The sequence below is a fragment of the Lygodium microphyllum genome, chromosome 12, assembly GCF_053477565.2.
Source record: "Lygodium microphyllum isolate KBCC chromosome 12, Lygodium_microphyllum_v1.1.10, whole genome shotgun sequence".
In the NCBI taxonomy this organism is placed as follows: domain Eukaryota; kingdom Viridiplantae; phylum Streptophyta; class Polypodiopsida; order Schizaeales; family Lygodiaceae; genus Lygodium; species Lygodium microphyllum.
In genome coordinates this window covers 49961616-50105794 of record NC_141146.1, presented here as the reverse complement: position 1 = coordinate 50105794, position 144179 = coordinate 49961616, and the positions used below count along the sequence as shown (strand labels likewise).

Genomic DNA, 144179 nt, shown 5'->3' with positions numbered 1-144179 from the left:
CCTTGTTTCTTTTTAGCATGTTTCCATAAGTATCCATCTTTTAAGAAAAATCCATAGGCTTTCCTCTTGATCTTCTTAAACTCCTCATCTGACCATACATCTCTCTTTGTTAATGTACTGAGATATTGACCAATTCTCAGCCACTCTCCTGCATATTTGTCTTCCAGAAACACTTCTACACAAGATGCAAAACACCTAAAGCGTCTTCTCTTTGTTGTCCAAGCTTCTGTTAATGCTACAGAAACACCTTGCGTTGCTAAATTCACTCTTGCAACATCATTTTTAGCCATAAGAAAGTCATCTTCTTCCTCCTCGTCCATCATCCCATCTTCATTCTCATAGCATGCTCAAGATAACATGTCTGCCACTGGGTTAACTCTTCCTGAAATATGCTGAAATTCAGGGTTCAAAGATTTGATGTATGCAATCCACTGGAGCATAGCAATGTCCGGGGTAGCACAACTAGTAATCATACCCAATACCGGCAAACAATCAGTCTCAATGACTACATGAGCACCCATAAAATACTCCTTATCACATTTAAGGGCTGTCACAATTCCCCGTAATTCTCTTTTTACCTGTGGATATCTTCTCTGTCGTTCAGTCAATACTTTTGCACCAAAGCGTATTGCATATCTTTGCCCTTCCTCATCATCTTGCCCAATTGCCCATCCAATCCTGATTGGGCTTTATCAATAGTAATAATGATAGGCTTTCCATGTGAATAGTCAGCCTTTCTCAACGTAGGAGCAAATTTTAAGAGTTGCTTCAATTTCTTCATTGCTTTCTGATGCTTCCTTTCCCAATGAAATTTTTTACCTTTCCTTAGAAGCTAATAAAGAGCATTGGCTACATGTGCAAAGTTCAGGTCTTTGAATTCCCTTGCATTTGGAACCAAAGGAGACTCTCGAAGCGTATCACGATTCCTAGGATGATTAACACAAATAGTAAGAAATTGGACTGCTTTTCTCCCATCCTTGCTTCTGACTCTTGCATAAGCAAAACCATCATCAAGCACCTTTGTGTCCATACGCACACTTGTAATATGGGGCTGTCCCAAAATCACTGCATATGAGGAATTATCTTGCACAAAGAAGTGTTGTTCTTCATGTACATCACCAGTCGTCACTTTTACATTAGGACATGTAGTATAGAGTTCCCCTGAAGAATTATTTGCAGCCCTCATACACCAACCATGATCAGTGTCCACCACAGGCCATGCACCATTTTCATACAATCCCCGCTCAATGACATTTATCTCAGACCCATGGTCAAGTAAAGCAACACAAGGAGTTTCACGCTCCCCTATTTTCACTACCGTTTCAATGGTAGCTCTAGCCTAATGATTTCTTGTGTAGTGACTTCGAGGAATAAATCCTAGAGTCTCTTCTCCATATTGTTGCATTTGCCTTACTCCACCATGCATATTGCTACAAGACAATGCATTTTCAGCCACTTTCTTCTCTTTTCCACTTGCTGTCCATTCATTAGTAGCATACTGCATAGACAATCCTATACTTACTTCATGCTCATATTCAGCCCGAATACCCAACAAACCAGTTTTCTCTTCAAATTGCAGCAATGCACTAGTGGAATCACCAAGAAACTGACGCTTCCTTATAATTATGTCAATGATCTCATCATGAAATTCTCGCTTGGCAATGCCAAGCACCTCTCCCAAGGTAAATTCCACCCGACTGTTTAAGATCCGTTCTTTAAGAACCTTCTTAAGATCTATGGCTGTCTCAATGTCAGATTGCAACTTATATCCTAGCTGCTTGCCCTTTTTTTTGCCCTCTTGTTTGTTATCTTGTTTTTGCTCCTAACTGACCTCTTTCATAACATGCTCAGGAGAGGTGGCTGATTTGCAGCTTTAGGTTGATCCATACTTCTTTTTGTCATTCTTTTAGATGTTCCTGCAATATCTTCATCTCTTTTTCGTTTTTCTTCCACAAGTACATCCGTGTTTTGTACCTTTGCTAAATATGCATACACTGAATATGCATCTACCGATGATTCCCAACCAGTTATGCCACGAATGTCTTGCCCTGCATGAGGCATTTCACTATCAGTGACCTTTCTCTTTTCAGCTGCATGTAAAGCATGTGTCCATATTTCAGCCTTTGGACCAACCATCACTTGGTCATGCATTCTATCCAACTGTAGACCAAAAGTAGAAGCATGTACTGCCACATAAGAATTTTGGACAGTCAACTTCTGCATATCTTCCTTTCCAAAATTCAAAGCAAGAGGCAATCCCGTTTCTTGTGCATGGATCTTGCCATCTTTCCAAAAGATAAGCTCACACCACATACATCTTTTTCCAGGCTTAGGGACTGCCGTCCCCTTTCCTCTTGTCCTTTTTCATCCAATTTTGCAACCTTCAATTGAAGATCCCACATCCCTTTGACCAATTCATCTAAGACATCTTCCCTAATAGAGGGAACAATAGCAGGTACTGCCATAGGGTTAGCCACAGAAGCGGGTGGCTTATTGGATACTTCAACTATCTTACCCATAACAGTGGGCAAGCTAGAGACATGCAATCTTTCTCTTCTTCTATGCTTCTTCACAAGCGCAGTAACAGCTTCCTTGACATGTCTCCACTCTGTTTTCAAACCTGTCTCTATAGTCTAATCCTCCAGCAAATCATCAAGCTTCTCTTGAAGCTCAGGACCAGCTGCCTGTAGAAGCAATTCAATTTTCTGACTTGCAAGAGCTTGCTGTTCTGCAAGATCCAACTGCTCAAATCTGCTTTCAAATTCTCTTAACAATTCTGTAGCCACAAGACCCTTATTTGGTTGTATAACCCACTCCTGAAAAGTCTTGCACGTAATCAAACTGGTATCCTCAATGTAAAATTCTTCCCTAAGTGTCTTCTTGAAGGCTACCCAGTTTGCATCCTGCAAGTATAATTCAATAATCCGTGCTTTTAGTTCATGAATAGTAACACGTACAAAATACCGGCTCCATGCAGATTGAGCTACTCCAAAAATTTACATTTTCTGAGCATAGGTATATACATATACAGATGCATTCCTGCCATTGAATAACTTTACCTCACGCTCAACTGCTTTCAAAGCATTCATCCCAACACTTTCTGTTTGAGCTGAAGCTTGCATCACTTGTTGTTGTTGTTGTACCTGCATAGGCATATTCATATTTTGCACCAACTATTGTAAAACATCACTGGAGATTGTATTCAAAGGTTCTCCCATATTATATTTCCTTCTTCTGTGACAACCTTTCACGTTGAGCTCACCAATGTCAGAGGAGTTTTTGTCGAAAGGTCGAATCCACCGGGGATCAGAAGTAGAAGGAAGTAGAGATAGGAGATGGAAGAGAAGATAGAGAATATCCAAGTGGTAAACACGACAAAAACAAATCACAATGAATCGAATCAATATGTATTGAAAGGACCTGGAATCTTTGCACTACTCAGAAGCAATCTCCAAACATTAGTTCTCTTGGAGCTCCTTCGTAGACAAAAAACGTGGACCAGAAAAATCAGCTCTTTCTTTGCTGTCCGGAACCCAAATCTGATGGCTCTATTGGCTCCGAAAGGGGGGTAAAACTGCAGGACACTTGCTCATGGATCTCCCAAATCACTCCTTCTTCTTCCTGCAGCTCAATTTGCAATTTTCAGCCTGTTTACAACAGCGATCGCGATGCGCATGATTTCGTCAATCTGTCTTTTTTATGAAAAATCTTCTAATTGGCTGAAAAAACAACTAGCTTTTTGCATGCCGTCCTAATCTAGAAGCTTTTTCTAACTTTTTCGAATTTTTACAATAAATAATATAAAAAATAGACTAAAATTATCCAAACATCTAGTATTTTTGGATAATCCATGCAACTCCCACTAGTACTAATGGCTCAGATCACATTGACTCTCTAGATCGATAAAGAAGTCGGATGATGATGCATTCCATACTTTTTCACACTGTGTCCTCATAACGTCACAACACCGTGCTTGAGTTTGCAACGTTATTTCTCATTGCACCGTGCTTGAGTTTGCAACGTTATTTCTCATTGGCCAAGCTTTCTACCTTTTTATTCTCTCTGAGAGGATAGAATTCATATTTTATACCTATTGCTATTCTCCTTTTTCATGCTTGCAAAACTAGATCCCTTATTGACTTATGCATTATTACAATATGGTTAGGAAGGCACTCCATGGATGTTTCGTTGCATCTTTCATATAATTTATCATCTTCTCAATCACACCTTTAACCATGTAGTTAAAACAAAACTATTTTCAATGGCTTGGATTTGCTACCAACCATTTGTGATGCCCTTTGAACTTTTTCAATTGGAATGAATCAAAAATAGTAAAACAATGGTGTTATCAAACAACATGCATTTGAAGTCCACTTCAAGAGTTGTAGCCACAAAGACATCTAATACCACCCCTCAAGCAAGTAGTACCATAGGCCTAGTCTTGCCTAGTAGCTAGGAGGTGTAATGAATTAAAAGTTAGTGGATTTTCCTTCAACTAGAGATAGTCTTTCACACGTATTAAGCATAGCTAGACACTAGCTTGGTCACATGCCTCTATTTTCCCCCCTGAATCCATGAGGTGGGTGATGATGCGTTAAGCATGTCAATAACCATTTCAAATCTCCTTCTAGGAGTCCCTTAATGGAGGCTACTTTTCTCAACATGTACTGTAGATTCATCACGCTCCTTGCATCATTCTATCCATATATAGTGATGAGATCCATTGATTCTCCATCCTAGACCTTATTGTTACTGGTGATCTTCCATTCTTAACATTGAATTTGAGCCTAGGTTTGTATTCTACTTTGACTGCAACCCAACTCTCCATAAAATTCTCCCCTAGCAAAACAAATGGATTCATCATAGTGAAAAAAAGAGATCTCCACTATTCTTATGTAATTTGTGCTTCTAAACTATCACTACATCCAAATTTAGTTGCCTTACCCATTTTCAAAATAGGCACCTTTTGCTAACCCCGTTCAAGCATTTTGCATTAGATGTGACTAACTTTTTTTTCTAGCCCTCTCCATTATTTTTATTATTAGAGCAATGAAATTTTTCATATCCCTTATCATAGTTTTCCATTGAGCCTTGCTTACATTGAATCAAGTATCAACCAATACACCATCTTGCTTTTCTAGCCTCTTTGCATTAATTTATATAGCAAACCAACCCTAATTTGGGGCTTCATCCATTCTTGAGCCTTGTAAGCTTGTTTGCCATTTGTCTTTTTGCATCCATTCCTATATATTCTAGTTCCAATTTGCTCCATATGTAATCAATTGAGATTAGTGGATTCATTTTCTTTGCCCCTATTGTATCTTAGTTTGGAGCTTTGCTCCATAAGTTTTTGATTTGGTGTAACTATTGTGCTATCCTACATGGCACCCATCTACTTGTATGCAAATATCTTGCCCTTGGTTTAAATTGTTTCCATCCCTCTTCTTTCCGTGTCCTTTGGATATTTTCTTCCTTCCTCTTATCTTCTATTGTTTAATCCCCCCTAACCACTTTGGCTCAGGTGGTCTTCTATGCAATTGTCTTTTCTCGATGTTCTTCACTTCCATTTGGACATTTCCTAGTATTGGCCCCATAATGCACAAGTATAACTTGCGCTAGAAAATTTCTCTACAATAGTTCATACCTAAGTTATTTGGCATATGGGACATGGATATCCAAATGATCTAGCTTGACTTCTAGAGTATCCTGTAGGCAAAGAAGGTTCTTGAAAGGATTTTCCAAGTCCTTGTCCAACAATCCTAGCCATTTCAATCTTTTGTCCAACTTCTATTCCATAGTCAGGCAAAGAAAATCTTGATCTCTTGTCTAGCTTCTATTTCACACTTGAGCACAACAAATCAATAGGTGCTCTAACATTTCTAGGTGGGATATAGCTTCCCTTTCATTCTCATGGTTCTTGCAATGGTTGGGACCTAGCTCTTTTACTAGTAGGATTCTATCACCCCCACCTTTCACTTCTTGGGTAAGTTGCATTCACATGTGTGGCCAAAATTCAAACCTAAAGCATGCATATTCTCTTAAAAAAATGAGAAACTTTCCCTGTGCCCACCATGCACATAGGTCACATCATTAACTCATCTATTTGCCATCCCTAAGTATGACCTCGAATAAAGTATTTTAAGCCAACTTGTGCAAAAATCTAAAATTTTATTCCCAAGATATGTCATATAATCAATATTGACAAAGTGCAAGTTGAGAAAATGCTTATACTGGTCATGCTTTTGAGATCCTTATAGTGACAAACAATGTCAAGGTCCTCTTTAAAAAGCTAGATTGTGGCAACCGCAGCATGACAAGCTTGCGCTAGTGCACTCCCAACATGCCACTTGAGAGACTCTAGCTAATCCTTATGGATCACCACCTATTGCTTATGGATCACCACATACTGAGCCCGAGCATCACTAGCCTTAGATTGATGTAGCTCTTATAAGTTATTACAGATTGTTCTTAAAGATGAGCAATTATTCCTAGGCTAATTTTCTTTCCTTCTTTCCATACTTAACAATTTTTCCTCTTTAAAAGAAGCAACCATGGCCTCATCCTCCAAAGAAACAAATGCAGTGTGCCTCATCCTTATCGATGTGGATGATTTCTCTTTTGAGTAACAAAAAGAAATTGAGGTTTATAATAACTCATAGCACATAATGCATTCACATGTGAGAGAATTGTTGGGAGTATATGCAAGCAGTGGTGTAACTTTGTCCCTATGTTCATCTTGACTTAATTCCTTAATTGATTCAACACATAGTATCTTGCCATCATAGGCTTGCAATGTAGAGGGATATCATTGCCCCTTTCCTTCTCTATCTTTCCTATATTTGCACCAATTTCAGATAACATAGTCAATATGATCAACGAACATGCATGAGCCTACAAATCAATAAATTTCCTATTGTATCTACACACACAACAATAGAAAGCCAAAATGAGTAGATAAACCTCAAAGCTTCATCTCACAACTTAGCTTGAATTCACAACAATATATAGTACAATGCACGAGTATGGACAACATAGCACAAGGAGCACTTTATCAAATCAATGGACTACCCATTATAATGGCATATGTGACAATAGAAGGCCAAAATTAGTAGAATGTACATTGGAGCTTCATCTCAATAGCTTAGCTTGACTTCATAACAATCCATAGTACAATGCATAAGAACAACACAACACAAGTAGCTCTTTATTAAGTCTAATTTCATTTACAACATTCACCATCTAAGATTGAATTATACCATGGCTTGTTAATTGAAATCATACTTCTCTCACATTTACAACAATTCATCAACATGCATCCCACTTTTCAGTCCATAGAGCCTATAGTTTATTAGTGATTCACTTGCATAAAAGAAGCCCTTAACTTACTCAAGCCTTAGATGCACAAACATATCGCAAAAACTATAGTCTTCAGAATCCAATGTCCATGGAAGTGCATTTCATTGATATGCACCCCAATTTTTAAATGGCAAAATGTGTTCTCTTGAGTGTTTGCACTAGACAAACAAACCACTTATATTTCTAGATAGCCATATTCCCAAATCTTGGCATAAACAATAGAGTCAAAGCCTTGTAGCTATCCCATTTGATATGTTGCACAATTGTAGTAGTCAATCATTTTTCTCGCCCACTGTAGGTGTCTAGGAGAAAAAAAAAGAACAAGCTATTATCTATATCCATGGAGCACAAAACTAGGGTATAATACTAACAAAACCTAGATAAAAGAAAAAATGCAAGTATAAATAAAACACCAAAAAACAAAAAACTATCCTAATCTTCTCCCAACACACCAACAAGAATAAACCTCGGCATGTATTACAACTTTGATAAGAGCAACAATGGACAAGAAAACCATTACATGTAATTGATTGAACACTATGATCTTGTAATTCCATAATAATAATTAACATGTACTTGGTATGAACAACATAGAAGAGAGAATTAGATCTTCAAAACAAACAAAATATTATGCAAGAAAGAATCAAATATTTGGAACTAGCAATCACTATCATCTCTCTTTTGAGTGAAGAAAGCAACGCATCATGTCCAACAATCCATGCCATCATTAGCATTAGGCATTTTGTTGGGGTTTAAAGGCCACCTATGCCTAGCCATCTACATTTTCCTTTTACTCAATGGTTGCATACCTATATGCTACAAGTGGAAATCACCCATCAATGTCATCTTTTTTCTTTATTTTGTACTATGGAATAATAAAGGGAAGGTAGGTCACACATTGTGATTGTTGAAGTTCCCACATACTAGCCTTGCTCTTTCAGGCCCAAACCTCCATAGCCATTTCTCTCTTGCTTCTATTTGTGCTTCTCTCTCATTCTTGCTCTTGCTTACCCTTTGAAGTGGTATCAAAGTGGGCATTCGAGGAGCTTCAACCATTCTACTTTAGCCCGAGAAAGAGAGCTTCAATCGAGTTTCCATGGAGCAACCATTTCTCCTTACATTTGAGGTATACATTAGCTTCCCCACCTTCTTGACTTCCTTCTCAACATCCAAGGGACCATTGATCAATGCCAAAGCACCCAAAGGTATCATCCACAATAGGAGAGAGCCCAAGAGAGCCCTTGTAAGTCTTAGTGCAATTTTAAGGGACTACCCTACTGCTCTTGCACATGATAGTTGCTCCATCCTCCTTCTTCAGTGCTTTGCCTAGCTTTGGAGGTTTTTCCTAGCACGTTTTACACATCTTGGGCATTGTTTGGGAAGAGAATGATCACCCATTGATTCATTATTGTGGATAGACCTATTGTTCGCAGTTTGGGGTAGCAAACTCCTGAATGTTTATGCTTCCTTGATGCTTATGTGCTGAAGCTTTAATATTAGGATGATGTATTGATGCTTAGAAATGCTCTATGGATTGATTAGAGCTTGCTTTGCTCAATCATTAGAAGATTTATTGCTGTTATAAACAGTGGACAATAAGCATATATATTAAATATCAGTCAAATACATGCTTTTATGCTACTTGCGAATGCTTTTGGATCATATGCATGCTTACCACTAATGGTTATATGGGAAATGCTCTTGCTTGAGCTTTGAGCTTTGATTTTAAGCTCCTTTACATTCATATTTGGCAATGTATACATTGGTCAATGCTTTAGCACTTTATGAACTTGGAGGTCAAATGCTCTCATATATTCAAGTTTGTCTCCAATTGGAGTATTTTCAATTGTTATTCCACAGCCTTTAGAGCCCATGGGATCTCTCTATATGCTCATTGGTACATATAGACACTATTGATGGATTGATCTTTGTTTGGTATTTGGTTATCCAATACTTCCTCTTGTCAAAAAAAGTATCAATCATAGATGCATGCTTCATGAGCTTCACTATTCATGAGTAGTGAGTTGGTTGCAATACGGTAGTTCTCAACGTTACTTGGAGATCTCTTGTGCACATTTACCTTATGTACAAGGTTACCTCATGGTTGGGATGTATTTGTATCTAACACTTTTGGATTTTTTTATAGTATTTGGTACTTAGAGTTGCATGCTCTTTATTGTACAATTGCATTGTAAGTCATGTTGCTATCAGAATTCCCTGGTAGTGGAAGCATACTCTCTTAGACATTTTCTCACAATTGATCTCTCATTTACTACAATTTTATGGATAGCATTATTAAATTCATTTTTGGCTCAATTTTGGGGCTGATTTACTATTATCATAGTAGCCTACTCTCTCTTTATTTTGTAGTCCTAATGGTAGGTGCTTTGAGTGCTTCTAGGGATAGTGCCATTTGTAACATTGATAAGTTGGATGGTAACTATCAAAATACCTAGATATGGCAAGTTTTTGTTCAAAAGAAGTAAGCCAAGCCATTGAAATGCAAAGGTATAAAGCCAAAAGATATGGATGTTGACACTTGGGATGACATTGATGAGTTATGCAAGTCCATTATCATTTTATCTCTCTTTAAGAAAGTATACTTTAATGTCATTGAGACTAAAGGTGGTGCATGGTAGTCATGGGAGAAAATATGCAATCTTTATGATAAGCAAAGCCCTACTTCATAGTTATACTAGCAAAAGAAACTTGTTGATCTTTGTATGAATGAAGGCATATATATGTCTAGTCATTTTAATGAGTTTCACTTTACTTGTGGCCAACTTGTATCCCAAAAGATCATCTTTGATGATAACATAAAGTCTATGTTTTTGCTTGTGATCTTCCAATGTCTTGGGATACATTCCATACTACTCTTAGCACTAATGCTCCTGAGGCACTCAAGAAGCTTGTAGACCTTCATATGAACAAAGGCATATATATGTCTAGTCATTTGAATGAGTTTCACTGTATTTGCAACCAGCTTATATCTCGAAAGATCATATTTGATGATAACATAAAGTCTATTTTTTGCCTGTCACTCTTCCAAAGTCTTGGGATACATTCCATACTACTATTAGCACTAATACTCCTAAGGATGGCTTTAAATACTCATATGTGTAGAGGGAGCCTTGCTTATTAAGGAAGTGAATTGGAAGAATGTTGATGCAACTTGCACCTCTCATGCTCTTACAGTTAGAGGTAGGAATGATACTAGAGGCAATTATGAATATTATGGTTGAGGCCCACAATAGAATAGGTCTAAGTCTAGACCTCATGGGAAAAGTCACAATAAATCATGTGGTCCTAAGTCTTCTCTTACTTGTCATTATGGGGAAAAGTCACAATAAATCATGTGGTCCTAAGTCTTCACTTACTTTTCATCAAGGACATATACAACCACAATACCATAGGATGCACTGAGATAGGTGTGAAAAAGACAAATGGAAAGTGCTAGATAATGCTCTATACTTACCATATCATTTTTGGTTCAATACACTTAGGAGATAATCATATATGTGATATTGTTGGCATCCATGATATACATTTGCAGTTTTTTGAAAGGTGAGAAGGATCGAAGCTTGCACGCGAGAGCTATGGCGAGAGAGCAAGAACAAGAAGGAGAGAGACAAGAAATGGGAACTCCAACAGTCACAATGTGTGACCGGGCCTTCCTTTATTCAAACTGTCACTAAAAGAATAAAGAATAAAGTGACGGTGACGGGCGCCCACCACCTGTAGTGTGTAGTGGCAGTGACTGTCAGTGTAGTAATACACGGGCGGCTAGGCGGAGGAGCCTTTACCCCTAACAACCTCCCACTTAAAGACGAATCTGCCCTAGTGAGGAGTGAAAATAAAAAAGAAAAAAAGATAGTACAACATGTACACATGTACAATTGGATGAGGAAAGATGTCATCTCATCCCATGCCCATCAACCTCCTGAGGAAGGCAAAGCGCTCTATAGAGAGGCTTTTCTGAGCAGATCTGCAAGATTCTAGTCAGTCGAGATCTTGACAAGGTCAACCGACTTGTCCTCAACGACCCCACGTATGAAGTGATACCTCACCTCAATGTGTTTCGTCTTCGCATGGAAGCCCGAATTCTTGGCTAACTGAATAGCACTCATAGAATCCGAATGCAGTGTAGGGATAGCATCAATACCAAGGTCAGCAACCAAATGACCCAACCAAATGGCCTCCTTGCAAGCCTCAGTGGCTGCAACATACTCGGCCTCTGTAGTAGAAAGGGCCGTGCATTTCTACACCCTGGACATCCAAGAAACAACACCTCCAGCATAGGTGAATACATAGCCGGAAGTGGACTTCCTACTATCTGCATGTCCTGCATAATCAGAGTCAGTGTACCCCATGACTCCTGTATCCTGGCTGCCATAGCATATGCACATATTTGTAGTGCCCTTCAGGTACCTCATGATACCCTTCATAGCATCCCAATGCTTCTTGCCATGTGTAGCCATATAGCGTGCCACAACACCAACTGCAAAGGCAATATCTGGACGAGTGGCTATCATGGAATACATAAGACTACCCACTGCGGATGCATAGGGAATCTTGGCCATCTCGGCCCTCTACTCATATGTCTGCGGACAATCAGCCTATGATACCTTCACATAAGAAGGCAATGGATAGCCAATAGGCTTTATGTCCTGCATGCGGAAGCACTCAAGGACTTTATGAATGTACTCCCTCTATGACAAGTAGAGGAGTCCCTGATGCCTGTCGTGTCTAATGCACATACCAAGTATATGAGAGGCTTGTCCCAGATCTTTCATCTCAAAGCTCTTCTTGAGCTAAGCCTTAAGAGCATCTAGCTCATCATGAGCTTTCCCTGTCTATCAACATATCATCCACATAGTGTACCAAAATCAATAAAGAACCATCACGGGATTTCTTCATGTAAAGACACAGATCCATAGCACTCCTGTTGTAGCCCTGTGACTGCATAAAGGCATCAAACTTATGATACCACTCCCTAGGTGCCTGCTTCAAGCCATAAATACTTTTCTTCAACTTGCACACTAGGTGCTCCCTACCAAGTTCTGCAAAGCCCTTAAGCTGCTCCATATAAATCTCATCATGCAAGTCCCCATGTAAGAAAGCCGTCTTGACATCCATCTGGTATAAATCCAAGTCAAGCTGACCAACTAAAGCCAAGACTAAGCGTAGGGTGGTCATCTTAACCACAGGATAAAATACCTCATCAAAGTCCACACCATGCTCCTACTTCTTAAAACCCTTTGCTACCAATCTAGCCTTGTATGCCAGCTTGGGGTGTCCACCAAGGGTACTTTTCAGCTTGTACACCCACTTGCATGGCAAAGCCTTCTTGCCCTTAGGCAAGGAAACCAAATCCCAAGTCTCATTCTTATGCAAGGAGTCTATCTTAGACTGCATAGCCCTCTCCCAGGAGTGACTATCACCCCTGCGCATAGCCTCATCATAAGTGAAAGGCTTGCCTACATCTATAACCAAGACATAATGCATCAAGGGCTGAAATCTACCAAGTGGACGTCTATCTCTAGCGGACCGTCTCACGACAGGCTCTGCTGTCTACCCTGCTATCTGCCCAGCTGCCTGTCCAACACCCTGACCATGAGCATCTGCTATAGTTGTAGGCTATCCAACTAGTTGTGCGGGAGCTCTCGGCTTCTCCTGAAATATGACCCTACGGATCTCAACAACTCTCTCAGGCTGCCTATGCATCTTGTCTTCATGGAAGACTACATCATGACTGCGAATGACTTTTCGCGCCTACAGATCCCAGAGACGGTAACCCATCTCGCCTGCATCCCCATAACCAAGGAAAATGCATTTGACACTCTTAGGATCCAGCTTACTTCTCTTGTCCCTGGGCACATGGCAAAATGCATCACATCCAAAGACACGGAGATGCGCATAAGAGGGAGGTTTTCCAATCCATACCTCCTTTGCAACCTGGAAATCCAAACCACTAGAAGGTGATCTATTTATGATATGCACAGCTATACTAACTGCCTCAGCCCAAAAGCTCTGTGGTAGGCATGCATGGCTAAGCATACTGCGTACACACTCTTGAATGGTTCTATTCATCCGCTCAGCCAAACCATTCTAGGGGGGGTGTAGGGGGCGGTCAACTGACGCTTAATACCCCTCTCATCACATAACTGCTCAAAATCATGGGAGACATACTCACCCCCATTATCTATTCTTAGGCATTTGAGCCTATACCCAAATTGGTTCTCAACCAATGCAAGCCATCTCTGAAACACAGCCAAGACATCGGATTTCAGCTTAATGCAATAAGCCCAAACATTCCATGAAAAATCATCTGTGAAAGTAACAAAATACTTTGCACCACCCATAGACTGACAAGGCATGGGCCCACAGACATCAGAATGTACCAATGCCAAGGGCTCACTCATGCGTGGCCTACTAGACTTCTTATGCGTAGACCTAGTCTGCCTATCATAAAGACAATGCTCACATGAATCAAAACATGCATAATCAAGGGGCAGTAAGTACTGCAAACCATAAAGCATTTTCATTCCCTTCAAAGACATATGGCCCAAACGGGCATGCCAAAGAGATACATGTGGGATAGAACCCATAGACAAAACATGATCAAGGGAAGAAGTGGATACAATCAAGGGATAGAGGCTGCCAGCCTTGGCACCTCTCGCAATCACAAGTCTGCTACGAGTGATCTTCCATGCAGAGTCTCCAAAAGATACATGATAACCTGCGTCATCAAGCTGTCCAACTGACATGAGACTATGTGTCAAAGCAGGTACATGACGTACATCCTACATAACAAAACTACTGCCAGAAGGAAACTGCAACCTAACATCACCAATGCCCACAATATTAAGAGAGCTATCATCACCCAAGCGCACAGAACCAGAAATAGTATGATATGAATGAAACCACTCTCGACAAGGTGTCACATGAAAGGACACACCTAAGTCCAAGAGCCAACACTGTGCATACATAGAGTGTATCTCTGTCATCTCTGAAGCACTAGAAGAAGCTGTAAGGATATAATCATCATCAACATCCTCAGGCTGCATAACATTGATCTCTTCAATTTTAACACTAGACTTTGCAGGCACTATGCTGCGATCAGAAGACTTATCCTGCACTTTGTCTTTCCCCTTATCTTTGCGCCTTTCATTGCGCAGTTCATGGCATTGTGGCCTAATATGGCCCTTTTTCCCACAATGGTGACAAGTAACATCTGCATTCCTGCCACAAGATTTGCTACGTGACTTCCCTCGAGACTTGGACTGAGATTTCTGAGAATCACGTCCACAGCCACTGCCACTGCCATGCTTTCCATATCCATCATTCCGACCTCTAACTGTCATAGCATACGATACATGAGAGGCATCCAAATTCTTACGGTTAACCTCTTCCTGCAAAAGAGCACTCTCAACATCATATAATTTCAAGGTAGCAGTAGAGGCACATAATGCAATGCGAATTACATCCCATGACTCATTAAGAGTACCAAGCAAGATAAGAGGAGTGACATCCTATGCAAAAGTGATATCCTGTGAAGTCAAGTTCTTGAGTATAGCATGGAACTAGCTCAAGTGAGCAAACATAGTCACATTCTCCTTCATGCATAGATCCATAAGCTGCTTCAGCCAATACATCTGACTCGCTGGACTTTTCTTGTCATAGAGATTCTTGATTTTATCCCACAACTGCCATGCACTCTGTTCTTCCTCAAATACATTGTAATGAACCTATTTTGTAAGAGATAATACAATAGTGGACTTGCATAACTCATCAAGCTCAAGCCATTCCTCATCTGGCATAGTTGCAAGCGAATGCCCACTCAACCTCAATGGTTTGATCTGCGATTTTCTCCACTAACACCTACCAAATCTGGCTCTTCCAATAAGAGTAATTTGTACCATCAAGCTTAGTGATGTTGAAAATAGCATGATCAGTGGACGAACTCGCCATAATGCAGGCTGGAAGAATGTGGACAGTTCAAAACTACTTGCTGTTTACTGCAGAAAATGACCAAAAAATCATCAAAATCGAGAGGAAATGGCAAGAAAAGTGTAGCCAAAGCTTCTGTCCACCAAGTATTAGTGAAAATACATCATTTCATAATATTTCATCATGAAAAATCCATGTCAGTCCAGAGTTATATGATTGATGTAATGAATGACAACAGGATACTGTGAGAGTCAATTGCTAACCAAATCACTGCACCAAGTCAATAAATGACAGCCAACACATGACCATAAACGGGCATAAATCAGCACCAAACATTCATCAAAACCCTGAGCAAACACCCAAACATGTCACCAAAGCATCCGTTAGTGAGTAGGCATACCCCCTGGACAGTAGGGCAAAGTATACATAACACTAGCAAGACCTGACACCAGTAGGTGTATGCTCACAAGAGTACAAAGCCCAAGCTCAGGTCAAAAGCAACTCCAAGATATCAGTGCATGAACCATGCAACATTTAAGTGTAAGAGATCCCAAAGTCTCAAGTATCTACAAAATGCTCAAATAGCATAAACCTCCTACTCAATGTCGATCAAGCATACAAGATGCTCCCACTGGCACAAAAGGTAGATAAATGAGCTCAATAGCTCAATCAAACCAAGTCAAAGTACCAAAGACAGGTAACCAAGACAATGCCTCAATAGCATCCCAAGAGCATGACGACTACAAAGCAACTATAGGTAGCATCCATGAGCAAGGCATACATCCCAATAAAGATCTCTGACAACCAAAATGACATCCAATACAAAATTCCAGAATAGCAAATGAGAATCCAAGCCAAGTTTTCAGAGAGCACTAAAGCTCAACAAGTACATGGTACACTGTGCCAAGACAAATGCATCAAGCCATAGGCATCGGGTAAGCATGTACCCAAATAGCATATAACTATCAAAGCACTGACCACTGTCAAGCATAGACCAATGTCAATAAGTGCAGGCTGAAATAAGCTCAAGCTTCCAAAATCATCCGGATCCAATGACAAGCTCGAAGTCGTCTCTCGATGATCAATACATCATAGCATAACCCAAGACATACACCCGAAACCAATAGGCATATGTCAAAGCATGAAAGATAGCTTCAGTCCAAGAGTATTCAGCATGCATTTACTATTATAAACTGTGTATTTCCAGCCTCACAATCAGGCCAAAATCATAGCATGACATGTAGCTTCAATCCCCCAATAAATCGGGATGCAATAGGCATCAAACTGGTTATGTAGTCATGCCCAAACAAGCATAGGCATAAACTGTGAATGTAGCACTAGCATCAAATGTTTGTGGACTATTTATAACAGTCCTGAAATACTATTTTCAGCCACCAACCAATGCCTAATCTCAAAGGATCAATGCCAAGTATCAATACATGTGCAAAAAGCCTGAAATGGAGCCCGAACAAGTGATTAATGCCAAGCTGGAGCTGGAGCTGAAGTGGCTGAATGGTGGCTATCCAAAATCAAGCACAGATTTGTGTGATGATGCTGCTACTCCTACTGGTCCACATGGCAGGTTTGGAGAGATTAGAGGGCTCAAACATGATCCAAAGAGGCCTTGGAACAAGCCTCTAGCAGCCCACAACCAGTGGCAAAGAGATATGAAGGTTGGAAGCTTCAATGGTGGTTGCCCTATTTACCTAGACTTGTGGACTGAAATAAATCTCTGAAATAATGAAGCAATACCTCAATGTTAATGCCTTGATGGTGCCTCAATAGGCTAGGAAGAAGCTCGGGAAGCCGGGGAGTGACAAGAGCTCAAGAGAACGAGCTATGGTTGTCGCGAAGGAGACCCAATGCGAGTGGGGAGTCGATGGGAAGCTGAGAATGCCACAAGCCAAGCTCAAGAGTCGGGAAGTCGAGCTCTGATACCAGTTGAAAGGTGAGAAGGATCGAATCTTGCACGCGACAGCTATGGCGGGAGAGCAAGAGCAAGAAAGAGAGAGACAAGAAATGGGAACTCCAACAGTTACAATGTGTGACCGAGCCTTCCTTTATTCAAACTGTCACTAAAAGAATAAAGAATAAAGTGACGGTGACGAGCGCCCGCCACCTGTAGTGTGCAGTGGTGGTGACTGTCAGTGTAGTAATACATAGGCGGCTAGGCGGAGGCGCCTTTAGCCCCAACATTTTCTACCGCTACTTCCTTTGTTCTCCATGATGTACATCGTATACCAACTTTGAGCAAAAGCCTTATCTCTACTGGTCCATTGGATGATGCTAACTATCATGTTTCTTTTAGTGATTTTGTATGGAAAATCACTCATAGCAATCTCATTTTTGGTAGTGGTGCCAAGGCTATTTATCCTTTGCATTTCTTTAGATCCATGAATCATGTTTTGGCTATTAGTGATCTCCCTTATATATCTTGAGGCATCCCCACCTTGGGCACATGTCACTCAAAGGAATAAAAGTTTTGACTCATTTGCAATATCTCCCACTATCGTGCCGCTACACACACATCGTGTAAAAATATCTAGAGTGTTGCTTTCTTATTGATTTAGAGAGCCAATGCCATTTTAGACATTAGTGTTAGTGTCCATGGTTTAAAAATATTAGATTTTTGGACAAGTTTATTCAATTTTTGATATTTTTTATATTATCTCTTGTAAAAATCCATAAAACTGTAGACAACTTCTAGATTAGGATGACATGTAAAAGAAAGCATGTAGCTTTTAGCCATTTTGAGATGATTTTATGTAAAAAGAGAGATTGATGAAATTGCATGACGCGCGATTGTTGTTTTCAGGCAGTGAATAGCACTCCAAAGTGGGAGATGAAGGAGTGATCTAGTTGAATTCTGGTCAAGTGTCTTGGTTTTTTACCCCCTTTCGGAGCCAATGGAGGCATCAGATTAGCAATCTGAGCAGCATAGAGGAATGTATTATTTTATATATGTTTTTGTCTACAAGAGTTTTATCTCCCCATAATGCTGAAATAAACTGACAGGCTTCATCTTTGTGAGTATTCTTCTACATCTTCTATTTCTTTCTGTGAGTATTCTTCTACGTCTCCTATTTTTTTCAACTCCTTCTCTTCCATCTACTCCACTCCTTGAATCTCCCTTCACCCTACTATCTCTCTTAACCCCACGATAGACTTTCGACCCCAAACACTCCAACACCGCACTTGGATTATTCATGTTTTGATTCTTATGATCATTGTTTATATTATACGTAAATATGTAACACTCATAAGAGGTTTGATTTCTACATATATGGATGAGATCTTGACTCTAAGATTTTTGTGATTCCATGCCCTGTCAATCTTTGGATAGTGCTAATTATGTTGTTACATTTATTGATAACTTTTCACATAAAGTCTAGGCATATCCTATAAACCAAAAGTTAGAGATTTTAGCCATGGATCAATGGTTTGTTGCTTTGGTTGAGAACCAATCTAACTATAGACTAAAATTCCTAAGATCTAATAATGGGGGTGAGTATCCCTCACATGCTTTGGAGCAATTTTGTGATAATTAGGGCATTAAGGATTAGTCAACTAACCTTACACGCCACCCCAAAATGGTGTTGCAAAGTACATGAATAGGATCATTCATGAGAGGATCCATAGTATGCTTAGTAATACATGCTTATTTACTACATTTTGGGCTAAGGAAATTAGTACTGTAGTTCACTTGATTAATAGATCCCCATGTACTGCTCTTTTTGGTAGGGTTGCTGAGGAGGTATGGTTTAGTAAACCTCCCTTATATGCATACTTGTGAGTCTTTGGATATGAGATCTTCTACCATATTTCCAAAGACAAATGCAACAAGTTGGATCCAAAGTCTATCAAATGCATCTTTTTTGGATATGGTGATGCAAGTGAGATGGGCTATCATCTTTTGGATCCACAAGGTAGAAAATATATCAATAACCATAATATTGTATTTGAGGAAAAGATATATATGCAACTTGAGTAGATGATTGAGGTTGCATAGTGAGATTTTAGGAGAAGGGAAATCTCCTAATACCATACAACTAGTCCTAGTTAGATAACCTATAGTTATTATTGATGATCCATTGGCCCAAGATTAGCCTATTGTGCAAGATCATGTTGATGATAGGTAGAGAGAACAAGATGTACTGGCTTCACTACAGTCTTGCAATACTCTACTAGAGCCTCACACCAACCTAATAATTATGAGTTTGTTATGCATTATGACAAGGTAATAGATTTATTATAAGCCTACTATGCATTATGTCATGATGATAGATTCTAATGAGGCCCTTACTTATGATGAGGTTATGCACATAGGTGACAATTTATCTTAGAAGAGAGCTATGCAATCTAAGTTTGACTCAGTGCAGAAGAATCATACTTGTTTGGTTTCCTTGCCTAATAGAAAGCGTGCATTTCCATGTAAGTGGGTGTATAAGTTAAAGAGCACCCCTAGTTGCCCTAAGCCAACATATAAGGCGTATTTGGTTTGCAAAGGATTTTAAACAGGACAAGGGAGTTGAATTTCACTTTCTCGTATGGTCAAGATGACTACCTTTGGCTTGATTTTAGCCTTAGCTGCATAATTAGATCTGGACTTGTACCAGATGGATATTAAGGTGGCTTTTCTCCATGGGAACCTATATGAAGGCATCTACATACAATAGCCTAAGGGCTTTGTAGAAAAGGGGAGGGAACACTTGGTGTGCAAGTTGAGAAAGAGTCTTTATGGACTTAAACAAGAACCTAGGGAATGGTATCATAGGTTTGATGCCTTCATGCATTCACAATCCTATATCCACAGTGCTATGGATTTGTGTCTTTACAAGATGAAAGGCCATAATGGTAGCCTTATCATTTTAGTATTATATGTTGATAATATATTGATTGTTGGGAGTGCTCATGATGAATTGAATGCTTTGAAGACTCAGCTCAAGAAGATCTTTGAGAGATGAACTTGGTATGCACATTATACACAACCACTCTAAGGGACTTCTCTACTTGTCCTAGAAGGAGTACACATTCACAAGGTGCTTGACCAATTCCATATGCAAGGAGGTAAGCCCATTGGCACACCTTTACCTTCCATGTAAAGGTCAATCACCATGATAGCCACTAGACCTGACATGATAGCCCATTGTCCAAGATTCCATATGCATCCAAAGTGGGTAGCTTGATGTATAACATGATAGCCACTAGACCTGACATGGCATTTGCAGTGGGAGTTGCGGCTCGTTATACAGCGATACCTAGTAGATGACATTGGGACATCATGAAGGATATAATGAGATACCTTAAGGGCACCACAAACTTATGCCTTTACTATGGTAGCCAGGATATTAGAGCCATTGGTTACATAGACTCAGATTATGCAATCCATGTAAATAGTAGGAAGGCTCTAGCTATGTCTTTACCTTTGCTGGAGGTAATTTTTCTTGGATGTCTAGGGTGCAAAAATGCACTACCTTGTCTACTACCAAAATTGAGTATATTGCAACCACTAAGGCTTGCAAGAAGGCCCTATGTTTAGGGAATATGGTTGCAGACCTTTGTATCATCTCTATGACTCCTACCCTGCATTTGGATTCTATGAGTACTATCCAATTGGCACGTAATCCAATCTTCCATGTGAAGTTGAGGTGCATTATCACTTCATGAGAGAGGTGATTGAGTATAAGCAAATAGAGCTTATCAAGATCTTTACATTTGAGAATCCTGTTGATCCACTCTGTAAAATTCTCCCAGTAGAATGTTACATCTTCCTTAGGAAGATAATGGGCATGGGATGAGATGGTGTCCTTCCTCATCAAGTTGTACTTATATATACGTTTTGTTTTTTTTCTCCTCATACCCAATACATTCGTCCTTAAGCTGGATGTTGTTAAGGGTTAAAGGCCACATGTGCCTAGATGCCTACATTTACCATGTACTCAGTGCCACCCATCACTATCTTCTTTATTATTTATTCTTTGCTATGGAAAAATAAAGGGAAGATATGTTACACATTGTGATTGTTGGAATTCCACATACTCGCCTTGCTATCTTGAGTTCAAACCTCCATAGCCACTGCTCTCTTCTCACTCTCACTCCTACTCACCCTTTCATATTTTACGATAATACTTGTTTAGATAACTAGTCATACTTATTCCTACTCAAAAGCACCAACAATTTTATTTATGCAATGCTTTCAAACATGGAAAAAAGTTGTAAAAGCAATTGCACACAAACCTGATATGAAATGAATAATATGTTGCATTCTAGGTCTGATAACTTCCACATAAGTTGAAGCCTTAGCATCCAATTCATTTGCCATATCCTATAGACTATGATAGGCATTTCAAGGTAAATCACCATCTAGACAATCAACCAATCATACTTCTACCTACTCTAGGGCACCAACTATTTCATTTGTACAGTGCTTCCAATATGGATAAGAGGTGCGAAAGCAATTGCTTGCAAATTTGCTATGAAATAAATGTTGTGCTGGTCTAGGTATGATAACTCCCACGTTACCTAAAGCCCATCTGCCATGTGTTCTGCTTGATTCCCAAGGTGAAGAGTCAAACATTTCTGAGCACATACATATTCAGTAGCCCTATAGGTGCTAGTTCAAAGAGTATCATGTAGAGAGCAATCCAAACCTAATGTGAGTTCTAATTTGCATTGGTTGCCAATTACATACGTTTGAATAGTTGAACCAAGATTCCAAACATGACTAAAGGTAAGTTTGATGACTCCTTGCTTGATTCAAATAACCCACTACTTAATAGAGATGTTTTTCTCATTATAATCTACATTTCAGGGACCATAATCACATGAAACTACAAGGAAAATGGAAGCGAGGAAAGAACTAGTGGCTATGGTGGAACAATGAAGGAGGGAACAAAACTACGAGGTAGCTACCGCCCCAACCTTTCTTTTGCTTGTCCCTCTTTACCGAACCAAAATCTAGAAATAAAAAGTGAAGAAATTGCCCAAAAAAATGAACATTATAAACTGAACTAAATCAACTCGACTAGTAAAAGTAAGCCACTTATCTCAAGTTAAGTAGGGTAATTTGTGTGGAGCAGGAACCACCTTATCACCACACCACTGTAATAGCATATGCCCTAATAAGAAATGCTAATAAATCGATTGGCATCTCATTGGATCGGATTATGAGTATGCAAATACCCAACATAGTGTAATAAAAAGGTGACTATGCAAACACAATCATTCTATCATTTCTCAAGAATAGCCCCACATAATCGGTGAAACGGATATCTAGTCAAAAATCAATTGTTAATGTCGGAATCACAATGATGTGTTTTGTGGTTTCGTACGTAGACTGCTCTCGCGATTATTATTATTTTTAATGCGAAAGAGTTTGGACGACATTTTTCCGTAGGCCCACAAATTAAAAAAGTAAAACATGATAATGTCGTCGACTTTTGTCACATCACGTATCTCAACATTTGATTCTCGTCTATCGTCCTCCCCGCCCCCCCCCCCCAATTATCTTGGACTACTAATAACTTAATAATTTAAGTCTATTAGGTACATGAGTTTAAACCTTGGACCATGCATATACTATGGCATATTAAGATATCTATATCTACGTCCAAAACTCTAAAGTAGAAGAGTTTCTTAGTAATGCACAATCTTATATTATAAAGATAAAAGCAAATTTGTACATTGTCCCAAAGAAAAAGTCGTAGCTACTCCTATATTGCCTAAAGCTTGACATCGTCTACCTAGCAAGTAAAAGATCTCCTTTGCAAAGCTCTTCTTCCCTAGAAATCTTGACGAGATGAGCATCAAATATCATCCATGATGCCTTTTCTACATGGTCCGTGGATATGTAGAACATATGATCGGCCATATAGTGTTGTTTGCCTTTACACACCACCACTGAGAAGTGAAACTCCAATAAAAGCAGTTAGCCGTCTAGCAATATGCCATGTCGCACATGGCTTGTTTGCAAGATAAAGTAATGCATGATGATCTACAAAGAAGGTGAATGATGTAGCTCAAAAATAATGTCAAACTTTCTTAACTGCAAACATTATTAGTTAACCCTTCCCACTATGTCGTCAAGTAATTCATCTCAACATCAGTAAGTTGCTTGCTTGCAAAGCTCATTGGGAGGTCTATATTATGTTCACCAAGTTGGCATAGCATTGCTCCCACAATAAATTTTTAAGCATCAATATACACATGGAAAGTGATAGGCAAATCTGGGACTCTTAAAATGGGTATTGAAGTTAGACCCTATTTAAGCCTCTCATAGGCTTGTTGGCATTCCTCTATCTACTCAAACATTATCATTAATTTGTTTAGGGATCTAGCAATTAATGTATAGTTCAACAAGAACCACCGATAGTATCTAGTATAGTCAAGGAAGCACTGAACTCCCTTATAGTTGATCGGAGGTGGAAGGTCCACAATCACTTTGATTTTTGAGAAGTCAATGGGTGGTAATTTCATTCTTCCAATACATGCCCTAGTACGCAGCCATGTTTTACCCAAAATTAGCACTTTAAGGGGTCTACAAGAGACCGTATTTTCCACACCTCTCAAAGACGATGCAAAGTATTCAGGTATTCCTCCCATGTGGTATGAACATGCATATCGTCAACAAACACTTCTAACCACTTCCTAAGCATGTCTTTGAAGACTACACGTATGAGATATTGAAAGGTAGCAAGGGTATTAGTCAGCCCAAATGGCATGATTATGTAGGCAAACACTCCCTATTTTGTAACAAATTTCATTTTTTGCATGTCATCCACGTCAACTTGCACCTGGTTATATCTTGAGAACCCATCTAGGAAGCTATATGCTTCCTTCCCTAGTACTCTCTCAAGCATGTGCTCAATGTAAGTTAAAGGATAGTTATCTCTCTTCATCGCTACATTGACTTTCTTCTAATTAATGCATACTCAGATCCTTCCATTCTTGTTTAGTACAATCATGTTGGGTGATAACCAATTTGTGTGCTCAATCTCATAAATGAATCTAGTACTCAAGAGCTTGTTCATCTCCTCTTTTACTACATGATTATGCTTAGGATTCGTGGTGTACGATCTTTGGTTTACCAATATTGCATCAAAAATCATAATGATGTTATGAGTCACAATATTCAAGTTAATGGTTTTTAGCTCTTCCATGGACCATGCAAACACATCGAAGAACTCTTTTAAGAGATCAATGAGATTCGTCTCTTCCTCCTCAGTTAGGTCAGGACTTGTCCCCTTCCCTTGCTAAGTTGACTTCCTTGACCTCGACAAGTCCCTCAATGGGTTCACTAGCCCAGTCTTTCATTTTGGCTCCCATTAACACCACCATTCAATTACTTTTTTAAAACTTTATAAACCATTTTCATAGATCATGGAGTCTCCTCTACCATTCTACTTCTAAGTCCTTCAATTGTTTATTTTTCTCCTCCTTCAACCTTTTGTGCCTCATGTGGATTGGAAGGTCTCCTTTAGTGTGTCGAGTCTTAGAGGGCCATGGTATCTCATGATCATTGTCAAAGGTGACTTTAGATTTAGAGTTAAATTCACACCCTTTGCTAGATGAGGGAGTTTCATTGGGTAGTTAGAGCTTTCATGTAGATCCTATTTCATGTGGCATTATAGATTCTCAATCTAGGTCAATCTTGTGCATTCATAGTCCACTATTTCAAGTGTTCTAGCTAGTCTACTTGGATCAATCAATCTAGGTCAATCATGTATGTTTCCTAAGGCTTAGAATCTATGATGATTTGCTCATTCCCATTGATGTCATAATCAATGGTGTCTAATTCAACATCAATCATTTCACTCCCATAGTCATAATCCATGTATTCATCATTAGGATTTTCTCATTCAAAGAGCTTGTCCCATGCTTTCTCTTCAGCCTCTAAGTGCTCGTGGTCTTTGAGTAGAGCCTAGTTGTACAAGAGTTTCAAATCTTCCAATCTAGTCCATCTCCATTTCTGGGTTTCCACGAGATCTCTTAGAGGCTTCATGTTTTCCACATGGTTATTTATTGACTAGTTTCATTGTCAGATACTCAAGGATTCTATGCAATTATAGCATGTTCAATGGAACATGCTAAGACATAGGTAGCGGTCTCTTTCTTGAGCTTCTCACCATCATGTAAAGAGGCATGTGGATAGGTCATTGTTTGAAGGTGCACATTCTTTTACAGATCTATAAGTGTTTATTTTCTCAATAGCATTCTTATAATCCTCCTCACCATCGGAGAATGGCAAGTCAATGGTCACAACATGTGCATCTAGTCACACTTTTCCCTTTGAGCAAGAAATGCATTTGGTCAAGAGGGTGTACTTAAGGTTGCTATGTGATTCACCCTTGAGCACTGCCAGAGCACTGCCAAATGGCATCTAGGTCTATAGGTGAGGTCTTCAAGGTGTCCATTTCCACTCGAATTGCTTCTGCTCTATTCCCAAAGAACAATAACCCATTGCCCCAATCTTCTATTACTCAAGCACCTCTCATCCATGGTTCTTCCACAATAATATGTCATAGTCCACACCCTTCATTGCAATGAAATTCACCAAGAACTGGACTCCAATTGACCAATCTTTTAACACTCCAAATGGACAAACTTTCATGACATTAGCGAATGGCATGTTGAATCTTGCTATTTTCGCAGGGGGACTACCCCGTGCTTACAAGCTTGTGTGGCTAAGGACACTCACTCATGACCCCATGTCCATGATTCCTTTTCCAGTCACATCTCCTAATGCCACAAGTAGAAGGATAGCATGCATCTCAATTCCGTCCAGAAGGCATTAATTTATAAAGAACTTGGCACTAGGGAGGGTGTCACACTTGGAATATGGGTGTCATTGTTAGCCTCTCACGCTAATGTTGATTGATTTTGTCCCTCAAACCCATAACTTGAATGTATTCCATAGGCCCTGGTTTGGCCTCATTAGCTATCCTAAGAGTAACGACACCTGAGTGGACATAAGGGTTGCTATCAATCCTGCATGGACCTCATTAACTTTATTCCTTCTTGTGTGGTGACTGACCTTCTGTCTCCAAGTCATGTTGAGGCAAGGTCGAGGCAAGGTCAAAAATTCACCTGGTCATGAGGTTCCTGCCCTTGGCTCATCAATGATCGTATGTAAGTTGGGGAGGAGAGCAGCTCTATGTTGGATATTTCTTGAACCTCATGGTCTGGTATTAACCCTCCTATATGCACTTAAGCTTCCTCTACCCAACCTCTCAATTTCTTTATGATTTCTAGCTAGTGTCTTAGGTCAAGATACTCTTCTACCTTAGCAGTCCCCTTCTCACTCCTTGAATCTAAGACTTTGGATTCAACATTTGGTACTTTTCTCCCTGACATTAGTGTCGTGGCACTATCACTCTTTAAATTGATCTTTCATTCAAGCTCTCTTCTTCTTCTTCTTACTATTATTTTTCCCAATAGAGGAAATATCCACATTACTAGGTCTAGGTATTGATACTCTCGCTTGTTTAGCTTGTGCCATAGTCATCACATTTAGTGGCATAGGCATGGCTTCATCACCCAAGGATTCAACACCAAATAGTCCTAAGGGCATGGTTGGTATACCTAAGCCACTCATTGATGCTTTCCTCCTAGGGTAGCTTGTGTACAGATGTGTAATCCCACACTCCGAGCATCTCAACAAGGATTGTCTTTGTTGGCTTGCTCTTGTTCAAGGCATTGAGAAGAAATGTGTCCAAGATAGCCACAATTCCAACAAATCACTAATTATTATGACTACATTCCTCATGATCCTCATCCTCTTTCCCTACCTAGGGTCATTATTAGAATTGGCCTATAGTCAGCACTCCATTTCCTTCTTCATCATATGAGATGTAAGGGTTCACGTATGGTGCTTCCTCTAGTGGCTCCTCAAACATAATGCACAAGAGCATTGCCTTGTGGCAGTGTTATAACCAATGCAAGGGGTCTAGATATGCCAATTGGGGACCCTAGAATGTAGTCGATCTTTAATTGTTAGGAGTTAGGAGGAGAGCTAATGAGAAAAAAACTCATCGTCCAAAGAAAATTTGTCTATTTATTGAATATTATTGCTAGTATTACGGCAACCTCCGAGGCATTCTACAATGGATACCCTCATGACTATTCATGACCATACCTTCCATAGTTGGCACATGTCCTAGGCCTAAATTCTAGGCATTCTACTAATACCTTCCATAGTTGGCACATGTCCTAGGCCTAGATTTTAGGCATTCTACTAATAAGTGGTTATTGTTGCATTGCACACACTAGATATTGTCTCTAGTGGGTCTCTTCAAAGCTTCTTAGAGCTTAACTATCTCTAATTTGAGATTAGACATCTTCTACGAGACATCGAGGCCTTTGCCCTTGTCATGGGATTCTAATGTTGTTTGTTCACTTGGAGCGTAGACCTTTCACTATGAATGGTGATGCTGCTTGTTAGTAGCCAAATAACCTTTGCCACTCCTCTCTTTTAACAAGTCGTCGACTTATATGGCTTTATTAAACACACTTTCCAATACATCTCTTTGCAAGCTTGAGTTCCTCATGAGGGCCTTGTATAGCTCCTCATTCTTTATGCCATTGATAAAGATTGTGGATATTGCTCTAGCATTAGGTCATTTAGTAGCAGGGATTTGTTTGTAGAGACTACTCACATGAGTGGTATTGCCTCATATCTCCTCCTTGTCCTCTTGTCCCACATTCATGAGCTTGACAATCAAGTTATTTGCATATCCCACCTCTAAGAAGCATTTTACATGTAAGCTCTTGAGAACATAAAAATTTTTCTCTCAGTGTCATCTAGGCTCATTAACAATGGTCAACCCTTTTCACTTAGATATACTTTGAAGGCTTACACTCTTTTGTCCACACCCATAAACTTATTCCTCACATATCTGCTCAAAATGTTCAACAAAACTATAAGGATCATCTACTACCCTATATCTATTGACTTGCTTTTGACAATTGGAATTCTTATTTGGCCTCTAGTTCCTAATGCTGCTCTTAATCCAATCAAGAGTGTGTTGGCTAAAGCAACACTACCTTTTTCTATAGAAGTTTAATCCAATAGCCATTTAAAAGGGAGCTTGGAAGGACTGACATGCCTCAGCCTTGTCTACATCCTCTCCAATTGTGCCGTCCCTCCAACTAGGTCCAGGATTCTTTGGATTTTGACCTAAACTCGGCTTCCTTCCTTTGTCTTTCTTGTCTCTAATTTATTATGAACTATGCCACTTGTCTTATTAGATCCTTCCCAACTTTTCTCTCAGCCTCAACATTAGCTAGGATATCAAGTATGGGTCTTCTTGAATGTTCTATTCTCATGTATTTGTCATAAAGTGTGATCATATGTTGGATGTCCGTAAGGAACTCCATGGCATCCCATCCATATATAAGAGCCTAATCCAAACACAAGCATGGGCTATTCTTAGTTCATCATGCTCTCAATAAAGCTCATGAGCTCTAATACAAAAGTGGGAGTTCCTATTGGTCTTATGATATGTATTGACTTAAGTAGAATCCTTCAATTGCAAGATTGGAATTAGAGTTTGGATGAATACCTTGGTTACACTAATGATGTCTTGATAGTCCTCGAGTGGTCAAAAGAATCGTATAGATAAGTGACAAACACTTGGATTACTCAATTTCCATGAGTTCTATTTCACTTTCCAATACTCCTCTATGTGTGTGTCATTTAGAGCCCAGTCGAGGCTTTTGATTTTGTGTTCACATTCTCTAGCTTTTATTATGTGTTCTTGGAATTGAAAAGCACTAAATGTGATGGTGCCTTACAAAGCACAAGGTGATGTCCCAAATGAATCTTCTCAAGAAAACACAATGCCTTGAGTATGTATGCCTTGGACAATGAGATAATGTATCGAGTATGAATTAAATGTGGTGTCTTGACTTGTGCACTCGATGCAATTCTAATCACTCGATGCAATGTGCCATGTACCCTTGAGGCAACCATGCTCAATTCACACTCGCCACTACATTGGGGTGGCATGCAATCGAGATAGTGCTATAATAAATTGCTCAAAGCAATAATTGTGGTAAATTTTTTCCCGAGGTAAGAATGTGGAGTCTGTGCTTGAGAGAATGTGTTTGTGCACTTAAAAAGAAGGCCAAAATGGCAATCAAGGCAATGGTCAAGTGGCCAAAGGAGATTCGGCTTTAACACTTGGAGCAATGGCTACCTTGGTGGTCAAAGGTGGATTGCCTCAAGGCGAAGATTTGCAATGGTGGAGTGGGGTAAGGGATTAAGCTATGATGAGAGCCCTAGACTATAGGAAGGTTCAAGGTTCAGACTATGATAGAGTCTAAGCTCTGGGATTTTGTTAACCCTCGGAAGACCAAGACGAAAAAAATCCAAAAAATCATAAGTGGAGGACAGTCTCAAGGCAAGAGGAATACAGAGGGGACAAACACACACTCATGAAAATCTAAAGACATGAAGCGTAAGAAAAATTCTAAATGTAAGAGGAAAGCGCACCTTAATATTTTTGCAAGAAGAGAACCAAGCGCATTGTAATTTATTTTATAACACAGTGACGAGCTCTCTCCCTAGCCAAGATTAGAGACAATTCTAGCCGGCCTCGTCAACCTCATAGAAATATAATGGGTTAGGAAACAATCACCATGGTAGGTATCAGCTTGAATGAGAATGATCTTGACCTTGACCTTGACCTTAGAGTAGCAGGGTGCCCAGATTATATTTGGCAACTTTTCACACAGTATGACCAACAAACAAGGATAACACATCATGGAAGACTTGCAACTGATATCATAACCGTTCTTAAGGAGGAGAGGAGGTTAGGAAGGATAGCACTACAACACATAGCGAGCTATAGCCATGAGCAACAGACTCAGAGGTTATGCTAGGAGAGAAAGCTTAATGAGATTCATAGGATCCTAGCTATCTCAGGTAGAAACAGAATGGGAGGAAATGCAAATCAGGAGAGATCCTTAGAATTAGGTCCTACAAAATGAGTGAGCTACTCACAAAGAGATTGCTAGACAACACCAGTGCCAAGCAAAGTGGGGTAGCCTTGGTAGCGTCATTGCTAGCTAGGGTGTGAGTCACCCCAAATGCCAAGAGCCAAGTAAAGATACCCACATTTGCAAAGAAACTCAACAAATATCAAGTAGACAATGATGCCTATAGCTTTGTCAAGCAGATTAAGCAAGTATGTGAGGCTAACAACCTTATGCGCCCCACTCAATGGGCACAAGCATTCGGTCTTTTATCAAGAAACAAGGGACGGCCGGACTTGGTTTACCAATCTAGATAATGTTGAAGGAAATAATTTCAACAATCTGAAGGATCTCTTCATCCAAAGATTCTTGGAGGCAGGATACTTCGATAACCTCATTGTCAAGGTAATGAATATCAATAGCCCAAAAGACAAAGAGGACATACAAGATTGCATCACTCGCGTGAGGAGTCTCTACAAGAGGATACTTGCAGCTGAGTGACCCAATGAGAGAGCGATCTCCACATTATTCATCAATAGGATCCACAATGAAGAACTCTATAAGGCCTTGGCAAGCAACTAAAACCTACCAAGGGATATGATGACAAGAGTCTATAAGGCCTTGGCAAGCAACTCAAACCTACCAAAGGGATCTTCTAACAAGAGTCTTTAAGGGGGCTATACGAGTGATGACTTGCTCAGAGAGAGGAGCTATAGGGCTATGCAACAAGGGAACAACACATTTAGAAATGCCAAGAGAACTGTGACACTTAGCGAACGATCAGGCCCTAATGAGCAAGATTAAGGAAAGGATATCAACTAGACCCAAGTAGTAGCCAACTAAAGTTAGAGCTAATCAGAATACAAGAATCAAGAGACTAGTGAGACCTCACATGCAGTGTGTGCATTATGGAAGGAACAACTTGCCATCTAAGTGTCCTGATCCTAGATCCTGGCCTTGTGCCAAATGAAAAGATTCGGACATGACACTAAGCACTCCCGATTGCCAACACAGTTGCCATATCAACAATCATATTCTTAGCCATATTATCCAAGAGTTAGGCATGCTTACTTTGGAAGGGGAGCCCCTTTGGCTCTAGCTACACCCAACGATTCAAAGCCATCCACTCCAAGGATCGTCAACATCAACCCAATATAGGAATCCCTAGACTACTAGGACCCATAGTGACCCATCCACCAAGCAATGCTCTGGTGAACTTTGTAGAGGAACCAGTAAAGGAAGACTCATACGTGAACCCTTATATCTCTTATGATGAGGAGAGTAACCCCATACTAAAGGGCTTCAGGCCTATGCTGTTGGTCATGGCTTTATGCAAAGTGAGAGGTAGAGATATAGGAGGAGATCAGAACCATGAGCCCATAGCATGTTGACGTGTGACCATCTAGGGCATATCTCATCTAGCTACCCTAAAAAGGAGCAAGAAAATAGAGAAAATGCCAACTTAAGTTGTCCTGAATGTGATGTCACATACCTATTTGCCAATTTCCCTAAGTGGAAACCCTCTACTAGTTCGGCAATCATGCTATCTATGCCTCTTGGACTCTTTTGTGTTGAGTCACCTGACAACGAAGCCATACCCCTCCCCATGAATATCATGACACAAGTCCAAATAAAGCAAGCTTGTATTTCATTACCTAGATGCAACCTCTATAGGGAAAAAGAACTAATGAAGAAGAAAAAAGAGGACTGAGACAAAAGTAACATTCAAGATGACAAAGAGTGCAACCACTTTAACAAAGGAAAAGTAGGTTACTGATACAAAAGTAGAAACATCTACTCCTAAGACGAGAGAGAAGGGAAGTGCTAAGGAGAAGAAAGAGGACTAAGGCAAAAATAACATTCAAATAGAGAGCGCAACCACTTTAACAAAGGGAAAGTAGGTTACTAATACAAAAGAAGAAACATCTACTCCTAAGACAAGAGAGAAGGGAAGTGCTAAGATTGCAGAGTACCCTAACATCCAACCAGCAACTAAAGGCTATGGATAAGATCAAAGAATGTATAAAAGAAGTACAAGCCCACTTGCAAGATGTTGAACCTATCATTGAGGATGAAATTCTCCCATGTACTCGAAAGTAGGAGAGGCAAAATCGCCACATGCATAGTCATATAGGTAGAATATGGATGCCCTGAATATACAAACTACCCAAGGGTATTTGCAAGAAGCCCATGAAACAGAGGAGGGAAAGACAGGTTGGCAACTTCTTCACCACACTTATATCAACTCCTATAACGTTGCCACTAGGAGAATTGCTTAGGAAAAACCTTGCACTTTGATAAGTGTTGAAGCAATGGGTAGAATGAGCTAATAGACATGAACTGTATGACTTCCCTAACCATGACACTTTGACACACATACCAAGCCTAACACTGAATCCAATGTCTAAGTCCCCACAAGTGAATGTGTTTTGGGAAGGCACTGAGATGCATGTAGTCTTACCTGTCATTGCCCTAGGAGACATAATGCAAAAAGGAAAAATAGACACATGAACAAGAGTTAGTGTACTTAGCCATGTAGTCTTGTAAGCTTGGGGAAATCCATCGGTGGAAACTACACAATTCAATGTCACTCTAGTGCAAATGGGATGAAGATTAGACCCTTCAGAGTCCTGAAGGATTGTCAATATCACTCTAGCGAATGGGATGAAGGTTAGACCCTTCGGAGTCCTAAAGGATTGGCCTTTAAAGATAGTGGAAATTCAATTCTTTGTCAACTTCATAGTCATGAAGGGAGTGGATTATGATATCTTGCTAGTGACCTTAGATGAGGAATACCCGAGTGATAAAGGATTAGGGTAATGGTATGATATTCTTAGGCAATAGATCAAAAGAAGTCCAAGTAGAAATGGACACTTGAAAAACCTCACCAATGGACCTAGATGCCATCTCTGCTGTGCTAAAGGGTGAGTCAAAGGCTAAAAGTAATTATGGATCCCTAACTAAGTACATTCATTGTCCTGAGGATGAGCATTTCTGGATGCATCTATTGGCAATCATTAATCTGCCATTCTCGAATGATGAGGATGAATATAAGAAAGTTGTAGTCTCAACTAGCAAATCCAACAAAGTCACAACGTCTAAGCTACCCATAGTACCCATATGTATGATGGCTAGGAGTTCCATAGTAGCCGACCACAATCACCTATCATATCATGTCCCAACTAACAAATTGGAACTTCATAGAATCCTCAAGCACTTATCAAGTGAGCTAGCTGGCAACCTAGCTATAAACGTAAAGCCGCTCAAGGATCTCATGGAGAGTAAGGAGTGGCGATGGACTAAGGTGCATGATATAAACTTATCATATGACTGGACTCTTATGACAAGTGAGAACGAACTTCAGAATAGGAACCCTGAAAACAACACACAATTTGAGTATGAAGATTTCGGTGATGAGTACGAAGACTGATGTTCCATCAATGAGGAAAGTGAAGAGGAAGTGGAAACCATAGAATATGACATGGATGGAAGAGTAATTGAACAAATTAGAGCAGACTCCAAACCGCGAGAGGTCAACACTTTTAGAGTGAACAAAGGAGTTGCCAAGGTACATTGCAATCAAACTTGGCTAGAACACCTAGTGGTAGTAGATTATGAGCAAGCCCTGGACAGACAAGCCACACTCAAGGAGCGACAAAAAAAATTGGTGGAAGAAGCTAGAAGGCAGCTACAGGCCAAGCCAGTCGTGCGGCCATCCGCATCCCTCCCACCATGCCCCGATGACCTCCCAACACAATTCCACGCAGAGCTGGTGGTCTAGGAACGGCAAGAAATCGAAAAGGACTCTTTCTCTTTCAGCTTTCTTATGCCTAACAGCCTGAGAAGGGTCCTGCCAATCAAAGTAATGGAGGAGAATCAGTCTAGCACCACATCATTATGCAGAGTGGAGTCAGTCTCAAAGTTATGACCCCAGGGGAGACAGCCTCTTCTAGCGAGGATCGTGAATAGAAATTTGAGTCAAAGGTGAGCTCCAATAGCAACCCCGAAATGCCTCAACCAGCTAGGACCAAATGCACCAAGGGGAACCTCCCATTCGAGCTAAGGCAAGAGGCTAAAGGAAGAGAGAAGGAAACAATCAAAGTCTTCAAAAGCTGACTAATAAGAGAAACCCCAGGATTTACCCAAGCGCTTCACGACGCTTAAGAAGGGTGATCAAATAGTGGTATTAGTAGGAGCCAAGTGGAAAGGGCAACCAAGTGAACCCATCGAAGGACCATCTAGAGTTAAGGGATTCAACTTGGCAAGAGAACAAGACAAGCCTCAACCTATGTACATAGCAAATGACCTAACTAAGGAGGAAGAGACTAATCTCATAAATCTCTTAAGAAAATTCTCTGATATGTTTGCATGGTCCTAAGTTGAAAGGAATAGATTTGAGTATCGTGACTCATAATATTTCCATGACTCTTGATGCAGTACAAGTTAAGCAATGACCATATGCAATGAATCCTAAGCATGCACATGTAGTCCAGGAAGAGATTGATAAGCTACTAAATGCAAGATTCATTTACGAGATAGAGCATATAGACTAGGTATTACCCATAGTGGTAGTCACGAAAAAGAATAAAAAGTGAGGGCTGAAAAGATGAATGGGTTGCCTCGTACCCACCTAGCCTCCAATCCTCACTAAGAGAGCTAAAGAGGGGCACCACCTAACCAAAGGGGGGATGGGCTAGGACATCCCTTTCCTCAAAGAGAATGGAAAGAACCAAGAACACAACTTCATGAGAGAGAATTTGTAGCCCATCTTAATGGAAATGAAGATGATGGAAGGTTAAGAGAGGTGATGGCTCCCAAATTATCCCATGAACATATATATAACATGAGGAAATAAGGATTCCCTACCAATAGAGCATATGGCAAGTCTTACTTAATAAGTTTAAGTATGAATATAGAGGGAGAATTAGAATAGAGTACATATGATTTAAACACCATATTAGAATATGAGAGAGAGAGAGAGAGAGAGAGAGAGAGAGAGAGATATGAGAAGAGGTAGAGGAAGCTTGCCATTATGTATTCATGGAATGAGAAGATATGATTTAGACACCATATTAGAATATGAGTAAGAGAGAGAGAGAGAGAGGGAGACAAGAGGAGAAGAGGTAGAGGAAGCTTGCCATTATGTATTCATGGAATGAGAAGATAAGAAGAGCCCAAAGCACATTATTATAATATATTTACAAGAAGGATAAAATGGGAAGTTGATGTGGTGAAAGAGAGAAGAAAATTGCATGTAGCCCAACAGACTGCGCCTTCGTAACTTCAAATCGGTAAAGAATCTGAAAAAAGTTTCTTCTGCAACTTTGTAGACCAGTCGAAACCAATCGTGCGAGTGCGAGAATTTCTTTGAAATTCGCTTTCCTTTGGAATTTATTGAAACTATAAAAAACGACTTTCAAAAGCTACTTTAACTTTAGTTCCTCATATATATAAATACATATAAGCATGTGACAGAGGGGATCCATGCTTGTAAGCTTTTGTGTAAGATCCAAATGACACCATGATGTGGATATTAACTTGTGTACAAGGGTGAGGTGTCCTATAATGATGGTGATAGATTTCAAATCTTGGTGATGCAGGTGGAACCCACGTGTAGTTGGAGGCTAGTCCTTTGAAAAAATCTATGCACTCACTCAACTACTAGGTGTAATCCATTTTCATCTTCACTAAGATAGGCCATCTCTTTTACCCTTTACATTGACATCCCTCCTAAGAACTTGTTCCCCCACTTGCTAGAGTTAACATAATCGAGAAGCAATAATATAGCATACCTAGTGCTTGAAGAGTAAACCCAAAGTGATATGGTAAGGCTCTTAATAGGGGTTTTGGCCAAATTTTGTGGTAGAAATCCAGTTTGTAAAAAACCCGGATCATTAGTCTTCCCCATAGGCTAGAGGCTTTGATGCCTCTAGCTTACTACTGATGGTCCAATCGAGCAGGGAGGACTGCATCCCCTCATTGGTGGCTCTTCGTTGAATGACTGCTCCAAAGTGTCCCTATTCCTTTGAAAATAAGGCTTGAGTCGCCATCCATTTACCCTTGTCTTGTGAACCCTCCCATCCATGTCACCTAGCTTATAGCTGCCATTTGGATATCTCCTTATGACCATGAATGGCCCTTCCCACTTAAACACAAGTTTAGCATCCTTCTAGTTATCAAAGCGGTTATCATAGCGTAGCACAAGTGATCCTTCCTTTATGTGTTTGCTAGCCAGCTTCTTATTAAATGTCTTCCTCCTCTCTTTAGCCTGCATGGAATAGTGTTGGACTACTGCTTCTCTGTCTAACTCTAGCCTCTCTAGATCCAAGATCCTTTCTTCTAACTTATTATCTTGATTCTTCTCTCGACCGGCTTAAAATACGTAAGCTAGCCAATTCTACCTCTATAGGAAGCGAAACCTCTTGGCCATAAACGAGGTGAAATGGAGTATAGCCAAGTGAGGTTTTGAATGAAGTCCTATAGGCCCAAAGAGCTGCACTCAATTTTTTATCCCAGTGCTTGGTAATTATCTTATAAATTAGCCAATTCACCTTTTCAACCAAACAATTACACTATGGGTAGTAGGGAGTAGAATGCCTGCACTTGATTTTTAGCCTTTCCATTAGCTCCCCCACTAGATTGGCCCTAAAACTAGGACCCCGGTCAGAGATAATTTCTAAAGGTGTGCCAAACCTGCAACAAATGTTTTCAAACACAAATTTTTCCACTTCTTGGATTGTGATCTTGTTAGTTGTTGAAGCCTCTGCCCACCTCATTATGTAGTCCACACCCATTATGATGTATTCCTTGCCAGACTAAGTTCGTGGGAGTGGACCTATTGCATCAATCCCCCATTTCTCAAATGGGCCATATGTAGTTATGGGATTTTGTTCCTCATGCACTAGCTTCCTTGGTCTGGCCTTTTGGCAAGCATCACAAGTGCGACACCAATGTTGCACATCTCAATGTAGACTAGGCCACACAAAACTGGCTTGGAGAATATTTCTGTTGGTTATTTCTTGAGCAAAATGTCTGCCACAAACCCCCTCATGGCAGCTCTTAATCACATCCATAATTTCATTTTCGGTTGGCACCCTTCGAAGCACTCCATCCTTTCCTTTGCAATACAACACATCGTTTATCAAGTGGTATTTAGTGGCCCACTCTGAGTCCCCTACTAGATAGATGAAACTTGCCTTCAAAAGTCACTACACCTCAGTGAGTAGAGCATTTTATTGAACTACTCCCAACCGTCGTAGTCGCTGCACCACTGGCCTTACTCCATCTTTTAGATTAATGTGATGTTGTATTGCTGTCACACCTATCATGTGTTCATAATCAAAAATAAAAAGTGCATAGTGTTTTATCACCACTTCCATGTAGGCTGCTTTCTCCTTAGCTGATAGATCCTTATCCAACATTTTTTCTAACCCCTCCTTCTCAACCTTTGGAAGCTACTGCTGCGGAATTTCACTACTAGAAGGCCCTTTCAATGTAACCCCCATCACTTCTAGAGAGCTTTCTTCCTCCTCATTAAAATACTCGCCCTCTATTGTAGATGACCAATCCTCGTCTCGCTGGAACTCCATTCATTAGCGATGGTATCTAACACAAGATCCTCCTATCGTCCCTCCTTCATGTTATAGATGGTGCTCTTCCATTTTTTCTACAGCCCCTTCTGTGGCCTTACCTCTAATCCCCCTGTCTCCCAATCTTGTCTGGCTTTCATTCCCATTAGCCATGTTTGTCTAAGAATGAGTGGATAGCCGTCCCCCTTCACTAGCATCACATACATGTCAAGCTCCAATTGCACTCCACACACCTTTATCTTGACTTTCTTTATAGCTCCCAAACAATTTACTACTACATTGTTAGCCATTTTGGCCCCAAATTCAGTAGTTTCATTTACCTCTAGTCCCAAACGATGAATCAACTTTTCCATCATGACACAAATCTCTGCACCTCCATCCACATATGTCTTTGATACTCTCTGCCCATTGATTTTGGCTTCCACTAGAGACACAATATCTTTCGTCTTTCTAGCCTGGATTGCATTCACGTGTCTATTCTTCATGGGTCTAATGCTTACCATCTTTGACCGTTGTCGTTGCACTGTTGGAGATAGATGTAGTAATTGTGGCCATGAATTTTTTTCCCCTTGATCCCTCATATCAGCAAGAAAATCATAAGCTCTAGTACCTTTACCCAAGGAAAAATCATCTGGCTCAATGCATTGGTGTGAGCGAGCCCTCCTCTTTTTACTGCCACATATCTTTGTAGCCTTTGAAGACTTTGCCTCTTCTTCCATATTTTCAACCTCCTCTAGTAATGTAGGCTCCATCCTCTCAATTCTACGAACTTTCTTCACCGGCATTGCTTCAAAATCTACTAATTTGGCCTTCCCTTTGACATCACTTTCATCCAAACTAATCATCCTGATGTCACGATTCTCTGACAGCTAGACAGGCAAGGGTAGAACCTCTGCAAGTGGTTAAGAATGCTGGAGAACTTGAATCGGTGGTGGAGGCCCTGGATTCGGTGGAACAAGCCTCTCCCTAGGTGATGTCCCCTCCTTGTTTGGAACCCATTTCTAAGCAAACGCCTCAGATGAGGGCAAAAGTACATACCATGGCCAGCCTCCCCACAATTATAGCAAACATACTCTCTTTCTTGTCTCCTTGGACCTCGATTGCCTTCATTTGTGAGAGGAGGGGGCTGTACTCCTTGCATAAATTCAACGAAAGGCTTCCAAGTTGATTAGTAATGCATTGTAGGAGCTCTTGTTGTGGCATCTCTGGTTCAGGTGGGGCATCTACTATTTCTCTAGGCCTTTGCATGGTTGGTAAAACGTGCATGGGCTCAACTCCCCCCTTCAACTGGGCTTGATACTTCAGTTTCCTATCTTTCTCCCTAGCATAAGTGAATGATTATTCATAGGATGTGGGAAACTTGCCTTTGACCTTCTCCCTTCGTAGAGGGTGGAGTCCGGTCAGAAAACAATCTTTCTTAAGGCAATTAGGTACTCTCTCTCCCTTGGCTAAGGAGGCTATCTATTTATCCCACAATTTTATAAACATGCCTTCATATACTTGGTACTCCCCTAGTAAGGTTTGGTGAAGATCTAGGAGTTGTCTCCAAATATCTTCAAGAGGCTTTGTATCTTGGTACTCATACAAGAATGCGGTCTTGAGATCCTCCCAGTTACCCCTTGTAGCCTCCGGGAGAGCTTGATACCACACTTGAGCATCCTCCTTTAGAACTAAAGAGAAAGCCCATACTTTGGTTGCTTCATCATCCCAGCCTGTGATGACTAGGAAGGCCATTTCTAAGTTATCCAAAAATTCTGGAGCTTTCTCCCATTTGTGCCCAAAAAAGCTTGGAAAAGCCATGATAAGAAGATGTTAATCTAGCTCAATACAAAACAAAGATGAGCACGCCTAGGCCCAAGTCATATCTTATTAAGGGTAGAATAAATGGATTCACAGATGTATTAATTTTAGCAAGATGACGGGGGCCCAATAAGCCCCTTATGATATTTTGGAACCTGAGCTTTATGCTAACTATTATATGCACGGTTTGCCTAGCAAGAGGATGGATAGGTCTGTACAAATCCCTATGGTTCATGGGATGCACTTAGAGTAGAATGAATATGTACACATTAAAGGAGATATTATAATCCAAAATAGAATATTATGGGATCAGGGGACAACAAGATCTCTCTCAACCTCTCAGCTCCAAAATGGAAGACCAACCTTTGTTGAAAATGTATCTTCCTACTAATGCACATATCCACCCTAATGTTTTGAACGGATTGAAAGTTGTAGAAAATAGGAGTATTCATTTATGCACAAATCCCTTGAATAGGGTTTGATGAGGATTCCTCCTTAGTGATCCCTTAACACACACTCGTTGAAGAAGAGGACAACTCCTTAGATATTTCTTCCTTCATAGAAATTGTAGAGCGTGGCTTGAGAACTCCTTAACGAGGGCACCAAAAATGAGGGCTAAAAAGATGAACAGGTTGCCTCTTATCCACCCAGTCTCCAATCCTCACTAAGAGAGCCAAAGAGGGGCACCACCTAGCCAAAGGGAGGATGGGCTAGGATATCACTTTCCTCAAAGAGAATGGAAAGAACCAAAAACACAACTTCACGAGAAAGAATTTGTAGCCCATCTTAATGGAAATGCAGATGATAGAAGGTTAAGAGAAGATGATGGACATCAACCTTTCCAATCTTGGCACTCAAGTCTCTCTCCAAGAATAGAAGCTCTTGAAGCCTATAAAGGGAGGCTCTCCTTGGATGTGGATGAGGTGAAGGAAGCATCACTTTGCATGCATGCAAGAGAAGGAGAGAAGGCGGTTCAAGTCTCACAAAATGTTACGGAAGCTCAGCTGAAATCAAGCACCAAGAAGAGAGCCCTACACATATTGTGTAGGAGAGAAGAAGAGAAATCAATAAGATCAAAGGAGCCAACTTCCGAGTTGTGCAAGTGTTTGCCGGTTGTATACCGTGAAAGGATTAGTGTAAGTTCAAGCTCGTCAACCCTTGAGTTGTACAAGTGCTACGGAAGCTCTGTTGAAATCAAGCTTCAAGAGGAGTTCCCTACACATATTGTGTAGGAGAGAAGGAGAGACTCAAGAAGGATCAAAAGGTACCAAATTCCAAGTTATGCAAGTGTTAGCCAATTTTATACCGTGCAAGGAATCATGATCTTGTTTCCAAGATCTACAAGTTAAGAATTGGTTTATGTGTAACGGAGAAGCTTGCTCCTTGTCAATAATACAACTCCACAAGGGGGAGGATTGGCCCATCTTCCAATCCCTAGTGTGTTGTCAATCTCTCTATCTCTCTCTTTTTCTCTCTACATCTTTCTTTTCTCTCATTTTTTCTCTCTCTGTGTGCCAACACAATATTCACTATATATTTTTTAAGTATAGAAGAAGATTGAGCATGTATCTCAGATCTTATAACAGTGGTATCAGAGCAGGTCTCTTTGCTTTTCTCAAAGTAAAGGCAATCCTTACAAGAAGAAGTTAAAGATGGCAATTGATGAAGTGCCTCCAAGTGAGCAATTACAGGCTCAATTAATAGAGTATCATAGCTTGTTGGAGATTCCCAAAGTATGTCAATTGATTGACAGCTTAAAGGCAAGGGAAGAAGCTACTTATGAAGGACCAGATCCTCCAAAAGATGGTGATACTGGAGGAAACACCATTGCACCAATTGATGGTGAATGTGCAAAGCATCCAATTGCTAATAAGCTTCCTAGAAGGAAGAAGGACTCTAGGGTCAAGAAGAGTAAAAAGACCTCACCTCGAGTAAGGCAAATAAGGAGGAAGTCGTCTCTCTTAGCAATTAGCTACTCCCCTGATTACTCAAGTTCCTCCTCCTCCTCCTCCTCCTCCTCATCTTCTAGTTCCTACTCTCTTGGTTCTAAGTCTTGTACAATCCACAAATAGATAAAGAGGGACCATAAGAGAAGCAAGCTTAAGAAGACTAAGACTTTCAAGTCTGGGGATAAGGACATAAATTTTGACTCTTACTCCGGTAAGAGAAATCCTACTAAGGCGTTAGCCTATGTCAGGCAATTTGAAGTTGCTTTTTTTAATGGTGATTTCTCAAAAAAATCCAAGCTCAGGCATGTAGGCATGCACTTGAAAGACATCGCTAGCAATTGGTGGTTGACTCTCATTTTGGAGGGAAGAAAACCTAAGACTTGGGAAAAGTTCAAGGAAAAGTTTTATGCTCATTTCTTGCCTCCTGATTTTGAGAATAATGTCAAGAAGGAGTGGGATTGGCTAGGCTAGAAAGAGCATGAGAAGGTCACTAGTTATGTGGACAAGTTTTGGTCTACTCTTCTCAAGGTTACTCCTTTTATGGAGATCGGCGATGGAGAGAAGAAAAGGAAGTTTGAAGCTAGCCTACTCCCTCATTTACATAGAACCATGAAGGTGTACCCACATGAAACCTTATCTCGCATGATGGAGTCTGCCATCATAGCTGAAAGTTTGCATACACCTAGTACATCTCAAAAGTTGGAGATGAGTTCTTATAGAGCTAGACAAGAGCAGCTCCATGATCAACCAAGAGACTGGACTAATCGAAGAAGACCTACCTCTACCCATGACCAATATTCAAAGTCAGAGGGTAATAAGAAGAAGCACAAGTTTCTCACCCTCTGTGATACAAAAGTACAAAGAGGAAGGAAGGTATTTTCTTTGTGGTGAGTTAGGGCATATGAAGTCTGATTGTCCTCACAAAAGGAAGGAAGAAAATGTGATTAAAGATCCTCCTCTGCCATCCTCAAATTCTATTCCGGATGTGCAAGCTAACACTCATTCAAATGAGAAGAAGAGACAACTCTTAAAGGGTTGGGGGACACTCAACAATCAACGAGTTTTGATACTCTTTGATCGAGGGTCCACATATAATTTTGTGTCAGCAAATACTACTGAAAGGCTACAAATTTCATCAGATCAATTGGGAACACCAATTGGATCAAGTTCGGCATTTGAAGGACTTACAACCAATTCTACTCCTATCTAGGGGAAGTTGAATCTTAGAATTGGAGATTACCGCGACCAAGAATCTTTTCTACTTGCACCCATTGGTAACTGTGATGTATCTTAGGTATGCCTTGGCATTACAAGATTAGTTGTTAAGAAGACCCTTGCATTTCAATTCAAGGGTAAGCTATTTCTGCGTACATGATTTTTGTGAGAGAGTCAAAAGAAGTTATGATTCAAGGGCACTTGATGCCTCTAATGAACACACAATACCAACTAATGCTTCTAAGTCTCAGACTTTAAAAGAACCCCTCTCTTTAATCGGTCAAGCCAAACATGATTTTGTTAAAAAATATGAAGATTGTTTTGGTGATTCACTCCCAGGAGAGTTACCTCCTAAGCACCCAGAAGATCACACAATTGATCTTATCCCAAGCAGTTCACCACCTAACCAACCGCCTTATCGAGTAAGTGCAAGTCAACAAGAGGAGATCCTAAAACAAGTAAATGAACTATTGGAAAAAGGGTTAGTTCAACCTAGCTCTTCTCCATTCTGCTCTCCAATCTTACTTGTTCAAAAGAAAGACAGTTCTTTCCATATGTGCATAGACTACAGATCTTTGAACAATATCACAATCAAGAATCGTTTTCCTATCCCAAGGATAGATGATATCTTGGTTAAGTTGCAAGGGGCTAGTATATTTAATCACATTGATCTCAAAAGCAGCTATCACCAAATACGGATAGTACCTGAAGATGTTCATAAGACAACTTTTCGTACAATGTGGGCTATACAAGTTCTTAGTCATGCCATTTGGTTTGACTAATGCACCCACCACATTCAATCGAATGATGGAGAGAATTTTTAGACCTCACTCAAAGTTCATAGGTGTCTTCTTTGATGACATTCTAATATTTTCATTGTCTAAAGAAGAGGATAGAAAACATCTATCTATTGTTTTTCAAGAGCTTCGTAAGCATAGACTACAAGTCAATGCTAAGAAAAATGAAATTTTCCTTTCGGAAATTCATTACTTGGGCCATATTGTTTCTCACAATCTGGTGAGAATGGATCCTGAGAAGATTCGAGCCATTGTTGAATGGCCTACACCTACTCCTATACATGAAGTTAGAAGTTTCTTGGGCTTATGTTCATACTACAGGAGGTTCATATGAGATTTTGTGTATGTTACATCTCCTCTACATGACCTTACTAATAAGAAGCGAATGACTTTTCGCTGGGGATTAAGGCATATACAAGCCTTTGAAAGAATTAAGTTTCTTGTGACTCGAGAACCAATTCTCATAGTTCAAGATATTCAAAAACCTTTTGAAGTTCACTGCAATGCTTACGGGGATTGCATTGGTAACCAAGAGTATCATACAATAGCATTTGAGAGCCGACACCTCAAGGATCAAGAGCTACATGCTCCAATATATGAGAAAGAACTTATGGCAGTGGTACATGCTCTTCAAGTATGGAAACACTATTTACTTGATGTAGATTTTGTTATTAGAACATATCACCAAAGTCTAAGATACTTCCTCACTCAGAAAAAGCTCTAAGATAAACAAATGTATTGGGCAAATTTCTTGTCTATGTTTCACTTTCAAATCCTTCACACATATGGAACTAAGAATGTGGTAGCAGATACTCTATCACAGCAACCTCGAGTGAATGCAATCACAATTTTTTACCATGACGAGTTCATGGATTTACCCAAAATGTATGTAACTGATTCCGACTTCTCAACCATATGGGATCAGCTTAACTCGGGGGGTCACAGTCGATTACACCTTACTCGATTCAAGATGGTTATTTGTATCCTCATCAAGCAATTTGTGCAGCATTACCATTGCAACACAAGGTAATGGATGAAGCACATGCATCTCCATATGCTAGACATAGGGGTATTCTACTCACTACTCAAGCATTGAAAAGATATTTCTTTTGTCCCACTCTTAGAGCTAACATTGAAAGATATGTCTGCGAGTGCAAGATATGCCAAAAAGTAAAGTATGACATGCATAAATCACCTAGTCTACTGAAGCCATTACCTATTCCCAATGAGCCTTGGGAAAGTATAGCCATGGACTTTATCATGGAGCTTCCTTGCACATATACAAGCAACGATGCAATCTAGACTATCATTGATAGATTCAGCAAAGCAAGCACACTTTATATCTATGTGAAAGACAATCAAAGCTGATCATATGGCTAAGTTATTCATTGCTCATATTTTCAAGCATCATGGCATGCCTAAGTCCATTATAAGGGATCGAGATCCCCGCATGACCAACTTCTTTTGGCAAGCTCTCTTCGAGAACCTTGGGACTCAGTTAAAGTTTTCATCCTCTTATCATCCTCAAACGGATGGGCAGAGTGAAAGTGTTAATTCTATTGTTCTAGACCTTTTGAAATCCTATGTCTTTGATAATAAAAAAGAATAAGAAAATTATTTGCCTTTAGTAGAGTTTGCATACAATAACACGGTGTACTCTAGTACTGGTAAGGTACCCTTTGAGATCATCTATGGTAAGTCTCATTTTCCACCCATTCTTCTTACGAGGGATAAGATCTTTGCAGCAGATGAGTTTGTTAGAGACATTGATATAGCTTTCACTCAAGTAAAAGCTACTTTCCAAAGGACACAAGAGAAGCATAAATGCAAAGCTAATAAGCATCGTTGTAAGTTAGATCTCAAGTTGGGATAGTATGTTCTTCTTAAGTTTGAGAAGGCTCGCTTGAAGAAGTAGAAAGGTCAAAAGGGTAAAGTGGTTAAGCTTTCTAATTGCTATAAACGATGTAACTTTTTGTTTGGATCTAGCAAGTCATTGGAACATTCATAATGCTTTCCATCTAAGTTTGCTACGTCCCTACATTGGAGAACCTCCAATGGAACCAAACAAGGAAGATTTACCTAACATAGAAGAAAGAGAAGAGTTCTTTGAGCCTGAAATAATTTTACACCATCAAGACAATACTCTAAGGTCAGGTAAGGTATTACGAAAGTATCTTGTTAAGTTTAAGAATTATCCCCTATTGGACGCTCAGTTTATGACTGAGAGAGAACTACAAGACTTTTCAAATCTTCTTAAGGACTATATATCCCCTCTATAGTTGAGATCAACTATTTAGAAGCCAGAGGAATGTGACTTGGCCAAAGGACCAAAGTCCCTATTTGTATAAGGACAAAATGGAGTTGACCCCATTGATTGCATACCAACCATTTGAGATATGAAAAATTGACTTCATTGGTCTAATCAACCTTGCAACACAGTATCACAAGCCAAGTACATCATTGTTTCCACAAACTATCTCACCAAGGGGATAGAAGATCTAGCAACGCACAAAAATGATGCTAGGACCATGGCCAAGTTCCCAAGTAATCTCATGGTTTGGTTGTCCTATAGAGTTGGTTAGTGACCAAGGCACACACTTCATCAATGAAGTGATTGCTCACTTGTTATCCACCTTCTTAATAATCCACAAGAAATCCTCATCGTATTATCCTCAAGCTAATGATCAACCTAAATCCATGAACAAGATCTTAGTGAATGTCCTGACAAAGGTAGTCTCTGCTTCACGCAATGAGTGGGACAACAAGCTTGTGGTAGCTTTATGGGCATATAGGATGACCTACAAAATGGCCATAGGATAAACCCTATTCAAATTTATCTATGGAATTGAAGCGATACTACCAGTGGAATTCTTTGTCCCATGCTTGAGAATAGCAATCCAGGAATGATGGGAGGACAAAGAATCATGGACAAATTGGTTGGTAGAGCTAGAACACCTATTTGATATTTGTCTCATTACAACCCATTCCTGTGAGAAGATGCAACGCAAGAGCTGGTTTGACAAGCACGTAAAACAATGAGACTTCAAGCAAGGAGACCTAGTCTTGCTATACACTATTCAGGGACACAAGCAATAGATGAAATTCAAGGAATTGGGATCTTTCAACGTTTACAATATTAGTAAAACAAGTAATGTTGAGCTCAAAACCCTAGAAGGGGAGGGTATAGGCTTTTTCAATGGAAATCACATCAAAAAGTATTACCCTCCATCACATCCACTCCATGAACCTCCAACGATAGAACCACCAATGAATCCAAGAGTTGCAACCATCACTGAAATAGAGGATGAGGATGAGGAAGTAGTAACACTACCCTACCTACATATAATAGTGACCGCTCAAAAGGCATACACCTTTAATGCATAGATTGATGACGGAGCTGACTCTAACATCTTAACATATGATCACTGGACCACTTTTGGTCAGCTAGAAATTGCAACCAACCAATGCAAAACTCGGCCCATTTGGGAGGCAGTCCTATTCACTCTTAAGGAAATGTAAAGTAATGGTTTCTATAAAGAGTGAGAGCCTACCCATCAACTTTTATTTACTACCTAACAAACAAAGTGTTGGTAAGGAATCATTATTGGGTTGTGTGTTCCAAAAACAAGTTCACTGTAATGTTGACTATGACTCGCAGTGCATCCACCTTGACATAGGAAATGTTATATTAGTAATGACTTTCAATAATGGCACCACAGCCATCCAAAAGCTTGAAGTGTCATCGATAGTTAACCATAGTTGCAATCCTAAGGAAGGGGATAGTGCACCCTAATATACACCCGTTGTGAAGTCTCGCCATTATCTAAAAACCATAACAAAAGCTATGGACCAAACAATCAAGTGGGTTTCCAAGTATAGACCACAACCTTATAAAAGTCAGTCATTCGAAACTCATAGTTCTCATGTTTCACACTCAAGATGTTACTAAATTGATTGCTTATTACGCATTCTCTATTTAGTAAATTTATATCAATAGATTAATTAGTCACTTTTCTTTAAGAGTTGATGATGATCTAGCATGGCCATGAGACCATTTAGAGACCAATATTCCTAATGCATCACTTAATGGGGTGATCAGAGTACTGTGACAGGGATATCTGGTACAGGCAGTACAAGTTATGAAGGGGGAAGGAAGTGTGAAGAGACAAGTGAGAAAGTCAAAAGGAAATTAGAGCTAATAAGGAGAGCACTTAAACATGGACTCTATGCCAAAACACCCAAGCCTAGCACCAGCTTAGGAGTGGAGGAGCAAAGATCCCATTTGATCACAACTGGATTAACCGTGCAAGAAATCAAATTGCTAGGGTTTGGGGAACCAAAGCAATGAGTACAACCTCTCCCTAAAAGAGCCAAGAGAGCCAGTCCATGAAGAGGGTCTGACTTTGAGCATAACCACATTGAGGAAGAGTAGGTGCATGAACCAAGTCCCCCCTCTGTAAACACAAGCACCACAAAAGAGAAAGGGGAGGAAGCCATACCCCTCAAGAGAATGGTAGAAATGACGCATAGGCAGAGAGAACAAGTAGAGATAGCATGAAGAAAACTCCAAGCCAAAGCCGTTACAAGTTCCACATGTGGCCATCCCTCAAGAAGAGGTGTGTGATCCTATGAACTGGAGCCAAGAACTTGCAGTATGGGAGAAATGGAAAAATTACAGCCAACCTTTTGACTTCACCTTCACCTTCCCTTGAACACTGGACAGAGTATTATCTCCAAGGGTGGTGGAGGAATTGATAAAGCTCTCGACTAGGCTAGGGAAGTTATGGTTGGAGGAGAGAATTAGACACCCCACAAGATGGCAATAGGAGCTTGCAGATTACGTGAAGGATAAGGTGGTGGAGATACCCAAGAAAGTGAAGGGTTATGAAACACAACGTAAGTGTGGTGCAGAAACATATGGGACTCTAACCTAGTTGCCTGGATGGCATTCTTTAGCACACTATTATATGAGAGGAATGTTCCTACCTACATGCTTTACCCGTGGAGAATTGGAGTTGATTTCAATTGGGAGGTGCATGTAGGTATGACTTCCCTAAGATCTACAATGCAAATGCTGCATCTCTAGATGAATGTAACCTTCACTGAGAGGGACCTCCGCCCCCATCCATAGTAAGATTCCTCAATGAATGATCCACTTGCCCAAATCTTGACTTCATCACCACATGTAATTATACCTACCTCTTGCGAATATTACTAAAACAAAAGCTTGTTGTTGTGCAGAGAAAGAGGTTACCACCCCTCTTTTTTTATATAAATATAGGGATAGATAGGTGTGCAATGGCTTGCCTCATGATGAGAGCCACCCTCTTGCTAGCATTTTGTATAAGCTTATTAGAAGACATGAGAGATAGTAGCTACGTTCATTGGGTGAAACCACTCATTTTTGTCCTCCATGCCCCTCAATATAAGAATCAACTTGAAGGCTATATATAGAGCAGAGCTTCCTAAGAAAATCCCTTAAGCCTCCTTACAGCTTGGCCCCTACCCATGAACGAGATGCCACTTAATATGCTCCCTTGTAATCCACAAGGAAAAAGGAAAAGAAAAGAAGAGAGAAGAAGTGAAAAAGAAAAGGGAAGAAAAAGGAAATCTCTCCATTTGTATTCTATGTGTGTCACAACCACTGCACCTAGGGACCACCCTAGCCTCTCCCCACCTCACAACTTATAGCACATCAAGGGCAGAACATTTTGATAGACCTGTCTCCCTAAGTTACTCACAACACCTTCCTTTACACGAACTAGGTCCTTAAGTGTGGAACAACACCTTAGGCTTGCGTATGGTTTTCGACCCATCTCCTAGTTCCACCATCACTTGCACAGTGCACTACACGATAAAGATGCACTTTGTAGGAAGTGCACTTTTCTTATTTTTAGGTACATTATACAACAACATGGCAAGTCAATGACTGCAAAGGCCTTCTTCAACCACCCATCAATCTTCGACATCGGCAACCTTCAAAATCTACTTCACAGGGAATCTCCAACATGACCTACATCCCCACATTCCTCAAGAACCATTCCACACCAACCCTCAACATTGTTAGCCCGTACCATCAAGTGCCATGGGACTAGCACTCAACTAGGAGGGGGTAATGTTGACCTCGAAAGGCCAAGATGAAAAAAATTCAAAAAATCTAAAGTGGAGGACATTCCCAAGGCAAGAAGAAGATGAAGAACAAAGGCACACTCAAAAAAATCTGAAGACACAAAGCACATGAAAATTTCTAAATGTAAGAGAAAAGTGCTAAGAATAAGTGCACCTTAATATTCTTGCAAGAAGAGCTCCAGCACATTGTAATTTATGTTGTAAAAGAGCGTTGAGCTCTCTCCCATGCAAGTTATAAAGAATGAGAGACACAGGTTAAGGCTAATGCTAATAGGAAGGAGGGGAAAAAAGAGTGGAGGAATGGAACCAAAAAGGGGACAGCCACCCAAGGGGGAGATAGGGCATGTATAAAAGTCAAAAAGTGAATGAAAAAGCTCATTCTTAGTGTGTGGCTAAACTCTCTCTCTTCTTTCTTATTACTCTTGCTTCATTCTTATGTATGAGAGAGGGAGAGAGGGAGAGTGTGTGTGTGGGAGAGTGAGGGACCATGGAGAAGCTCTTCTTCTCCTCTATTCATCATCTTCTTCTTCTCTTCTCCATTCTCGCTTATGGCTATGGAGCTTGAAGCTTGGAGCTTGGAGATGGAGCTTGCTTGAAAGCACAGCATGGATTGTGGAGCTACTAATCGATTCATGGGAGAAGGCAACTCGATCAAATTCAAAGGTAAGTTCACTACATTTGTGTGTGGGAGAGTGTGCATGACTATGTGAGAGGTAGCCATAGCTCTCGGCTTAAAATGCTTGAAGCAAGAAGCGGTCTATGGGTCTTGGTGGTGTGCTTGCAAGAGCTTCGACAAATGTGGTAGGATCTGAGCTCCAAACTATAGGAAGGTTCAAGCTTGGGACTATGGTAGAGTCTAAACTCTGGATTCTACTTGGGCTCCAAACCAAAACTCTGAATAGAGTACCGATCCAAACTCCAAACAATTACCTCAACATGAATAAAGTCAAAAATCCAAATTGGGTATGGGAAAAACTCTAGACATTGCAAACCGAATTGTGGTATAGGCTGAGCTTTGAACTAAAAAAGCGGCTCAAGCTTCGGACTGTAATAAGGTCCCCAAGCTCCAAATTACAATAGGGTCCAAGCTTTTTCCTACAAAGCAATTGGAGTTCTAGATTGTGGAGCACATAGCGGTTTAAGCCCTAGACTGTGGTAGGGTCTGAGCTCTAGATTGTAGAAGGTGAAAATCCAAATTTCTAGGATGATCAAAAATGCCTCCTGCGAGTGGCTCTTAAGGCATGGGAATGATGACCACTATGCCTAGAAGGAGGGCCTTGTAATGATGTATCACCTCAATGTGTTCTTGCCTTGGCTAAAGAGTCATCACTCAAGTTTGAACTTGAGTATATGTGTGGCAATGGCAAGTCTAGTGCTCAATGCCAAGAGAGAAGGCCCTACTTTTGTGAACTATCAAGCTCCAAATCTTACCCAAGATGTAATTACTCTATCCCATGAGATTGTCGGACCACAAAGATGATTACAAATCTCCTATGACAATCTATGGAGTGGTATAGCTCAAGGTCACAATCATTGAGTAATTCTGCAAGGTCACAAGCTACCCCCTTCGACTTTAGATCATAATCCCTATAGTTGGCTCAATGACCTCCGACATACAAAAGTAGATCACTAATTCAAGCTCATGTCATCTCTCCAAAAGCAAAAAGATAAGCTAGACACCAGACTATGTCTAGTCACCCACTTCGTTCATGTTGGTCAACACCAAATGAGTAGATAAGTAAGGGGAGGCTATGGTCGGTGCAAAAACCTACAATTTCAATAGAAATTCCCACAATCAATGGTCATGTGAATGAAAGAATACTAATTCAACCAAAACTATGTCTTGCCCAAGAACCCAAACTAACCTTTTAGATGTCCCAAAAAGCCTACAATAGGCATGCAACCCCCAACTCCAATTGATCCAAAACTCCTCATTTCTAAATAATTATAGTAAGTTTACTAATATGAAAGTGTGAATTAACTTTCTTTACAATTCACGTCTTACCTCCTCATACTATATCCTTTTTTACATCTATACAAGAGAACTAGTCAACACTGTGGAATACTATCTCTATGAACCCTACAACTTCTTGAGTTCTTATGATTGAAGCATCTTAAATTTCAAAAAAAAATCATTTTTATGGGTTTCCATGGCTACATACATCAAAGTATAGGCAAATCTGAAAGCTCTATTGTATAGGCAATTGATTAGACTTGTTAGTCATAATGCTACTCTAGCTAGTTTGGCACCCTGTTTGTCTTGAATGAATCTTATAACCACTTATTCAATTCTTAGAAAAAGTTTAAATTTTTTCTCAATAAATTCATAATAAATTACAATAGTAACAATTTTGATCATTCCATAAGTCAAACCTCTTGAAAATAACCTAGAATGACCATTGTTTGACTAGCTAGTCATCTCACTGCTAAACTAGTCCTCATGCTTCCTCTTTGGCCAAAGCAACAAAATTTCAGAAATTTCACCACTTTCTCAAAGAATTCACTGCAAAATTTCAGCCAATCATGACTTACAATGATTGACTCAACCAATTAGACTCAAATATATCCTTTTGCAACATGACTATGCTCACTATCTTCAATATTGTCAGTACCCTTCCTACTTGTGTCTAGAATACTATAATGGAAACATGCTTTCCAATGCAATCTCAGCCCTTAAAAACTAAGAATTATCCTTTTTTTAAATGGTAAAATACCAGTGCTCAATTTTTATCCATGCTTATGCTTTTTAAGCTACTTATACTAAATGACCACAACTAACTAGTTGTCATCTAATACTTCACCCATGGTATGATCATGATTCTTCACAAAAAGCATGATGAAAATAAGGGAAATTTATAAAAAATCAAAGATTTACTAAACTCAAATCTTGTTAAATATATAGGATTTTATGATTGCTCAATGCATAGAATGCAGGTTCAAACTATAATCAAATTATACCGGTAAAGTGATGTCCTCTTTTTGTATTTTCAATATTTCTATGGACCAAAAAGGAAAGCTTCCTAAATATAATCTATATTTTGAAATTCAACCATCCTCTAAGAAAATAAATAGCCATGGATTGGTTCCCTTCCAATCCTCCCTTCCTTAACTAAGACATGCGAGGTTTCCATATCAAGTTCTTCATGGAGAGAAAGACTCTCGCTCGATCTTGACAAGATATCGCTCGAGCTTGGCATATTCTGCCCATGATCTATGGTTGGAGTCTCAACAAGAGAGATTCTATTGGGTCCTAACAACATAACCAAAATGTAGGAAATTTTTTCCTACATGAAAGATCTAGACAGAAATATGCATATCAATCATGTGCCCTCTTTAATTAAAACATCTCATGGTCTCTCACCCCACAAGCTCTCCTACCATCTACTTTCACTCACTCAACTAGTCTTTGACTAAATTCGCAACCTATCAAGCAAGTAGAATAAATCTAGTGAATAGTCAAATTTAGAGAACTAAAAAAATTTTGTAGTCTAGGTATCCATTGATGAGCTCCAAGGCTTTGACGATCCCATCAGCTATACTCACAAGCTTCACACTTCTTGCTCATCTGTCATGCATAAGAAGTTGAGTTCCTCTGCTTGTTTCTCCAAGATAAAGTGAATCCATTCTCTCTCTCTCTCTCTCTCTCTCTCTCTCTCTCTCTCTCTCTCTCTCTCTCTCTCTCTCTCTCTCTCTCTCTCTCTCTCTCTCTCTCTCTCTCTCTCCAAACTCCCTCAAGCTCTCTAGCTTCTATCCTAGACTCTCTGTCTCTCTAGCTCTCAAACTAGGAAACCCAAGAAGGAGAGAAGAAGAGATCAAAAAGTTGTAAACAAGATGTAGAAGAGCGATCTCACAAGCCCAATTGGAGACCACTTCCCAATCTCTAGCTTAGCTCAGAAGCAATAGAGAAAGTTGTAATGATGGTCAACACACAGAGAAAGAGAAAAGTGATAAGCTTTTGATTACTAGTCATTTGGAATGCTTTTTCCAACCTTATATTATGAATTTTGAATTCTAAACCTTGGGCATGGCCTAACTCTCATCAATGCCCTTCGCCCACTCTTGTCAAGCCAACCTTCAGGGTCATGTGACCCATTCGACTATCTAATTTCTTGAAAAGTTGACTCATTCCACTTGCGCACTATTAAATGCACCTTAATTTACAATTTTCATGGGAGTGAGCTTGCTCAAAAAATTTTAATTTTACATCTTCTTCTTTTTTTCATTCAAGCCCTATGATACTTCAATGTTAGCATATTTCTCTTTTTTCACACCATGTGATCCTTTGTCATTTTCTGTTGCTTGCCCTTTTCCAATTTTTGATTTTTTTTCAATTTCATAAATGCCCCATCTTTTGATCTTCTTCTCTCTTTTCTCCATCTTTTCTTGCTTCTTTTTCTTTACCTTTTTTTGCTTCGAATATAATCAATTAACAAGATTTAAGACCGATCTTAAATGGTTGTAAACACCTTCTCTTTGGCAATGGAATCTTCCAAAATATGATACTAAGCAAATGGGGAAGATGTATTTCAATACCTTACTTGATCGAAAACCTCTTCAAGAGCTTTAATAGCCTTCACTTGAACATTGATATCTTCATAGCTTGAACTCCCAAATTTGTACGTAGCAATGGCTTTCACAATAGTGTTTACATCAAACATCGAATGAGTCATTGTTTTCAAAAAGTAACCTAAATGACACTAAATTTTGCAAACTTTGTCATTGTGTACTTCTTGAACAATAGCCAACCTATTGAGCTAAAGGCCCCTAATTTAGTGCCACCCATCATTACTCATAAATACATGTATGATTGTTGATCCTTTTTCAGATAGGGTAAGGGAGCTAGTATTGTGGCACATACCAAGTCTCCTCTTGATCTAACAATGTGGTCCATTTTCACAAAATTCTTATGTGCACCCTTTCACTTGATCAAGATGAGACTACCAAACCATGCTATTGCATGGTTACTTCTTGCTCAATACAATTACTACTCAATGGTGTGGTATGCATGCCAAAACACAAACACACGTTAATGAATTGTTGCATTAATTTACTTCAACCTTTATAGAGCATGAAGGCACAATTTCGTAAATGAAAAAATAGAGCTCTTAAAAAAAAAACATTGCAAATGCTTTTTCAAAGCACATTACAAAGAAGAAATTGTAGGACAACTTTGAAATCATATAAAGCTACATGGTCACTAAAATACTGCAACCATAAGTAACCTCGCACTAGTTACTATAGTGTAAATGCTAAGTAAACATATCATCAAAATGACAAAAAAAGAGGCATCCAAGGACCCAAAATACCAACAGTTACAAAGAGATGTTCAATCTAAGGAGCAAGTTCCTAAGTTAAACTTAGGTGCCAAGAATTTTCTATTGGGGAAGAGCTTGTCAACTTCAAGACTAGACTATGAAATTCCACCAACCAAAAACTAAAGAAGAACATACTTTTTGGGAAGCCCATGACTCCCCATTCTCAAGACACCCTATCTATGCCAATATACTCAATATAGTGAGGAAGAGCTATCCTTGGGAGAAGCTGATGGGTGATGTACTCAAATACATCACTAAATGCCAAGATACTCAACGTAGTGAGGAAGAGCTATCATTAGGATAAGCTAAGGGTTGATGTACTTAGATGCATCACTAAATGCCTAAGTTATCAAAGGGTCAAGGTAGAGCATATCACGATGCCAAACAAGCTCCAACCAGTTGATATCCCTCAAATGAAGTGGGAGTCTATTAATATGAATTTCAACCCTCATTCCAAGGATGATACAACTCTATCATGGTGGGTGTGGATACTCCAACCAAGATTTCGCATCTTCTTTCGATTGAAACAAACCATAAGGCTTCAAAAATTGCAATATTATTTGTAAAGGAGATCTATAGACCCTGTGGGTTGCCAAAGAGAATCATCAATGATAAAGATTCTCTATTTACTTCTCAATTTTGAAAGAGCTTATTTGAGTCCATTGAAATACAAATATGGTTTAGTATAGCTTACTAACCCCCCAAACTCATGGTCAAACAAAGCAAGTTGATCAATTCATCGAAGACATACTAAGAGCGTATTTTTATAGAGAACCTAAGCATGGATGCAATATCTACCCTTAGTAGAGTTTGTCTACAATGCATTTTATCATCAAAGCATTAAGATGACTCCTTTTCCAACCTTTATACAAACAAGATTGCCTTATCTTGCTCAATATTTTAAATCCAACCGTGAAGGTAGAAGCGTCTATAAAGAATGTTAAAGCAAACGGATGAGCGGGTGAAACCAATAAGATAGGATATTTAAGGAGCCAAGGGTTGCTAAAAGACCTATGCAAATCTCCAAAGACAATAGCAGATATTCATTAAGGAGGGAGATATGGTGTTTCTTAGTGTCCACCCAAAGAAAAGTTTGCTATCATTATGTGAATTCAAGAAGCTAAGCCTAAGATAGTGTGAATCTCACAAAATCATCAAGTAACTAGGGACTACTATATACAAATTGCAACTTCTCGAACACTTGAAAATCCATAGTGTATCCCATGTTAGCTTTTTAAAAGTGTTGAGATGGCAAGCTCAACATGTGTAGACATTGATAATGGACTCCATGATTAGATGGGTCTGCACATTTACACTTAACATGTTGATGGTCATTATGATCCTCACATGGCCACTGGCTTATCACTTATTATATTTAGTTTGTTGCACCTACTTATAGCTGGCATAGTTATAGTGCCAGTCAATTAGTATAATCAGTTATGCAATGTTTGACTTATTATATCACTTTTCTTTATGTTGTTCTTATCTATACTTTGTGTGCATTGTATCGTGTGAAAAAGAAGAAAGAAAACTAGTAAGAAAACATTTTGGCCTCCATCACTTTTCTTGTAGTCTTGAGTGAGCTTCATCTTGTGTGTATGGTGTGTTTTTGGCACAAAAACTCAAGTAAGTCCCCCTACCATGTGATTCTTGGCATGGTATCAGAGCGGCACCATTGAGAAAGGCTGGTTTTAAAGGTTTAAGTGAAGGAGAATAAGCAAGGATTCAAGCAAGCAAGTAATGGGTAAGAAGCTCTCCAATTCTTTTACTTTTTCTCTTGGATAGTGCCTATGGAGGTGCCAGAAGTAGGGCAGAGCAAAAATCTCAAATTGATGTGAGATTTGGTGTGCAAACAAAGCACTTTATATTCTATAAATTTTCCTTCAGGGCCTTTTCACAACTTTTTTGGCCATCTAAGGCCATTTTGGACCTCATTTTAAACGCACAAGGTTACGGACAACAATTTCAAGGTATATTGCAATTTTGGTTGTGTCAACCATAAGTGGGTACACATGTTACAAATTTCAAATCTATAAGTTCTAAGATGTTTGCTAAAAAGCAAACACAAGTTTTTATGTATAAATAGGTTACAGATTACATGTACTATTGAGCAGCCACATCAGTGAAAAGGGTTGTTTGGTGTATTACTGTGCACTTGTTGTGAAAGGTTGTTGAAGACATGCTTGTTGCTTATGATAATGGCAAAGAATAGTGAAAACCCCATCATTGAGAAGTTGGACAAGAACAACTATCCATCATGGACGTTCTGTGTGATAAACTTTCTTGTTGAAAAAGGCCTTTACGAGTTCATTTCAAGTGAAGAAAATAAGCCAGAGGAAGCTGAGGCTGGGGCATATCAGAAATGTATAAACTTCTTATGCAACTTGGACAATTTTTGAGAGCATGTTTTCAATAAATATAAAGGCACGAAAGATGCAGCTCAAGCAAGAGTTAAATACTTTGAAGAAAGGAAAAATTCATCTCAATGAGTATGTTTTGAAGGTGAGGAGCATTGCAGATGCTTTGGCAACGATTGATACAATGCCTGATGATGATGGTTTGGTTTCATCTACTTTGGGTGGCCTTAATAATGAGAAGGTCGAGAAATCATTTGTCACTTCTACATATGTACAAAAAGCCATTTTCAAATTTTGATGAGTTGGTCTCTCTCATGATTACCAAAGAGATCAAGATCCAGGATGAATCATCTAAAAGAAGTGGTGAACTGGTCTAAGCTTTTTACTCAAGTTTAGAAAGGGAACGTGGTAAATTCTTCTCAAGAGGCCATGGTATACGATATGCTAGTGAGAACCAACAAAATAGGTTAAATTAGCAATTCGATGAAATGTCAATGTTTCAAGAGGCCGTGGAAACTTTAGAGGTAGGGGGAGCTCTACAGGAAGAGGTGGATGGCAAAATAGATATTCTGGCAATTTTGGTATTGTTTGCTATTATTGTGACAAAACAAGTCATATTAAAGCCCGTTGTTATGCTAAGAAGAATCATATTCACAATGGTAAATTGAACCAAGGAAACTATGCATCGTCTTTATGATAGAATGAAAACAAAAATGAGTGTATGTTTGCTATGCTGCATATAATGAATGTTATTATAAGAAAGGGGACACATGATGATGTATGGTATGTTAATTCAAGTATATCTAATCATATGACTAGCCATGTTGAATGGTTTGGAGAGATGCAAGATTTACAAAATCTAGGTTATGTGCAGACGGGTGATGATTCATACCACCCAATTTCACAAATTGAAAATGTTCCCTTGTCCTTGCATGATGGCCAGACAAACAGTTTATCAGATGTATTACATGTGCCATCAATCACTAAGAATTTAGTATCTATTGGCCAAATGGTAGAGCAAGGGTTGCAAGTTCAATTTAATGCAAAAGATTGCTTTTCAGAAGGCTTTAATGATAAGTATAGATTGGTCACAAAAGGAAGTAGACTTGGTCGTATGTTCATTATAGATGTTGGAAATCTTGCTATGAATGTTGCTATGTATGCTAAAGAAAAAGGAATGGTTGCAAATATTGAAATATAGCATAAATATATTGGACATGCAAAGTGCAAAGATTGAAACTAATGTGGTCCAAAGAATTGGTTACAGGGTTGCATACTTTTAGAGTTGTAAAATTTCATAAAGTGTGTAAAGTATATCAATTTGGTAAACAGGCAAGACAACATTTTTCGCATGACAAAGATGTGAGCAAAAACATACTTATGTTGTGCATATAGATATTTGGGGGCCTACACATAATATATCTCTTGGTGATAGCATATACTTTGTTACATTTATTGATGATTGTTCAAGAAAGCTATGGGTATATTTCATGAAGGAAAAGAGTGATGTATTTGAGTACTTCAAAGTTTCAAGATTGCTTTTGAAATAGAAACAGACTTGAAAGTTAATTATTTGAGATCGAGTGGAGGGGGGGAGTACCTCTCTAATGATTTTAGTGACTTTTTAAGGTCTCATGGGATAAAGAGTTAATTTACTTACAAGTATACCCCTCAACAAAATGGGGTTGCACAAAGAAAAAATAGGCATATTGCAGAAGTTGCATGGGCATTAGTGGTGGCGAAAAAGTTTATGCCAGAACATTTTTGGTGTGAAGTTGTTCATACTGTTGTCTATATTATGAACAAAACTCCACAACAATTGTAATGTCCCCCGTGACCCTTGTGCTCCCCCCGTGTCTTTCCCATAAGAACCCCCCCATAAAGAAATTTTTAAATTTTTTTACCCTCCCTCTCTCTCCCCCTTTCCATGTGCATGGCGGGGAGAGAGAGAGTGTGTGTGAGTAGTGAGAGAAGGGGGGGCATGCAGTCCCCCAGATGGCGGGGAGCGTCGTCCCCCCCCCCCAATACCTCCCTCCCCTCCCCCATCACAAGGGGATAGGCAACAGAGCGAGTTCCCCCCCCCCTCTTCGTCGGCAGCAACAACAGCGCCCCTCATGGGCTGGAGTACAAAGCCCCCCCTACTCGCGATTACAACGCCCCCCTGGGCTTCGTCAAGAACTCCCCCCCCCCTCCCCATCGTCAAGTGGAGACCCTCCCCCCCCCCCCCCCCCCGTAAATTCAGCACCCCCTAGCTGTGGAGAGAGGAGGAGAAGAAGAAGAAGGAGAAGAGGGAGAGGGAGAAGGAGAAGAAGAAGGAGAAGAAGAGGGAGAGAGAGGAGAAGAAGAAGAAGGGGAAGAGGGAGAGAGAGGAGGAGAAGAAGAAGAAGAAGGAGAAGAAGAGGAAAGAGAGAGAAGAGGGAGAGGAGAGAGAAGGAGAAGAAAAGAAGAAGAAGAAGAAGAAGAAGAAGAAGGAGAAGAAGAAGAAGAAGAGGGAAGAGAGAAAAGAGGGAGAAGAAGAAGGAAGAGAGAGAAGAGGGAGAGGAGAGATAAGGAGAAGAAAAGAAGGAGAAGGAGAAGAAGGAGAAGAAGAGAGAAGAGAGAGAAGAAGAAGAAGGGAGAGAGGGAAGGAGAAGAAGAGAGAGAGAGAAGAGAAGAAGGGAGAGAAATAAGGAGAAGAAGAGAGAGAGAGAAGAAGAGAAGAAGGGAGAGAGGAAAGGAGAAGAAGAGAGGGAGAGTAGAAGAGAAGAAGGGAGAGAAAGAAGGAGAAGAAGAGGGAGAGAGAGGAGGAGAAGAAGAGAGAAGAGAAGAAGAAGAAGAAGAAGAAGAGGAAGGGAGAGAAAGAAGGAGAAGAAGAGGGAGAGAGACGAGGAGAAAGGAGGAGAAGAAGAGAAAGAGAGAGGGTAAAAGAATAAGAAGAGTTATGTATGTTGAAGTCACATTGTTTGGCCTTAGATTCCTTGTGAACCCGCGTACCACTTCCTTCTGCCAAGGCAAGAGCAGTCGATTTACCTCAAGGGTTGCAAGACCGGGAACGCACAAGGATGGCACCCAAGAGACGAGTTACAAGGAGCACAAGTCCAACCCTCTAGCAACTATAGCTCATATCCAAGTTGTACCAAGATTTAGATTCTTCTCACGCATCTTGAATTCTTAGATAGAGGCAGAATTGCATGTATTTGCCATTAAAGGGCTTAGGATGGGTTGATCTTCTACCCTAAATAGGTAGCCATGATTAATAAAGGTCAAGGTGAAATCACTTAGTTCATTTAAAGGATCTAGAAGGAATTTGTTAAATCGACCTTGCGAAGCCCTAATCCAAGGGGGAGAGCAAACTTTAGGGTAGTTGATTTATGCTAAGCATGTTGCTTGGAACTGTTGAAATGGTTTTAACGAAGGTTAATCTTATTAAAGATGGATTGTTGACCCAAGTTATCCTTGGTTGTTTGAAAAGGGTATCTCCAAGTGAATATCGACTGGTTGTGTTGATAAGAGGAGAGAATCTTACTAAGGATAGGTGGATCATAAGCAAGGTGATTGCTTGATGTGGTTTTGGATGCTAATCCAAGTTGTTTGTGATTGATAATTTCATGGCCGGGTCTATGATGACTGAATGCCATGGGAACAAAAGGGATGTTTTCCCCAGTAAATGTTATTAAGCCGGTTGCTTCAGCCGTGGTTGATTTCCTAAAGGGATAATTAAGGAAGGATGGCGCTAGCTACCCCCCGCGAACCGCCAAACCCTAACCAAGGGGGTTATGAATCCACGCCGAGAATGTGGACCAAACCCATCGCGAGAGGTCTCTCCATGGAAATTACTTGGTGTAGGAGGACGCTTGGGTGCCAGGGGGCTCTGGCCCGTAAATCCCAATGCCTCAGGACCCTACACAAGTGTTCTATGTGACTTGAGATGGGATCTCGAGGCCTTGATACTAGTTACAAGACGAAACCTTGGTAGGATAAACCTTCACGTTTTTATTGCCGAAAGACGGACGAATTTTTTTCTGCGGAGGCAAAAAGGGACACTTAATTCTCTTGTATGGGCAGGAGACAAACATTAATCTAAAGATAAGTTAAGGAAGTATTTGATCTTGTCTTCATGTCAATGCCCTAAATTACGTAAAGGAACCTGTGATTATCAGGTTAATTAAGGAAGCTGCTTTTATGTGTCAAACATAATGTGGTAGGTAATTAGATAACTAAAACAACCCCCGAGGGAAGCGTGGTGGATGTGACCGATGGGTCTATTCTATGAAAGGGTGGTCTCGGTTAGCCGAGATCTTTCCTCAAAGGAAATGTGAACGAGAAATGTTAGGAAAAGTCGAACGATGACCTTAGACAATGTTGGTTAGAACCCTGATTCATACCGTTTTAGGGGACTGGAATGGGACTATGCCCTACGGGCAGAGAGGTCGAGCGATGCATCCCTCTCATTTCCCATTCTCTTTGAACCAAGTGCAGTACGAGTCTGCTTTGGCCTAGATGTGTCTGTACAAAGTGGAGCAGTTGTAGACCGATGCTAGAAGGCTGTTAGGAGAACCCAATTACAAGGAACCTGGACTTCATGTCAATCCTAGTGGGAACGGCCGGATAAGTTTTATTGCAGGGCAGACTTGAGAGACCCTAGTTGGTAAACCCCATGTCATTCCTTGGGAGTGCCAGGCGGCATCTTCTAGATACATCTCTCGATGGACTGCTAAGACGTGTCCTGCGATTTGAGGAGCGGGCACGTTACAATAGTCGTTCATGGGATGACCCCCGAAGAATGCTTTATAAGCACAAGAAGCCCGATGTGTCACACTTGAAAGTGTTTGGTTGCATTACATATGTTCATGTGCCATATGAGCTACAAAAGAAGCTTGATCCAAAGACCAAAAAAATGTATTTTAATCGGATACTCTTTAGAGTAGAAAGGGTATGATTGTTATAGCCCTGTCATAAGTGAGTTCAGAGTGAGAATGATATTATTTTCTATGAGATGAGTAGTTGTTATGCATTTAGTGATTATGCATTGGATGTTCATCATCATCATTAAAGTTATATGCAGAAAGAAAAGCAAAAATCACGGAGCCTTAGTGGGCTAGAAACATCATCTGGTACTATATCTGCAGTTAGCCCTTGGTCTAGGAGACTAAGGAGTAGCCCCACATCGTCAGGTGCATCTATAAGTGTTGCAAGTAAATATAAAGGTAAGAAGAAAGTGTCAGACTGTAATGACTCATCTAAGTGTCATTTGGGATTTGATGGAGATTCTAGTGTTTCAAAGAGTTTGAATGATGAGCTTGGTATTCCTTCAATCAAGACATAGAGTATGAGAACATATGGTAATATAAATGCTCCACTAAGTGATCCAATGGTATGCAGGTCTAGCAGGGTCAAATACTTTGTTAAAAGATTTGGTTTTGAAGGTTATATGGCTCACCATTATGCTTATATGATGCTTATATGGTAATGGTAATTGAGGATATTGAGCCCACTTGCTTTGAGGATGTTGTTGGTCATGCTCATTGGGATGCAACAATGGATGAGGAGATGGCTACATTAGGAGCCAATAAGACTTGGGATCTAGTACCATTGCCTAAGGGCAAGAAAGCAATCAGCTGTAAGTGGTTTTACAAAATTAAGCACATACAGATGGTTCCATTAGCAGGTATAAGGCTATGCTCAAACATATGGTATAGATTATGAAGAGACATTCAATCCAATTGCTAGAATGGCAACTGTTAGATGTGCGATTGCTTTGGCAACATCCAAATGTTGGGACTGCTAGAATGATGACTATTAGATGTGCGATTGCTTTGGTAATAGCCAAAGGTTGGGGTTTGGTGAATGTCAAGAATGCCTTCTTACATGGTGAATTGCAAGAAGAGGTATATATGGAGCAGCCAATAGGTTATGAGGACTTAGAGCATCCCACACATGTGTGCAAGTTAAAGAATATACTCTATGGGCTGAAGCAAGCACCTAGGGAATGGTTTGACAAAATCGGAGAGTATTTTGTCAACATTGGCTTTTATATTTTTTATGATGATCAATCACTTTATGTGAGAAAGGGAGATGCAGGATTGGTCATCATAGTCATCTATGTGGATGACTTTATTATTATATGCAACAATGATGATAGTGGGATTATTGAAGTTAAGGGATTTTTTAAGAAGAAGTTTAAGATAAAGGATTTAGGTGAGCTAAGGTACACTTTCTTGGAATTGAGGTGATTAGATGTGACGATCACCAATCCCATTTCTTAAAGCTACTCTACGTCATGAAAACCATCCTTCAAAATCCCTAAGTATCATGTCAAGAAGAATCCCTATCCTTACTCATCTATCAAATTCCCTTTTTCCTAACCAATATCCTCTTTATCTTGTGGAAGGTTCCTTTTGAAGATTGCACTAGAGTATGAGTGCTTCAAGAGATTGAACAAGAAGCTGAGCAAGGAGGACATGTGAGATAGCTTGTGAATGCATGATGATCCCTAAGCAAAGGAGCAAAGGAGCTGGGTAAGAGGTCATGCATATGAATGAGATTCCCATCACACCAACTCAAGCCCATGTGCCAGCCTTGTGTTTGGAAAGTGCATTTTGATATTATGACAATGGAACCATTATTTTGAAAGTTAAGATGGTATACATGATAACTACTTGAGCTCCAAGGATCCTTGCAATGGATACCTCGAGACTTGTGTTGAAGGAGGATAAAGTAGTCATCAAGGAGGGAATTTTTGAAAGGAGCATCCCTTTCCAAGATGGGACTAGTCTATGTGCAACATATTTATTTCATTTGAATTGATTATCTTTGCTTACTAATTCCTACAATAGAGTGATTGTGTAGTAGTTATAAGGAACCTACCATTAAAAAGTTATGCTCAATGAAATACTAGGTTAAATACTTGACCCTTCCTTGAGAAGAAAGTTATAGTAATCTATATTCAACAAGGCCCTATCCTTGGAAAGGAATGGCTACTAGAGTACTGCATCCCTAACTAAGATCAATGTTCTTTCAAACTAGCAAGGCATTATCGTTACTATGCAGCTTAAACAATAATAGTTTAAGACATGCTAGTTTAAGAGAAACTTAGGAGCCTATACACTTAGAGAATTTCCTGCAAAGATCCCTTACTAAAGAAGAAGAATTTTCTCACAACTTTTGAAGAAGTCCTCATATTGAACCCTTGTAACCTAAGAATGAGATTATGAATAGAGTAAACCTAAGATCTCAATTTTTGAACCTAAGAATGATTAAAGTTTTAAAAGAAGACAACTAGGCTCAACTGAGATGCTACAATTACCCCAAGACTAATTTTTCTTTTAAGAGATAGGATTTAAAGTCTATGTCAAGTTCATAAAAACTTAAATGAACCAAGCAGGAACCTACACTAGAGGGAATGACACCTAGAATAGATTCATATGCATAAGTTGCACTACAACAATTGCTTGGTGCATTAAAAGGGATTATTTGGATGATTATGTATTCTAAGTTATGGTTATATCTCAACATAAGTTGAAGTCTTGGAGATGTGCATTAGACCTCTCCCAAGGTTAGTTGCACTGAGCTCTTCACCAAGGAGCTACGCATCCACTCCATATACTAGGACTGACACCAAATATGAGAGGTCTCTTCATAGGGATTAGGAGTTAGCTAGGAGACCACAAGGAACTAGGGGACTCTAGTTGTAATTCCTTGGGTGTGCTAAGACTAGTCTAAGCCCCTATGAGCCCAATATAGGTATCCCAAAAGACCCTGATGATAGGTAAGGTAATATTTACAAATTTTCCTTCGGGTAAAGTCCTATTTATGGACTAAAATTGATGCAATGACAATGATTATTTAACTTTTGAAACAAAGGTTTTTTAAATAGACAAGACTATTTTCTATTGTTTTGGTATTTGTGCAAATGTTATGTGAATGAACCTTGTCTTAACATGTTAATAAGAAAATTATTTGTATATGTTAAACTAATGTGATAAGTAATTAGAAAACTAAGCAACCTGATCTCAAATGGGAAGCAAGAGAGCAAATCCTTGATGAGTTTGTTCCAAGGTAGGGTGATCTCAATTAGATAAGAGGTTTCCCACAAAAGCATTAGACTAAGAATTTCTAGGAAGAGTCAAACATTCAACTATCTCAGAGAATCATTTTAAATCCTAACTTAATGTCATTTTAGAGGACCAAAGTGAGACTTTACCTTATGGGTAGAGGGGTTGACGAGTCTAGCTCCTCTCTTTTCTCACTCTTTTTGAGCTATGTGACACAGGTCCACTTTAGTTTGGGTTGCCTAGCATAAATGGCTAACCATAGCTAACACTATAAACTTAGTTAGGAGACCTTAGAGTCAGTTAACAACCTTTGTTTTGCAAGTTGATCCTTGTGGTTATGAGCTAAAGCTTCCCCTATGAGGGTAAACTCAAGTAACCCTAGGCCATGGAGTTCAAATAGTCCATAGAGTTTTGAATGGATTCACCTAGGTGTATCCATTGATGGGCCGCTAAAATTGTGTAATCAAGGATTTTTTAGATAGGTACATTACACTCATAGCTTGTTTGCAAAGCCATGGTCAAGAGCCTCTACTTGATTCCTTCTTTTCACATAAATCACTATCAATGGTATACTATCTGAGCTTCCACGACCAAAATTAGAAGTCACCTAATGACTATAATTAAACAAAGAAGATCTATGAAGGCTTCCATTTGTGGCCACACAATGTATGTCGCTCCTACTTCCCTATGAGTGCTAGTAGTCATATGCAACTTTCCATGAAGTGAAGAACTATTATAACATGCCTTATGTAGTAAGCTCTTAACTGAGGAAGAATTACATGTTGCCAGTAGAATAGGCCAAAAAACATGATATGGAAGTTATCATCTACATGTCATGAGAGGAGGCAATGGTGGGATATGAGGTAGAAGCTATGGAGGGCAAGAAGGTTTAGACGGAGAGAAGCACACAAGAGAGTTTTATGGATACAACGAAGTAGTACCCTTATTCTTTGTTATCTTCACTTCTATATGCTTGTACAATTGGATGTATTTATAAAAGGATGCCCAACCCGACTATTGGCCATTGGCGATTACCCCAACAACCTTCCATTTATAGACCATTGGCCTTTGTCCCAACAACCTTCTGCTTATAGGCCAATGTACTTTTATGGGAGTGTAAGAACAAAGTGAAGATACTTCCAATGTCCATTAGCACTCTCCAATTTGCAAAGCACTCAGAATATAAACCCTTCTTGAGAATATATGCAAGGTTATCATCCATATGAACCTTGATCAGCTCAATATGCTTGTCCTCGAGCATTGCACTCATGAAGTGATACTTCACCTCAATGTGCATTATCTTTGGGTGAAATACATGATTCTGTGTCAATTTAATGGCACTTTGACTATCAAAGTGCAATTTAGGCACCTCTCCTAAAATGGGAAAGACTTGTGATACTATACTACATATGATTGTGAAGATGAAGCCTATCATACATCTCCTAGAGTCTATACTCCATGCAAAATCAATATCTACATATCAAAGAATGGATACATTTTTCCTTCTAAAGCATATACACACCACTCTAGTTTTTTTAACACCATCCCAAACCCCACCCCTTAGTCCCACTTCCCACCCCCATATTGGCCCCCCTTCCTATGAGTTCCCTCGCCCCGGCATGAACCTCTCTCTCCATCTCGATGTTTCCCCCACTTCTACTCAACGACTTTCCTTCTCAACTCGGCAATGACCCTTGTTCACTCGTGAGTTTGTCATCCCTTTCCTTCATTTCCTTGCCACTATTGTTTGCATGTTGATTTTGGATTTCCATGGTTTCTGTGAATGCATAGTATCTTGTTGTCGTTCACCTGTGAGGATGCGCATAACGTTTTGTCCATGCTATGTGGTTCATTACTACTATTTCATGCACAACATAGCATAGGATAGTGAATCTGGGTAACTCGCCTTCTAAGTATCTCATGATACTCTTTACTACCTCCCAATGCTTTTTGCCAAGGTTTGCTATATACCTACCGACCACTCCAACTACGCAGGCATGCATGTTTGGATACATAGCAACCATGGTGTACATCAAGCTACCACCTATGGTTACATAAGAGACTTTGGTAATTTCAAGATTTTGCTCATATGGCTTGGGGCTATACTCTTGGCTAAGTTTCAAATATAGAGGCAATGGAATATTGATTGCCTTCCCCCTCTCCATATTGAAACACTCCAATGCCTTCCTGATGTATTCCATAGCTATTTCGGCTATCACCTCATCCACAAACCACCATTTCTCAATGACATCATCACTAACTCCACCTCCTTGAAAATTGATCATTTGCCTTTAACACCATTTAAGAAAAGCACAATTGTTGATAGTTGCTTTTGCTGCATCATGTAGGTTTACATCATCCACATCAAGGTGTCAGCCTAGATTAAACAATTGCGATGTCATCATGGCTCGTTGGCCCCCCTTTTCATGTGGGTATAGAGATCATCCATATCCAAAAATAAAGTATGTGACCGATCATCTTTGAGATAATATCCATTTAAGAGAGTCAATATCTTGGCCATACAATTGTATCTATCCTTCAAAATCCATTTGGTCCATCCATATTCCAAAACATACTTCAAGAACCCATGACACCATAAGATGTGCACATCCATGAAAAACTAGACTAAGCCAAATGCATAGCCTTGTCAATTAGTCTTCTTGCTATAGATACCTAGTCAGTGATGCTACACCTATGTTCAAGCTTAAGTTATTAGTTCTTAAACCTTAAATCACCTATCGAAACTCTTGACTCACAACTATTGTGGTGCTAGGTAAGACCTTTGCTAGTGGATGGGAAGAATCTTGCCACACTATCCTAATAAATAAAATGTCCTAATAGCTAAGTTGTTTCTACTTCCTCTTACCTCAAGGCAGAAGTTTGGTCCTTGCCATGGCTAGTCCATGTGTCATTTTCCCCTCCTTAGACCCACTTAGACCCTCATGACAAAGCCTCACAAAGTCTATGAACTGAGTTTCACTAAACGAGAAGGAAATCTATCAAAAGTGGTTAGGGAGAAAAGTTATCATGCATTATCCTATACATTTTCTTGATGAACCACAAGTACATATCTCCTAAGCTCTTCATCTACATGGTGAGCTTTTTGAGGTAGTTTAATTGCTTAAATGAAATTGTCTCCATGTGCTCAAGGAGGTTAGAAGTTTGGTTAGAATAAGTACTTTATAAAATTTAGACTTAGTCCAAATGTATAGCAAAATTATCTCGTAGCATTAGGGGACATTAGGACTCAAAAAGGACCTCATAATTTGTCATTAAGGATAGTGCTAATGGAAAATGAAAGAACCAATAGAAATAAGGTTGGGTGCACATTGATGGGTGCCACTTTTTCGACAAATTTTTTTTTTCTATTCCATAAACGTTTTCACCCTTTCCCTGCCACCTTTTGGGAGGGTTGAGCTAACCCCTAGAAAGGGTACCTTAGTTTTGAGCAATCCCAAATAACCTATTTGTGCTACACCCCCCTCCCGAAAAAAACTTGATTTTCTCTTTTCAAACATCCTCTCAAACTACTCTATCACTAAGACCTTTTTCCTCACTATAGATTAGAGCTTCTATAGCCCATTCTAACCCACAAGCTTTCACACATATATTAGAGCTGATTTTTGCCCTAATGTGACATCCTACTATTCAGAGCCTTGCCTAAAGTACTCATATAGCAAAACCTTTTCAAAGCTTCCATTGGCACTTACAACTTATTCCCTTTAGAAATATTCATGCATTTCCTACTAATGGCTTCTTATCAAGGACACCTTATTCAATGGATTGGATCATATTGAGGTCCATTGGGCCTTATAGCTTATTTCATTTAATAATCTCACATTTTTTGCAAGGGCTTCATCCTCAAGAATGTCATCTAATGGATTGCATTATAGAGACTACCTTGAGCAAAAACATGAGATGATGATGGAAATATGGTGAAGGCAAAGTCCAAGATTGGTTTCAAGTAACCCTCTTATAACTATTCCCTAAGCAATGTTTACGTGTTTGCACATTAATGGGCATGTAAAGATATGTATAGGGATTGAGAGGGATTTAAAAAGTGCACTTCTAATTTAGAGGATGCTCAATGTGTTCATTTATATAGTTTATTATTTATTATTTCATTTGATATCCTTATATTGTGCACGAGGTTTCTTGTTTGCTTCTTTGTTGTAGTTGGTACTTTTGGTTCTATACTTTTGCCATTTATAAGGGTGTGAATTCATAAAAGTGTAATTGCATATTTCTCCATTCACTTTGCAAACATGGACCAAGCAAAATAAATATTCCACTTCTTGATTGTCAATACTATTGCCATTCTTCTATATTGAGAAATAAGTGAGACTCTACAATGTATTTTGCAAACATGGATCAAGAAAGTAAGCTTCCCACTCCTTGATTTTCAATACTCCTTCCATTGGCAAAGAGGTGAAACTCTAATGATATTTTGCAAGGAGGTGAATGCATTGACCATGTAATATATGTATCTTGATGGCCATGTAAGAAATCTTGAAGTTTTTGGATCATTGAGTGGAAGGGTGGAACACAATATCTATATTTAGCAAGGTACGGTGAAATACAACCAATTCCATGGTCAAGAGTGTGAAATCAATGATTAATATGAAAACTAGAAGCCGCCTTCACACCCTACATTGGTCTAGTTCTTAAGTGGTTGATTATGATGCTTCATCCCTATCCTTGGGACAAGACCATTAAATATATGATCTTCTCCTAAGATCTACGTGAGACACCTTTGTGGTCTAGATCATCTTATTGTTCAAGCAAAAAGAAGCAACCAACTATGCCTTTGGTGCTTACTTAGACCCACCAATGATATGTGAAGTATTTTGTGGAATGAGTAGAGATATATCCATTCAAGTAATCTAGAATTGTTTACTCTATAATCGTTTGTTAGATGAGGAAGGAATTCAATAAACATTCAATCCTTACTTCTCGTTCATGTGGCATCCAATATTAGTAATTCAAAGGTCATCCTAGGGGGTTCAAGATGCTCTAAACACTTGGCGATGCCAATATCTTAGAAATTTCCAAGATGTATTATGGCTACCAACCATATAGTCTAAATTTGAGATTGAACTACATCAAGTTATTATTTGGAGAATGCAAAAAATTGGTGTATAATTTGGAGATTTTGACATCACAATTGCTTTTCAAGTCATTATATACTTTGTAATTCATATATAATTGTCACTCTCTTCCTCTCCTTGTGGCACTCATGGTTTGAAATTATTGAAAGAAAGATAGAATGGCTTTAAATTTTCAATACAAGTATTTAAGATTAGACACAAACATGACTAGAAACTTGATAAATATTTGACAGAACACTCCATTACAAACATGAAACTAAGGCCTCTTGAAGTGGTCAATATGCAATGAAAGAGTCAATTTGAATTGAGTATATCCTTATCAATGAAAGCAATTGTTTTTACATTTATAGATATTATATTGACATTTTCAAAGAAACTACTTTGAATCAAAATGTGTAACCCAAAGCAAATATGTTGCTTGTGTTGGTCAACTACCCATTATTTCATTTGGTTAGGTGATATGTACTTCCATGGAGCTCATTTCTTGAACTATGAGGTGTGAGTAGATGATTCAACCCATGTAGAGAAATGCTAAAGTGGTTTAGCAAGTAGGTGATTCAGAAACATTGAATATAGATGTTGGAGGGTTGTTCTAGTGAGTACCTTGTATGAATTCTAATATTAGTTAAGGAAGTCATGCATGCATTATGAGGAGAATTGTATGCTTGATACTTTTTATGGACGTCCTGAAATATTGCCATTGTTTGCCAAATCCTATATTTTCACCATTGTGGTAGGCTTTGGAGTGTATGGGATTTGGCAATAAATCATAGTTTTCTCCAAAGAATAAGTGATTTAATTTCACAATTACCATACAACAACCACTCTAACATGGGCCTATATAAATTGGTTGATTTGCATGTTGATCATTCCATTCATAGGAGTAAGATTAGTGACCTCCATGTTGGTGTTTGTCATGGTGTGGTTAATTGTGGCCCTTATGGTAGTAGTACTATAGATTTATTTGTAAGATAGATGAAAAAATAAATAAAAATTTCTAATTTCTTTTCTTCTTGGCCTTCTGTACCCTTGCACTCAAGCTCTCATCCCTCAAGATTCTTGAGGCTAGGTGTCAACAACCCCTATAAGGTGATTTCCCAAGGCAAGGTTGTGTTACAATTGACTTTGAGGGTCCTTTATATAATTTTTGAGATAAAGCTCTAAGGTCTACAAAAGATATGGGTTTGTGAAAGGAAGAAAAGCTAAGGAGTGGTCTTCCAACAAAGGTGCAAAAAAAAAAAAAAAAAAAAAAAAAAAAACTCATGTTGGTGGTATGAAAATTCTTGCATTTGGGATAGAGCTTCAAATGGTCATAGATTTTGATCCACAAGTTGAATTTTAGAATGGATAGAAGCATTGGAATCATAGGAACAAGCTCTATGATCATATCTCTCATATCAAGTGCTTGAATAGTTTTTAAAAACCCAAAAGTTAATCTCTATGTTCATCGACATAAAGATTTTCTACCAATATTAGAAAAATAATAAAGAATAAGGTTTTAAAAATCCCTAAATATCATCATGCTAGAAACATATTGATTTACAACGAAACTTGCAACATAACATTTTATTAAGATAAGTGTTGAACATTACTTAATGCATACAGTGGAAAGGTGGATATATGACAATATGCCATAGACTTGTAGTAAGATGGAATGCATTTAACTTGAAAGTTAGCACTAACCCACTTGGGGAATTCCTCTTGGGAGTATTTGTGGCTCATAAGATATAGAAATAAGGCTCAATCAAAACACATCTTACATAGGGGTTTAAATGAAAGACTAATTGTTGCTTTATGAGCCTTCTTTTTGTTGGTATAGAAGCATTTCCTTCTATTTGTTCCTAATCTTTTGCATGCCTATTGCCATCTTCTACAATACACCTTGGGCATTGAAAAACATTCCCATGGACTTGTTCTTCTTATGTCTCTAATTCCATAAGTACATTCTATAAAGAGCAACTAGGCTTGCTCTATCTCTTGAGATGTATGCTTAGAAGTTCTTCCCCCCATTTTCCTTCTATGCAACTTCGACCTTGCCCTCAGTAATGAAACATTGTGTTTTCAAAATACATAGAACAATCATTTCAATTACAGTTTGAAATTCCCTCAACATGGCGATTGAAGTTCCCTCAAAGTTTTAATATCATGGGCTCATCCATGTATAACAAAACTCTATATATTCATCATGGTCCATATGAAGAGCTCATCATGCACAGTGAACTATTTATTTGGCCACGATGGAGCATATGAACAGGTTAGAGCTCATCAACCGTGCTTCCTTGGGGCAAGTTACAGAATTGAGTGTGAACAAGTACTATCAAAATATTCATTTTGCATGCAACTGGCAACACCCTCTCTTCAAAATTTTCGCCTCGTCTGCAAATGCGACGTTAGCAGGAGACTAGAAAGTGCTCCTAGCAGAGGTAACAGGCAACATAACTTACGATGGCGGGGATCGAAGCGCTCGTGCCAGCAGTCGGGAATGGAGCCAGCTATGGCGATATGCTTTCTTTCGCAGGAGCTGATTCGCAAGGCAGAATCGGAGCCCTGCTGAAACCAGCTTGCGAGGGAGCTTCCATGCCTTTGAGGCTTGTGAACTCATCAGATTTTGCGCCCTCTAGGTTTTCGTTCCGTCCATCAGGTTTCCAAAGAAGACGTTGGCAATCTCAGGTCCTTCGCGAAGAAGAAGCAGCAGAAAAAGAAGACGATGTGAAAGGGGGAGAAGGAAACAATGAGGGATGGGAAGAGCAGGATTCTCAGGATGTATCGGCTGAGGATGAGGACTTCAACACTAAGGCTAACAATATGCTAAGAGACGCTATACTGAAGTTTGCAGAAGAGGATCTGGAGGAGGCTTCGAAGAAGTATGACATGGAAGAAGAGCTTTTTTCGGAAATTGATTTTGCACAGGTCAGTTTATTGTTGCATACGTCTGTTTTTCAGTAACCGTCATTAGAGAAACCATATAATGCAGTGCGCACGTCTTTTCTTTTGGGTAGAACTCATGCATTTAATGGAAGACGAACTTCCAATTTTGTTCAGTTCAGTTTTCTTGGTTGCTTGCTTGCCCAAAGCTGCGTGCCTTTATTTTCTAGCACACGTGGTTACACCACCTGTACAATACAAGTGTGTGAGTCTACGATTTTTGGCTTAGGATGTTGATTTTTTAGAATATGGATGCCTTTTTTCCCTGCTTTTCAGTGCCTGAGGCTATGGCTCCCCGGGATTTCATGGGCGCTTGATTATGATGGAAACAAAGGCACAAGCATCTAAGGTAGATGGAACTCCATCATTGAGAGAGAGAGAGAGAGAGAGAGAGAGAGAGAGAGAGAGAGAGAGAGAGAAGCTCTTGCAACAAGTACATGAAACTCAAGCTGAATTATAGATTGAGTGAGATGATTGATGAAAGTACAAGAGCTAGGGCCTCATTATATAGGCCTAGGGTTCCCCCCAAACCTTTGAACCTTGTTGAATGTTGAGAGGTGTAGAAGGTGTTCACATCTAAAGACACACTAACACACAAAAAGGTATATTCACACGCATGGAGGTGATAAAGTAGGAAACAAGTGGAAGATTCTACATTAGGAGATACCATTTAGATAGGTCAAAAGGATGGTCTTTATTGGCTTAATGGACCTTGATGTTGGCTCTGCCTTCTTTTGCATGCCCACTATGGCTATCTTAATGATGAGGTTGTATGACAAGCCAACCTTAATTGTGTGATGAAGGGGCTTTTGGGTTGTTCACATGGATATGTGCAGGTCCATGTGCACACCTTTGATGGGCAAAGACTCTTTACTTGATGTTGATTGTGGGTGATAGTATGCTTGGCCTTTGGCAAGTTTTATGAATGTAAGATGCTGGTGGAGAACCAGTCCACTCAAAAATTTGGGCTGTTTGTGTTGATGTTGGTTGCTTGTTTTGCTCCTCAACTTTTGATAGGTATTGCAAGCAGCATGACATCTTGATAGAGTTTACCAATGTTGGTTCACCATTTGAAAAAGGTGTTAGGGGGAGTAGTAGAACATGACCATGTTAGAGATGGCTAGGGCCATGCTTGAGTGCAAAGGGCTTCCTCACTCCCTTTGGGATGATGCACTTGCTATAGGAGTTCATATTTGGAACAACTCTTCCATGGTAAGATGTCTCCGACACCTCTAAGTGGAGGAATGTTGAGGATGTAGGAGCAAGAGGTGCTCCAAATGGCTTAGAATCCTCTTGGTCTTCTTCTTCTTATCTCCCTTCTTGTCCTTGTTTGGGCAATCTTTCTTCTTGTGGCCTTTTGTCACTTATGCCACACTTGTGATAAGTGGTGTCTTTCTCCTTCTTGGACTTCTTGTCCTTTTTTTTCTCTTTACCCTTCTTGTTATCTTTTGTGTTTTGACCTATAAGAGCCTTTGAGTTTCCTTTCGGAGGAGATCGAGCTGAAGCCTATCTTCTTGGTCTAACACCATGGGAACTAACTCTTCCCATTGAGTTTTTGCTCTTGGAGAAGAGTTGGTAGGATAGGGACCTTATGGTCCATGATGGCTTAAAATTCCATGCATGCCTTGGTATACATCTTATTTCCACCTTGGATAGTCTCATATGTGCTGGGTAGTCCCCCTCTAGCTCCAAACACACAGCGAGTTAGGACTTCCTTTGTATGAAGTAAGTAACCTTCAAGTAATTACCATTGGAGGCAATTATAAAACTCAAAATCTGCTCCAAAGGCTGAAAAGACAGCCTTTTCGGCACTTCTTCAACTTGTTCCTGCATAGAAAAACAGCAAACAAGCCTTTTTCACACATACCTCCACTTGCTGCAGCTGTAACTTGATGCATAGCCCTCTTGCTTGCACTTGCACGCTGAAAATGCAACCTTTGTGTCGCATTGAAACTTCATCTTCAGAAATGTCCACTTCAGATCAGCCCTTCGTGCTTTGATACCATGTGAGAGTGCATTGTCGTAGAAGTAGGTGCACAGGACTGACCATGATAGATGAATGTTGAGATATCGAGCTCCACTCGTGATATGCGAGGGTAACCGTTGTGCATTTATGTCACCGACTTGTTAGTTGCAGATGCGGTTGGTACACCACCCATGAATAATAGCTAGATGACAACTATCCTTATCTACTCTAGTTCGTGGCTCAGTTAGTATACCACCTTAGTTAGTTGAGTTTGGTTTGAGACCCATATATAGGGTTCTTTTATTTCTATGTACTAGAGTTCTTTTTGGCTTACACAACTAAGAAGAGGAAAACTGTTTTCAGCCTCCACCTTTGTGTGTATTCCCCCATTGTGCAAGCAAGAAAGCTACAAGTGAGACTCCTTCCTTCTCTCCCACAATCTTGACATGGTATTAGAGCCTTGTTCATGGTAAGGAGCTCAAGAAAGTAAGCCAAGTTCGTGGTGTTCTGGTAAGAGGACAAGTGTTGCTTTCATTCTTCTGTTTTGGGAGGAAGTCTCTGCAGGTAGCACAGCCGGAAAGTGCAGGAGTGCATTGTCTCAGGTTGAGACGCCCTTCGCGGTGAAGTAAGAGGGCAGTATATGCTGCGGGATAAGGGCTTTAGCCATTGGTGACCTTGTTTTTTTGATTTGAGGCCATTTCGGAGCCTGTTTTGGAGATTGAAGTTTTTTGCACACACTCAGGAAAAGGCCCAGTTTTATGCTATGCAACCACTGTTCTACAGGTCGGTGAAAAGTTATTGTAGAAATTGCATCGTATGTCTGTGCGCAGAGACATTAGGAGTTACAGAATCATCTTTGTTGCCTGTTGATGTAAAATCGTCACTAGGAAGTGACTGTGTGGTCAAATACCACTTTCGTTAGTTTTGCAGATTTGTCCTTGTGAGGCTGAAGCTGTGTTCTTTGTAGTGAGAAAATTTTTTGTAGTGTTCTGTAATGGCGTCTGATTCTCTTTCACAGATTGTCATTGAAAAGCTTGACAAGAACAACTTCTAAGCATGGAAGTTTAGAATGACGAATTTCCTTATGGGAAAATGATATTGGGAATTTGTTGCAAGAAATGAAGAAGAACCAGTTCTTCTTGATGTTCCCAATCAACAAATGCAGACATTTAAAGCATGGCATGAGAGAGCTAGGAAAGTTATGTACTGGCTGTCTATCAGTATTTCAGACTCTATGATTGTGCATATTCAAGATGTAAGTACGTCAAAGGAGGCATGGGATACTTTGTCAAAATGTATAGCACAAATACGCAAGCCAGGAAAATGCAGCTCAAGCAAGAGTTGCATAATGTGCAAAGAGAATATGAGCATCAATGACTACCACATGAAGGTGAAGAAGATTGCAGATGCACTTGCTTCCATTGGGTCGCCAGTGGAAGATGATAATTTAGTTTCTGTGATCTTGAATGGTCTAGGAAAGGATTATGCAGAGTTTCGAACGTTCATTTCCGTCCGTGAAAGATTTTTTGATTTTGAGGAGTTGATTGCTCTTCTAATTTCTGAGGAGTAGAGAAATGGTGGTGCATCTTTTTCAGGAGGAACTTCAAAAGAAGCTATCTTCTACTCAAATGCTGGAAGAGGTAGAGGCAGAGGTAGAGGAGGCCAATCTGGAGACCGTGGTAGAAATCAGATTATGCAGCAAACTCAAGAAAACCAGTCCTATGGAGGATGACGTTGTAACTCTAGAGGCAGGGGGAGCCAAAGAGGTCGTGGTGGATGGCAAAGAGGCCAAAATGTAAACAGCAATGTTGAATGCTACTACTGTGGTAAAATGGGTCATATGGCTAAGGACTGCTATAAAAAGCAGAATGACATCATGAATGGAAAATTGCAACAAGGGAATTATGCATCTTTTAGTAGACAAGGTGATGACAGAAATGAGCATTTGTTTATGGTGCAGCACATGACCAATTCTGTGACAAGTGCAGAAGAAAGAAACGATGTGTGGTATGTTGACTCAGGTACATCAAACCACATGACAGGTCATGCAGAATGGATGCAGGATGCAAGGAAAATGGAAAAACCAAGATTTGTGGAGACTGGTGATGATACTGCACATCCTATTGTGCAGATTGGAAAAATTCCTTTGTCTATGCAGGATGGGAAAAAGAAATACCTATCAGATGTATTTCATATCCCGAATATTACCAAGAACCTAGTTTCTGTTGGTTAAATGGTTGAGCAGGGTTTACAGGTCAGATTTAACTCTCATGGATGCTTTGTTGAGGATATGAAAAATAAAGGTCGCTTGATAGCAAAAGGAAAGAAGAAGTGCAGAATGTTTACGTTGGATGCAGACATGTCTGAATTGAGTGCAGCAATGTTTGCACATGGGATCGGTATAGTTGTAGATATTGATATCTGGCATAAACGCATTGGTCATGTTAATGTACAGCGACTTAAGTCAATGCAGATCCAAAATATTGTTGCAGGATTGTCTAAATTGAAGGTTGCAGAAATGCATAAGGTATGTGAAGCCTGCCAATTTGGAAAACAGGCAAGGAAACCATTTCCTAGACATGTTCAAGAGAGTAAGAAGCCATTGGAATTAATCTACTCTGATGTGTGGACTACTAAAGCTGCATTTCTTGGAGGCTGTCATTATTTTGTCACTTTTATTGATGACTATAGCAGAAAAGTTTGGGTGTATTTTATGAAAAAGAAAAGGGAAGTTTTTGGGCATTTCAAAACTCTTAAAGCTATGGTTGAAAAAGAAACAGGTCTGCAAATAAAATGCCTAAGGTCAGATGGAGGGGGAGAGTTTCTCTCAAATGAGTTTGCAAGGTTCTTGCAGGAGCATGGCATAAAGCAGTAATATTCATGTAGTCATACCCCACAACAAAATGGAATTGCAGAAAGAAAAAACAGGCATATTGGAGAGGTATCTTGTGCCATGCTCAATGAAAAAGACCTGTCAGATTTTTATTGGACTGAGGCAGTTGCTACAGCAGTCTACATAATGAACAGGACTCCCACTGCAGCAATACATGGGATGACTCCAGAGGAGAGGTATACTGGTAGGAAACTAGATATTTCTCATTTGAAAATTTTTGGTTGCATTGTCTATGTTCACTCCAAGTTGGATCCAAAAGCTGAGAAGTGCATCTTTATTGGTTACTCTCTGCAAGCAGAAAGGGTATAGATGCTATAACCCTTCTACTCGTAAGTTTACAATGAGCAGAGATGTTTTTGATGAGATGAGTAGCTGGTATAAACCAGTAAATGTGATTGATAATGTAGATGCACAAAATGGTAATGCTGCACAAAATTCACACCAGCAGTCACAAGATATTAGTGGACCTGGAGCGTCCTCTAGCAGTGGTTCACATTTTTCGCTATGGACAGACAGATTGAGATCGGGAGAATCTTCTCAAAGCAATGCAGATAGTGATATGCAGGTATCACGAAAAGGAAAAGAGAAGGTGGATTAGCCCATGTTTGATGTGAATGCAGGTCACTCTTATGTGGATGGTGAATCCAGTGGCTCAGAACAGAGCATTGATGATGAGTTGGGTATTCCTTCTATTGTTACACCTGGAGTAAGGAAGACCAGGGATGTTTTGAGAGTACCTGAGAGTGAATCTACTTTGCGCAGGTGTACCAGAGCTAGGTATCTTATGGATAGGTTGAAATATGATGGATTTACAGCCATTCACTATGTCTACATGGTCAAAGTGATACAGGAACCAGAACCCACTTCTTTTGAGGAAGCCATGGGAAAAGAAAAATGGGAGAAAGCTATGGATGAAGAAATGGATGCCTTGGAAGCAAATGCTACATGGGAATTGATACCTTTGCCTAAAGATAAGAATGCAATTGGTTGTAAGTGGGTTTATAAGGTGAAGCACAATGCAGATGGTTCTGTGAACAGATATAAGGCAAGATTAGTAGTCAAGGGGTATGTACAAACATATAGCATTGATTATGAAGAAACATTCAGTCCGGTTGCAAGGATGGCAACCGTAAGAGCAGTCATTGCTATGGCCGCATCAAAGGAATGGTCTTTATATCAGATGGATGTAAAGAATGCCTTCTTGCATGGTGATTTGCAAGAAGAGGTATATATGGAGCAGCCACCAGGTTATGTGCATGCTATTCATCCTGAGTTTGTTTGCAGGTTGAAGAAAGCCTTGTATGGCTTGAAGCAAGCACCTAGAGCATGGTCTGACAAGATAGGACAGTATCTTGTCACTATTGGCTTTCAGATTTCCAAGGCAGATTTCTCACTTTATGTGAGAAAAACAGAGAAAGGTATTATGTTACTTGTCATTTTTGTTGATGATTTGATTATGACAGGTGACAGTGATGAAGATATCCTTTATGTGAAAATGCTATTGAAGCAGAAGTTTGAGATGAAGGATTTGGGAGAGCTGCGTTATTTCTTGGGCATTGAGGTGATTAGATCACCAAGTGGGATATGGCTCTTACAGAGGCAGTATGGATTGGACATGCTGTCCAAATATGGGATGACAGGCTGTAAGCCTATTTCAGTTCCTTTGGAGCAGAATGTGAAGCTGAGCGCAGATGCAGGTGAGCTTCTGGAAGACCCTACTATGTACAGACGCATAGTAGGAAGTTTGATTTATATGACTATTACCAGGCCAGATTTGAGCTATGCTGTTGGATTGGTAAGTCAGTTTATGCAGGCTCCAAGGAAACCACATTTAGATGCGGCTAGACGCATACTCAGGTATGTGAAGTCCACATTGTAGTATGGACTACTTTATGAGACTGGGGATCAGATACGGTTGTATGGATACACTGATGCTGATTGGGCTGGTAGTATATCTGATAGACGATCTACCAGTGGATATGTGTTCTCTTTTGGGAGTGCTGCAGTTACTTGGAGCAGCAAGAAACAGCCTACAGTTGCCTTGTCGAGCACAGAGGCTGAGTACAGGGGTGCAACAATGGCTGCATGTGAGGTAGCTTGGTTGCATAAGCTACTTTATGATATGCATCAGTCTACAAATGGACCAGTTGTCATTTATTGTGACAACATGAGTAATATACACTTGGCAAATAACCCAGTCTATTATGCTAGAACAAAGCACATTGAGGTGCATTATCACTATGTGCGGGAGAGGGTTTTACTAGGTCTTATTGATCTAGTTTATGTCAGCACAGAGGATCATGTAGCTGACATATTTACGAAGGCATTGGGTGTAGAGAAGCTGCGCAAGTTCAGAGACATGCTTGGTGTGCAGGAATTGGGATTGAGCTCGAGGGGGAGTGTTGAGATATCGAGCTCCACTCGTGATATGCCAGGGTGACCGTTGTGCATTTATGTCACCGACTTATTAGTTGCAGATGCGGTTAGTATATCACCCATGAATAATAGCTAGATGACAGCTATCCTTATCTACTCTAGTTCGTGGCTCAGTTAGTATATCACCTTAGTTAGTTGAGTTTGGTTTGAGACCCATATATAGGGTTTTTCTATTTCTATGTACTAGAGTTCTTTTTGGCTTACACAACTAAGAAGAGGAAAAGTGTTTTTAGCCTCCACCTTTGTGTGTATTCCCCCATTGTGTAAGCAAGAAAGCTACAAGTGAGACTCCTTCCTTCTCTCCCACAATCTTGACAATGAAGGCTGAGAGAAATGGAATGGAGAGAACTCAAGAAAAGAAGAATGCTAAACCAAACCTCACCCTCTCTAAGTACAAGTTGATTATCCAACCACATTGGACAGTGCCTTTAAATAGGCAAAAAGTGGAGAGGGAAAAAATTACAGTTCTGCCTGTCAAAACTGGACAATAGGCTGCAGTTGGCCTGGATTCCCATCTAGTAGTCTGACTAGGCCTATTCGACTGTCAAGGCTTGCATGTCTTCTGCCCGCACTCCTGCTTGCATTGACCATACTGCCCGTGCTGCCCATACTGCGCACGCCTGGCTGCCCAGCTGTTGGTGATTGTTGCCCTGTGCAGCGTGCCTGCCCATCCAGGATTCCCATCTAGTAGTCTGACTAGGCCTATTCGACTGTCGAGGCTTGCATGTCTTCTGCCCGCACTCCTGCTTGCATTGACCATACTGCCCGTGCTGCCCATACTGCGCACGCCTGGCTGCCCAGCTGTTGGTGATTGTTGCCCTGTGCAGCGTGCCTGCCCATCCAGGAGGTGTCCTCTAACACTTTGATGATGCTGGCCAGTTGTTTGTGGTGACTCAGCAGACTGTTCAGTTTAGAGACCTTGTGTTTCTTGCTGTTACAGGCTGCTCGGCATCATTTGACACTCCTATAGTAGTTGTTGACTACCTCAACATCTATGTTGTGCTTCTAGAGGCCATCATGGGCAGCTGTGCTTGGGTTTTACTGCATGGTAGGCCGACCTGTTGGTCACCAGTCCTCTGAGCATATTTTTATTGTTGAAGTCATCTTAGACTTAGATTGATCCGTATTTTTGCTGCCTCTGGTATGTCTACACTGAGACATCATCGAACATATTCAGACTGCTTTTGTTGTGTTTTGGGATCCATTCATAGTGCCACACTCTCTCAAAGCTGACATTGGTGTCCAACTCCTTCAGCTCACCTCATCCTTGCTCCCTCAAGACAGAGGTTTGAGGTCAACTGTATCATATTCAGCACAGAGTTTGATTCCTACATTCTTTCGTTCATCATTCTTGAGTTATCATCATCTTGAGTGCTATTATTTGTTGTGTTTGTTGTGCACTTTGAGTTCTCCATCTATGTTCAAGCATTTCTTTACAACTACAGCCACTCGGTAGGGGAGACACTTTGACCATGGGTGGGTAGACTTGGGTGATAGCATTTTGATAGGTGGCAGTTTTTTAACTAGTCAGACTTGCATTAAATGTAAGTCAGACCTAGAAGCCCCTCAGAAGCCACAAAGAAGCTGCTAAGCTTGATGTTAGTTGAGCAATTGAAGAAGCAATGCTAGATTGGCCGACTCAAGCTAATGACATTCTTAGAGGTGGGTTAGTGTCAGAGTGCAGTGATGCGGAAGCGTGGGACCAAGACTGAGAGAGAGAGTGAACGCAAAGAGGAGAGAGAAAGAGACAGTGGAAGATGATCTGCTGTATAAAGTGTGTTGTATACAAAGATATGCAGATATGTACATGGGTGTAGTGCGCAGGACTGCGTGTCTCCACCTCGACAATGCAACTTGCTGTTCACCTCGAAGTCCGTTGTAGTTTGCACGATCTCCGGCCTGTAATCTGCAAACAGAAAAGTGAGGAAGACTGCAGAATGTCGGCTATAAATAGCCAGCATGAATGTGCCCAGAATAGACAGGACAGCTGCATTAAATGCAGCCGACTGACTAGTACAGGTTGGATTGCCACGTGGCAGTCCGACTGGTCAGTCCGACCAGTCTGCCTGTACGGCTAGGGACTGATCATTGCTAACACCCCCTCTTAGAGCCTGGACGGGGCAGAAGCCTGAGGGATCTGGCATGTCTCCGAAGTAGAGCCTGGGGAAGCGCCTTCGTGATTGTCCTCCGTCTTGCAGTGCTCCACAGCTATGGTCTCATCTAGAAGCTTCTCCCGGATGAAGTGGTACTAGATCTCTATGTGCTTCGTTCGGGCATGGAAAACAAGATTCCATGCCAAGGCAATGCAACTCTCATTGTCGCATTGCAGCAAAGTAGGACGAGTCTGGGGGCAGCCAAGCTCCTCCAACAATCTCCGAAGCCACACAGCCTCACATGTGGTGGAAGATGCGGCCCGATACTCCGCCTCAGTAGACGAAAGGGCTACCGTGGGCTGCTTCTTGCTACTCCATGAGATAACACCTGCACCCAAGGTAAAACAGTAGCCTATAGTAGACCGCTTGTGGTTCACATCGCCAGCCCAATCTGAGTCGCTCCAACCTGCAAGTACAAGATCTGAACCACCTGTGCTTGCTGGATAATGAATCCCTAAATCAGATGTCCCCCTCAAATACCGAAGTATCCTCTAGGCAGCCTGCCAATGCACCGTCTGAGGTTCACTCATGAACCCCTCCAAGAGACCAACAGCAAAACAAAGATCAACACGAGTGTTGAGGTGCCAAATCAATGATCCAATTAACTGACGATAGCAGGAAGCATCCGCCAAGGGAGAATCTGAATGTGAAGTGGCCTTCCAGTTCGGATCCATAGGAGTAGAAATGGTCCGACAATCCTCCATCGCAAAAGAAACCAAGAGCTCCTGGACATATCTCTGCTGAGAGATGAAAATCCCCCTCTGAGACTGATAAATCTCATGGCCCAAGAAGAAGTGGAGTAGACCCAAGTCCGTCATCTCGAACGCTTGATGTAAAGCTGCCTTCGTCTCTTTGACTTTCTATGTATGATCACCCGTGACAATCAAATCGTCAACATACAACACAAAAAGCACACAACCAGCCTCGGAAGTGTGTACATAAAGCTGCGGATCGGCCTTGGAACGCCGATATCCCAACTGTGACTGAAGGAACGAATCAATCTTCTTGTTCCATGCACGCGGAGCCTGCTTGAGGCCATACAAGGCCTTCTTTAACCTGTAGACTTGCCCATCTGAAGATCCAAAGCCAGGAGGCTGCTCTACATAGATCTCCTCCTTCAAATCACCATTGAGAAGGGCCGACTTCACATCCAACTGGTAGACAGGCCATCTCCTATGGCCAGCCAAGGCAAGAACAGCTCGAATAGTTGCCATACGAGCAGCGGGGGCAAAAGTGTCATGACAATCAATCCCTGGGCGTTGTGCAAAACCTTTAGCAAGAAGACGAGCCTTGTGCTTGTCCAAAGAACCATCGCTAAGGTACTTGGTCTTGAAGACCCATTTGACGCCAATCACCTTCTTATTCGAGGGGCGAGGCACAAGATACCAAGTGCCATTCCTTTCAATAGCCTCCAACTCGGATTCCATAGCTTTCTTCCATTGTGCGGACTGTAAAGCCTCCTTCACGGAGTGGGCTCTCGATCCTGTATAACACGGGTCATCAAACGATAGTTAGAGCAAACAAGCTCCGTAGAATGTACTTGGTGCCTCCATGACTGTCGTGGACCATCCTGCGGTCCCCACTCCTTAGGGACCCCCTCGATCCCTAAATCTCGGAGTGTGTCACGGGCCCAACAAGGAGGAGGCCGGGACCTCTCCTCGTCTCTCTCCATGAGCTGAAGACTCTAGGAGCTCCAGCGGTGGTAACTCCTCGGGGGTGACCGGTGGAACAGTAGACTCTGTATCGGAAACAGAATTAGAATTAAAAGGCGCTGGCTCCAAAGGAACTGTCTCGGGAGCCCAACTCTCCCCTGGATCTCCAAGAACGGGATGCTTCTCACCCGCTGCTATGGCTGGAACCTCCACGAACCGCACATCTTGACTGGTGTACACATCCCGCTTTACGAGATCATATAAGCGATAGCCTTGGGACTGAGAGCTATAGCCAACAAACACCTGTCTTCGGGAAGCCGCTTCGAATTTATCACGATGAGTCTTGGGAATGTGAACATAGGCATCACACCCAAAAACCCTGAAATAAGAAACATCTGGCTTAGTCCCAAAGTAAGTCTCAAAAGGTGTCATCCCATCAACGGCCGAAGTGGGGATTCGATTAAGGATGTGGACTGCAGTAGCCACAGCCTCGGCCCACAGAAACTGAGATGTTTGTCGGTGCTCCATCATGGTGCGCGCCATCTCGATCACACTTCGGTTCTTGCGTTCAAGAATGCCATTTTCTTGAGGAGTGTTGGTGTTAGCAAACTCCTGGTGAATGCCTTTATCTTCACACAAACGAGCAAACTCATTAGAAACAAATTCACCACCCTTGTCAGATTGCAAGGTCTTCAATCGCTGGTCCGATCGGTTCTCCTCAAAGAGAAGCCAATCCTTGAAATGGGAGAAAGCCTCCGACTTCAACGCCAAGAAATAGGCCCAAGTCATCTTGCTGAAGTCATCTACGATCAACATGAAGTACGAGCTCCCTTTCAAGGACTCATTCCTCATAGGGCTACAAAGATCCGTAGATACAAGCTCCATCGGTGAAGTAGACCGCCGCGAAGCTTTGTTGGGAATCGCATCCCTATGCTGCTTCCCACGAATGCAAGAGACGCATGGTTGTTGACTCACCACGATGTCCGGCAACCCTTGAACAAGCTGTCCACGTGACGCCCTCCGAAGATAATCATAGTTGAGGTGACCAAACCGAGCATGCCATAGCTGTGACTGTGTCTAAGAGATCAGAAGAAGAGTAGGGAGAGCGGTAGAAGATATCAATTTGTAGATGCCGTTCTCCTCATATCCTGAGGAGAGAACCTTCCTTGATCCACGATCAAGGACTCGCACCGAATCACTGTCAAACTCCACCAAAAGTTCAAGTGAACAAATCTTATGAACCGAAAGTAGATGATACCCTAAACCTGGCACATGTAACACCTCTGAGGTATGGGTACCGCCACGTCCATCTGAAATAAGCTGCATCTCACCCCGTCCTGCAATAGACACCGAGGAGCTATCTAAGATGAGAATCTGCCCATGCGAAGGTCGTAAGTGGGCAACACCAACTGATGAAGGAGTCATGTGTTGGGAGGCACCCCTGTTAGCGATCCACTCTCGAGCTTGGGGAGCTCTCATTGTAGCATCAGAAGCCTTCGGTGTAGAGTCCTCAATGACTGCTAGATGAAGAAACGCAGCTGATGAGGGTGCAGCCACCGCTGTAGAATCCTTCGTGTCCTTCTTGTTGGTGTCCTTCTTGTCTTTGTCGGGGCAATTCTTCTTCCAATGGCCGGCATGTGGATTCTTTTTCCTTGTCCTTCTTTGACTTGTTGTCCTCCTTCTTCTTCTTTTGGTCCTTTCCCTTCTTCTGAGAGGCTTGACCTGTCAAGGCTTCCGACTTGGAAGCATGTTGTCCCTTCACTTGTTCCTCTTGGTCCAAGACCATAGGAACCAACTCTTCCCACCGAAGAGTAGACTCACGCCCCTAAGCAATAAGGGCGGAGTAGAAGGCACCGAATCGTGGCGGCAACTGGGACAAGAGTGTGATCGCCATGTCTTCGGAGGAGATCGGCTTCCCCGCATTCTGAACCTGCATCTGAAGCTGTCTAAGCTTGTTGATGTGCTCCCGCAACGAAGAAGACTTGTTTACGGAGAAGGTCCGCATCTGCACCTCCAAAGAAACCCGCTTCATAAGGGTCATCCGGTTATACATCTGGTCAAGCTCTAGCCATATCTCCCGAGCCACCGTCAAGTGCTCGATGTGGGCTATCACGGCTGTAGTACAAGACAGAAAAAGAAAAGAACGAATCCGGGCATTCAGTTTGTCCCAGTGAGATTGTGCCTTGGCCAACTCCGCACAAGCATCGGAATAGAGTTTGGACTCATCTCTCACCGAGGGCCAGTCGATCTCCTCTTGTACAAGCTCCACCAAATGGTAAGACTCAAGGATGGCCAACATCATCACGCGCCAGATGCGGTAATTGTCGCCATCGAGCTTTTGATCTGCAGGAAGAGCTGGTAAGACAGGCACCTTCCGATCCATGATTGTCTAGAACTCCAAGTCAATCTCTGTAGACATCTTCACCTGTAATGCCTTCACAAACGCAAAAGCAGCCCCCCTTTGACTGTGAAAACGCAGCCTGCTAGGGCTCTTTCTTCTGCGTCCCAAACCTTCTTCACCCGCCGGAGGCGATGAAAAAGTAAAACCTGCACTTGAAAGCTGAAAACTCAGCCTTTCTCCTCTTCAAACAGCAGTAAATCCACCAACTGGACTCCTTTCCTGCGCGCCCACGCTCGCTTCAGCCTTGTTCCGATGCTCAGCCCTCCCGCTCGCCCTCGAATGCTGGAAACGCAGCCTTGTGTCGCGATGGAATCTCCTCTTTAGGTTGGTTCTTCGCTCAGTCAGCCCTTGTTCACTGCTCTGATACCATGTCAAAGTGTAGCGATGCGGAAGCGTGGGACCAAGACTGAGAGAGAGTGAACGCAGAGAGGAGAGAGAGAGAGAAAGAGACAGTGGAAGATGAAGATCTGCTGTATAAAGTGTGTTGTATACAAAGATGTGCAGATATGTACACGGGCGCAGTGCACGGGACTGCGTGTCTCCACCTCGATGATGCAACCTACTGTTTGTCAGAGTGCAGCGGTGCGGAAGCGTAGGACTGAGAGAGAGAGAACGCAGAGAGAGAAGAGAGAGAGACAGTAGAAGATGAAGATTTGCTGTATAAAGTGTGCTGTATACAAAGATATGCAGATATATACACGGGCACAGTGCGCTGGATTGCGTGTCTCCTCCTCGACGATGCAACCTGCTGTTCACCTCGAAGTCCGCTGCAGTCTGCACTGTCTCCTGTCTGAAATTTGCGAACAGAGATGGAATCTGCGCGAGCCACCAGCTTGTAATCTGCGAGCAGAAGAATGTGGACAGAAGACTGAAAACTCCGCTATAAATAGCCAAGAATTTGGGCGCCAGAAAATGCAGGTTGGCTGCATTAAATGCAGCCGATTGTACTGCAGCAAGTCGGACTGCCACGTGGCAGTTTGATTGTACAGTCCGACTGGGCTGTGCAGTCCGACCAGGCAATGATTGCTAACACCCCCTCGTAAACAAATCTGCAAGATTATCCTCCGTCTTGCAGTACTCCACGGTGATGGTCTCATCCAGAAGCTTCTCTTTGATGAAGTGGTACTGGATCTCTATGTGCTTCGTCCGGGCATGAAAAACAGGATTCCGTGCCAAGGCAATGCAACTCTCATTGTCGCATTGTAGCAAAGTAGGACGAGTCTGGGGGCAGCCAAGCTTCTCCAGCAATCTCCGAAGCCACACAGCCTCACATGTGGTGGAAGACGCGGCCCGATACTCCGCCTCAGTAGACGAAAGGGCCACCGTGGGCTGCTTCTTGCTACTCGATGAGATAACACCTGCACCCAAGGTAAAACAGTAACCTGTAGTAGACTGCCTGTGGTTCACATCACCCGCCCAATCCGAGTCGCTCCAACCTGCAAGAACAAGATCTGAACCACCTGTGCCTGCGGGGTAATGAATCCCTAAATTAGACGTCCCCCTCAAATACCGAAGTATCCTCTGAGCAGCCTGCCAATGCACTGTCTGAGGTTCACTCATAAACCCTGCCAAGAGCCCAACAGTAAAACAAAGATCAACACGAGTGTTGAGGAGCCAAATTAACGATCCAATCAACTGACGATAACAGGAAGCATCCGCCATGGGAGAAGCTGAATGGAAAGTGGCCTTCCAGTTCGGATCCATAGGAGTAGAAAGGGTCCGACAATCCTCCATCGCAAAAGAAACCAAGAGCTCCTGTACATATCTCTGCTGAGAGATGAAGATCCCCATCTGAGACTGATAAATCTCATGGCCCAAAAAGAAATGGAGTAGACCCAAGAACGTCATCTCGAACGTCCGATGTAAAGCTGCCTTCGTCTCTTGGACCTTCTGTGCATGATCACCTGTGACAATCAAATCATCAACATACAACACAAAAAGCACACAACCAGCCTCGGAAGTGTGTACATAAAGCTGCAGATCGGCCTTAGAACGCCGATATCTCAACTGTGACTGAAGGAACGAATCAATCTTCTCGTTCCATGCATACGGAGCCTGCTTGAGGCCATACAAGGCCTTCTTCAACCCGTAGACTTTCCCATCTAAAGATCCAAAGCCAGGAGGCTATTCGATATAGATCTCCTTCTTCAAATCACCATTGAGGAAGGCCGACTTCACATCCAACTGGTAGACATGCCATCTCCTATGGCCAGCCAAGGCAAGAACAGCTCGAATAGTCGCCATACGAGCAGTGGGGGCAAAAGTATCATGAAAATCAATCCCTGGGCGTTGTGCAAAACCTTTAGCAACAATGCGAGCCTTGTGCTTGTCCAAAGAACCATCGCTAAGGTACTTGGTCTTGAAGACCCATTTGACGCCAATCAACTTCTTATTCGGGGGGCGTGGCACGAGTGACCAAGTGCCATTCCTCTCAATAGCCTCCAACTCGGCTTCCATAGCTTTCTTCCATGGTGCGGACTGTAAAGCCTCCTTCACGGAGGTGGGCTCTTGATTGCATAACACGGGTCATCAAACAATAGTTAGAGCAAACAAGCTCCGTAGAATGTGCCTGGTGCCTCCGTGACGGCCACGGACCATCCTGCGGTTCCCACTCCTCAGGGATCCCCGTGATCCTTGAATCACGGAGTGTGTTACGGGCCCAACGAGGAGAAGGCCGGACCTCCCCTCGTCTCTCTCCATGAGCTGAAGACTCTGGGATATCCACCAGTGGTAACTCCTCGGGGGTGACCAGTGGAACAGTAGACTCTGTGTCAGAAACAGAATCAGAATCAAAAGGCGCGGGCTCCAAAGGAACTGTAGCGGGAGCCCAACTCTCCCCTGGATCTCCAAGAACGGGATGCTCCTCACCCGCTGGTATGGCCGGAACCTCCACAAACCGAACATCTCGACTGGTGTACACATCCCGCTTGACGGGATCATACAAACGATAGCCTTGGGACTGGGAGCTGTAGCCAACAAATACCTGTCTTCGGAAAGCTGCTTCGAATTTATCACGATGAGCCTTGGAAATGTGAACATAGGCATCACACCCAAAGACCCTAAAATAAGAAACATCGGGCTTAGTCCCAAAGTAAGCCTCAAAAGGTGTCATCCCATCAACGGCCGAAGTGGGGGATCGGTTAAGGATGTGGACTGCAGTAGCCACAGCCTCGGCCCACAGAAATTGAGGTGTTTGTCGGTGCTCCATCATGGTGCGCGCCATCTCGATCACGCTTCGGTTCTTCTGTTCAAGAATGCCATTTTCTTGAGGAGTGTTGGTATTAGCAAACTCCTGTTGAATTCCTTTATCTGCTAAAAAACGAGCAAACTCATTAGAAACAAATTCACCACCCTTGTCGGATCACAAGGTCTTCAATCTCCGGCCTGATCGGTTCTCCTCAAAGAGAAGCCAATCTTTGAAGTGGGAGAAAGCTTCTGACTTCAATGCCAAGAAATAGGCCCATGTCATCCTATTGTAGTTATCTACGATCAACATGAAGTACGAGCTCCCTCGCAAGGACTCGTTCCTCATAGGGCCACAAAGATCCGTAGATACAAGCTCCATCGGTGAAGTAGACTGCCGCGAAGCTTTGTTGGGAATCGCATCCCTATGATGCTTTCCACGAATGCAAGAGACGCATGGTTGTTGGCTCATCACTATATCCGGCAACCCTCGAACAAGCTGTCCACGTGACGCCCTCCAAAGATAATCATAGTTGAGGTGACCAAACCAAGCATGCCATAGCTGTGACTGTGTCTGAGAGGTAAGAAGAAGAGTAGGGAGGGCGGTGGAAGACTTCAATTTATAGATGCCGTTCTCCTCATATCCGGATGAGAAAACCTTCCTTGACCCACGATCAAGGACTCGCACCGAATCACTGTCAAACTCCACCAAAAGTCCAAGGGAGCAAATCTTATGAACTAACAGAAGATGATATCCTAAACCTGGTACATGCAAGACCTCTGAGGTATGGATACCGCCGCGTCCATCTGGAATAAGCTGCATCTCACCCCGTCCTGCAATTGACACTGAAGAGCTATCTCCAATGAGAATCTGCCCACGCGAGGGTCGCAACTGGGCAATACCATCTGATAAAGGAGTCATGTGCCGGGAGGCACCACTGTTGACGATCCACTCTTGAGCTTGAGGAGCTATCATCGCAGCATCAGAAGCATTCGGCGTAGAGTTCTCAATGACAGCTAGATGAAGAAATGCAGCTAATGAGGGTGCAGCCACCGCTCCAGAATCCTTCATGTCCTTCTTGTCTTTGTCAGGGCAATCCTTCTTTCAATGGCGAGTCTTTTCACAAATATGGCATGTGGATTCTTTGTCCTTGTCCTTCTTTGACTTGTCCTTCTTTGTCCTTGTCCTTCTTTGACTTGTTATCCCCCTTCTTCTTCTTTTGGTCCCTCCCCTTCTTCTGAGAGGCTTGACCTGTCAGTGCCTCCGACTTGGAAGCATTCTGTCCCTTTAGTTGTTCTTCTTGGTCCAAGACCATAGGAACCAACTCTTCCCACCGAAGAGTGGACTCCCGCCCCGAAGCAATAAGGGCGGAGTAGAAAGCACCGAATCGTGGCGGCAACTGGGACAAGAGTGTGATCGCCATGTCTTCGGAGGAAATCGGCTTCCCCGCATTCTGAACCTGCATTTGAAGCTGTCTAAGCTTATTGATATGCTCCTGCAACGAAGAAGACTTGTTCACGGACAAGGTCCGCATCTGAACCTCCAAAGAAACCCGCTTCATAAGGGTCATCCGGTTATACATCTGATCAAGCTCCAGCCATATCTCCCGAGCCACCGTCAAGTGCTCGATGTGAGCTATCACGGTTGTAGTACACGACAGAAAAAGAAAGGAACGAATCCTTGCATTCAGTTTGTCCCAGTAAGACTGTGCCTTGGCCAACTCTGCACGAGCATCGGAAGAGAGTTTGGACTCATCTCTTACCGAGGGCCGGTCGATCTCCTCCTGTACAAGCTCCGCCAAATCGTAGGAGTCAAGGATGGCCAACATCATCACACGCCAGATGCGGTAGTTGTCGCCATTGAGCTTCTGATTTGCGAGAAGAGCCGGTAAGACAGGCACCTTCCGGTCCATAATCATCTGGAACTCCAAGTCAATCTCGGTAGACATCTTTACCTGTAATGCCTTCACAAACGCAAAAGCAGTCCCCCCTGACTGTGAAAACTCAGCCTGCTAGGGCTCTTCCGCGTCCCAAAACTTCTTCACTCGCCGGAGGCAATGAAAAAACAAAACCTGCACTTGAAAGCTGAAAACTCAAACTTCCTCCTCGTCAAACAGCAGTAAACAGCAGCAAATCCACCACCTGGACTCCTTTCCCGTGCGCCCACGCTTGCTTCAGCCTTGTTCCGAGGCGCAGCCCTCCTGCCTGCCCTCAAACGCTGAAAACGCAGCCTTGTGTCGCGATAGAAACTCCTCTTCAGGTTGGTTTTGCACTCAGTCAGCCCTTTAACACTGCTCTGATACCATGTCAGAGTGCAGCGGTGCAGAAGCGTAGGACTGAGAGAGAGAGAACGCAGAGAGAGAGAAGAGAGAGAAAGAGACAGTAGAAGATGAAGATCTGCTGTATAAAGTGTGCTGTATACAAAGATATGCAGATATATACACGGGCGCAGTGCGCTGGACTGTGTGTCTCCACCTTGACGATGCAACCTGCTGTTCACCTCGAAGTCCGCAGTCTCCACTATCTCTTGTTTGAAATCTGCGAACAGAGATAGAATCTGCGCGAGCCACCAGCTTGTAATCTGCGAGTAGAAGAATGTGGGCAGAAGACTGAAAACTCGGCTATAAATAGCCAAGAATCTGGGTGCCAAAAAATGCAGGTCGGCTGCATTAAATGCAGCTGACTGTACTGCAGCAAGTCGGACTGCCACGTGGCAGTCTGACTGTACTGGCCGACTGGGCTGTGCAGTCCGACCAGGCAATGATTGCTAACATTGTTCACCTCGAAGTCTGTTGCAGTCTGCACGATCTCCAGGCTGTAATCTGCAAACAGAAAAGTGAGGAAGACTGCAGAATGTCGGCTATAAATAGCCAACATGAATGCGCCCAGAATAGGCAGGTCGGCTGGCAGCCGACTGACCAGTACAGCTAACAGTTCGAACCAAGCCATGGCGTTACATTAATGAATGTAACTTATGGGGAAACAACACGAGAGATGATCGTCCGGGGGCCTTGGGCGCCCGAACGGGGCCAAGGGGATCCTAGGAAGTAAGTGAGTTTAAAAATAGTATAACTCACCTAAAGTTGACGGCTGGTGGAGGAGTCACGATTTGGGGTCTAGCCAACAACTTCCTAGACGTGGCTGGGTGGAGAGTCGAAGGGATCCCTCTCGTGTTCGTTTTTCCCAAGAGCTGAGTGGGGGCACCGACAAAAGACAGTCCCGTATGTAATACTGGTATTAGAAAATATTAGGAAAGCTGAAAATCCAGCTAGAGCTTATGCAGATCCTCACCGAAGAGACATCTGTTTTGAGGAAGGGGAATTGGTCTATCTTAAGGTACTTGAACAAACTAAAACCATGAAAATGGGACGATGTCCAAAGCTTTCACCTAGGTATTGTGGTCCTTTCACAATACTTAAGAGGGTGGGAAAACAGGCTTACAAGCTCCAACTACCTGTTGGTAGTAAAACACATCCAGTTTTTCATGTAAGTAAGCTAAGAAAGAAGCTGGGTGATATGGATAACCTAATCTAAATGATAACAATGAGGAGCTATTAGATGACCAATCTATTCCATATGAACCAGAAAGAATTTTAAATGTTCGTAATAGACGAACAAGGAATACTATTTATCAAGAATATCTGGTCAAATGGAAAGATTGTTCAGAAGAAAGCTCAACATGGGAGCGAGTAAGTACTTTAAGGAAAAGGTTTCCCAATTTACAGTTGGACCTTCCAAGTATCATTTTTGAGGACAAAACCGATTCTTAAGGGGGAGGAAATGTTACATTAATGAATGTAACTTATGGGGAAATAGCATGAGAGATGACCGTCCGGGGGCCTTGGCCACCCGAACGGGATCAAGGGGAGCCTAGGAAGCGAGTTTAAAAATAGTATAACTCACCTGAAGTTGACGGATGGCGGAGCAGTCACGATTTGGGTCTAGCTAGTAACTTCCTAGACGTGGTTGGGTGGAGAGTCGAAGGGATCTCTCTCATGTTCGTTTTTCCCAAGAGCTGAGTGGGGGCACTGACAGAAGACAATCCCGTATGTAGTACATGGCATGCAAAGAAGAGGCAAACTTACCTCTTACTCATTGAGACAACATGAATTAGGGAAGTTCCATGCTCCTCGAGATAAACTAGAACTTTAAAGAATACTTGCATGATGGCACCCACAGTTTAAGGACAAGCCTGAATTGGCTAGCATCCTAATCTTCAAAGAATTGCTAGGTAACCCTAATTGGCAGAGGTCTAAGTTCTATCAGATGCAGTTTGACTACAACAACGATCTCTTTGTGTCCCTTACACAAGTAGAAGGACCAAGCATTGTGGTGGGAAGGGCACTAGTAGAGGAATCTGCCAAGTATGTGAGTGTCACCAATACAAATGCAAGGCCCACTATACGAGAGTGTTAAGAGACTTAGAACTAGGGTTTTGGGACTCACAAAGTGTTGTGGACCTTAAGGATGATGGCTTGAAAGTACACACTCTAGCACAGCTTGTAGAGGACCTCACATGACCCATGATAGAGGCCTTGATTGCTGAAATCTGAGAATATGCAACACTTAGTACTACTATCAACCATTCAAGAGGTCCTTAGCCTCCAATTTTTGGGACCCATTAGTGTGGATTTAGGGCATTCCAATAACAGATCCACTAGAGAGGCAAAGCACATGCAGCATTGCAAAGAAGACAATGCCACTTCCAAGAAGAAAAATAGTAGTAGGAGAGGTGGAACACTCCGACCCAACGGGATCATCATGTGTTGGAGCTGTAGTCATTGTGAGCATTTAGCTCAATATTGTTCAACAAAGCAAGAACCCCTTCTGTCTAGGAGTGTTGATCGGAGGTGCCACTAGTGTAGTGTCACACACATGTAATGTGACTTCCCTCAACATCAAGTGACCACTAGCAATTAGGTTATGGGGAGTAATGTTTTAATTTGAACAGTTGAAACCGCGAGCATTGACCCTGTTGATGAAGAGCTTATACTTGCCTATCTTAGGGTGATCAAACTAATTGCAAAATGAGAGCATGTGATCGATGCTCTCATTTATGAAGGTGTAGGCTATAATGTCTTGATCCACGACACATGGACTGAGATCAGACAATTGGATAAATGTGGTTATCAAACCTAATGGAGGATGTCCATATTCCCCCCTTAGAAAATGCACAATTCTCATGACCATAGAAACCAAAAACATACCTATCATGTTCTATGTGCTTTTGAACCAAGAAAATGTTGGAAAGGAAGTGTTGCTTGAAGTAACATTTAAGCGCACCACCAAATGTGACATGAACTATGAAGCACATTGGATACACTTAAGCCTACTAGGTGTCTTGATAGTCATAGTTTTTATTTTAGGTGATCTCACCTATCCGCGAAGAAAGGGCAAGGGACAAGCCCTTGAATCAAATCCGGGGCTTGGAGACAAGGGAAAGGAAGTTCTTGAGGAGTTGCTCAGAGTATAGGGAGAAAACCGGAGACCACTTGCAGACAAGACAATGAACGCCATTAGGAGCACGGCAACCACCTTCAAGAATGTCACAATGAGACGCCAAAAAGCTCCAACAAAACGAGGTGTTCCGAAGCATACAATCATAAACTTCGACAAAGAGTTAGCACAAAGTAGTGGGTGTTTTCTAAAACCCTCCTTCGTGCTCAAGGGTACTATGTAGGAAATTGGTGGTTGTGGTTTCCTAAACCACTAGTGCTACCACCTTTGCAGACAGATGCTAAGTCTCCAACTCCTACATGAAGAAAGAAAGCTAGACCTAGACAATGCCAAACCTAGATATAAGCCAAGGTTATGAGCTAAACCAACAATGAAGTCAAACTGACCATCTCCAATGATGATTGTGGTCCTCATCTACTATCGAAAGAAGTTTATAGAGCTTGCAACTCTTGGAGCTCAACCTTAAGCTATTGCTTGAAAACATCAAAAACTCCGAGCAACCTATCCTTGCAATAGAAGAGTCAACATTTTCTAATGCTAACAATGTTGCTTAGTCTAGCACAAAGGAACCCAATAAGGAGACGGCAAATGACAAAAGCATTGACGATCAACAGCTGAACATCGGAAGTCTCCTAAGTCCAAAGTTCAAGCCTTAGGCACCTAAAAAGATAAAGAGAACACGACAACAATTGCTTCATGTCGTTGCTAAGGCCATTACCATGTATCCTAAGGGGAGTGATGAAGATCCAGTGGACGTGCAATATCAAGTATGCCATCTTAGACTCTCCAAGTTCCAATGAATCTTGGAATCTTGTTTAGTAGTTGCTTGCAATTGCCATGCAACAAAGGCCACTAACTTTGTTGCTATTGCTTCCCAACCCTAAGTGTAAAACAATTGCACCCTTGGTTGCGATTAAGAACTTCATCTAGGAACAAACTACTAATGCTTCAATGAAACTAGATACAAATATGAATATTGATAGCACTAGCAAGCTAGCTCTTGCGAAAAAGTGCTCTTTGTGGCCAAAACTGTCAGAAGTGGAGCAACGGTGGAAGCATAAACATGTGCTGAAATAAACTACTGAAACACAAGACAAAAAGAGAAAAGAAAGAACACGATACAGATGAGAACTCAGATGCATGCACGGGAAATGGAATCCATATATCTGAACACGAGACAGTCGCATACAACAGTGAGTCACTGGCTGCATGGGCACTGGCACTGACTCCTCTCTCCACAGAGTCTGCAGATGGTGAAGATGAAGTGACTGACTGAGGAGGAGCCACTGAGTATAAATAGGCTGAAAAAGTGGGGAGCAATAATGCTGGTCGGACAGCATTAAAGCTGGCCGACTGGTGCATAAAATGCTCCACTGGCATAAAATGCCACACCAGAAAAAAACCTAAAATACCTAATAAAAATGCCCAGCCCAGATCAAGCTCAGACTCACACATGAGCTGACAAATACTCTGCTAACACCCTCTCTCAGATCATGAGTGATCTGATACAATACAATAGTACAATGAAAAGGGATCAGAAACTATACAACATAGAACCACCAAGTAGAACCATGGATACCCAAGCAGTGGGTGATCAAGCCACCACCAAGGTGCCTCGGAGAGAACCTGATGTCGATGTCGATCGTACCAAACACCTGAAAATAGAGAAGATCATAGCATGTCTGTGTGTCCATCACCAATGTCTCGCAGTAGCATACAAGACCATCCTGTCAAAAATGCCGCTGAACATAGGTGACCATGGATTCTCTGCCTTTGGCCAGACCACCAAAGTGTCCCCTCATGTGAGCTCCAGACCAAAGCCTCCCACTCTCTGTCAGATAACCAGCTCAGCATGAACCTGGATGTCAATCCCAGCTCCAGGATTTGATTCCGCCAGATTGAAGTCGATGCATCAGGGACGTCCCTCTCTGGAACCTGTGCACCTGTATAAAAATATAGATGAGGCGCGGCTGCCCCATCTGAACACCCGCTCACACTCCCTCTCTGGCACAAGAGAGTCGTGAGGGATGACCTCATCATCACCACTAGAAAGCAGCCGAGGAAGGGGCCACCAAGCCCTTCCCGCGATCCGAAGAAGAGGATCCCTTCCGCGCCTTGGACTTCACCTTGGCCGGAGGATCAGAGTCGGAGTCTGATGAAGGAGAGGACTCATCGGTAGAGTCAGCATCCCGCTTCGTCTTCTGCTCCTTCTTCCTGGAAGCCGCTAACTTCTTGCAGTCCTTCCGCAAATGTCCCTTCTTGCCACAGTGGTAACACTGGGCCTTCGACTTCTTCTTCCCGTCACCCCTCTCTGAAGCTATATAAGCCTCGCCTCCATAATGTGTCGGAAGCCGCCCCTGTAATCTCAAGGATGTCTCATGCAACTTATCATCAGGGGAAGTGCACGGAGGAGCCATATGGAGAGGAGAAGAAGAGAAGTAGAGAAGAGATGGAATTTAGAGAGGAAACACAGCCAAAACACAAGCACAGACTACAGAAAATGAGAGTTCACATGCAATATAACCCAAAATCTGATCAATAGAAGACAAAATCTGCTGCAGAAAGTCAAAAAATCAGTCAAAAACTGCCAAAAACAGAGAAAACGGCCTGAAGTAACAGTCACGCAGCCACGAGAGATGCTGAATCAGCAAAACGCAGGCTGTAAACTGGAGAAAAACAGGTAGAAAACTGTCGCCAGCAGCTGCAGATGAAAAACGCGGGCAGCAGAGGGTGCGGAGGCAGCAGGCGATGGCAAAACTGAAAAAAACGCAGGCTGAAAACAGCCCCAAAACAGGTCGCCTGGCTGCGACAGCAGTCGTCTGATCAGCAAGGGTACAAAACAGTCCTGAAATCAGCAAGAAACACAAATCCTGAAAACTGATACCATGTCAGAAGTGGAGCAGCGGTGGAAGCATAAACATGTGCTGAAATAAACTATTGAAACACAAGACAAAAAGAGAAAAGAAAGAACACGATACAGATGAGAACTCAGATGCATGCACGGGAAATGGAATCCATATATCTGAACACGAGACAGTCGCATACAACAGTGAGTCACTGGCTGCGTGGGCACTGGCACTGGCTCCTCTCTCCACAGAGTCTGCAGATGGTGAAGATGAAGTGACTGACTGAGGAGGAGCCACTGAGTATAAATAGGCTGAAAAAGTGGGGAGCAATAATGCTGGTCGGACAGCATTAAAGCTGGCCGACTGGTGCATAAAATGCTCCACTGGTATAAAATGCCACACCAGAAAAAAACCTAAAATACCTAATAAAAATTCCCAGCCCAGATCAAGCTCAGACTCACACATGAGCTGACAAATACTCTGCTAACAAAAACCTCTTGTCCATTTGAAGCCTAAGTAGAAAGAAAGATGTCATGGAAATGGCCAAGGAAAAGGTGCAAAAGGAGAGTTGACCAGTGATCAAATGTTATAATGAAATTGATAAAAAAGATAAAATTATTCACATATGTCATTGTCCACGTGGACCTTGGAACGTTGATTGATAAGTATCACAAATATCTACAATGGCCACTTAACATGGGGTGAACACGAACACATTTGCATGCGCTACCTGGAAGTTGTCCATGTGCTCACATAACGTAAGTCCAAAATTGATGTAGAAGAAATTTACTTGATTTCTTTTTACCACATTGAAAATGGCAAAAAATGGCATGGAGAAAGTCTAGGTGCTTGAACAAAAAGGCCAAGAACAAAGCGAGTTTGACAAAGAATGGTTTACCATGCGAGTTTCAATGGCCAAACTTGGAGCTCGACTAATGATTCTCGCTAAGGAAAGGTAGACAATGTGGGATTCCAAGAATGATCCAATGTATGCAGCTTCCACTTTCTTCAGAGTACTTGCAATTGTGTGGGGTGTTAGACTACTAGGACCAATCCTAGATCACCCTTTGTTAAAAAAAATCCTGAGAGGGGAAGAATTGCATGTTGTAGCAGATTGGACCAAGGAGATGTGGTTCTCAATGGTGTGGCTTATATAATAATTTTCGAAAGGGTACCACAATTCCTTGATGTTGACGTTGCGGCGCTCCAATATAATCCTGACTTTTACAAAACTGGCTTGTTCCTTGGTTTAGTCCTTGCATGCAGCCCAAGATGTTAGTGAGGGCATCGATGTGAAGAAACTCCTAGGGTTTGCATTGAGGAAACACAGAGTGCACGACTATGATAGAAACACAAAGAGAGACAATGATGTGCAAAACTCAAACCCTAAATGCAAAAATCAAAACTCAAAACATAAAAACATAAACACAAACACAAACAAAGAGAGAAAAACTCTCAAGTGAATGAATCAATCTAGTTAATGAATGTAAGAGTATAGAATGCTCAAGGTAGAGTGGTGAGTGTCGGAGAGTGATGTCCATTGGAGATGGATTCTGAGTGTTGTAACCATCAGTTGGAGATGATAACCATCAGTCGGAGATGAGAGAGTTCCGAGGCAGAGAACTGTGAGGCATCAAGAGATGTGTGTGCTGATGTAGGCAGCTTGTTGGATAACAAAAACATAGGTACTGCGATAGTTGCATGGTGGGAGAGATGACAATAGCATGACGCCTGGGACCAAATGCTGAAAATGTAGACTGATCAAATGCTATAATGATGTTGTTAGTAGTCATGTGTCTTATGTGGTGATCTCTTACTTGTGAGTCTTAGTTTGAGTTAGACGAGGACATTAGGAGCTTTGACATTGCATTATCTGTCATTTTATGTGTTTTAGACACTTTAGACGGAGGGCACACTAGTGCATTTCTTTTTGAGCACTTTTGGCCATTTGTAAGGTTTTGATTCTATTTAGGTGTTTGCCATCTTTTTACCTGTATATAGGTGGTGTGCCCTCCCACTTTCACTTTTATCCATCATTGATTCTTTGTGATTAGTAAGCCCTTCTTATTCTCTTATCCCCTTGCTATCATTTGGCATCCACGTAGAGCTGTGTTGGGATTGACTGTTGCAGCCTTGTACCTTTAGCTATTGTAGTCACATTGTTTCTTCTCTTTCCTATGTTTTTTTATTGTCTCCTTCTCTCTGTGTTCACTTTCCTCTTTCCGTTGTTGTGCCGCTACGTGGACACAGTGTGAAAAACCATGGAGTGCATTATCATCCGGCTTTCTTATTAATCTAGAGAGTCAATGTCATATTAGTCGTCATTAGTGTTAGTGTCCATAGTATAGATAGTTCCAAAATATGGGATTTTTGGATAAGTTTAGTTTATTTTTGATATTTTTGATGTATTTTTTGTAAATATCCTAAACAGATGTAGAAAACTTCTAGAATAGGGTGATATGCAAAAAAGCAAGTTGCTTTTTAGCCAGTTTGGGAGATCTCATGCAAAAGAGGGGCTTCCGAATTCGTGTAGTGCGCGATCACAATTTTCAGGCAGCAAACAACACTTTGAATTGGGAAGAAGAAGAAAGAGCGATCTGGGAATTCTAACTAGGTGTCTTGGGATTTTATCCCGCTTTCGGAGCCAATGGAACCATCAGATTTGTCGCCTAAGCAGCAAAGAAAGAGCCAATGTTTGGTGCACGTTTTTGGTCTACCAGGGAGCTCCAGGAGATCTAATGCTCAGAGATTGCTTCCGAATAGACCTAGACAAGAATTTTGTTTATCTTCTTAGGTTCTACCAATACATAGTGCTTTGAATTATTGAGCTTTGTCTTTATATTGTGTAAAGGCTTTGGCGGATTTGAATCCCTTGCCTATTCTTTTTCTTTTCATGGTCAATATTTATACGACGGGTCCTATCCCAAGCCGCATAGCGGTCAGTCAAGTGTGCCCATTGCTTTGACGCTATGTCAAAATGTTGAAGCTGAGAATGAAACTTAGGTAATAAGCCCTGCATCAGCTCAACAATAGCGGAGACATTCCTAGCCTTTTATGAGCGGACAACCTCGTATGGAACAAGTGTGGGATTGGGTTGGGGTTCCAACCTATGCACAAGATTCCATAGGTTCTGGGAGTCAAGAACATGTCTCATCAAGTTCGACCAAGTGGTAAAGTTTTACATGTTAAAACGAGTCTTATCATTGAAAGCATGCTTGGCAGAAGATGAGGTGGAACCATGAGGTATCGGAAAAGTGGGATAGGATGGAGGTGAAGGGGAAGATGGTGGTGGTGGGTGTGTTTGACAATAAGAATGAGGGGAAAAAGGTGGGTAGGTAGAAATAGACCGGGAGTGTCTAGTGAGTGGCAATTGATGCGGAGGCAGTGGAACATGAATGTTTCCATAAGGTACCGATGGAGATGGAGGGACTAGGACACAAAAGCCGTGTCCAAAGCTTGACTGGGGCGCAGTAGAATGACTAGAGGGTCCACTAGGTAATGCTATAGAGGCAAGCTATGGTACCAACTGATCCACACTTGGGAGAGATTGGGGGGGATACCCAGACTGCAATGATCCCAAAAGTGTGTGAGAAGTAGGTGGAACACCACCTGATGGAGGAAAGAATGAGGTCCTAAAGGCGGTATCTATGTTTCCATAATCCCTTGGTGCGGTGTAATGTGCAACATGAGGTGTTTGATAGGGGAATGTAAATGGTGTAAAAGGAAGTTAAAAATAATAAAATAAAAAAACCTAAAACATGGAATTTAATGGAAAATTTGGATTTTTCTTGGGTTTTGGGATTCAAATGATGTTCGTATGGTATGGAATTAAATATACTAATGGATTACACTTCTCATAAGTCATTAAAAATTTTTAAAATTAATAATTTATGTTGAAATAAAAAATTCATAGAAAATAGTCAAAAGAAGAAAATTTTTTAGAGAAAAATAGTTTTTGTGCATAGAAAATTATGAAAATTTAAGAGAATGTTTGTGAATGTATAATGAAGATTAAGCATAAGGGTTTGCCTAAGGTTTCCTTTATTTATGTATTAAAGTGTATGTTTAGGGCTCATTTTTATAGAAAATTGACTTGAAATCTCTATATAGTTATGTAAGCAATCTAAATTTGAACGATAAAAGACGTGGTGGGAAGTAGCGGAAGAATGTGGTGGGATGGGTGGGTTTTAAATTTGTGGTGTAAAAGGTGCAGATGCATTTTATTCATTTTTACCATTTAATGATTGAAAATGAAATGATGATGATGATGATGCACCATGCAATGTAGAAATAGGAACACCAAATTCATTCTGATTTTGAGAAGAAAACTGAAAAGAAAGAAGGGTAGAAGAAGAGGTACCTAGTTTTTTCTTAAAATCCCCACAACATGTGTTAACATACAAGAATTGGTTCCCAAGGGAACCTTTTCCGTAGTCAATTGATTGTACTCTATCTTTCTCATGATTTCTACCAGTATATTGCAAAGCAGAAGAGGTAAAAGATGAAGGAACAAAAGATGAATCTAAAGTACCTTGCACCGGAGAAGACGGAAGAGGATAACATACTTCGGATCTCTTTCTCCAACAGGGGACCCATCCATGAGGGAGGTTTCGATGGCCCTGTAATATCATTAGATTTATGCACAACATATGAAGAGAGAAATTCATGTATACCTTCATTGAGTAGCTTCTCCTGAAAGGCAATCCTTCGATCGAGCTTCTCAATCTTCTTTTGTCTAAAGTCCATGATCACATGATATTCTTCAGTGGAAAGCTTGTATAGCCTTTCTTCCGTGTTGTTAGAAGAGTGTCTTTCACCGTGTCGGAACTTTGTGGAGCAAGCTGCTTTGTCTACTCTCACTCAGTTCTTGGCATAGGTTGTTCTGGAGACTGAATTGGTGTTGATGTGTTTGAAGTCATTTGAGCCTACTGCTGTTCTTGCTTCTTGCGGAGGGCTTTCAGATCAAAGGCCTAGGTTTCTCAGAGAGTACTAGGCTCTGATACCATGTAAAGAAATACTCTGACACAGAAACACAAATAACAATAGTACGACAAAGCACACACTGATAAAAGAACTCAATTAGGGTTAGGGTAACTTAGAGACAATGAATACAAAAAATAACTGAAGTGATATAATTGCTGAATATACAATGCTCATGCAGCAAACACACTATGCAGTGAATGAATACTGAACCTCGAACTCCTGTATCTCAAGGATCAGGGTAGGGGTAATGAGCTAGAGAGTGTGTCGTACTTTGAACGAATCCCGAATTGCAGCAAGGCATCCTTTGGATGTCGAACACCAGCAAATGCAGCAGTGAGAAGTTGGATATGATGCAAATGGCAGTGAGGAGAGAGAGCGACTAAAAACGCAGAGAGGACAGCCTGTAGGAGAGAAAACTGCCAAATGCAGACAGAATAGCTTGGCGACAGCCTGTAGGAGCTGGCGACTGCTGGAGGAGAGAGAAAACTGCCAGCCGATAGGTAGGACAGCTGGGCGTCAGCATGCAGGAAGCAAATGCAGGGCTGTGATGATGTGGCAGGCTGTACGGCAGCAGGTCTGTGCTGGAACAACAGTCGATTGTTTGGGAAATTAGGTACCAATTGAATGTAGACAGCAATGGACAGCTTCGGCTGAGATGTCCTCCGTGAACAGGGTGTGGGCAGCAAGCTAAAACACTTGAAATCTGCAAAAACGGGATTATCTCTTGAATGGAGGACAATATACGTATTTATAGAAAGTTTGGGCTCTCCCAAGTGGGTTTGTGCTTGTGGGGCATAGAAACTCTCCAGGATCGTGTTTCTTTTAAATAAACTAGGTTTCTTCATTAATTAATTAAGTTTTGGGTTGTTTAAGTAAAGTAATGCATTTTTAGCTCAACTGTAGGTACAAATTTTTTTGAAGATTCTTGCACCATCACCTAACCTTCATTCTTCACTCTTTATTTTTCACACCCTATAATTGTGCTCCCATCCCTAGTCCAATTACCCTACAATAACACTCCTATCACCCAACCTTCATTTTTTGGCTCTTTCATCTTCTGCACCCTATAACTATGCTCGCATGCCTAGGCCAGATACCCATCAATTGGAGCATTGGTCAAGGATGCCATCAACAATGATATAATCTTTAGTAGCTTCATCACCAATTGCATCTCAACTACTACTAAGTAACAAGCAACATTCTTATTGATGAATTGCACCATTCCTCCAAGGGCAATGACTTGACATTGCTAACATTCCATGTCTTCGGTGCATGTTGAAGCATGTTCTCTAAGTGCCATGGGATTGGTGCTTGCTTAGGAGGGGGATAATGCTAACCTCAATGGGTGAATAAGAATGCAAGTTCAAAGTGAAAGCATGTAAACATGAAGTGCATGAAATATTTTGAAAGAGATTATTTTTTCTGATTGCATCATATTGATTTAGCATTGCTATGTGTAATGTGGAACATTAATGTGTTTCAACCATTCTACGGTTGCACTATTGTTTTTGTAATATTAATTGAGAGATGGGTTCACTTTATGCATATTGTAAAATATCTCAGATTTGATAGGAAGACTTGTCAAAAAAGTGATGGGATGGTATGCACTCATACCATATTAGAGAGAGAGTAGGGTTTGTTGGGAGAAACAGAGTGTATGGCAAACATTGAGAGAAGAAAAACTCAAAAAGTGAGTAGAAGAAGAGTGAAGAAGATGATGAATGATGAATCACTAAATCATGCTGAATGAATCAAGTTGATACAGTGGAGCAATGCTTTGAGATGATCGCATTGTCCTCATTGATTAGGTGGTAACACTTGAAGGGAATTTGCATAGTGAAGGGAGCGAAACACAGTCCTTTGGTAATAAGAATATCGAACTAGATGTTGAAAGTGTTAGAATTTGCCAAATTTATGGGCAGTGCCCAATGTTTTAGTCTTTAGTTCTTTTTCAGTTCTTAGTGTGAACATAACTAAAGTTATAAGTTGTGTCACCACTCTTAAGAGTTAGAGTTAGAGTCAGTTAACTCTAGTTGAGTTAGAGCTAGGTCTATCTTAGACCTATCTTGTACCTTTCATTCTCATTCTTTCAGTTCAACAAGTATATTCTTTTGCTTCAGCGCACTCTCATTGTCTCTCTTTTCTCTCCTGCATAGCTGGCTATCATTTTCCAACATTTGGTACTAGAGCTGGTTCTATGCGCGGATTCAATTCAGTCATCGTCAGCCGGTGTCACCCCGCCTAATGCTCTGTTGCTGTCAGCCAGCTCTTTGCCTGAGGAAGAGAAGGACGAGCTGTTGCTGTTTCCAGTCTACGTGCAATCTTGCGCGTAGTCCCATACGCAGCCGCACGCAGCCCAAGGAGTTACTGTTTTGAAGGAGCTGCTGTTGTTTTCAGCTTTGTCGCTTATTTTCTCACCTCTAGCCACCATATTCTTAGCCTTGCCTGCGATTTTCTTCAAACCCTAAAAAGTGCAAAACATCCTAATTTTCAGATTTGGTTTTTTTTTTTGAGGGAATTTCTAAACTTGCCATCCATTTTTTCCATCTCTTTCCGAATCTTAGCTCATGCCACCTACTACCCAAAATTTGGGCTTTTGTCAAATTTTGCTCTCGGAGTTCAAATTGACAATCAATTCGAAAAAATTTCACAATTTCTTTGATATTCTTGCCAAAAAGTTTGGGGCTTTTGCCCGATTTGCAGTACCACATGCAAATCTTCATTGGAAACGCCGATGTTACACAATTTCATCAACATTTGTGCAAGAAATTTGGGGCTTTTTGTCCTAGAGGCTTTGGCAAGCATCTCAAGGCAGATTCTAGTTGCTATTCGTTGTTGGCATGGGCCCGGAGGTGACATTACTGTAGGAATTAATGTTGTAAGGTACAAATTTATTTAATTTCTTTGAAATTTTAGAAAGAAATTTGGGGCTTTTACCCGATACACATTTCAAGGTAACAAACAAGCAGTACAACAACATTTAATTGCTGTTACAGTCAAATCGAGCAGAAATTTTTGGGAAAATTCAGTAAATTTTGGTAAGAATCAGCATTAAGTTGTTGTAATTTGTACTTTTGAGAACACACATTACAAGGTAAGTGTGATACAATAGTGCATTGTTGTTATTTCTTGGTTGATTGTGGTGATTTGGGTCAAATTCGGCACACTTTGGCATTTGTGTGGCAGTTTAGTACTTGTTGTATAATCCTGAGGGGATTTTTGGTACTTTGAGGAGTACAATCTATACTTCAGCGGAGAAGTATTTGGTTGTAGATTTTTGTCAATTACTGACAACATGGCACGTCAAGGGACTAGCAATATCCTTGGCATCCTCACTCAAGAGGACAAACTTGATTTATCAAACTACCCATTGTGGAGTTTTATGGTCCGCAACCTTCTTATAGTGAAGGACTTGTGGGATTATGTTACAGGTGATTTGTAGCGATCAGGAGGTCTTGCACCTCAAACACCTCAATGTAATGCTAGAGGACAGGATGCTGGTGCTGCTCTCTCCTCCCCTTGCTATTGAGGATTAGAGGAGATGGGACTCAAAAGATGCATATGCACTTTCTTTGATTGCCTTGTCAGTAAAAAGATCAATCATTCCACACATCCGGTCTTGTAAGACCTCAAAATCAGCATGGGATGTACTAGAGTATATGAGCATATATTTGCAGCACGTAACGAGGCTAGAATATCTTATCTCCGTAGAGAGTTGACCAATGTGAACATGGATAAGGGTGATAGCATGATAGATCACCTTACTCACATATAGGATTTGCGTGAGTAGCTGCTCAATGTGGATGAAATAATTTAGGATACTGAATTGATAAACATCACATTGAACTCTTTTCCAGAGTCGTATCTTGGTTTCCACACCTCTTTGATGTTGACTTGGGGGGGGAGCAGCAGCCCCTTACATTTGTGGAGTTAGAAGGCCTCTTGTTGCAAGAGGAACGGACTCGGAAGAATGTTGCATTGCATTTAGGAGATGTGGCTATGCTTTCCAAGTTCAAAGGCAAAGGAAAAGTCAAGCAAAATGCAAAAAATCAGCAAAAGGGTGATGCTGGACAGCTATCAAATAAGGCTGTGTAAGACATAGAAAAGTCTAAAAAGAAGGGGAAATGTCATTATTGTAAGAAGCTAAGTCACTATATTGATGAGTGCCGTAAGAGATTAGCCAAAGAGAAGAAAAAGGACTCCAGTTTGGCTGTCCAAGAGACATCAACTAACAAATCTACTGATGGTGATACTTTAGCCAACTTTGTGGAGGAGGAGTACGCATTTTTGACTTGCAATTATGATTTTTCAATGGTTGATTCTGCATTTAATGATGCTGAAATGCAGCAAACATGATATTTTGATAGTGGAGCTTCGAAGCACCTCTCTTTTAGAAAGTGTTTGTTTTTCTCTTTGCATTCAGTCCTTGCTGGGAAGCTTGTTACATATGCCAACAATAGCAGTTATGATGTTTATGACATTGAAACGGTTACTATTACTATTGTAGATGGTTCTAACTTTATGCTTCTAGATATCTTGTTTGTGCTTGGCATTACAAAGAACTTGTTGTCTATCTTTGCTTTTAACAAGCATGGCTTTCAGGTGATCTTTGAGGATGACAAATGTAGTGTCAAAGACTGGGAGATGGATTATGCACTCAGGCTGTCTGGGACCTTGTATAAGGGTTTGTTTTTGTTGGATACCTATGATGCAAAGTCTCATGATGCTCTGGTAGCCACTACTCTATCGCCCACTATGCAGAATGCAGAGCTATGGCATGCCTGCTATGGACATATGAGTTTTGGGAGCTTGATGACCCTTCAGAGGTGTCATATGGTAGATGCATTGCCTCCAATGGAGACTCCACCTCCTCATGTATGTGAGGGATGTATTTTGGGTAAGATGCATAGATTTGCCTTAAAAAAGGATGGTGCAATTCTTGTTGTCCAGAAATTGCAGCTTATTCACTCTGATGTTTGTGGTTCCATGAGGACACGTGTACTTGAAGGTCATCTTTATTTTGTTACATTTATTGACGACTACTCTTGGTATACATGGGTGTATGGGTTGAAAGAAAAATTTGATGTATTTATGCATTTTAAACATCTTGTTGCAAAGCTTGAGGCTGAAATTGGCTTGAAAGTGCAGACACTTCACATGGATAGGGGGGGGGGGGGAAGTACATGTTTTGTACTTTTGAGATATATTTGCTTGATCATGGCATTACGCATCGAGCCACTATTAGAATGACTCCTCAATAAAATGGTATTGCTGAAAGGAAGAATCGTTCTCTTGTGGAGATGACTCGTTGTATGCTCAAAAGCAAGGGGTTGTCTCATAAATTTTAGTTAGAAGGCCTTTCGTGTGCAAATCATGTGTTTAATCGTGGATCCACTAAGGCACTAAAGACAATCACCTCGTTTGAAGCTTGGCATGGCAAGAAACCCAAGGTTGATTACTTTTGGGTGTGTGGTTGCATAGCCTATGCACATGTTCCGAAAGAGCTTTGTGGGAAGCTTGATGACAAGGTCGTAAAATGCATATTTATTGGCTACAGTTCGGAAAGCAAGGGCTATCGCTTGTATGACCCATGCACAAAGAAAGTTTTTGTTAGTAAGAATGTCATATTTGTTGAAAATCTTGCATTTTCACATGATCAGTTTCAAATGCCAGTCACCGATGACATTGGTGATGTCTTTGAGGGTCTCTTGTGACTTTCTTTGGAGTCCAACATGTTGTAAATGGCTAGACAGACATAATACAACAAGCTGTTGTTGCACCAGATGCGCTTGAACAACAATGTATTGATGATGGTTTACCACATGTAGTGGAAGATGTAGGACAACATGAAAGGGCTGCTTTAGATGCAACAAAAACAGTCCTGAGATGGCTATTACAAACTCTCCAGGAGAGTAAAATGGATGCTCCTTTAGTTCAATGCATTAGAAAGGTTGCTAGACATACACCACATGATGCAAGGAGAGCTCATTTGGCTGATTTTACGGAAATAAATGATTGTGGTGAGCATGTATTTATGAGTTCATTGTTGAATGATGATGAGCCTACTTCCTTGGACGACGCTCAGCAAGATTTACATTAGATGTAGGCCATGCAAGATGAGTTACCCTATTGCCACTAATTCTATATGGGATCTTGCGGATTTATCACTTGGCAAGAAGGCCATTGGCTCAAAATGTTTTTTTAAACTCAAATGCAAGGCTGATGGTACCATTGACAAGTATAAAGCATGGTTGGTAGCAAAAGGCTATGCACACAAAAAGGACATAGATTATGAAGAGACTTTTGCTCCTACATCTCGTATGAGTACGGTGAGATGTGTAATTGCTATGGCTGCAAATTATGGTTGGAAGGTACATCAGTTGGATATTAAGACATCATTTTTGAATGGGGATTTGCATGAGGATGTTTATGTATCACAACCTCTAGGGTTTGTGGTTAAGGGGAAAGAACTATGGTATGCAAGCTAAACAAAGCTCTTTATGGTCTCAAACAGGCTCCTCGTGCATGGTACTCTAAAATTGATGCATATTTGGTCAGCAAAGGGTTCAAAAACAGTCCTGCTCCCACTCTATACATTAAGAATGAAGGGGGGGACTTGTTGATTATCATTTTTTATGTAGATGACATACTGCTCACTGGATCTTCAGAAGCAAAAATTGTAGATTTCAAGGCTGAATTAAAACATACAATTGCTATGTCAAATATGGACTGTCTACACTATTATTTGGGAATCTTAAAAAGTTTGAGGCTTTTTGCAAGTCCTTAAACTTGCTACCCTTTGGTGATTGATCATTTCTGTTCTTTACCACATTAGCACTACAAGGGGGTGTTAGAATTTGTCAATTCTATGGGTAGTGCCCAATGTTTTAGTCTTTAGTTCTTTTTCAGTTCTTAGTGTGAACACAACTAAAGTAATAAGTTGTGTCACCACTCTTAGAGTTAGAGTTAGAATCAGTTAACTCTATTTGAGTTAGAGGTAGGTCTATCTTAGACCTATCTTGTACCTTTCATTCTCATTCTTGCAGTTCAGCAAGTACACTCTACTCTTTTGCTTCAGCACACTCTCATTGTCTCTCTTCTCTCTCCTCCATAGTTGGCTGTCATTTTCCAACAGAAAGACGACGGACAGCAATGTAGGGAGTGAAACGTAGTCCTCAAGAGTGAAGAAAACACAAAAACGCAGATATTTGGTGCAGGGCTGATAAAGAGGGTGTAACATGTTGTAAACAGCTTAAATCTGCTGCAAATGAAGCCTTCATAAAGTGGTTGATGGCTCGGAACTATGGCTTGGGTGATGGGGTGGCAGCAGAGCTGAAAACACACAATAATGATGAAGATAATCTGCTGTACACGTCTAGGGAGGAGTGTAAGCAGCAAACACAGCAGTAGGGATGATGAAGAATTGGCTGCCAGGATGAAAACACAGCAATTTGGAGTGTCTAATGGTGATGTGAAGAGGATTTGCAGAATGAAATTACTTGCTGGTATGGTGTCACGATCGGCTGGGGAGTGCCATGAATAGATCCACCAAGGTAGGGGTATGGATAGGAGTGGTTTGAGGGCCAAGGCTGAAGGTGTGATGAGGGAATGATGACGAACGGATGAGAGAGAGTGCGTGTGAAGTGGAGTGGACTAAAGAATGGATGAATGCCCATGCCCTATTTTTTGGCACATCAGCCACTGAACTCTCTAGGGTGGCGCACTGACTCTCTTGGGTGGTGCCTTGTCACTAATAAATGATACAAATGAACCTTTTTGGGGCTGTAAATGGAAACCAAAATAGGAATTAAGGCAATGAACTTAAAATGTGGGTAGGGTGCCCAACTTAGGGAGGGAACCTAAAACTCAACCCTATGTATAGAAGCCAAAAAGTGAATAGAGGAGCTCATTCTTGTGTGTGTAACTTTGAGAGCAACCTTGTTCTTACTTCCATCTTATCTTCTTGTGCACCTTGTTGAGAGTGAGGGAGAGTGAGTCTGAGAATGAGAGTGTAAGTGAAGGACTTGGAGAGTGAAGTTCTCTCGTCTTGTATTCTTCCCTTTTTCCCCTTCTTTTTCTACAGCTTGGAGGGTGAGAGGTAAGTGTGTGAGGTTGAGGTTCCTATATCTCCTTGTCTACATTTCCTCTTTTCATGGGAGTGCTTGCAGGTTGGATTTGTTGCAATGGAGTAGTGAGAGCAGATCGAAGAAGCATCACTTAAATCATGAGGCCACCAACAAACCTTTGAAGGCATTTGGATGAGTTTTTCTTGTATATGGCATTTCCTTAGCCTGTTGTGCATGCTCAAGATGGGCAGCAACATTGGGCAGCCTGTTTGTGTCTATTCCGGGCAGGTGTTACAGCCATGTGACATGAGGAACACTTTTTCTAGCCTCCCTTGTCAAATTTGTCACTCTCTCCTGTTTTTTTTTGGCATCCTCAATGATGCTCCAAGCTGCAGGTAGGGACTGATAGATTGCAGCTTTGTACCTTTGTGATTAGTCTGCTTGTTCCCTTGATTCTATTGCATTTATCTTGTCTCCATATTCTCTATTCACTCTTTAAGTCTTGTACTTCTCCATTGCACGCTCATAGTATCTTCAGGGCACCCATTTTCACAGGATTCTTTGTGGAGAGGGGTGTCAGTTAGATTCAGATTAGGCAGATCTACTATAGCTGTCACCTTTACTCTTGGATCTAGTGCAGTTTTATGGAGCACCAACTGTTACTCTTTCTTCTGTAGAGGCAAGAGTATTGAGCTGGGAGTTGCTCAACTCAGGAGACTGTTTTACTTTGACAGATGTTCGCGGAGGTCAGTCAAGAGCATTGTTTCTGTCATATGCAATCCCTGCCTGTGTATCTTATCATTTGTGATGTGTAGCTAGTAGTTTCTACAATCAAATGTGATTTTTTTTGTGAGCTCTCTGGTCTGGTACCATGTGTTTGTGAGAGGTTCTCTTGTAACTAGGTTTTGGTCAGGCCTACCTGTGCTTTCTTTTGTGCTGTACATGGTCACTTGTTAAAGACAGGAATTGTGTTCTGGTGTTGGTGATATTCGGAAGCAGTAGTTTGGTCCGGACAGATCGATCTTATTTATGACTGTGGAGTTTGTATCACACTCTGTGTGAGAATTGATCTTGACTGGATAGTTAATGAAAACTGAATAGAGATTTTGTTCAACTTGACTTTATGATGCTCATTCTTTACCAAACTTTGTATGCTCTACTTTATTGTGCTTGTGCTTTACAAAACCTCTTATATCATTGATCAGATTGTGTAATGCAGATAAATGCCTTCACTGATCGTCCTTTTGGTGGTAACCCCGCAGCGGTTTGCTACCTACCCTTAAAGAGGCATGATAGGTGGATGCAACTTGTAGCAAGGGAGTTCAATCTGTCAGAAACTGCTTTCCTTATGAAAAGAAGCTCAAGCAAGAATAAACCCTCTGTTCAGAAAAAAGATGCGAAAGATCCCATTGCGGATGAATTTGACCTGCGTTGGTTTACACCTAAAGTTGAGGTCTGTGTATGCTACCTAAACTAGACCCTTTATTACTTGGCTTCTGTAGGGTTTGTGTGAGGGGGACATGTAAACTGAAATGACTTTTCAGGTAGATCTTTGTGGGCATGCAACTCTTGCTTCAGCACACCTCCTGTTCTGTTCTGGGGTTGCAAACAGTGACACAATTTTGTTCCATACAAGATCAGGATTACTGAAAGCCAGAAAAGTGTCAGGCTATGAGGATGACATTGGTGGCTTGACCAAAACTGGATCAGATGATTTTGACAGGAGAAAAAAGCACCCCACAGGGGTTGGTGTGGTGGAGCTAGATTTTCCAATTGTTTTAGTTTCTAAATGCAGTGATGCTGAGGTAGACGTTCTTAGAGAAGCATTGGGAGGAGTCCAGATACTGTGGGCTGGAAATACTACTTTAGGTGACTATCTGGTAGGACTCTCAAACTTTTAACCATGGCAAGTCCTGCATTTTTCTTTTCTCGGCTCATAGATCAAGCATGTCACTTACAACTTTCTTTAGGTTGAGGTTGCAAGTTGTAAGGAGATTGAGGACCTTCAACCTCAATTCCCAAAGATGCTGAACTTCAGTGGAAGAGGTGGTGTTATAGTCACATCTTGTGCTGGAAAAGATACTGGTTTTGATTTCATTTCCAGATTTTTTTGCCCCAAGGCTGGCATTTTTGAGGTGCGTAAATATTTGAGAAACTATGGTATGGATGCTACATGTGGACAAGGGTCAAGCATGAAGGCTTTTGTCAATGTTTGTGTACTATGTATCATCTCACTTTGATTCAAGTTGTTCTGCACTTTCAAGCTTATTTATCAATCCTTTTGTTATGGAATAAAAATCCCACTGTCAATCTTGTAGCGGTACAAGTTTACTGTATTGAACATTCAGAAAAAGTTTTGTTGCAAGCACGTTGCAAACGAGCACAAAAAAAAGTCAATTTTAGCATTGATTCTTCCATGTAAGGGGTCTTTGTTTACCCAAACAAAGGAAAACAATGGAAAGATTTGTTGTAGGTTTCACTCTGACAATCATAGAGGAATTTTCAAAGTGGTTGATGAAAGTAAGGACACTTGTCAATCCTGTATGCAATGGATGATCACATGGTCGCATCTGTCCTAGTAATTTTTGCTCAATAGTGTTTCCAGGATTGAAACTGGGCATGATTGTCCAATCTTCAATGGTGTTGCCCCAAAAGTCCAACATCTTTATTTTGTGGAGACTTGACCAGAAATGAAATAGTTTGAACAGCTAGACTGTGACTAGATCCAAAAATAGGGAGGCACATTCTTGTGTGAAACCATGTCTAGAGTTATCACAACTTTTGGCAGTGTTCTGACAAGACAACACCAAGAGCAAACTTATTGTTTTAATGAAAGCATATTCTTCCAAACATATTGGGAAATCTTGTTTCCATCAATTTTCTGTTCTATGCATACTCTGAACTGAATCTGAAGTATTAGCAATCTGTGGAGGTGGGATGATTAATGGCACAACCACCACCCTCAATGACAAGGTATTGGATCATTGGCCAATCTTAGAGCCTGGCATATTTGCAAGGTTCCAGTTTGTCTTTAATGGAGTGGCTATTATTGTCATTCACTGAGCAGGATGGCAGGTGAGCCCCCTTGGTTTCCTACTCCTATTGCTGTGAGATCACTCTGAGATGCATATTTGGCGTACTCCGAATGCCTTCATTTTTGATTCTGCATTGGGTATCCATGGTCATGTAGCCCGTGTTCGTGGTTTCTTGTTATGGTAGATCTCCTTTATGGTTTCAGCTGACCTGGTTCTTCTTGACATTGTTGCTTCTTGGCTAGATATTGTTCGCTCCACTTCGGCTGTCCTTTCTGTATGATATTTATGTGTTATGGTCTTAGAGGCCTTTCGGCTTGATTTATATTTGTTTTGTTTTTCTTAGCCGACCTGATGGTTTGATGTAAATATTGCCACTTAATTCAATTATCTGAGAGAGAGAGAGAGAGAGAGAGAGAGAGAGAGAGAGAGAGAGAGAGAATGGATGTAGTGTTGAGCTAACATAAGCATTGCATGCTGAATTGGCCATGTAAACAACCCCAAAAATACTTAAGCAATCAAACCTCTAAATTGGTGCACGGTTTGAGAGAGTTTTTAAATGGTGTGCGGTACGAGGTCCCAAAAATTTATATGAATAGGCATGCTGCCCTCCATTCAGTCTAATCTCGTTTTTCCAGGTTTCAAGTCCTCTAGCTTCGCTGCCCACACCTCATTTATGGAGGACATCTCAGTCAAAGCTGTTTGTTGTTGTCTACATCCATCAAACGCTTGTTTCCAGCTGCCATCGCGCAGTCTACATGGATTTTTGTTGTGTTTGTTGATCAGCCACATCATCTACAACTGGTGAATTGTTGAACTGCTGCATTTGTGATCCGTGGCTATTGTATGGACTGCCACATCATCATACCTATGTTTTTGTTGTCATCAGCATACCACGTCATCATATTTGCGTTTCTGCTATTATCAGCCTACCATGTCATCATGCTACTTGCGTTTGCACTCTTCTATTGCCTAGTTTTTCTCTCCTCAGATACTTGGGTTTTTAGTATCTCTCTCTCCTCACTGCTTGTTGGTATCAGATCCAGCTTCTAGAGCTGGGTGTGCTGGTGTTTGACCCTCAGAGGTTGCCTTGCTACATTATGGGATCCGTTCAGAGTACGATACACTGTCTAGCTCATTACCTATGCCTTGGTCCTTGAGACACAAGAGTCCAAGGTTTAGTATTCATTCACTGCATAGTCTATTTGCTGCATGAGCACTGTACTTGTAGTGATCTTTCACTTCAATATTCTTTTTGTTCATCGTCTTTGAGTTATCCTGATCCTAATTGTGTTCTATTAGTTTGTGCATTGTCGTACAATTGACTCTGTGTTTTCTGTGCTTAGAGCATTTTTTCACATGGTTTCAAAGTCAAGTTTTCTTTGAGATACCTAGGACTTTGATCAGAAAGCTCATCCATAGAAGCAGGAACAACAGAAGCGTCGATGACTTCAAACACTTTCACACCTCTTCAATCTCCGTAGCTAGACATGTCTAGAATCAATCAAGAGTGGGCCTCCTAGCTTGCCGTTGATAGATTTGGCATGACTGGAGAGACTTCAGACTACCATGGAGTCCATTGTCCATATGAGATTTCAGCTGCAGAGTACGATCTCATCCTTACGTATAGGGCTTAGTAGTAGATTGAGTTTTCTCCTCGAGATTCGATGCATAGAATTAATGACCATGCAAGAAAGATGGAATCTCCACCATGGACTGGCCATCTGCAAAAGTGAAAACTGGCATGGACTATGCACTACTTCCATCATTCATCTGTACTCTAGTGTCAGGTATAAACACATGTTTTTGATTATATTCAAGCTGATTCCTCTTTCTCTCAAGGGTTGGGAGATCCCCTTGATGAAGGGGTTATCCGTAATGATTTTTGGTTTATGAGCAATGGACACATTTTTCTTTCTAAACTCAAAAGAAGATAAGAAATTGAAGCAAGAAGTTGTAATATCCCTTCATTTCCTCTTCCTTCAAATGATTTTGTTTTGCATGGCTAAACTAGAGTAGATGCATCCACATCCACCTCACAATCATCTTTTCAATTTCTTGCATTGAATGGACAAAAGGAACCTCCTTCATTTCCCACTATTACACCTATCATAAATCCATTTGGTCTCAATTTTCACAAGGAAATCACATCATTTTCTGCTTCCACACCAATTAGAAATCCTTTTGGACTCGCATCCATCCCACCCTTATATTCTGCTACACCTTCCTTTTAGCCTCCATTAAGTGCACTAGACGTTCCACCACACACTACCTTGGGGGGTTCTGCACACTAGGCACAGCCTTTAAGACACCTCCTTCCACCTATCTAGGTAGTGTATCCATGATAGAGGCTTGGCCTCTCCCACATACACTTTCGGGCTATCCCTTTGGGAGTGCATCCCAAACATACGCGAGGGTACTCCAGTTGGTTTCGTAGTTTGTCTCCATGGCATCACCTAGTAGACCGACTGGTCATTCTTCTATTTCCCAACCAACATTGGGACAATGCTCATGTGTCCCAGAGCCTCCACCTCCACCATCGGCACCTTATGGAAACATTCATGTTCCAATGCCTTTGCATCAATTCGCACTTCTTGGGCGCTCCCAGCCTATCTCTACCTATCTACCTAATCCATCACTCTTTTATTCACCACCACCAAATTCCCCTTATCCACCTCCATATCCTACACCACCTACCTATCCCCCCCTCTTCTCCCCTTGCATCTTGTTCATCCTCATCAGCCAAGCGTGCATTTTCCGACAAGACGCGTTTTAATGAGTCAAATTTTATCACTTGGTCCAATTTGACAAGGCATGTTTTGGATTCCCAAGGTTTGTGGGAACTTGTTCTTGAACAAGAACCCCAACTTGATCCGCGTTGATTTCCATAAGAGGTTTGTTGCTCTTGAAAAAGCCGAAATGCCACAGCCGTAGTTGAGTTAATTCAAGGTCTCCTTGTTGAATTGCATTCTCAGCTCTAGTACTTTGACCTTGCCTCTGAGCGTTGGGCCCATCTCAGTGACCACTATTTGGTGTGGGATTGCACTTGTTGCATCAGCTTAGACCATGAGTTGCAAAACTTCACAATCATTGATAAGGATGACTTGAAAGTTAAGTTGGTTGAGTATCAACGTCTTCTCGCTTAGTTCTCAACCATTGGGGCCTCTAAATCCCTTGATGATTAGATTACATTGTTTTTTAATAAGCTATCGAGGAAATATTTCCATTTTGTACAGCAGGTGATCTCACAGTCTTAGATATCCACGTTCTATGAATTTGAGTGAGTGTCAACTGCTGCGTTACGCTCGTCTGTTCGATTAGTTTCATGGGATATGCTCCACAGAGGGGGCCTTTGTTGCATCTTCTCAGAAAGGGCAGCAAGGGAAGGGCAAGCAAACTGAAACTTCCAATCAAAATCCAAATCAAATTCAAGCTAGTGAGTCACAAGGCACTTCCTAGTCAAAACTCAAACCTGGGTGGCAGAATGTACTAAACAAAAATCGGTATTGTCAACATTATCAAAAGGCTGGTCACTTTGATGAGGAGTGTCGTTTAAAGGCTAAGGGCAATCCACTGACCAAGACTCGTGTCTCGAGCACATCTAATGAGGGCACTCTTGCCCCCCACCGTCCACAGCCGAGACAACAGGGTAGATCCATTGCTCACATGGTAGTTGGTTTTTCTGCTCCCTCTTCACTTGGGGAGTTGTCAAAAATATCAGCCTATCCTATTATTGTGGCCTTTAGTTATCCTTCGGTACGTGTTGTCTATCTTGAGGATAGACTTGATGAATCCCCTTCTTGCTCAGATTTGCCCTCTTCTTCGAGTATGCATCTAGAAGCACTTGAGCCCACTTTCTCCAGAGGCCATTTGACTCAGTAGATTGTGGAGCCTTTCTCCCGTTTAGATCTCTGTGATACTGACCATGATTCCTTACCACTTCTTCTGACCTACACATCACTTGATCCTTGTAGGGCACACTCTAGTTTGTTTTCTCTTTGTTGGGAATAAAGGCGCAGTGTGCCTTTTACACTGTTCGGGTGCGAAGGTACCCTTACACTCTTGTACTTTATATACATTATCAAAACCTAAAAGGTGGTACACTCGTCTTTGTACCAAACATCAAGTGTGTCGTTCTCACTCTTCTCTCTACTACTCTCTACTCTCTGTGTGATATCTGATGTGCTCACCCTTAGCTTACTCAATCCTGATTTGTCAGGCTTCATCAAACTGGTATTAGAGCTAGTGACGAGCGGCGGGAAAGGCGAACAAGAGGAGTTGCAGGTGAGTAGGAGTTTCAAGTGTTGTAGGCAATCAGGAGGAGTTGTAGGGTCGCAAGTCATGCGATAGGGACCCGGGAAGGGGGGGGGGGGGTGAGGCAGCTAACGCGCATCTAGGCGGACGGGACGGAGCTAACACGCAACCAAGCGGATGGGATCGGCGACCAAGACTAGTCGCTACGAGACTGGCACGCAGCGCTAGGCGACGACGGGACGTAGTCAACGTTTTTTAAAAATAAAAAATGTATGTTTTTTTTTCTCCCTTCTCCACCAAGCGTTTACACGCAAAAGCACAAAGTGAAATTTACTGAAGAAAATTGCGGCTTTTCTTCGATTTGGGGATCTTAGTGCGGGACAAGACAATCTAACTTAGAAATTGCACATTTGGTGCACATCTGTCCGAGAAATTTTGGGGATTCTCACATTTTAGTGGAATTTCTTCAATTTTACTAAAAAGTGTGCACTGTGAATCCATGTACTTGGGTACATGTATTGATGCAATCTGGATGGATTACCCTCTAAAAATTTGGGGCTTTTGATCAAAATTGTCAAATTTGTGCTCGGGAATGCCTTAAGAGCAGAAATTGCAGTGAAATTTTGGGGATTTCACATGTAACTGGTGGCTTGGTCTCTAAATGTGTCAGTAATTACTTGAGGAGTGCAGCAAAGGACATCCTTTTAACTTTGAAAATCTATTTGTAGATCTAAAATTTCTGCAATCCCGAGATTTTCTCACTGCTGGTTGGTACTTTTATGTACGGTGGTTACTTGTGTCACATTTGGGCTTATCTTTGGTGACTGGTTAGTCAATTTGGGATTGCAAATTATGGTTGGAAACAGTGACAGTAGTAATCTTTTGCACATTAAGAAGCTTGAGGGTGCATATAATTTTGCAATTTGGCAAAAACAATGCCACAATGTCTTGGTGTAGAAGAAACCTGTAAAGCCCATCAAAACAAAGGGAATCAAACCAACAGACATGGAACAAGACGAGTGGGATGACTTGGACGAGCTTGCTCACTCTACCATTGAGCTCTCAGTGTCAAACAACTTGCTCTTTAACATTGAGAAGCTGAATTCAGCATATGCAATGCGGAAAAGGCTTGAAGAATTGTATGCTCAGAAAAGTGCAGCCATCAAGGTTTATTGGCTGAAAAAATTAATGGACTTTCCCATGAAAGAAGGTACAGCCATGTCTGTACATTTGAATGAGTTTAACTTAATTTTCAGTTAGCTGATTGTTTTGGATTTCCATATTGATAAAGAGTTCAAGGCTACTTTCTTGCTATGTACTTTGCTTGATAGTTGGGATACTTTCAGGATAGCTTTGAGTAATTTGAAGGCTCAGTTGTTATACTTTGATGTGGAGAGTTCTTTGCTGATGGAAGAACTCAATAGGCAGAATAACTCAACAAACAAGTCTTCTAATGCATTACACACTAGCGGCAGATTTCAGCACAAGAGTAGTTCTGAAAATAGAGCACGCAGCAAATCTTGTGGAAAAAATGTGGAGTGCTATCATTGTGGCAGAAAAGGGCACTACAAATGGGATTTTTTTCAATTGAAGAAAGAGAAGGGCAAAAACAAAAACACTGAAGCCAACAAGACTGAAAACAATAATAGCCAGCTTGTAAAGAAGAGCAATGTGAAAATAGAAGAGGTTAATGTAGTCACTCATGATACTGACAGTGATGATGATGTACTTTTTGCTTCTTCTTTGAGTGCACATGCATTGATTGCAGATTTTGAGGATGATATGCACACTTGGATACTTGATTTAGGTGCGTCCTTTCACGTCATACCACATCATGAGTGGTTCTCTGACTACAGTGGTGGTGTACGTGGTATTGTCCACTTGGGGGATAACTATGCATGTAAAATTGCAGGCATTGGCAGTGTGAAACCGGAATTTCAGCATGGCTCCGTGTTTGTTTTGCATAATGTGAGACATGTACCTCAGCTTAAGAAGAGCTTGATAAGCACAGGGCAACTAGATGATGAAGGCTATCACACCACCTTTGGGATAGCAAATGGAAAATCTGTAAGAGCTCTTGCATTGTTGCCAAGGGGTCCAAAAGTGATACCTTGTATCCTTTGCATGTATCTAGTGTGCATGATCATGTAGTCGCTATAACTGAGCAGCCAAGTGTTTCTTTGTGGCATAGCCAGTTGGGACACATGAGTCAATCTAGAATGAAAGTGCTCTCTCGTTTGGGTTATTTACCGTCTTTGAGGTAAGTTGATTTTGAACAGTGCGATCATTTTATATATGGTAAACATTCTCAAATGTCACACAAAAAATTTCTTTCTCTAAAGTCTTCACCGTTAGAGTTGGTACATTTAGATGTATGTCAAATGCCAGGATTATCTTTAGGGGGGAAGAAGTATTTCATTACCTTTGTTAATGATGCCGCACAAGTATGGGATTATCCAATCCGTCGCAAAGACGAGGCCTTGGATAAATTTAAAAAATTCATGGCACTCGTTGAAAATTAGACCAACAAGACATTAAAATGCCTTCGCTTTGACAATGGTGGGAAATGTGTCCAAAGCCTTTCAGGAGTTTTGTGACAGCACAGGGATTAAAAGGGAGCTTATTGCCCCTCATAATCCACCCCAAATTGGTGTTGTAGAGCGTATAAACATGACCATTCAAGACAAGGTCCATACAATGCTGCCACATGCTGCTTTACCCCATGGATTTTGGACAGAGGTTGTTATGGCAGCCGTACACTTGATTAATCGATCACCAAATAGGTCTTTGGAGGGGGCAAAGTCCCTCAAGAAGAGTGGTTGGACAAGCCACCTTCGTATGCTCACTTGAGAGTGTTTGGTTGCGAGGCATTTGTGCACATTCGCAAGGAAGAACGCAACAAAATTGAGCCAAAGTACTGTAAATGTATTTTCCTAGGATATGGTGATGAAGGTGAGATGGCATATTGATTATGGGATCACGAGAGAAGAAAAGTAGTACACAGCAATGATGTATCTTCCGGGAAGATCGCATGCACAAACAGCCAGAAAGAACAGAGGAGGTCAGAAGGGTTGTATTCCAAGAGGATGTATTAATAGGACAGCAAAGAATGCTCGTTAGATAGCAACACATACCTGCTGTAAATGTCCTTGAAAATGGAGTGAATGATCTTGAAAATGATCAACAGGATCTTGCCTATGATTTCCCACAAATTTAGCAAGAACATGTACCTTTGGAACAACTTGAACCAGTTGTACAACATGCTGAACCTGCAGAACATCAAGCTGTTAATGCAGATTTGCAGGCTGAACAACCAACAAATCTTGACCATTGGGTCCGTTGGTCGACTAGAGTGCAAAAACAGCCAGATAGGTTCATTTTTGGTGTAAACTATGTGGCTAATTATATTATGTTAACAGATTGTGGTGAACTGTCATGCTTTCAGGAAGCAATGGGCAGACAGGATAGTAAGAAATGGCACAAAGCAATGCTATCAGAGATGGAATCTCTCATGAAGAATGTCACTTCGGATTTGGTGCATTTGCCAAAAGGACAAAAAGTGCTACCTTGCAAATGGGTTTACAAAATGAAAGTCACTTTTGGTTCTTTGCCAAAGTACAAGTACGCTTGGTTGCTAAAGGGTACAAGCAAGAACATGGAATTGATTTTGATGAGATCTTTTCTCCTGTAGTCAAAATGACTAATTTGCAAACCATCTTGGGCTTGGTTGCATCTGAAGACATGGAACTCATATAGATGGATGTAAAAACCGCATTCTTACATGGTGATTTGCATGAGATCTATATGCAGCAGCTTGAAGGTTTTGCTGTACAGGGAAAAGAGCACATGGTCTATAAACTCAGCAAGAGTTTGTATGGGCTGAAGCAGACACCACGAGAATGGTATCACAATTTTGATACATCCATTCATTGTTCTCAAGTTGATTATTGCTTATACACCAAGACGGTAGCAGATGGTAGCCTTATTCTCTTGGTTTTGTATGTGGATGACATGTTGATTGCTGGCAAGGATGTTCATGCCTTGGACTCCTTGAAGCAGAGTTTACACAATAGCTTTGATATGAAGGATCTTGGTGAGGCCAATCACATTCTTGGCATGCATATACTCAGAGACAGATCGAAGGGTCTTCTTTATTTGTTACAGGAGGAGTATGTTACTAAAGTTTTGCAGCGTTTCAATATGGAGGGGGAAAAGCCCTTAGTGTACCATTGCCTCCATGTGTGAAACTTAGTGTAGATGACAACCCTACATCAGATGATGGAAAGGCTGAAATGGCCAAGATATCCTATGCTTCAGCTGTTGGTAGCTTAATGTATGCTATGGTTGCTACACGTCCTAACATTGCATTTGCGGTGGGAGTGGTTAGTAGGAACATTGCATATCTTGGCAAAAGCGTTGGGAAGCAGTGAAGGGTATCATGAGATACCTCAAGGGCACAAAGGATTTGTGTATTTGCTTTGGTAAGCAGAAGTCATTTGTTGTTGGGTTCATGGATGCAGACTATGCTGGCCATCCTGACTGCAGGAAGTCTACTTTAGGATATGTGTTTATAATCACAGGTGGAGCAGTCTCTTGGATATCTAGGCTGCAAAAGTGTATTGCATTGTCTACTACAGAGGCAGAATGTGTGGTTGCCACTGAGGCATGCGAAGAGGCTTTATGGCTTTCACGTTTGGTGAGAGAACTTGGTATTATAGAGGTTCCTATCCTCCACTGTGACAGTCAGAGTGCTATCATGCTAGCACAGAATGTTGCCTTTCATGCAAAGAGAAAGCACATACAGGTGAAGTATCACTTTATCAGGGATGTATTTGACAGCAAACGCATTGAGCTTGTCAATGTACATACAAATGATAACCTTGCAGACCTCACGAAGGGTCTTCTAGCTGAGCGATTTACTCATTGCTGCCAGATGATGGGGGTTGGATAGTATGTGTCTTTTAGCTTTGTACATACATAGACTTAGTTGATTCTTTCCTCTATCTTCATTGATTCTTTCCTCTACCTTCAGGCACGTTGCCTTTAGGTGGGAGGTTGTTGGGAATAAAGGCTCACTGTGCCTTTTACAGTGTTCGGGTGTGAACGCATCCTTGCACTCTTGTACTTTATATATATTATCAAAACTTAAAAAGTGGTACACTCGTCTTTGTATTGAACATCAAGTTTGTCGTGCTCACTCTCCTCTCTATTGCTCTCTACTCTCTGTGTGATGTCCGACACGCTCACCCTTAGCTCACTCAGTCCAGATCCGTCAAGCTCCATCACTCTTTTCCGCTACACATTTCTCCTTTTACTTTCTTACATTCTTGGTATGTCTACCTTTTCATAGTGGGAGTCTTCTTACATTTGTACATCGCACCCACGTATGATCTTACGTAGTTGTTTTTGCTTTCTTTTGCACTATTTCTTCGTCATTGACATCCAGTAGTGGTAGGGATAGCGTGCTTATTTTGTGAAAGCCTTTGGGTTTGGCTACTTGTCTCCCATCTGTTATCTAATTGACCACCACCTTCCCTTTTTGAAACAATTAGTATTAGACAAAAAAAAAGGTTCACTGTGGTTTCATCTGCCTTTGTAGGACTTGGTAGGCCAATGGATAGCAGACGTGCACCCTTTCTCTGATGCCCTGGTCTCTTTGGGGTAGCCACCTGGACTCCCTTGGTAAGATAACTATTGCCTTCGTAGTCTTGGTAGGCCATTGGGCAATCACGGTGCACCCTTTGTCTAATGCCCTAGCTGCTTTGGGATGGGACGCCTTGGGGTAAAAACCAATACAAACTCAAATACTCAAAAATTTGGGTTGGCCTTTCTTTCTAGCTCAGTTTTTGGGCCTGAGAGGGGGTGTTGAGCTAACATAAGCATTACATGCTGAATTAGCCATTGAAACAGTCCCAAAAATGCTTAATTAATTAAAACTCTAAATTGGTGCGCGGTTCGAGGCAGTTTCTAAATGGTGTGTGGTACAAGGTTTCAAAACTTTCTATAAATAGGTGTGCTGCCCTCCATTTAGTCTAATCTTGTTCAAGCTCTCTAGCTTCACTGCCCACACCTTGTTCACGAAGGACATCTTAGCTCAAGCTGCCCGTTGCTATCTATGCATGTTTCTAGCCTCCATCTCATAGTCTACATGGATTTTTACTACGCTTGCTAATCAGCCACATCGTTTACAGTTGGCGAATTGCTGAACTGTTGCATTTGTGATCTGTGGTTGTTGTACAGATTGCCACATCATCATACCTGCGTTTTTTGCTACCTTTAGTCTGCCATGTCATCATATTGCTTGCGTTTGCATTCTTTTGTTGCCCAATTTTTCTCTCCTCGCTACCTGGGTTTTTAGTCTCTCTCTCCTCATTGCCAGTCTGCAACAAACCGAGCTTCTAGAGTTGCATTTGCTAGTGTTCGACCCCCGGAGGCTGCCTTGCTGCGTTTCGGGATTTGTTCGGATCACAACACTCTCTCTAGCTCATTACCTCTGCCTTGGTCCTTGAGACATAGGAGTTTGAGCTTTAGTATTCATTCATTGCATAGTGTGTTTGCTGCATGAGCACTGCATTTTTAGTAGACATTCACTTCGGTATTCTTTGCGTGAGTCTTTGAGTGACCCTAACCCTAACTGTGTTCTATCAGTTTGTGCTTTGTCATAGGATTGGTTTTGTGTTATTTGTGCGTAGAGCATTTCTTCACATGTAGCTCAGTTGATAGGTTGGATGCATGGTGGCCAAAAGGTCTTCAGTTCTATCCCCCCACCATACAGTCATCTAGTGATAGGAACAAAAATCAAGATTTGACTATTGCCAAAGTAAGTGTTTAAATATATGTTATCGTGACATCCAATATGATCCTTGGTGTACGTATGTGTGTATACACATATGCATACACACACATATATATACATAGATGTATACACATAAATGTATGCATAGTATATATAATGATTTATGAATTTCAGCCAAATTATCTGTTGGTTAGAATTATCCTTATTCTTATCTCTATCATACAAATAATGATATTATTTAATAAGTCTTATCTTTACCCAAAATTCAAATTACTAGTTGGTCATTTCTGCTTTTTCTTACATATCTCAACTAAGATACACTTATAAACTTAAATCTCGTTCAAATCTGAACAAATAGTATGTAAGAATATTTTTGTGTTATGCCAGGACTAAATTCTTCATATTATTTGGCTGTTAAATGCTTTAAAGAATCTTTTGGGCTGTATATCAGGATCCGGTTACTGGAAGTGCACATTGTACTTTGGCTCCTTATTGGGCTGATAGGCTTCAAAAAACAACTCTGAAAGCCTTCCAAGTAAGCTTCAGTGTGTCTTTGTTCACTATGGAAAACAAAGTTTTTCATGGATCTATTTTTCCTCGCAATCTAATGCATGCCCAGTGCATGGTGATTAAGCCTTTTGCATACTACCTGCATGTTTAATGTGGAGGGACATACACCAAATCTGCACATTTACTCTCTTCAAACATTTGTTTAAAGTAAATGAGCTCTATGCAGGCTTCTGAACGTGGTGGCAGTATTGCACTCCGTGTTGAAAGAGATGAAGGACGCGTATATTTGCAGGGTTCTGCTGTCCTAGTAATGGCTGGAGTACTGCTTAACACAATGCTTATAGGTCAATGAGTGCCACCATTGTATGGTGACAGTTTTGAGATTCTGGAAGTTGAAAAAGGAATTGTGTTTGGAAGTCAACGTTTTATGTCCAGATTCTGCAGGCTACAGTATTCACATGCCTGCCATACAGATGGAGATGCAAGTTTGGAATTCACATGCCCTACTTTGTAAATTGGTCAATTATGGAAGTGGTATTGGATGTGATACTGAGTTGATTCCAAGACATTTCCTGCAGTGTAATGAAAGGCACACTGTAGCTGTCTTTTAAGATGTTAAGCTATAATAAACAGTATCAGGAAATAGCAAAGAGTGTGTGTGTCTGAGAGTGAAAACCAGACAACCATGGATTTTTAAGAAACTCATCCTTATGGTCTAGAAGATCCAAGATGACTCCAATTACACTCCATTTCCATACTCTCTTCCACCCTGAGAACCTTTATATCATCCTTGTAGCTTGTTCCTTCATTCCTTGCAATTAGTTACTGTTGCTATATTTCACTACCTGTGTCATGATTAGGCACTTGGGCTGCTAAGTAGAAGGGAATGAGTCCCATTTATATGCATCTCCATTAGTCAAGGTAAATACACGACTTGACTGAGGCTTTCACGTTCTTAAAAGGAACAAATTGGTCGTTCATCTTGATATTTTTCTCACAGCATGCGTTTGGAAGTAACATACAGAAGGCATACGTTTGAAAATAACATACAGAATGGGAATTGCACTCCTCTTAAAGCTGCTGATGTTTTGTGCAGAAAATTCTGCTTGAAAAGAATTGTTACAGCCTTTCAAACACTGCAGAATCCAAATTTAACTGGAAGGATCTTGTGTGAAAGTGACATGTGGACGTTTGCCAGCAAAAATGAGAGAAATTTTGCAAACCGAACCAGATACCTTGCTAAGCTTAAAAAGATTCTTTCAGTGCAATCCAGCTCAGCCTGAAATCCCCCTGCATAGATCCTATTGCATGATTACGTCTCAGAGCCATAGGTGGAACAGTACAAAATTTTCTAGCAAAAGAGGAACATGTCTGTGGATGGACGAGCAGTTGATAGAATCATGTTAAACAGTCAATCAGCTAACAACCCAGATCCATTGGCAAGAGTATGTGTTTCGAAGTCCATGTGGTTAGGATATGCACTCTAGCATCAAGGGTCTTAGAACCATGAAGCGTGACTGACTATACTCCTGGCCTTGTATGGTTAGGCATCCAAAATTGGGAAAGTTGCTGAACGCTGATATCAGAATCTAGCGTAATGACCTTTGTGCATTCTAAAAAGCAGGTTCCCACACTGGAAGCAGTTCGTGGCCTAACATTATATGCATAACAGATTTATCTTGCTGGAAGATTGATTATCTTTGCATGAATGTAGGGTGAGTGCAGATTCTTGGAGCCATAGTTGCAATAAATTCCAAACTTGATTAGCAGCCTGAATCTGTTATCATCCTTTGTGCGGGATTTGTAAAGTGGAGTATATTGAGCTGACTTACCATTACACTAGTTTTGAAAAAACGGTGTCATTGTCCTCACTGTAAACATTGAGAAAGGCGAGGATTTCCTAAACTTGAAGCATTTGTAAGTGAAGTTTCCAATCCAAATTGATGTACTTTTGCATGGATGTTGCATATCCCACGACAATGCATCTAGTACTATCAATGTGCAAATATCTGTTCTTGTTTTGGACAAATAGGACCTTATCTATAAGCTTTGCTATCAACAATAAGGTAATGCTTTTATGACCATTTATAAGTATATTGTGTGTGCATGTCAAGGAAAGAACTAGGGAAGAGAGAAAGAAGAGCAGATGAGAGAGAAAGGAGTGAGGAGAGAGATTAGAAAGGAAAGAAGAGAAGCTATAGAAGTTGTGAACAAGAAGGTTAGGTAAGAGATAGTAAATGTATTAATGTTCAAAAAGATGTGAAAATTTACATGTCTCCCCTCTTTTATACCTATGTTAGTGTGACGATGTATTATTAATAATTTCAAGCTAAACATATATTTTTTCAGCTTTTTACAATCCACCTTGTTTCAAAGATTTTTGCCCATAAAAACAAACTTATAAGAGTTGAAAATGATGGATGAAATGGAGTATTTCTTTGTTTTGAGCTATACGAAGTGTGAAATTGAATGAAAGATTGAAGATATGTAGATTGAAATGAAAACATGAAGATAAGCCTTAGTTGTATGTATGATCTTAATATCTTCAAAAGAGTTTGGAGCTTTTAAGTCTTCAAGAAATAGACTTGAAATTAAGAGGATTAGTGCTTGTAAAAAATAGACCTTGTTGAACAAAATATATTATAACTTTTGGTAGAAGTATCCAAATGAGGTATATCACTTGTCTAAATGTAGCTTTTGAAGAGTACTTTGATTTTATATAGGTGGTTATTTTTAAAAAATTTGACATAATAAAAATTGTTTTAAAACATATAATATGACAAAATAAAAATTGTTATTAAGATCTTGTTTGCATCAGAATTGGCTCCAGTATAATCATGCTTTAGTCATTAATGCCTTCGGTAGATAAAAAAACTCATCTAATATAGATTCAAGCCTCCCAGAAAAAAACTCATCTATAATATAAATTCGAGTCTTCAAAAAGCTTCTTCAGGTGGTAAGCCTTATAATCTAATCAAATATTCAATGATAAAATAAGAGGGAAGTTTTTTCTCATGTTGATCTATGATAGCCTTAGGGATTTATTGAATAAGATTTTCATCTATAGGTGACAACTCATTAATTGTATCCATTGGAGTACTATAGAAATGCTTGAGCTGACTAACATGGAATACATTATAAATCTTAGTGAAAGAGGGTTGTTTTAATCTATATGTCAAGTCTCTTATGTGTTTTAGGATTTTGTTGGGTTCATAAAACTTGTGAGCAAGCTTGTTATTGGATCCATCCTTCAAGGTAAAGTAATAAGACTTAGGCACTTTTAACAAAACTAATTTTCCTTCTTGAAATGAGGTGTGTCACTTGTTCAAATGTAGCTATTGAAGAGTACTTTGATTTTATGTAGGTGGTCATTGTCCAAACATAGCTTTTAAGGAGTACTTTGATTTTATGTATGTGGCTATTTTTTAAAAATTTGATAGAATAAAAATTGTTCTAAAACAGATTGTTGTTAGGATCTTATCTATATTAGAATTGAATCCACTATAATTATGCTTTAGCCATTAATGCATTCAATAGATAAGGAAACTCATCTAATATAGATTTGGGCCTTCAAGAAGAAAACTCATCTATAATATAGATTCAACTCTTTAAAAAGCTTCTTTAGGTTGGTAAGCCTTGCTAACTAATTAAATATTCAATGATAGAACGAGAGGAAAGCTTTTTTTCACATTGATTTATGATAGCCTTGGGGATCTAATGAATAAGACTTTCATCTATAGGCGGCAACTCATTGATTGTATCCATAGGAGCACCATAGAAATTCTTCAGCTAACTATCATGGAATACATTATGAATCTTAGTGGAAGAGGGTAGTTTCAATCTATATGCCAAGTCTCCAATGCATTTTAGGATCTTGTAGAATTCATAAAACTTGTGAGCAAGCTTGTTACTGGATCCATCCTTCAAGGTAAAGTAACCAGACTTAGGCACTTTCAACAAAACTAATTTTTCTTCTTGAAACTCTAAAGGTCGTATCTTATTATTTGCACATATCTTCTTATGATCTTTGGCCTTCTTAAGATTCATCTTACACTGCTGAAGAAGGGTTTGCATTCTTTCAAATTTTTATTCCCCATGATTGATTTTCTCATTGAAAATGACCAAGGATAGGGATACCTTATAACCATATATAGTCTCAAAGGAAGAAACTCCAATACTAGCATGAGTGGAGTTATTGTAGATAAACTCAGTTAAATGTAATCAAGAATCCCACATATATTGCATATTATGATCAAAATGATGAAGGTAAGTCTCCAATCACTTATTTACTCTTTCTGTTTAGCCATCACTATGTGGATAATAAGCTGTAGAAGGAGCCAATTTAGTATCCATAGAACTAAATATGGCCTGCCAAAAGTTACTCATGAAGTTTGAATCCATACTGTGTATAATCACTTACGCTAATCCATGTAATCTAAAGATATTCTCCATAAACCGATTAGCTATCTGTGAAGCTGTGAGCTATATCTTGGTAGGAATAAAATGGGCTACCTTGGTGAGTCTATTCACTACCACATAGATATTATTTTATCCCCTTTTGGTAATAGGTAAACTAGTAATGAAGTCCATGGTAATGTGTGTCCACTTGTCCTCAGTAACATGTAGTGTGGCTTTAACAAACCACCTGGCTTATGGGTGCTATCTTTATTTTGCTAATAAGGCATATACTTCATAACAAAATCATTAACATCTTTTCACATTCCTTTCTAATAAAAGCTTTTGCGAATCCTATCATAGGTTTGAAAAACTCTAAAATATCCAATTAAAGGCCAAGAATGTATCTCCTCCATAATTTTCCATGTAAAAGAAGAAGTAGAGGGAGCAATAATTTTATCATTTAACTAGATTAGACAAATTTTCAGCTAATAATGTGAGTTTTTCTCCATGAGATCTAACTGTAATTTTTGAAAAACATGGCTAAGCTCATCATCCAAAAGATAGACTTCTTGTAATTCTTTAATCCCGTCTCTATGTAGCTCAGTCATAGCTGAAACTTTATATACCCACATTTGGGAAATAGAATCAACTACTACATTGTATTTGCCTCTTGTATGAGTGATATTGAAATCATAATTTTATAGAGTAGCTACCCACTTTTGCTTAGGAGTGAGATTGGACTCTCTTTTTTACTTTCTTCTATAACTTTTGGCAAGCTCAATAGCTTTGAAAAGATTGATGGAGTTTTGCACCATAATATCAATTAATAAAGAAGGTTCTAAACCATACATATACTTGTAGACTTTAGCTTCATTACTTATACTCTCTATATTCATGGTAAGATTGAGAAATTGATTTGTATAATCTCATACACTTAGGCCTCTTTGCTCTAATCCATACCATCTTTGTAATTTTTCTTTTTCAAGAGAAGAGACAAAGACGTTAGCCATAAGTGTCATGAATGCATTTTAACTCGCTATTAGTATGTTCTTTTTCTTGATATATCTCTACCAAGTATGCACAAACCCTTCCAAATGTAATGATGCAAAATGGATTTTCATATCATCAGTTCTAGGGAATATATTAAAATAGGATTCTAATTTTGAAATCCATTCCTCTAGATCAGATGGTGAAGATGACTATCCATTTTACTTTGCCAAAATGATTTTGTCTTTCAACTCCCCGTTCATGAAAATGTTGCTATTCTAAAATAGACTTCTCATGTTTAGTAGGTATTCAATCTCCAAAATGAAATGGTGCTCTTCCAAAAGGTGGATGAGAATTAGTATGGAATCTTTTTGATGGTAAAGGACCTCTAGAGAGTTGAGGCCATAAGCTTGGGGATTAGCACCATTCATATTACCCAAATAGTCATCATGCCTTTGTGAAGTTTCTTCTACTTCATATTGACTATTGGGAATGCCCCTTTATCCAATGATTCCTTGACTTTGTCCATTTTGATTAAGTGGTTGAAGTGGGACTAATGGATTACTATTTGATTGTGCTTTCTTCCTAGCATCCTTGGTTCCCATTTGCATTTACATCAATTGGGAGAACTGAGCCATTATTTCGGCATTGAATTTTACTAATTTATCAATTGAAGCCTTCATTTAGGTAGTGAAACCCTCCAACTTCTCAATAGAAAACTTCGTTTGATTACTAGACAATACCATCTGTTCAACTCTAGATTATAGCTCCATATGCCTTTGAGCATGCATATTCTCATGTTCACACATTGTACTATTAAGTGCACTAATGTCTCCTTGCATTTGAGGCTCTTCAAGGCTCTCTTGAGGTGTATTTACGACTTTTTGATCTTTGATTTGCAAGGCATATTCATCTTGGATCTTACTCTTTCCCTTATGACCTGCCATAGTAGTGCAGCTCTGCAATACCCCCTATCAGGCTATAAATTGAGCTAGATAACTTCGATTTCCAAAATTTTGATTCAAAACAAAGCTAACGATGCCCTCTTTAGAATGAGCTATAGCATGTCATAACAGGTTTAGAACAAAAAATTCTGCAACTCAATCTCTAAGGTTAAACTATTTAAGCTTGCACCCAATTTTAACTCGTTAAGTACCTTGTCCAAGCTTGCACCCTGTTTTAACTTGTATTTAAGGACTTCAAAACCCTATAAGAAGTTGGATAGGATCTGTGGGCAACCTATAGTACTTGCACATGTACTCGAATGATGAAAATGGTACATGTAGTGACCTATATATACCCTGCAATGTCTTTTAAAAACCTTGTTTCACCCTGTTTTGATATTCAAGGTACTTGAGTCTTTAAGAGTACTTCAATCTTCAACTCCCTTAGGGGAGGGTCATCTCTCTATTGTCCCACTATCTCCCATGACATCCACCTTTTTCCTATGTGGGAATATCAACATGGCAGTGATGTGCTATTCTAATAAATCAACATGGTATGCATTATTGAAATTTCGATTCAGTTCATTCTATGAAATTGAAATTGGAAAAATAAATAGGGAGAGGGTCTTACCACACACTGACTCACAGTTGACTTACCCTTTATAATTGATTATGATATATTTTACCATGAATCAAACAATCATCAGCAAATTAACGAATTAGAATAAGCAATCTAATCAATCAATTGGACTTTAACCAATGTGATTGAATATAATTCTAAAAACTCAAGCAAGAGCTTCTAATTCACTATTTAAATCAAGTAAGAAATGCACTCCATGAATAGGTTGATTTAACCAATGATGTGTTAAAGTTTGATGGAAAATTTTCAATTCTTTAATCTCTCAATCAAATGGATGAAGCTTAGTAATTGGATAAATAAGGCTTGAATGATTCCCCAAATGCTTGATGAAGCATCCCGTTACTTAATGTTGTTGAAATAACCTTCAATCCTTGTTCATTTGATGCTTAGAAGCAATCTTGTAACTTTAGAAGCTTAAGATTGAAGCATTGAACCCATTCCCCCCAAATCTTGATTCCGTAGAAGCTATTGAGGTTGATTTTTGATCAATCACGCTCAATCCTTGAAATTTCTTAAAAAATCTTTATTGAAATGAATCCTGGGGCTAAAATGATGAAGAGTCTTCGAGAAATTGAAGCTTGAGCTAAAGCTTTTATGGCTATCCATGGACTGCATAGTTAGGGTTTTAATAGAGTATGGAGATGAAGAATGGAGTACCAATTTTGGACGACTCCTAAGGGATTTCACTTGCTAATGACCAGCTGAAGCACCAAGGCCTGAATGTTGAGGAAGGAGAGTAGGGAGTAGGTTGAAACAAAAAAATGTGCCGCATTTTTCAGGGCTATCTTGTGCACTATTAGAAAGCTTGGTTGAGCTAATGGGTAATCACAGCATATAGTTTTGAGGCAAGGAAGCTTTTTCTGGTGTTACTTTGTCAGGAAGAGCAAGGGTTTGAGAGATAGAAGAAGTTCTTGGTTGCAAACTCCATGAAACCTATACAGAAGCTTCAAGAAAGGGGAAAGAGAACCCTCTCTTGGGAAAGTAACCATAGTTTGTTCCTCTCTTAAGTCTAGCTAACTCCTATTTGACTAAGTTACCTTCAAAATAGCCTGTAATGGATGCACGACGACCTGCCATTTTCACCACCACAGTTTGGCCAAATCTCTCCAATATCTTTGTTAGAGCTCTAAGATTAGTCTCACTACTTCAAGTAGAACTCTTGCAAGTACCTGCCATATGGCTCCTATACATGATGTCCAAGATTTAATGGTGAAAAATTAGAGAAAAATATGTCTAAAATGAGAAAATCCAATGGATCAAAAGTCTATGCTCTAATACCACTTGTCAAGAGAGAGTTGAGAGGAGAGAGAAAGGAGTGATGGGGAGAGAGGAAGACTAGAACTTAGGAAAGAAGAGAGAGAAGCCATAGAAGCTATGAACAAGAAGGTGAGGTAAGAGATAGTAAATGTATTAATGTTCAAAAAGACGTGAAAATTTACATGTCTCACCCCTTTTATACCTATGCTAGTGTGACAAGGTTTTATTAATAATTCCAAACTAAACATATATTCTTCCCAACTTCTTGCAGTACATGTGTGTGTTCGATCAGATTGTGGTAAGCAAGGTATGATACATGATAACCATTGCCCTAAAGGCTTGCATATAAGCCCAAAGTTGTCTCCACATTGGGTGGAAGAAGCTTTTTGTCCAAATAATTTTATTAGATTACTTGTGTGAAAATTCTATAGTTATAGCTGATAAAATATTCTCCCAATAAAGTGCATGCAAGTATTGGCATTGTTAGAGAAATATATATAGGCTCAATTGGCAACTTTGAGACAATAAATTGCATTGAATACGATAAATTGTAGTGTTAGATGGTTGCATAAATAGGTGAATACCCCATGTTTAGAGTTGCTATTATCATTGCATACATAGATTCACCCATCTTTAGAGTTACATTGTCACCTTGATGGCTTAATAGCTAGTTGGATAAAGAGAGACATGTTAAGCTTGAGCATGTTTGGGAGAATTTGAGCAAATGAATGAATATTTTGCTAGAGAGCCCATGAAAAGAAGTGGGCATTACCAAAATAACATTTAAAAAAATATCTCACACTCCTCTTATCAAGATTTGGGAATGATATGAGGATACAAACATGAAAAAAAAAAGTTGAAAAGATTTCAAAACAATTTGTGCAAGAAGCACGATTCCACATGTTGAAGTGATGGGAGTCTGGGGATTTAGTCCCAAATTAGAGAGTAATTGATCAAGGCTTCTTTTGAGGCAAGGCATTATGAATGACATATATCAATTGCATTGTCCAAGGTTGGAACATGCTTGAGGATCCAACTGTTTTGAAACAAGGCAATAGTGGATATAGATGTGTTTCAAATTGAAGGTAGGGTTTTTGTGTCAATGCCATGACACTTTAATTTTCAGTGTAGATCATAGTGGCATATAGCAAAGGGTATCCCAATTCATCCAAACATTTAGTTTGTATAAGAAAATCCTCACATAGTATCATAGAATGCTTGATATTTTTTTGAGTTACAATTAACTTATGAATGCAGAAAAGAGTCCACTTTTGGGTGGATTGTTCTTGGCCTTTGAATGACACTTGTTGCTAAAATGACTAGACTTTTGGCAATGTTCACAATACTTATTTTTCTTGGGGACATTTTCCTAATCCAATTTTGATCCTAAAGGGAAGTTACTTTGTTTTCCACTAATCGAATGTATCTAGGTTTGGTTCTTTCCATCCCCTTGCTTCCTCTTTTGTATGGTCAAAGTCAACCCGCCCTTTGAATATGGTAGATGGGAGTTCTTGTGAAGTTGATCAAACCACCTTGCAAGTTGCAGGTTACTTTTAGCTAGAACCATTTTGCCAATCCAATTTTGATCCTAAAGGGGAGTTTGTTTTCACTACCTGAATGTATCTAGGTGTTCTTTCCATTCCCTTGCTTCATCTTTTGTATGGTAAAAGTCAAGCCCCCCTTTGAATATGGTAGATCGGAGTTCTTGTGAAGTTGATCAAACCACCTTGCAAGCTGCGGGTTACTTTTAGCTAGAACAAGAGATCAATAATCCAAAAGTAAAAAAAGTAAAAACACAGTTGTCCAAGGGATCTCTAACACCAATTTGCTTGCCTAATCAAAAGTAGAACTCTCAAATAATGGATCAATACTCACATGTTAGATTGCCAATATGAATTGTGAGGTATATAACATGGTGGATTGAATGAAAATCAAGTATTAGAATCGGTTTTGTTCAAATTAACTAAAGATCTAGGAAACTATCAATATTGAGTCAAGTAACTATCAATATTTGATAGCATTCACCAAGTCATAACCATTATAAATACTCAATGCACTATTGGGGTCTATGGAAGTTATCAATAGCTTGAAACAACACATGCCAAAATGTAGATTATAGCTCCAATCAATATGTCTATTGTAGCAAGGATATGCAATGCTCATGTTGAATAATCTTCTTGCAAGAAAGTGGAAAGCAAATCAAATTAAAATGGTAATGGTTGTTCCTTTGTTTGGTGTAAAGTTGGAAACTAATTCTATGATACCATGCTTGATAGTTTGGATCATGAAAAATACCTTGGAAGGTCATCAAGTTATGCAACTCAATAACATGGATTTTTGTGACCCAAGGAATGATTTGGGGCCTTAAGAAGCAAGTCTACTAGTACAAACATGCCTTCCTTATACTCACGTAAGGGCCTTTGCAAGGGATAAGTTTTTTCCTCACAACTTGAAATGGAAAACCCATTCTAGTGGTGATACAAATTCTCATCATTACTAGGAATTGGAGATCCCTTGACTTTCTATACATAGATCTCTTAACTTTTGAGGGTGTCATTTCAAACTATCTAGTGAATGTGCCAATTGTGATGAGTTTTAAGAAGTAAAGTCACCTTGATAGAAGCATACATAGAGTGTGTGGAGGTCTCCAAGTAATAATGTCTTCTCACTATGCTTAGCACTTAGACACAAGCTTGACCTTGTGAGGGTCCCTCCACCAAGAACAATGTGTCATTTTGAGCCATTGGAACCTACTGCACACTTAAGGTGTAGGTAAAGCCTAATGTACAATCGATAGAACTAAAGTGTCAATAGAGATGTTACTTGTGGTTGGTTGTTCAGATATAAATCTCTAATACCTTTAGGGTCCCCCCCATAATGGGGCAATTTAATTGATATTTGAATCGTGAGAAGTCATCTCAAGCCTTTTCATGATTGTCTTCCCATAGTCCTAATGGAAGGTAAGGTGATGCTAGGTGTTAGGAGATTGGTTGTGTTTAGCCTAGGGGGTTCCTTATCCAATGGAGGAAGTTGTGGAGTCTTGTGGATGGGATGATGGGAAGGTGCAGAAGGAGCTGCCTCCCATGTGAAAGAAAACTAATTCATATATGTATATAATACCAAGAGATCACGTTGTGTGCTAGAGCATTGCCTTGTACTAGGTCTTTATTTCTTGTGCTAATCTTGATGGTTGATATAATGGAAAAGTCAGTCCTTTTAAAGGGAAAAAAAACAAAAAACAAAAAAAGTGTTAGTAAAGTAGGGCTAAATTTCCCCTAAAAAAGAACATGCTAGATTCCCCTATGCATTACCATAGCATCCATTTGTAAGCAATTACTAATAAGATGTGACTTTAGGTCCTAAAGCTGATATGCCTTTTGTATAATGTGAATTGTAGGCAGCCCATCACTAAAACATAAGTAGTCCATGTGGTGGTAAGAGTGCACTGTCTTCAACCATCTCAACCATTAGCATCACGAGTTATTTAAGTTATTCATTGACATGTATGGGAAGAAGGTTCTTATCACTCAAGTTCTTGGGAGTCTCTTATCCAACAAATGGGAGGGTTTCGCCTCAATGAAGTACACCAAATCTTTTTCTAATATCCTTGGGCTTTAGGCTAGGAGAGTTACTAACTTAATCATTGATGCTCTTTGTTAGCTCTTTGTAAGTGTACTAAACATTGACACCTAGATCCAAGTTAGGTTATCAGAACTCAAGTTCCTTCCAAAGTCCAAGATGCATTATGATTGAAAGGAATGGTATACTCTTAGTGGTTCTGTGCAACCCTTGAATAAAGGCATGTGAGTCCAACTCATCCCAATTAATGGGATCAATGATAAATCTAAATATGCAACACTTTGCCAAAGCTCCTAATTCCTTTGTGCAAAGCACTTCCATGAGTGGCCAAGTGGATAATAGGAGTGTTCTAGAAACACCCCAATATGATCCACAACTTTAATGTGTGGGGAGATCTAGTGGTCTTATTAGAAACCTCCTAAAATCTTATCTCATATTGTCCTAAAGACATCACTATGTTGGATGCGGTACAACTTCATTTTTTGAACATACAAAAGGACAAGAAGCTTATGAGGCAACATTGATAAAGGACCATGGTTTCAAAAGAGAAGCTAATGAATCATGTTGGCATTGAGACAAGGTTCTAAGAGGATACCTTTTTGATCTTTATTTGAATTATCATTGGGAGAAAATGGGTAGAGTCCTCAATAAGTGATTGTATATGGGCAAGATAAGGGTTTCCATGCAAAAAAAGAGCAAATAGTGGAGAAGGAGCAAGCCTTAAGTGGGTGTTGAAGTGAAAGGGCTTGACATAAGGGCCCCTTTATTTACTTGGAAACTAGAATCAAAGCTTATGGTTTGTGAGCCCAAACTTAATGAGCTACTTGTGAAAAAAAGCGTCAATGTGGAAGCTCCCTTGATGAAAAAGATATCTATGTCATGGGGACTTTGTTATAAAAGTGTCCAAGTGGAGTATGAAAAATTCATGCTTGGTGATGATGGATCTCAACCTTGTTTGGGAACCACTAGTGTGAAATTTGAAAGGGGTATTGGTCAAAGTGTATCTGTCAATCACACTTTTGATTGGTAAGACTAACATTACTACTCCTTGTCAACCATTAGATTGAATCCCCATCGATGATCTTGTATGGCAAGAAAGAGAATAACTTTGTTCACTGTGATGACTTTCCATAGAACTTGAATAAATGTTTGAAAATAGTGTGAGTTATGGGGACAACACTACTATCCAAAATGAGGCGCATACTAGCACGTTGCACTTTAGCACTTGGGCTAGGAAGTGGGGGCCTTAACATGGATGTTGGGAGACTAAGCCACATGAGAATTGTTGTTATTTCAATCCCATAACCTCCTATATCGAGTGTGAGAATATTTTTGTTTTCAATCATGTGAACTCCTATATGAAGGGTGTAAGCCTTAGAAGCATAGCTAAAAAGGGATCCTTGGTGGGCCCTACTCTTTATTGGCATATCTTGCTATTTACACAAGAGGCATTGCCAATCACCTAATATAGGGGCTCTTAGGGCCCAAAGCTTTTGCACTACGTTTGTGTTATTTTAGGACAAATAAGTGTATTGTAGTACATTGCCACTATGTGTTTTTTGTAATGTTCTATTTCATTAGGCCAAGAAGATGGGGTTTTAATTTGTGAGGTGCAAGCTCTATTAAAGTTTTTTCCATGTTGAACTCATAAGTTTCAAGATGTTCATTATGTTACGCTCTGTATCCAAAGTAGAGATAGGGAGATGATGATATGACTTGCCACATCATCATTTAAGCCTAAGATTGACCCTAAACATGGATTTGGATGGGTGTAGTAATCTCATGGGAGGAAATTCACATTCATGAGGGCATAACTCACACTTTCCATATTTGAATTCACTCAAAATTTTTTCTATGGATAGAGTACACATGCGACTACTCTCTTCGCGAGTTTTGTGGAATTTGTAACTTGTTTAAAATATCATCCAGTAAATATACTTTGAGTTCAAATCCTCTATAGCTATGGTAGGGTAACACGTCTACATTTGAAAAACTAACCATTAAAAGGTTGATTGATCTTGTTCATCATATGAACCTACTTTGTTTCTAGCAACCCTTACAAATTAGATGGTAAATTATGTAAATTTCGGCTATCAAATGTTTGAAAACATTTAGTTTTAAATATAAAAATTGCTCAAAAAATTGTGAAATACTAAAGTGAAGAATTTTAATGGAATGTGTAAAAGAAATGCACAAAGTTTGAGGCCCAACAACATGGATGAACTAATTGATGTTCAAATAGTGGGTAGAATATATTGTATCTTGTCAGGTGATTCAAATTTTTTACATAATAACATATCCATTAGTTTGACATGATATTATGTGAGAAGAGAGCCTCAAATAGTGATAAGACCATACAATGAAGTGATAAATGTTTTGTCAAGAGAAATTATTTCAAAATCAATTGTAAACATAGGGTGAGATTGCTTGATTTAGGGTTTAAACTTGCTGAAAGACATGCATACATTAGGGGAAATATGGGCTCCAAAATGGCATTTTAGATTAAGAGTTAATATCTTTTTGAAAAACAAAATATTTCAGGTGGACCAATGGGAGAGGGGGCTCCCTACTTTTACCTCTTACATGATGGTTGCTTGTTAGGTGGGCCCCAATTGGAATCCAAAAAGTTTGGGGTGAAATGTGAGTTTTCTCTCTTTTCAAAAAGGCTCTTTTATGTCTAGAAGCTCATTTCATGTTGTATATAGTAAAAAAAAAGCTTCCTTTGCTGTTTTTCTCCAAGATTTGCTTCTTCTTTGGACATTCCCTTTCTTTACTCCACAAGCCTTATCTTATCTTTCTATTGAATATTTTCTTCCACAACCATAGCTGTGGCTACATAGTCACCTTTGTCCATTGATACTCTCCATATCCACTATTCATTCCTTTCTTATAATCAAATCCTTACCTCCCCCTCAAAAGCTCTAATTATCTTCTTCTTGAATCTATTTGAATGACATCTACAAGTTATCAACATTCATTCCTTTCTTATAATCAATTTCTTACCTCCTTACCCTCAATAACTCCAAGCATCTTCTTCTTGAATTTGTTTGAATGGGATCTACAAGTTATCAACATTGTCCATAAGATTCAATCTCTATGATTTATGTCCATACCATGAAGGACAAGCATGGACAATGGAGGAGCAATATTCAAGAAGGATTCATGGGTCTGCATGCAATCAAGAGCAACAAGCCCTCATCAAGTAAGACATCATGAATGTCTTGGAGAATCAAGTAGATTTCTTGAGTTTACTAAGGTTAGAGATGGTTTGTTGCACTAGGGCAACATGTATGTGCCACAAAGGATTTGAAGCTTGCTTTGCATAACATGTGTTGTGTATTCCCTTCAAATCACAACTCTCTACTATAGTATTTTCTTCTTGCTTATGTTCCTTTACATTCATGACTTCAAACACTTACCATGCTTGTTTTCTTACTAGATGTTTCACCATAAAATTTGATTGAGCATCAACTCTTGAAAAGTGTTACAAGTATGTATTAAGCTTTACATGTTATTGTAGGCTAGACCATGATGCCCACAAAATCTTCAGAAAAACCTTCTCACCTTCAAATTTTATTCTATAGATTTATATATATTGCCTAAGTCTATCAATTTGTATGCCACTCTAATAATTCTTCACTCTCATTTGGCTCTCTTGAATTGCCCATTTCTAATAAATGGTTGATACAACTAACAACAACCATAATGTTCAATGATAAGATGCATATATTCTTTTAGAGAACAAGCTTGAGGACCCCCCACATCTCCACAACAAAAGTGAAGGATTGGTTGATTGTTTCTTGAGGGTTGGTGTACAATCCCAAGCTACAAAAGTGCAATGGGAAACTCAAAGAGAAGGAGATAGAGAGGGAGAAAATATAGTTTGCCAAGGCAGAAAGGGTCATGCCTTGGTAGAGGATTATTCTTCGAAGGGTGGTTTTGGCGAGGGAATTTACATAGAGGGGACTCCCCTAAAGATTGTGTTGATGCTTGTGCCTACTAGTGAGGAGGATGTGGTGGATGAGAGCATGGATGAAAACTTACAAGTATCGAAGCTTGCTCAAGGTTTTTAAAGCTTTGCAAAATTATTTTGTGTTAAATATGTAAAGAAATTACTTGGAATTGGAAGAGGATTATGTGCCTCTATTGGTTCCCTAGCTTGTGACTTCCCCCTTGGGCCTTGGTGTAGGCACTTGACAGTACAAAGCATTTTTCCCATTGATGAGTTTGAGACCACTTGTGTAATGCTGGATACCATGGGGGAGCTAGACATGTTGCTTAATGAAGTGCCCCCTCCCCCCACACCTCTCCCCCACGATGTGGCGAAGTTGGATTGACGCAAGAAAATATACAAAGAGTGCAATTAATGAGATCAAATAGGCAATTGGATGGATATTTTTGTTTCTTTTTTTGATCCTTTTAAGTCTAAATATTTTTTTAAATGTAGGTGATCCTAGATATTGATAAGTTTGATACTTGGCAAGGGGTTCAAGGGGCTTTTGGGAAGGATGCTGTCTTTGTTTAGTACATTGAAAGGATTTCTTCATGGAGCCTTGGGATAGTTTGTGTTGAGTTTATTCCCAATAATCATGCATAGTTGACTATATTTAAAGCAATTTGCAATGTTCTTTTAGTCTTTGCCATTACCTCAAGTGCCTAGAAGATCATCCTTGTAGACAAGGAACTATTGAGGCACACATTTGGCACAAATTTGCACAATAGAATTATAACCTTGATTACCTTGGGCGAGGCCTTTGAAAAGAAAAAGGACAACAATAGTGGCTAGTGTAGCTGTAGGCCAATTATCAACAACTACAATGCATTATCAGAAGCAAGCTATTACTTCAATCAAGAAGGTACAATTGGTCATGATGGATCTCAACCTTGTTTGGGAACCACTAGTGTGAAATTTGAAAGTGTTATTGGTCAAAGTGTATCTCTCAATCATGCTTTTGATAGGTAGGACTAACATTACTACTCCTTGTTGTCAACCATTAGATTGAATATCCATTGATTATCTTTGAGACTATCCTCTTTGTGAGTTTTGTGGAATTTGTAACTTGTTTTAAATATCATTAGGTAAATATGCTTTGAGTTCAAATCTTCTCGCAATGGTAGGGTAATTTTGTTGCATCTACATTCGAAAAACTAACCATTAAAACGTTGATTGATCTTGTTCATCATATGAACGTACTTTGTTCCTAGCAAACCTTATGTAGATTTTGGCTATCAAATGTTTCAAAAAAGTTAGTTTTAAATATAAAAATTGCTCAAAAAATTGTAAAATACTAAAGTAAAGAATTATTATGGAATGTAAAAAAAAAAGCACAAAGTTTGAGGCCCAATGGATGAGCTAATTGATGTTCAAATAGTGGGTAGAATAAATTGTATCTTGTCGGGTGATTCAAATTTTGTACATAGTAACATATCCATTAGTTTACCATGATATTACATGAGAAGATAGCCTTAAATAGTGATAAGAACATATGATGATGTGATAAATGTTTTGTCAAGAGAAATTATTTCAAAATTAATTGTAAACACAGGGTGAGATTTCTTGATTTAGGGTTTAAATTTGTTGAAGAACAAGCATATTAGGGGAAATATGGGCTTCAAAATGGCATTTTGGATGAATAGTCAATGAATTTTTGAATTACAAGATAGTTTAGGTGGATCAATGGGAGAAGGGGTAGTGTGTACACTTTATCCACTTTCGTTTTTTCCCTAGACCCACCACAAGTAGGTTTGTCCCCCACATCCATTTTACTCTCCCTAATTTTACCTCTTACATGATGGTTGTGTGTTAGGTGGGTCCCAATTGGAATCTAAAAAGTTTGGGTTAAAATGTGAAATTTTCCCATTTCAAAAAGGCTATTTTCTCTATAGAAGCTCATTTCATGTTGTGTATAGTCAAAAAAAGTTTCCTTTGGTGTTTTTCTCCAAGATCTGCTTCTTCTTTGGACATTCCCCCTTCTCTACTCCATAAGCCTTATCTTATCTTTCTATAAAATATTTTCTTCCACAATCATATCCATGGCTACATAGTCACCTTTTTCATTTGATGCTCCATAACCACTATTCATTCCTTTCTTATAATCAATTCCTTACCTCCTTCCCCTCAATAGCTCTACTCATCTTCTTCTTGAATCTATTTGAATGGCATCTACAAGCTATCAACAATCATTCCTTTCTTATAATCAATTCCTTACCTCCTTCCCCTCAATAGCTCCAAGCATCTTATTCTTGAATT

At 40.5% G+C, this 144179-nt stretch overlaps 1 protein-coding gene across 1 annotated transcript; it reads left to right on the top strand.

Moving 5' to 3' along the window:
* The first annotated feature begins 72909 nt into the window (after positions 1 to 72909).
* LOC148027751 (uncharacterized) lies at positions 72910 to 127027 on the top strand. The gene is made up of 6 exons (XM_087689452.1): positions 72910 to 73481; positions 112752 to 112985; positions 113077 to 113412; positions 113503 to 113667; positions 126066 to 126149; positions 126351 to 127027. Exons 1-6 carry the CDS (start codon positions 73017 to 73019, stop codon positions 126474 to 126476), a joined length of 1410 nt encoding a protein of 469 aa, XP_087545578.1. The 5' UTR covers positions 72910 to 73016; the 3' UTR covers positions 126477 to 127027.
* The last annotated feature ends 17152 nt before the right edge of the window (positions 127028 to 144179 follow it).

Excerpts from the sequence above, each read along its gene's own strand:
- LOC148027751 (XM_087689452.1), top strand. The coding sequence starts at position 73,017 with ATGGCGGGGATCGAAGCGCTCGTGCCAGCAGTCGGGAATGGAGCCAGC. Across the intron at positions 73,482-112,751 it reads CGGAAATTGATTTTGCACAG|ATAAATGCCTTCACTGATCG; the intron begins GTCAGTTTATTG and ends TGTGTAATGCAG. Across the intron at positions 113,668-126,065 it reads CCAAGGCTGGCATTTTTGAG|GATCCGGTTACTGGAAGTGC; the intron begins GTGCGTAAATAT and ends GCTGTATATCAG.